The sequence below is a fragment of the Primulina tabacum genome, chromosome 9 (genome assembly GCF_025594145.1).
Source record: "Primulina tabacum isolate GXHZ01 chromosome 9, ASM2559414v2, whole genome shotgun sequence".
In the NCBI taxonomy this organism is placed as follows: domain Eukaryota; kingdom Viridiplantae; phylum Streptophyta; class Magnoliopsida; order Lamiales; family Gesneriaceae; genus Primulina; species Primulina tabacum.
In genome coordinates, this window is record NC_134558.1 from 10,102,951 (window position 1) to 10,247,129 (window position 144,179).

General features: G+C 38.9%; 1 pseudogene; it reads left to right on the forward strand.

Moving 5' to 3' along the window:
• Positions 1-7,044: 7,044 nt before the first annotated feature.
• On the forward strand, positions 7,045-85,457 carry LOC142556918 (uncharacterized; annotated as a pseudogene).
• The last annotated feature ends 58,722 nt before the right edge of the window (positions 85,458-144,179 follow it).

Genomic DNA, 144,179 nt, shown 5'->3' on the forward strand with positions numbered 1-144,179 from the left:
AACTACACTTGAAATAAGGGGAAGGGGCCGAAAATCTGTTCTTGTTTCTTTTTGATTAGAAAACCGATTCACCATTGATAAAGCCTCAAAAGGGCAACTTGGTCACGTCTTAGACATGCTATGGAGGTGTTCTAATCATGGCTATAGGCCCCTGGGGCAGCCAAGATCAAAGCACTCCCCCCTTGACAGCAACATGATAGAAATCGAACACAAAGGGACACATTTGGGGTGTTGCTGTCACATGCGAGTTTCCAGCGTGTATGGGACTGAACCAATGGACTAATGTGTTCCTAACATGTCCTAGTACATGCCTAGGAGCAGCCTTGGAAGCCTGGAATCGAACCAATACCTGAAACAATTAAAACAAACCAACCCGTGAAGCATGAAATGAAGGACCGAAAATCTGCACCTCATTTTTTCGAAAATAGTATGGAAGGATTTCGGTTTTGAGCTTAAATAAATCATGAGTATGATGTTTTAAAATACTAATATGGCTTGATTGAAGAGTCAACAAAAATATAAACTTGCCTTGGTTCGTTTTGAAAAGAAAACGAACAAAACGACGACGCGGCACGGAGGAGGCGGAGTGATCTTCTTGATCTACCTTCTACTCAATTATTTTTCTCACTTACTCAAGCTATGAGGCTCACGTTTTGCTCTGAAATGCTCTCAATTTTTTGGTGATGGTGGAGGGGAAATGATGGTTAGGAGAGTGAGGGGAGTTCCAATAATAAAGGGGTTCAAATGGCATGACCAAGTCTTGCTCCCTTTTGAAATTTGAATTTGTTTGATATCAAAAATGATTGTTGGAGAGATACTAGAGTGACCGAATCCTACATGCTAAACAATGCTAGGATATTGATCTTATATTAATTAATTAAGGGTGAAAAGATTATTAAGCTAAGGAATGACAAGGAAAGGGTCAAAGGTGAGTTGGCAAAAAATTGTTTAATCATCTAAGGGGGCCGAAAATTAAACAAATAAATGGAGAAGAAATATTGTTTAGTTGGTAAATTTTAAACCTTTAGATCCTTACCTATCCCTTAAATAATTTAGTGAATTAACACCTTAATTATGGAACCTAAATGAACTTATTTCCTACTCACCTCAAGTTACTTAAATAATTTCTTAAACCTCTTTTTAACTTAAATTAACTTACTAGCTAGCTAAAATAAACTCTGGGAATGATTTCTAAATCTTAAACTCTATCTCAAAACTCCAACTCCAGTCCGGCCTCACTGAATTAACTGAAAAGATAAAAATTAAACTACTGCATAAAATAATTAACTTTAAAGAAAAGCATTTAAATACTCATGCAATAAAATCATTTTAATTTAAAATACTAGAATTATGCATGGCTTATATGTTGTCTAATTTACGGGTTCTACAACTCTCCCCCCCTTAAAAGAAATTTCGTTCTCGAAATTAAAACTCACCGAATAACTCGTGGTACCGACTCCTCATCTCTGGCTCAGACTCCCACGTAGCTTCCTCCTCTGAATGGTTGAGCCATTTGACTTTGACTCGCTTAACCAGCTTGTTCCAAAGCTTCTTCTCATGTCTGTCTAAGATCTGCACTGGTCTCTCCTCATAAGATAGGTTCGGAGTAAGCTGCAACGGCTCAAAGTTCAAGACATGCGAAGGATTTGGCATGTACTTCCTCAGCGTAGAGACGTGGAACACATTGTGTACTCCGGCCAGATTCGGCGGAAGAGCCACACGATAAGCTAGAGTCCCAACTCTGTCGAGGATCTCAAATGGTCCATTGAATCTCGGACTGAGCTTCCCTTTCTTTCCGAACCGCATGACACCCTTCATAGGTGCTACCTTCACAAAGACATGGTCGCCAACGGCAAACTCTAGGTCTCTCCTCCTCTGATCTGCAAAGCTTTTCTGTCGACTCTGAGCAGTCCTCATCCTATCCCGGATCTTGACTACTACATCGGCAGCCTGCTGAATAATCTCCGGACCCAACTCTGATCTCTCCCCTACTTCGTCCCAATGAACAGGAGATCTGCACTTGCGGCCATATAGTGCTTCATACGGTGCCATACCAATAGACGACTGGAAGCTGTTGTTATAGGTTAACTCCACTAATGGCAAGTTCGACTCCCAACTCCCGGAGAAATCGATAACACAAGCACGGAGAAGATCCTCCAAAATCTGAATAACTCGCTCTGACTGCCCATCTGTCTGCGGATGGAAAGTTGTGCTAAACAACAACTTCGTACCCATAGTCGAATGCAAACTCTTCCAAAATGAGGAAGTGAATATGGGATCTCTATCAGATACGATAAAAACTAGAATACCATGAAGTCGGACTATCTCCCAGATATACAACTTTGCATACTGAATAATGGTGAAAGTCGTCTCAATAGGCAAGAAGTGCGCTGTTTTGGTAAGACGATCTACAATCACCCAGATAGCATTTGATCCTCTGGCTGACTTCGGCAATCCGGTCACGAAGTCCATGGTAACATTCTCCCACTTCCACTCGGGAATGGGAAGAGGCTTGAGCAAACCTGCTGGTCTCTCATGCTCCGCCTTAACTAACTGGCAAGTCAGACACTCGGATACAAACCGTTTGATGTCTTTCTTCATCCAGGCCACCAATACAATGATTGCAGATCCCGGTACATCTTCGTACTCCCTGGATGAATAGAGTACGGCGACATGTGGGCCTCTGATAGAATATCTGCTCGAATAGAACCACTCCTGGGAACCCACATCCTGTCTAGGTATCTCACAATACCGTCGCTGACTCAATACAAGACACTGCCCTTGGCCTCATCTCTCTGCTTCCACTTTGCTAACTGCTCATCTGCTTACTGACCACTACGAATACGGTCAAGGAGAGAGGACTGGATAGTCAAGGTAGATAGATGGAGAACTCTACCTTGAGGATATGACTCTAGATCAAACCTCTGCATCTCAAGTTGAAGAGGTCTCTGAATCGTCAAATGAGCCATCACTGCGACTTTTCTGCTCAATGCATCCGCAACTACATTAGCTTTACCCGGGTGGTATCTAATGTCACAGTCATAATCCTTCACAAGCTCCAACCAACGCCTCTGACGCATGTTCAGCTCCTTCTGCGTAAAGAAATACTTGAGGCTCTTGTGGTCGGTAAAGATCTGGCACTTCTCCCCATACAAATAATGCCTCCAAATCTTCATGGCAAAAACTACGGCGGCCAACTCTAGATCATGGGTAGGGTAGTTCTTCTCATGGATTTTTAGCTATCAAGAAGCATACGCCATCACCTTCCCATGCCCAAATCGAGCTTCGAAGCATCGGTAAACAAAACAAAATCTCCGGGCCCTGACGGCATGGCCAAAACTGGTTCTGAGATAAGAGCTTGCTTCAAAGTATCGAAGCTCTTCTGACACTCCTCGCTCCACAAAAATTTAGCATTCTTCTTGGTCAATGATGTGAGTGGAACGGCAATAGAGGAGAATCCCTTAATGAACTTCCGATAATATCCTGCTAGCCAAAGAAAACTGCGGATCTCTGATGCATTCTGCGGCACAACCCAATCTCTGACTGCGGCAACTTTCGCTGGGTCTACCTCAATACCACTGCTAGAAACAATGTGGCCTAAGAACGCCACCTTCTCTAACCAGAATTCGCACTTACTGAACTTTGCGAATAACTTGTGCTTCTGCAAGGTCTGCAGCACTGTGGTCAGATGTCTGCTGTGATCCTACTGATTCTTGGATTAGATGAGAATGTCGTCTATGAATACTATCACAAATTGGTCAATATACGGCTGAAATACGCGATTCATGAGATCCATGAAGATCGTTGACGCATTCGTCAGACCGAACGACAACACAAGGAACTCATAGTGGCCATAACGAGTCCTGAAAGCAGTCCTGGAAACATCAGCATCTCTCACCCTCAACTGGTGATAACCGGAACACAGATCTATCTTGGAGAATATCGAAGCTCCCTGCAACTGGTCAAACAAATCCTCGATCCTCGGAAGTGGGTAATTGTTCTTCACTGTAGCCCTGTTCAACTCCCGGTAGTCAATACAAAGCCTCATAGAGCCATCCTTCTTCTTCACAAATAAGACTGGTGCGCCCCATGGTGAAAAACTTGGGCGAATGAACTCCTTGTCAAGAAGTTCTTAAATCTATTTCTTAAGCTCTGCCATCTCTGTCGATGCTAGTCGGTACGGTGCTTTTGAGATCGGAACCGTACCTGGCATAAGCTCGATAGAAAACTCCACCTCTCTCAAGGGTGGCATACCAGAAACATCCTCAGGGAAAACGTCTAAGAAGTCTCTAACAATCGGAACATCTTCGGCTGACTGACTGGGCGCCTCGGGGACAGATATAAAAGTTGCTAAAAACGCCCGACACCATCTATGCATGAGCTTCATAGCCTTGACATAAGGAATCATGCGCGATAAGGGAAAGTACCTGTTCGGCTCGAATAAGAACTGCGTCATTCCAGGCGGTCGGACTAGAACAGATCTCCGCTGGAAGTCAATCAAAACTCTGTTCCGCAATAGCCAATCCATCCCTAGGATGATGTCAAACTCTGGCATCGGCAACACGATCAGATCCGCATAAACGAGGTTGCCATGGAGCTCAAGATCTATGTCTCGGATCACATTGGTAGCTGCCATCTCCTCACCAGAAGGCAATGCTACTGAATAGGCTACATCTAGCCCAACGGTCTTGACCTTGAGGAAATTAGCAAAGACCTCTGAAATAAATGAGTGAGTGGCCCCTGAATCTATCAAGGCATTCGTAGCGGAACCAGATATAAATATTCTCCCTGAAAGGTTGGAATACTAAGCGGAACCCAATAATCACAAGAATTAACTTATAGACAAGCAAAGGTAAAAGTTCTTCTAACTTAAATTTCCAAAATAATACTGAGTAGAGCATGCAATCCTACGGCAATTCTATGTTCAAAAATCTTAACCCAATTCCCAAAACATTGAAATTGAAATATAAACTTAAAGCTGTAAGATACCTGTCATAAGCATGGTCTCCGGGTTTGTCTATGTCGCATGCAGGGCAAAAACTCTGCCTTGGGTAGGCAGATTCCTCTGAGGGCACTGCAGAAGTAAGTGGTCTGGACTACCACACTTATAACACTTCCCTGAACCAAACATACATGCTCCAGTATGGCGGCGTGAGCACTTAGGGCAAACTGGGTGCTCAAAAGTCCTCGAGGCTGGGCGTCCCCGCTGCTGCTGCTGCTGAGACACCCTAACATCACGACGCAAGATCGGCCGTACACCCACCAGGAAATGCATCAACTTGGCTTTAGCATCATGATAAACATAAAAATTGTACATTAATTAAATGTTTTATTATATAAATATATAGTTTTTGTTTTATTAAATTTTTAAATATTATATGTTTTATAATAAATTGTATAAAATATAAGTTGTTGTGTAATTACAAGTTTTTACTATTTTTTACAGGTTCGATAAAACAAGAATAAACTTGGCGTTGCAAATGGGATTAAGATAATTCTTGGACCTGTAGAAAGTTGATGTTAATATCTACAATATTGGTGGCAATCATGAGATAAAAATCCTCTCACAATTGGGATTAAATTAAGCAACAAATAAAGTTATCAAAGGAGTGGCAGTTTTACCATGCTCTAGTAGTTTGACCATATCTCTCAAATTACTTGGTCAAATGGTTTGAAAAAAATACCACATCTAGACAACTCAATTATCCACATGTTTCTTTTTATGTGAAGAAGAAAATTCGGAGAAGAAGATTTTCAAAAGTGATGTATAATATAATATAATATCTTGGAACACTAATGAAGACTTATGTGTAAAAAAATAATATTTTATTTGTGGTTGTCTCCCCAAATTTGACTATAAATAGGGGTGCATTGTAATGTATTGAGATATCCCTCATTCTATGAACAAACATTTGAGTTCATAATATTTCTCTCTATATTTTTCCTTTATTTCTTCATTTAAATATAATTAGCATATTAATTTCATATTCAAAGTTTTACACTTTGAATAATGAATAGCTAACTTCCTAAAGTTAAGATGAAAATGTGAAACTCTTGGCATGATAATAATGTTACTAAAAAGTAAGAATCTATGTTTTATATTATTTAATCATTATTTATTGTTTATGTTATATTTATTTTTTTAAGCATTTTTATACCCTACTTATAAGTGGAAGTTTTGATTTATTGTTGCTATATGTTACACTAAATTCTTGGAACCATTTAAATGTTAGTTTGGTATTACCAACCATTTAAAGTGGATGCCTTGATTTATTATATATGAATATATTATAATATTAAATTACTTGGAACCATTTAAATGTTTGTTTGGTTTTACCAACCATTTAAAGTGGGAACCCTGATTTACTATATCATAATATTAATTTCTTGGTACCATTTTAATGTTAGTTTGGTTTTACCAACCATTTAAAGTGGGAACCTAGATTTAATGTTTACAAATATATATATAGCACAATAAATACTTGACAACATTTATAATTTTTGGTATATATTATATACTTATAAGATAATAATATATAACATAATATAAATATGATTATTTAATATATTAGAACCATTTTATTAAGTGGATTTCAATAATGTTCGTTAATGTTAACTTTATTAAAATACCAAGAGTGGATCCTTTAATCTCAACTACTTAATTAAAATTTGTACAATTAAAAATTACCATTTAAAGATTCAAACAACTAAAAAAAATAAAAATAAAAAGACATTGTAGTGGACTTGTAATTACCTTAGCTTCCCTGTGGATACGATATTCGGACTCACCGAATTATTGTACTTGTGGACAACTTGCTCTTGGAAGTGCAACAATCAAAGTCGCAACAAGTTTTTGGCGCCGTTGCCGGGGAAGTATAATATAATTTCAAGTCTATTTAATTTTGTTTATAGTTTATTTTTCTTTATTTGAATTTTTATTGCTTTTGTGTGTTTTTATTCTTTTGCATTTGCATTTGCATGAGCATTTGGTCACGTACACTTATTGGTCGACTCATTCGAAATAACCCTTTATTTTTACAAAACATGGCGGAAGAACCCATCCAAGAAAATGAAGATGAAATTCAATCTCAACATGATCATGATAGACGAATAACACTTAGAGATCACATGAATCCTACACGTAATAGTGCACCTTCATGTCTAGTTTTTCCCCCTGATGCATCTCATTTCAATTTTAAGCCTGGTATTATCCAACTTTTACCCAATTTTCATGGCTTAGATTCTGAAAATCCACACATGCATTTACGAGAGTTTGAAGAAGTGTGCAACATAACATATATAATGATCTAAATTGTAGCATGAACATCATTCGACTTAAGCTTTTTCCTTTTTCTTTAAAAGATAAAGCTAAAACTTGGCTACAAAATCTTATATCGGGATCCATTAGAACTTGGGATGAATTGCAACAACAATTTTTGAAAAAGTTTTTTCCATCTCATAGAACAAATTCTTTCAAAAGGCAAATCATCACTTTCACTCAAAAACAAGGAGAAACTTTTTATCAGTGTTGGAATAGATACAAAGAATTGCTTAATCTTTGTCCACATCATGGTTTTGAAATTTGGAGAGTTGTTTCTCAATTTTATGAAGGCTTAACACCTAAAGATAGGCAAATGGTTGAATTTATGTGTAATGGAACATTTGAAGATAAAGATCCAAATGAGGCAATTGAGTATCTCGATTCATTAGCTGAAAATGCTCAAAATTGGGACACTATAGGTACAATCGAACCATCAAACAAGATTCAATCTCCTACATCTGGTGGAAGTATGTAAATTCTCAAAGATGAACATGATCTTCAAGCTAGATTTACCTCTTTGGCAAGAAAAGTTGAGGCACTTGAATTGAAAAAGAATGGTCAATTAAAATCTGTTCAAGAAATTGTGTGTCACATCTGTGATACAAGTGATCATTTTACAAAAGATTGTCCCACTTTTCTCTCTTTTAAAGAATGTCTCCATGAACAAGCCAATGTTTTGAACAATTTCAAAAGGCCAAATTTTGAACCATTTTCTCAAAATTACAATCCAGGTTGGCGAAATCATCCAAATTTTAGTTGGAGGAATGATAATGCTGCACAATTTTAACAACCACATTTCCAAAATCAACAAAATTTTCAAAATTATGCACCTTATGTTCCTCCACCTAAAAGAAATTTGGAAGATACATTGAATTCTTTTATTGCAAAGCAAGAGTCTATCAATACTCAAACTGCTCAAACCATGATAGATTTGAAAGATACTCTTGCTAAATTTGCATCTGCATTTAATGTTCATGAAAAAGATAAATTTTCTTCACAACCTCTGTCTAATCCCAAGGATCATCATTCGCAAACTGGAACTTCTGGAACTCAATCGATGGATCAGGTAAAATCTCTTATTACCCTTCGAAGTGGTAAGGTTGTGGAAAAATCCATTCTTGAACCTTGTGAAGATGATGATAAATCAACTCCAAAGGGTAAGGAAGTGGAACCTATAACTTGCGAAGAGGAGGTTCAACAGACAGTGTCACCACCATTCCCTCATGCATTGAAAAATACAAAAAAATCAAATTTGAATTCTGATATATATGATTTTTTTAAACAAGTAAAATTTAATATTCCTTTATCAGATGCAATAAAACAGGTACCATCATATGCCAAATTTTTGAAAGACTTGTGCACTGTGAAAAGAAAATTGAATGTGAAAAAGAAAGCATTTTTAGCCGAACAAGTAAGTGCAATCATTCAAAATAATAATACTTTGAAATACAAATATCCTGGTTGTCCTACTATTTCATGTATTATTGGAGAACGAAAGATTAAAAAAGCCTTGCTTGATCTTGGAGCTAGTGTGAATATACTTCCATATTCAGTTTATCAAGAACTCAATCTAGGCGAGTCAAAACCTACTTCGGTAACACTTTTACTTGCCGATAGATCTGTTAAAGTGCCAAGAGGTATGGTAGAAGACGTATTGGTCCAAGTTGATAACTTTCTATATCCTGTCGATTTCATAGTTTTAGATACACAACCTATCGAAGCTTGTAATGCAATTCCTGTAATTCTGGGTCGTCCATTTTTAGCAACTTCTAATGCTCTTATAAATTGCAGGAATGGAATAATGAAGTTGTCATTTGGTAACATGACCTTGGAGCTCAATGTTTTTAATCTTTGTAAGCAACCACATGACAAAGGAGATGAGAAAGTGAAGATGAAAATATTATTGAAACTCTTGTGGAAGAAAACATTCAAGAAGGGAGTACTCGTGATCAATTAGATATTTGTTCAATTGAAATTGTTAAAGAAAATATTGAAATTGATCTTGATGATTTTATCAGGTATCACTCGTTACCAGGATCAGAGAAAGAATTTGATGCAAAATATGAAAACAAAGACGAACCACCCCTATTGGAGTTAAAACCCTTGCCAGAAGAATTGAAGTATGTATTTCTTGGAGAAGATGAAACATATCCGATGGTAATTACTTCCAAACTAGAAAGTGATCAAGAAGGTAAATTAGTTGATATGCTTAAAAGACATAAAAATGCAATTGGTTGGACACTAAAAGATATCAAGGGCATTAATCCACTAATTTGCGCACACAAAATTCATTTAGATGAAAATGCTAAAACATCTCAACAACCACAAAGGAGATTAAATCCACACATGAAAGATGTTGTGAAAACTGAAGTTCTCAAACTACTTGATGTTGGGATTATCTACCCTATTTCTGATAGTAAGTGGGTAAGCCCAACACAAGTAGTTCCAAAAAAATCTGGCATCACAGTGATAAAAAATGAAAAAGGTGAATTGTTAACAAGTTGAGTCTCATCTAGTTGGCGGATGTGTATTGATTATAGAAAATTAAATGACGCCACTAGAAAAGATCATTTTCCATTACCATTTTTGGATCAAATATTAGAAAGAGTAGCAGGTCATCCATATTACTGTTTTCTTGATGGATATTCAGGTTATTATCAAATTTCCATTGCACTCGAAGATCAAGATAAAACTACATTCACATGTCCTTTCGGAACATTTGCATTTAGAAGGATGCCATTTGGATTATGCAATGCCCCAGCAACATTTCAAAGATGTATGCTAAGCATTTTTTCCGACATGGTTGAAAATTATTTGGAAATTTTCATGGATGATTTAACTGTCTTTGGGAATACATTTGATAATTGTCTTGAAAATTTGGAAAAAGTTTTAAAAAGATGCGAGGAAAAAGGTCTTATTTTAAATTGGGAAAAATATCACTACATGATTACTTCTGGAATTGTTTTGGGACATGTCGCTTCATCTAGTGGAATTGAAGTTGATAAAGCAAAGGTTGATGTCATTGCCAATTTACCCTCTCCAAAAACCATTAAAGAAATTCGCTCATTTTTGTGACATGCTGGATTTTATAGGAGGTTTATAAAGGACTTTAGTTTAATCTCTAAACCCATTTGTAACCTCTTAACAAAAGACACTGCATTAGAGTGGACTCAAGAATGTCAAAATGCTTTTGATAAAATCATTCGACATTTAACATCAGCTCCTATCATGCAACCTCCTAATTGGTCTTTACCATTTGAAATCATGTGCGATGCGAGTGATTATGCAGTCGGTGCAGTATTGGGTCAAAGAAGAAACGGTAAGCCTTATGTGATATATTATGCAAGTAGAACTTTAAACAATGCTCAAATGAATTACTCCACAACTGAAAAAGAACTACTTGCTGTAATATTTTCATTAGATAAATTTCGTTCTTATTTGATTGGATCAACGACTATTGTGTTTACTGATCATTCTGCTATTAGATATTTGTTGACCAAACAGGGTGCAAAGCCACGACTGATACGATGGATTTTGTTGCTCCAAGAATTTGACATTGTGATCAAAGATAAAAAAGGAACCGAGAATGTCGTAGCCGATCATTTATCGAGACTAGTAAAAGGATCATCTTGTGAAATGACACCAATTAACGATAATTTTCCTGATGAACATCTATTTTCAGTTACTACTACACCTTGGTTTGCTAACATAGTAAATTTTCTTGTGACAGGAAAAATGTCACCGCAATGGAGTTCTCAAGATAAAAGAAAATTTTTTAATGAGGTAAAAAACTTTTATTGGGATGATCCGTATCTGTTCAAGTATTGTCCGGATCAAATTTTTCGACGTTGCATACCCGAAATCTGCAAGATCTGTGAAAATTGTCAAAAATTGGGTGCGATTTCAAAAAGAAACATGATGCCTTTGAATCCTATTATTGAAATTGAAATCTTTGATTGTTGGGGAATAGATTTTATGGGACCTTTTCTACCGTCGTTTGGATACTTGTATATTTTAGTTGCAGTTGATTATGTTTCCAAATGGATAGAAGCAATTCCATGTCGAACAAATGATCATAAAATCGTCATCAAATTTTTAAAAGAAAATATTTTTAGTAGATTTGGAATTCCTCGAGCCATGGTAAGTGATGAGGGAACTCACTTTGTTAATAAACCATTTGCTTCATTAATGAAAAAATATGGTATTACTCATAAAGTAACTACTTCTTATCATCCTCAAACAAATGGACAAGTTGAATTAGCTAATAGGGAGATAAAGCAAATTTTGGAAAAAACTGTTAACTCAAATAGAAAAGATTGGTCTCTGCGACTTAATGATGCACTTTGGGCATATCGAACAGCTTTTAAAACATCATTGAATATGTCTCCCTATAGGTTGGTTTATGGAAAACATTGTCATTTGCCTGTGGAATTGGAACATAAAGCTTATTGGGCGATCAAAACTTTAAATTCAAGCATGGATGATGCCAACAAATTGCGTAAATTGCAACTTAATGAACTTGATGAACTCAGAAATGACGCGTATGAGAATTCAAAGATTTATAAAGCAAAAATCAAATCATTTCATGATAAAACAATTCTTAGAAAATCTTTTGAGATTGGTAAAAAAGTTTTGCTTTATAATTCTCGACTTCACATATTCACAGGAAAATTACGATCAAGATGGACATGCCCATATGTTGTGAAGCATGTGTAAACTTATGGAGCTGTGGATATTGAAAATCCTAAAAATGGTGATATTTTTAAAGTAAATGGACAAAGGCTTAAACCATTTTTAGAAAATGAAATCTTTCAAGAAGAGTTTATTTCCCTTTCTGATCCTTGATTTTTTTATTTTTTTGGTGTTGCATTTAAGTTTGTTAGTTTTTATTTCAGGTTTCCTTAATCTTTTTATTTTCCCGGTTAAATGGCGGATAACGGTACTCCGTGACTCTCATAGTCGGTTAAATCAGTTTCCCACAATTGCTGATACAAAATAAAAAAAAAATCAATTCTTTTCTTTTCAAAATAGATGAAATTCCTTCAAAATTTTGTAAATATTTTCCCTCTATTTCTGAAAATGTTCTAAGAAAAATTTATGCAGGAAGGTGTGAAAGATTGAGATTTCTAATGCAAAAAGGAATTCCAGAAGATATTCGTCTTGTAATAGAAGCTAAGGTCCAATTAGGAGGAGAAGTTCCACAATCATTGCTCATTCGGTATTTGCCTGGATTAGGAAAAAGCACTTATGCGAAAAAACGAAGGGCCAAAAGTTTAGGGGTTTGTCATAAGTGTGCAAGATGGACTTGTGACAAACGATGCAGATCTTTGGGATGTGTTTCCAATAACAGAGAAGATAAAATTGGTTTCATTAAGAATGGGCTGAGTAAGGACTCTTTAGATAACATCTTATTGACTCTTGAGACGCATTCTAGTGGACATGTGCATATTGAACTTCTCCGTTTATGGAAACAATTCCAAGATGAGCGTCATAGTCTTGGGAATCCGACTAAAAAAGACCCTGTTTGCCAATTTATAAGAAAATTGGATGGGAAGCATATCCTCGACTCATAAAAGGCGTTGAAGCTGTTTCTGGACGTAAAACCACAGGAAAATTGTGAGCCACAATCACACTACTGTTTATATGCATGTGTGTCATTATTGTTTTTACTATTTATTCTGTTTACAGCTGTGACCCATAGTTTCGTCATGATAACATATTACCCCTATAAAATGTCTCATCTTTCTCTCTATTTTCGCAGACAAAAAAAAAAGAAAGTAAAAACATGGCTGGATCCTCTGCACAAACATTGAAAAATATTTGTGTATTTTGTGGGTCGAGTTCTGGAAAAAATGAAGTGTTTGTAGAAGCAGCGAATAATCTTGGAAAGATATTGGCTGAGAGAAAAATTCACTTAGTATATGGGGGAAGTAATATTGGGTTAATGAGATCTGTTTCAACATCTGCTCATCTTGGAGGTAGTCAGGTTTTGGGTATTATTCCTACAGCTTTAGCTGAAAGAAATATTACAGGTGTTACGATTGGGGAGGAATTAAAAGTTTTTTCTATGTATGAAATAATCACTCAAATGATTGAAAATTCTGATGCTTTTATCGCACTACCAGGTGCTTTTGGTACATTAGAAGAAATTTTTCACACTGTTTCTTGAGCACAACTTAATATCCATAATAAACATGTGGGCTTGTTGAATATCAATAATTATTATGACAGTTTGTTGACATTTCTTGATAAAGCTATGGAACAGAATTTCTTTTCGGAAAATTCACGACGGATGCTCATCTGTGCTTCGACTGCCGACCAATTAATTGATGATTTGGAAGCTTTTGTTCATAAGCCTGATTCGATGATAACAAAGATCAATTGGTCGCAATCAAGCAGTAAGAAAAGTAAGTTGGATCATTGATTCAAAAGTCGTGGATTGGTTTGCGTTTGTTTTAGTTTGTTCAATAAAATTCCAGGTGATATCTCTTTCATTATGTACTCTTTATTAATAGTTATTTTGACATTAGGGACAATGTCATATTCTGATTGGGGTGAGAACAAACTTATAAAAAAAATTAAAAAAAATTAAAAAAATATATATTATTTTAAAATAAAATCATGTTTATTGTTGTATCTTAGTAATTTTTGCAAAAATGTCATACATTACATGTTTGAAAGATTTAAATTAGAACATGCATTAATCTATTTAAGAATGTTTAAATTTTTAGTTGAAAAAAAAAAGTCAATTTTAATATTCTGATCAATATAAAAATATGATTTATGTAATCTTTTTGAATGATTAACCATTGTGATAAAATCAGGTATTAAAGTATATGGCCCAAGATATACCTTATAAGAGTGCCTAAAATTTTAAACTCACACATATTTTGTGAGTGAGTGGAGAAGACTGAGAAAACAGCCTTCAAGCCTTTATTGATCATGAAAGAGACTATCTATTGTTTAGATCTTGAGTTCTTATTTTGAAAAAAAAATGATATTTCCTGAAAAAACAAAAAACAAAGGAGAAAAATACAAAAAGAAAGATATTGAAGATCTATGTACTTTTTAAGTTATGTGCTACGACCCATATATCTCTCATAAAAAAAAAGAGAGAAATTTATTGTACAAATTAAATAAATATGTGGTCAAGAAGCATAAACTTAGTCTGATTCCATGATGTTATGAAAAAAAATATATCAGGAAAAAATATATAATAAAAACAACTAGATTTTGAATCAATGGATTTTCTGTCTTTTGATTAGTTTGGCTCGTTTGTCTGTCTGCATTCTGTAAACCATTTTTCTGAGCATTTATCTGTATTCCAACTCCATGAGAGAAATTGTTGCCATAAATTAAAACATTTATTAACCTGTGAGGATATGGAGTTGAGACTTTTACTAGGATTTTCTGAAGGCCGTGTACATTTAACTATCTGAAATAAGCTTTGAATTGATCATCTCAAATTATTTCATAAATTATAATTATGATGATCTTGATATAACTTTGACAGTTTTCAAATTTAATTTAAACACTTAGATAGTTCTGATTACATTTCTATTTAAATTAATCAATATGTTTTGTATTGCCATTAACGCTTAAATTGCTAGGGACTAGCAATAAGCTGGTTGGGAGGTGTGATAAACATAAAAATTGTACATTAATTAAATGTTTTATAATATAAATATATAGTTTTTGTTTTATTAAATTTTTAAATATTATATGTTTTATAATAAATTGTATAAAATATAAGTTGTTGTGTAATTACAAGTTTTTACTATTTTTTACAGGTTCGATAAAACAAGAATAAACTTGGCGTTGCAAATGGGATTAAGATGATTCTTGGACCTGTAGAAAGTTGATGTTAATATCTACAATATTGGTGGCAAGCATGAGATAAAAATCCTCTCACAATTGGGATTAAATTAAGAAACAAATAAAGTTATCAAAGGAGTGGCAGTTTTACCATGCTCTAGTAGTTTGACCATATCTCTCAAATTACTTGGTCAAATGGTTTGAAAAAAATACTACATCTAGAAAACTTAATTATCCACATGTTTTTTTTTATGTGAAGAAGCAAATTCGTAGAAGAAGATTTTCAAAAGTGATGTGTAACATACTATAATATCTTGGAACACCAATGAAGACTTATGTGTAAAAAAATAATATTTTATTTGTGGTTGTCTCCCCAAATTTGGCTATAAATTGGGGTGCATTGTAATGTATTGAGATATCCCTCATTCTATGAACAAACCTTTGAGTTCATAATATTTCTCTCTATATTTTTCCTTCATTTCTTCATTTAAATATAATTAGCATGTTAATTTCATATTCAAAGTTTTATACTTTGAATAATGAATAGCTAACTTCCTAAAGTTGAGATGAAAAGGTGAAATTCTTGGCATGATAATAAGGTTACTAAAAGGTAAGAATCTATGTTTTATATTATTTAATCATTATTTATTGTTTATGTTATATTTATTTCTTTCAGCATTTTTATACCCTACTTATAAGTGGGAGTTTTGATTTATTGTTGCTATATGTTACACTAAATTCTTGGAACCATTTAAATGTTAGTTTGATATTACCAACCATTTAAATGTGGCACATCGGACTCTGTCTGCATCTCCAAGCTCCATGAACTCGAAGATAACCTCGAGGGACTTGATCCAGCCCACGGCAATCATTGGGGTCCGTCGTCCCTGAAAACTCTTTAGGACGCATCTTCATGAATCTCTCATAGAAAGCCTCGGGCCCTGTCGGCCTGGTCGCCACAGCATGGTTCCCCGCAAACTGTGCGAAGAACTGAGTCATCCCAGCTAGCATCTGGGCATTCATGTCAGGTGGAGGGGGTGGTGGAGGTGATAAGTCTCTCTCCTGCCTCTGCTCCTCCCTGTCTTCTTGGCGAGGCTCATCATTTCTAGTGCGCTCGAGAATGCGTCTTAGGGGGCATACTATTCCATACATAACCCATACATAACCAACATGCATAATCTCTATAATTTATTTAAATTTAAATACTGAACAATAAAATAAATCTGGACGTAAAATATTTCCTGAAAACATGCTGTCAAATAATTCATGCTTTGAATAAAATGCTTAAATGTAAAACTTACAGACCGAAGACGTGACTTCATGAGCTTCTCGTGGTCAGTAGTAGTACAACCTTTTAGAGAACCATTGCTCTGATACTAGCTATAAAGGCCCGAAAATTCGTGTTTGAAAATTTGCGAAAAAATTAAAAATTTTCTTTTTAAAATAATTAAAATGCCTCATTCGCAAAATAAACTGATAAATCAAGTTTAATGTTTAAAAATGGCAGCGGAAGAAGTTATTGCTCAAAAATAACAAGTAAAGTAATCCAACAACTGATAAAAATGTTTGAGCATAAAAATGGCAAGGGATGTAAATGAGGTCCTCGGGTTCCACTACTGCCGACCCAAGCTAGCTCACTGGTCTTCGCCCTCGGCCCCGACATCATCAGTACCTACAACAATCAAGTCTAGTGAGCCTAAAGACTCAGCATGCATATATCGTAAATAACGAGTAAATAATATAATAAAGTTGCATGGGAGTAAAATATCATGTCATGAGGCATAATGTGAAAATAACTTGTCATGAGCAATTATAATACGTGCATAACTAACTGAAATCATAATGAAAATGTTTGCTCGTTGGAGCCCTGTAATGAAATAGCATGTAATAATTTTCTGGTGAGATTATGGTCTACGCAAGTGGCCCCTGCACTGAACTGAACTGAATTGACCGGTAACTAGCGACCGGGTGAAGTAATGAACGTCTGATCAGACTAATGCCACAGTATACTGGGTGGAACTGAACTGAACTGACCGGTAACTGGCGACTGGATAATACAATGATCCCATGATAATGAAATGGCCACAAGCAATATCGCATAAATCTCAAAAATGAACACTTTATATTTTTATGCACGTAATATATTTAAATGGCGTAATGAAATATCCTGTATTATTTTATCACATGGATTGGATCGTTCCCAGGCTCTCTGCGACCTAAATTTAACATGAAAAAATATGCAAATGATTTTCTTGACCAAACTTTGTAATTGAATCCAAAAACGAGACAATTACGCCCAACGACTTCGTATTTAATCATGACCCCGTGCCAACCCGAAACAACACCGAAACATCATTTAGTCATGAATAAATACACCTAAAATGATGAAATAATGCTCCAAAAATGATGCAAGTCGAAATTTTGGTGAATGGAGGCCAAAACATGAAACGCACTTTCGAGAGTCAATTTGGCACATCGCACCGTAAATTCTCGTACAACCTCAAAACTGATCCGAATCACAAACGGCCAAGAACATGACCTTCCTAACTCAATGAGGCACTGTCCAGTACAAGGCTATACACTAAAAGCTAACCAAGAACTCGAACGATCCACTGAACCAAAGTAGCATGTTGTTGTCCACAAAATACAGCAGCTGTGCTTTGGTTTCCTTGCGTCGTTTTCGAGGCTAATGGCCATTGGGGCTTGAACCACCGACCAGAACCTCTTACCAACATCCTAAGGAATTATTTGAACCATGGCTAAGGACCATAGGCCAGCCACAATTCGAATCACACCAGAAACAAACCATACGTCCCAACCGAGCACTAATTCTGCGCGTGGGATGTTGCTGGGGTTCTTGCTGTCATGGACCATTCCAGTGGCCATTTGGTTAACCATGGCATGATCTAGACATCCAGAGGTAGGGTGTGAACCATGGCTAAGGGCCAGAGGCCAACAAAGATCCACATCACTACACAAAATCGAACTATACTTGAAATAAGGGGAAGGGGCCGAAAATCTGTTCTTGTTTCTTTTTTATTTGAAAACCGATTCACCATATACCAAGCCTCAAAAGGGCGACTTGATCACGTCTTAGACATGATAGGGAGGTGTTATAATCATGGCTATAGGCCCCTGGGGCAGCCAAGATCAGACACTCCCCCCTTTACAGCAACATGACAGAAATCGAAGACAAAGGGACACATTTGGGGTGTTGCTGTCACATGCGAGTTTCCAGCGTGTATGGGACTGAACCAATGGACAAATGTGTTCCCAACATGTCCTAGTACATGCCTAGGATCAGCCTTGGAAGCCTGGAATCGAACCAATACCTGAAACAATGAAAACAAACCAACTCGTGAAGCATGAAATGAAGGACCGAAAATCTGCACCTCATTTTTTCGAAAATAGTATGGAAGGATTTCGGGTTTGAGTTTAAATAAATCATGAGTATGATGTTTTAAAATACTAATATGGCTTGAATGAAGAGTCAACAAAAATATAAACATGCCTTGGTTCGTTTTGAAAAGAAAACGAACGAAACGACGACGCGGCGCGGAGGAGGCGGAGTGATCTTCTTGATCTACTTTCTACTCAATTATTTTTCTCACTTACTCAAGCTATGAGGCTCACGTTTTGCTCTGAAATGCTCTCAATTTTTCGGTGATGGGGGAGGGGAAATGATGGTTAGGAGAGTGAGGGGAGTTCCAATAATAAAGGGGTTCAAATGGCATGACCAAGTCTTGCTCCCTTTTGAAATTTGAATTTGTTTGATATCAAAAATGATTGTTGGAGAGATACTAGAGTGACCGAATCCTACTTGCTAAACAAGGCTAGGATATTGATCTTATATTAATTAATTAAGTGTGAAAAGATTATCATGCTAAGGAATGACAAGGAAAGGGTCAAAGGTGAGTTGACAAACAATTGTTTAATCATCTAAGGGGGCCAAAAATTAAACAAATAAATGGAGGGGAAATATTGTTTAGTTAGTAAATTTTAAACCTTTAGATCTTTACCTATCCCTTAAATAATTTAGTGAATTAACACCTTAATTATGGAACCTAAATGAACTTATTTCCTACTCACCTCAAGTTACTTAAATAATTCCTTAAACCTCCTTTTAACTTAAATTAAGTTACTAGCTAGCTAAAATAAACTCTGGGAATGATTTCTAAATCTTAAACTCTATCTCAAAACTCCAACTCCAGTCCGGCCTCACTGAATTAACTGAAAAGATAAAAATTAAACTACTGCATAAAATAATTAACTTTAAAGAAAAGCATTTAAATACTCATGCAATAAAATCATTTTAATTTAAAATACTAGAATTATGCATGGCTTATACGTAGTCTAATTTACGGGTTCTACATAAGATTTCCGCACTGGACTGCACGAACCTTCCTTTCTTCCTTGCTAGCTTGGCCGAAACTTGTGAAGGATGAGGGGAAGCCGAAATCTTGGAGAATTTGGGAGCTTTTTAGTGTGCACTTTGTATAACATGGAACCTTGTATTTATAGACAAATTTTTGTCCCTTTGGCTCCCCTTGGCCGACCCCTTGGAGCACAAGAAATGCAATAATGGTGTGGTCATCCCCAAGAGTCACCTTGAACATCTCAAGGGTTATTTCTTACACCATGAACTTGTCCTAACCCTTAGCTTAATCCCTTAGCTCCTTTATGGGTTTATTCAAAAGTCATTTCTTGCATACTTAATTTGTCAAAACCTTTAGCTTATCTTTTAGCTTCCTTTGTGGTCTTGTTAAGACAAGCTTGGTTAAGCTTCTTTGAGATGAAGGATCGAGTCTTTGAGCTGGGGTTTTACTCCTCTCGTGACAACTCCTCGATGGATATGGTTATTCGCAGCTTAGCCTCCCGTTGTGCTCACTCCTGAGCTTTGAAGATACTTCATCGAGTTAAATTTGCTGAAAATTTGATTTGCTTTGGATCGTAAAATCCCGGGTTCTCACAGTTTTTGTTTGTAATATAACATTTCTTTCAGTTTCAGTTGGTGTTTGAATATCATCGTGTTGTTCAACCAAATGATTGTTAGGAATAGCTTCCTGTTCAACTGTTTGATCCACGAATTCTGGTTCTGGTGTATGAAGGATGTTTCGATTGACATGAACCTCTTCTTCACTATCATCTTCCAAGCTAATTTATGTTAAGCGGTCAGTTAGCTCAGCTGGATCAGTTGGCTTATTGGTTAGTGCAGATTCATCAAATACAACATGAATTGATTCTTCTACATTTAAAATACGCTTATTAAACACTTTGTAAGCCTTGCTAACGGAAGAATAGCCAAGAAATATTCCTTCATCGGATTTAGCATCAAATGTTTTCAGATAATTTTTGCCATTATTGTGAATAAAACAATTTAAACCAAATATCCTGAAATAAGATATCACACTTTTCTGTCCATGCCAGATCTCATATGACGTTTTAAATTATTTTTATTAATCATTTATCTGTTCTGAGTATAGCACACATTGTTTACTACTTCTACCCAAAATCTCTTAGATATATCGAAATCAGCAAGCATTGTTCTAGCTGCTTATTTAAGAGTACGATTTCTTCTTTCAGCTACACCATTTTGCTGAGGTGTTCTAGCTGCTGAGAACTCATGCTTAATTCCAGTATTTTCTAAAAATTTAGTATGATTTTGATTGACAAATTCAGTCCCTCAATCAGACCTTAGTATGTCAATTCCAACTGATTTTTCATTTAAAAGTCTTTTGAAAAGCTTAATCAGTTGTGCAGCAGTTTGGTATTTTGATTTGAGAAAAGTAACCCTAGTAAATCTTGAAAAATTATCAACAATTACCAAGGTGTATTTCAATCGCCTAAACTCATGACTGATATTGGATCAAAAAAATCCATGTACAACAGTTCTAAGCAGATGGAAGATGATTTACAACCCTTGTTTTTTAAGGAAGATCTTACTTGTTTACCAAACTGACATGCTGAACAAACTATATCTTTTGAGAAATCGATCTTAGGCAAACCAGTTACAATATCATGGTTAATCAGATAAATGATGGATTTGAAATTTAAGTGGTTCAACCTTTTATGCCACATCCCGTTCTTAGAAGAGTTTAAAGCTACAAAGCAAACTGGTGCATCAAGTTGATTACTCCAACTTATTTTGTAATTATTACCACATCGATTACCAGTTATGATGATGTCATCAGTTGAGTTCTTAACTGTGCAGGTGTGCTTGTTGAACCGAACAAAAAAATTATTATCACATAACTGACTAATGCTAATCAAGTTATATTTCAGATTGTCAACAAGTAGGTATCATTAATAACAATATTATCATGGATAAGCTTACCCACAGTTCTACTTTTTGAGTTATCTTCAAAACTGATGTCTGGACCAGAAAATTTAACTTGTTGGGATAGCACATCAGCATCTTCTGTCATATGTCTAGAGCATCCACTGTCCTAGATACCAAATTGATTCTTTTTTTGATGTTGCTGTTACCTGCAATCACACACGATGAATAATTTTGGTACCCAATCTATTTAGGTCCAAAACTGATTAGTCTTTTAAGAACCCAGACTTGAACTAGTCTAGCCGACTTTCCAGTTGATGTGTTCCAGATGATTTTGCTCGGCTTGTATGTACTTGATGTATTGTGTGTAGATGAATCAATATGATTTTTAACCTTTTTAAACTGGTTGTTCATTCGATATCTTTTCTGAAAAGACTTATTGTTATAATAATTGGAATAGCCACTCTTAAAGTTCTGATTTTTATAGCTGAATCATTTAGGTGACCAGCTTCGCGAATCATTTGAACTTGTAGGGCTATATCCAATTCCAAACTTCTTAGCCTTGTTCTTGTTTTCAATCGGCTGCTCAACTGGTTTACTTTGTTCTGAGGGTTGATGTACTATAGTTGATTTTACAAAGTGAATATATTTCCCTTTGCACATATTCAGCTTTGGCATAGTATCACTAGTAGAAGATTCATCTTGGCTATTAAAGCATAAACAAGTTTTTATCAGTAACTGATTTATGTAAATCTTGTATTTCAGTCAACGTGACTGATGACTTATTCCAAGCTCGAATCAGCTCAGTTTGTCTTGAATTTTCAAGTTTTAACTGCTGAAAGATCAAAGATTGGTTCTCAATCATTTTAGCTTTCTGCTCAGAAATCTCCCTTTTCAGTCTCAACCATTCAACTGATTCATCAGTTTCAGTTTTGTTGTCTTGGAGATCAGTTTGCTTTGCATTGGCCTTCTCAAATGAGAGAGCAAGCTTGTGAAACTCATTTACCATTTCGTGGAGTGTTGAAATAAGTTCTTCCCGTGTAAAATCAATTGAAGTGAAATCAAATACATGTTCATTGTTTGACTTCAGTTCTATGTCATCACCATTAAACACTTTACTTCATCTTCATCACTGGAGCTGCTCAAGCTCTCAAAATTTGATTCATCACAATTAGTTTCTGCCCATTTGGATTTGCTTTCTTCAGCTATCAAGACTTCATGCTTCTTTTTGAATGATCTTTTATCATCCTTATCTCTTCTCCTGTGCTCAAATGACTTATTTCCTATTTTAGTTGAACATCGACTGTCCTTCTTTGGCTTAGGACAGTCAGTAATAAAGTGTTCATTTTTGCCACAGTTGTAGCAAAAATTTGGTTCTTCTTTAGAGATGTTCCTGTGATATTGTCCTTGAAATGATCCTTGCCTTTTCATGAATCTTCCTAACTTCTTGACGAACAGTGACATAGCATCATTGCTTATCTGTTCTACAGACTTTTCAGTTGAACCAGTTTGTATAGATTTTGAGGAGCTGAGAGTAGTTGTAACTGGTGGAGTCGATGGTTCTCCTTATATCGTTTGTAGTTCAAATTCGTTTGCCTTAAGATCTGAAAATAGATCGTGTAACTCCACTTTGTTGAGATCTTTTGATTCTCTCATTGCCATTGTTTTCACATGCCATTCTTTGGGAAGTCCACGAACCACTTTCAATGCAACTTCTTTATTTGAATACACCTTCCCTAGTGCATTCAATTCATTTATGATGTTGCTGACTCATTCATCAAACTCGTTCATAGGTTCTCCAGTCTTTATTTTGATGTTATCAAACTTTTGTACTGTAACTGAGAGTTTGTTTTCCTTTTTTTGCTCATTTCCCTCACACAGCTGAATCAGCTTTTCCCAAATATCTTTGGCAGTCTTGCACATCTTTATTTTGTTGAAAGTATTTTTGTCCAATGTTTTGTACAAAATATCCTTGGCCACATTATCTAAATTTACTTTTTTTTTTCTTCAGTTGTCCACTATTCACGTGGTTTTTGGATACGATGAGGTGCTCCATAAGTTAGAGCAACAATAGTGTTAGCTATCATAATCTTCATTGGTCCGTCCGTTATAACATACCACATGTCGTCATCTTCTGTAGCTAAATGAGCCTGTATTCTGATTTTTCAATCATCGAATTCTTCTCTTGAGAACATAGGACTTTTGTTGAATGAAGACATAGTGATCAAACGTATGAATATAAATATTCATAAACAAGATTGAAACCTCTCTGATACCACCTGTTAGGATCGGTTATAAGGGTCGAAGTGTTTAGAAAGGGGGGTGTGGGGTTGAATAAACACTTAAATATATTGGACTCTTTTTCGATAAAGGTGAATCAGTTTGGCGATAAACTGAATTCAAGAATCTTGTTGTCAATGTCAATCAGTTAACTAGTATAAGTGCGGAAATAAACTGACTGACAGATTGAATACTCAAGGAATTGCTGAAGTAAAGAACACAAAAGATTTTACAGATGTTCTGAAAACTGACTGCAACACTGCCAAACTTAAATTTGGTCTTAACACTGCCAAATAAAAACTCTTAATATCTTTAAAACTTATCAGTATACAACTGATTTTCTTATCTTAGCACAACTGATCTTATGAGATCGTATACAACAATTTAATGTGCTAATACTCTTGCTGAGATGATAGCCTGAAAGCTATAAATATTACTATAAGTTTTTCTGTCTGAATATCGTAGCTGAGATTGTAAGCTTGAATTCAAAATTCACTCATAGTATTTGTTCACAAAAATTCTCTTTCTCAGCTGAACTTCACAACTATTTATAGACTTTTATCCCAACGGTAATACTGAATGCGTTTAAATAACTTATATACGTTGATCTGTCTTTTTTGAATGTGTCAACATTCTTCTGACAATATTACATTGTGACATTCTGTTATGCAGCGCTTCCACTACGAGTTAGAGTCTGTTTTGTACGAATTGTCGGTTGTTGGCTATGCTCCTAACTGATGACGTGTTAAACTGATTATCAGTTGACTATAAAGCCGATCGGTTGAGTTGTCTTTATAACTTATCAGTCTTAACTGATAGTTCAGTTAGCTTTGATCAGTTCGATTGCCTCTATTATTTTGCGCATTAATTATCAGTTTGGTCAACTTCAGTTCAAGATCGATTTAGTTCAGTTGAGTCGATCAGTTCTGCAATCTTCAAAAAATTTATTTTTCAAACTCCGAAATTCTAATTCCAATAGATATTATTGCATATATTTTATTAATATGATGGAAACGAGGAAAAATGTTTTGGAAGGAAGTGATTTAATTCTGACGGTAAGGAAATGGGGATTCGTGAGGGACAAAGCCCCAGTGGAACCCGTCTATGAGACGAAGCCCCGTGGGAACCCAACGATCGATTTTCCATCAAAAGGATATGATGATATGTAAGGCAAAGGCTCATTGATAAGCGAGAGTGTCACTGATGTCCCCGTCGACTATAAGCGAAGGCACATAACGGAAAAGTGGTTAATGTCGACTCGTTATCCGGTATCATGGTTACAGTTAAGATTGATCAATTGACCGAATTATGAAAGGATGATCACAATTAATAAACAGAATTCACCTTAAAGGAAATTTATATGTATATATTTTTTATGAAAGGAAAAATGTTTAAAGTTTATGCATCTTCATAAAAAGCTATTTTTTCTCAAAAGTAGTTTCCTTGTTGCATGTGAATGTATATGTATTACTTTTATAATGGTTAAGATTTGTTGAGTCAATAGATTCTATAAGTGTGAATGATGTAGGTGAGCATGATTTTGATGATATTGGAGGACCTGACGATTAAACTGGATGGACTGATGGTGCACATAACCCGAGGACCTTTGCTAGTTTTCTGCATTAGTATGATTTTAAAGAATTTATGATGTTTTTGAGAGGATTTAAGATGCTTATGCTTTATTTTTAAAATGTTAGTTTTAGGTTTGGTTCGACGGTTTACGATTTTACGTTTTGCACTGCATTCTTTTGGATTTTTAAATAATAGGTTGGTTGATTTATTTTAAATGGTGCAAATATATGTGTGTGTGTGTGTGTATATATATATATATGTAAGTATTTTTGACCGAATGGTATAAGAGAGAAAAAAATTCTAGTACATTTTAAAGAAAAAAAGTAGTAGACGTTTCAATTTGACAGTAGGTTTCACTTGTGCATCAGTAGATTTAGGCTAACTTGTACTAGTTGACTTCTTCTCTTCCTTTTTATTTATCAACAACATATGGTTTATTTAGGTAGGCAAAAACAGAGGCTAACTAATAACTAGTAAATTCTCGTACGACCTCGAAAATGATCCGAATGACAAACGGTCAAAAACATGACCTTCCCAACTCAATGAGGCACTGTTCAGTCCAAGGCAATAGGCTAAAAGCCAACCAAGAACACAAACGAGCCTTCTAAATGACACAGCAACTTGCTGTAAATTTCCAGCTGCTGCGCACCCGTGCGTCTTGTGTTGGTTTCGAGTCTATCAGCCATTGGGGCGTGAACCACCGACCAGAGACTCTTACCAACATCCCAAGGAATGATTTGAACCATGGATAAGGGCCCTAGGCCAGCCACAATCCGCATCACACCAAAACTCAACCGAAGGGTCCAACCGAGAGCAACGTGCATGCGTGTGTAGTGTTTATGCTATGATCGATGTCTCGTGTCGTTCCAATGGCCATTTGATTGACCATGGCACGATCTAGACATCTAGGAGCATGACTATGAACCGTGGCTAAGGGCCATAGGCCAACCAAGATCCACACCAAGCAACCACAAACCGAAACCATATGCTGAACAAATGAAGAAGCCGAATGGGGAAAGGGGCTGTTTTGATGTTTTGATTAAAAACCGAGGGGCCATGGACCAAGCCACCAAAAAGGTGACTTAGTCACGTCTTAGACTTGCTAGGGAAGTGATCTAACCATGGCTATAGGCCCTTGGGGCAGCCAAGATCAGATCCACACCCCTTGACACAAAAACTGAAATTTCGAAACACAAATCTGCGCCTATGGGAACTTGCTGTCATTCTGAATTTCCAGCAAGCATGGGGCTGGTTTGAATGGACCAACATGGTCCTAATGCATCCTACTACATGTAGCCACCTTGGGAGCCCGGGGTCGAACCACAACCTGAAACCATCAAAACTAAAAGAAAACGTGAAGCTGCCATGAAGAGCCGAAATTCTGCATGTGTTGTTTCAAAATGTTTGGACATGGATCTCGATTTTTGCTTGAATAAACATGATCATGTACTGAAAAATAAATGATAATATGACTTGATTGAGGTTTAGAAAGAATCTAGACATTCCTGGTTATCGTTTGAAATGAAAAGGAAAAGAAGAGACGAGACGGCGCGGAGGAGACGGAGTGGCTTGCTTCTCTACCTTTCTTGGCTCTCGATTTCTTGCCTTACTCCCTAGCTATGGCTCACGACTTTTACCTCTGAAAAGGGGTCTTATTTTCGGTGGAGGTGGAGGGGGAGTGATGGTTATGAAGGTGAGGAGAAGGGTGCACAATAATAGGATCATATCAAGACCAAGTCTTCCCAAATTTGAATTTTGAATTATGGTTTGATATCAAATGAGTTGGTGGATGCTTCTAGGAGGTAGTGGCCGAATTCTCTCTTGATTCTAGACTAGGATATGTCCGGTAATTAATTAATTAAGGGTGGTCATTAAATGGAAAGATTAACATGCTAATAGATGGCAAGGAAAGGGTCAAAAGTGAGTTGGCATAACATAGTTGACACACTAATGGGGTGGCCGAAATTTGCTAAAAAAAAGAAGGGAAGATGTTGATTATCTAGTCAACTAATAATCCTTAGAAGCCTTACTAATCCTTTAATTAATTTAGTGAGCTAACCCCTTAATTAAATAACTTAAATGAGTTCATTTATTAATCACCTCAAATAATTATATTAAATCCTCAAACCTCCCTTACTAACTTAAATGAACTTGGTTGCTAGCTAAATTAACTTCTGGAAATATTTCACGAATCTTAAATTCTATCTCAAAACTCCAACTCCGGTCCGGCCTCCGGCCTCACTGAAATAACTGAAATGCTAAAACTCAAACTACTGAACTGAAATAATAAAATAATTAACTTCAAATAAATGCATTTAAAATAATCATGCAATGAAGTCAATTAAATTTTAAAAAATCTAGAATTATGCATGGCTTATACGTCTACTGATTTACGGGTTCTACAATCCTTCCCTCCTTGAAATAAATTTCGTCCTCGAAATTAGAACTCACCGAATAACTCGGGGTAACGCTCCCTCATCCCCGACTCAGACTCCCACGTAGCTTCCTCCTCAGAATGATTGAGCCATTTGACCTTGACTCGCTTAACCAGCTTGTTCCGAAGCTTCTTCTCCTGCCTGTCTAGGATCTGCACGGGTCTCTCCTCATAAGATAAGTTCGGAGTAAGCTGCAACGGCTCGAAATTCAGCACATGCGAAGGATTTTCCATATACTTCCTCAGCATGGAGACGTGAAAGACATTGTGTACTCCGGCCAGATTCGGCGGAAGAGCCACACGATACGCTAGCGTCCCAACTCTGTCGAGGATCTCAAACGGTCCAATGAATCTCGGACTGAGCTTCCCTTTCTTGCGAAATCTCATGACACCCTTCATAGGTGCCACTTTCACGAAGACATGATCGCCCACTGCAAACTCTAAGTCTCTCCTCCGCTTATCGGTATAACTCTTCTGTCGGCTCTGAGCAGTCCTCATCCTATCACGGATCTTGAATACCACATCTGCTGCCTGCTGAACAATCTCTGGACCCAACTCTGCTCTTTCTCCTACTTCATCCCAATGAACAGGAGATCTACACTTGCGGCCATACAGTGCTTCATATGGAGCCATACCTATAGACGACTGGAAACTGTTGTTATAGGTGAACTCTACTAATGGTAAGTTCGACTCCCAACTCCCTGAGAAATCAATGACGCAAGCGCGAAGAAGATCCTCCAAAATCTGAATAACTCGCTCCGACTGCCCATCCGTCTGCGGATGGAAAGCTATGCTAAACAGCAACTTCGTACCCAAAGTCGAATGCAAACTCTTCCAAAATGAGGAAGTGAATCTGGGATCTCTGTCGGATACGATAGAAACCGGAATACCATGGAGTCGGACTATCTCTCGGATATACAGCTCTGCATACTGAATCATGGTGAAAGTCGTCTTAATAGGCAAGAAGTGCGCTGATTTGGTAAGACGATCTACAATCACCCAAATAGCATTCGATCCTCTGGCTGACATCGGCAATCCGGTCACAAAGTCCATGGTAATGTTCTCCCACTTCCACTCGGGAATAGGAAGAGGCTTGAGCAAACCTGCTGGTCTCTGATGCTCGGCCTTCACTAACTGGCAAGTCAGGCACTCGGATACAAAACGCCTGATGTCCTTCTTCATCCCTGGCCACCAATACAATAGCTGCAGATCTTTGTACATCTTCGTAATCCCAGGGTGAATGGAGTACGAGGACGTATGGGCCTCTGATAAGATGTCTGCTCGGATAGAATCACTGCTAGGAACCCATATCCTATCTCGGTATCTCACAATACCGTCGCTGACTGTATACAAAACACTGCCCCTGCCCTTGGCTTCATCTCTCTTCTTCCACTGTGCCAACTGCTCATCTGCGGCCTGACCACTGCGAATACGGTCCAAAAGGGAAGACTGAATGGTCAAGGTAGATAGACGAGGAACTCTACCTCGAGGGTAAGTCTCAAGATCAAACCTCTGCATCTCGATCTGAAGAGGTTTCTGAATCGTCAAATGAGCCATCACTGCGACTTTCCTGCTCAAAGCATCCGCAACTACATTAGCTTTACCCGGGTGGTAGCTAATGTCACAATCGTAGTCTTTCACAAGCTCCAACCAACGCCTCTGACGCATGTTCAGCTCCTTCTGCGTAAAGAAATACTTGAGGCTCTTGTGGTCGGTAAAGATCTGGCACTTCTCTCCATACAGATAGTGCCTCCAAATCTTCAAAGCAAAAACTACGGCCGCTAACTCCAGATCATGGGTAGGGTAATTCTTCTCATGGATTTTCAGCTGTCGAGAAGCATACGCTATCACTCTCCCATGCTGCATCAAAACTGCACCTAAACCAAGCTTCTAAGCATCGGTATAAAGGACAAACTCGCCGGGCCCTGATGGCATGGCCAAAACTGGTGCTGAAATAAGAGCTTGCTTCAAAGTATCGAAGCTCTTCTGACACTCCTCGCTCCACACAAACTTCACATTTTTCTTTGTCAGTGCTGTGAGTGGAACGGCGATAGAGGAGAATCCCTGGATGAATTTTCTCTAATATCCTGCTAGCCCAAGGAAACTGCGGATCTCGGATGCATTCTGAGGCACAACCCAATCTCTGACTGCTGCAACTTTTGCGGGGTCTACCTCAATACCACTGCTAGAAACAATGTGGCCCAAGAACGCCACCTTCTCTAACCAGAATTCGCACTTACTGAACTTTGCGAATAATTTGTGCTTCTGCAATGTCTGCAACACTGTGGTCAGATGTTTGCTGTGCTCCTCTCGACTCTTGGAGTAGACGAGAATGTCATCTATGAACACTATCACAAACTGGTCGAGGTACGGCTGAAATACGCGATTCATGAGATCCATTAAGATCGCTGGCACATTCGTCAGACCGAACGGCATCACAAAGAACTCGTAGTGACCATAACGAGTCCTGAAAGCTGTCTTCGAAACATCAGCATCTCTCACCCTCAACTGGTGATAACCAGAACGCAGATCTATCTTGGAGAAAATCGAAGCTCCCTGCAACTGGTCAAACAGATCCTCAATCCTCGACAGTGGGAATTTATTCTTCACTGTAACCCTGTTCAACTCCCGGTAGTCAATGCAAAGCCTCATCGTGCCATCCTTCTTTTTTACAAATAAGACTGGCGCGCCCCATGGTGAAAAGCTCGGGCGAATGAACTCCTTGTCGAGAAGTTCCTGAATCTGCTTCTTAAGCTCTGCCATCTCTGTCGGTGCTAGTCGGTATGGCGCTTTGGATATCGGAGCCGTACCTGGCATAAGCTCAATGGAAAACTCCACCTCTCTCTCGGGTGGCATACCAGAGACGTCTTCGGGAAAAACGTCTAAGAAATCTCTGACAATCGGAACATCTAAGGCTGACTGGCTGGGTTCCTCGGGGACAGATAAAAAGGTCGCTAGAAATGCCCGACACCCTCTATGCATGAGTTTCCTAGCCTGAACATAAGGAATAATGCGCGGTAAAGGAAAGTACCTGTCCGGCTCAAATAAGAACTGCTCCATTCCAGGCGGTCGGACAAGAACAGATCTCCGCTGGAAGTCTATCAATACTCTGTTCCTCAATAGACAGTCCATCCCTAGGATGATGTCAAATTCCGGCATCGGTAGCACAATCAGATCAGCATAAACAAGATTACCGTGCAGCTGAAGGTCTATATCTCGGATAACATTGGTGGCTGCCATCTCCTCGCCTGACGGCAACACTACTGAAAAGGCTGTATCTAGCCCAATGGTCTGGATCTTGAGAAAGTTTGCAAAGACCTCCGAAATAAATAAGTGAGTGGCCCCTGAATCTAATAAGGCCTTGGTAGCGGAACCAGATATAAAAATTCTCCCTGAAAGAGCGGAGCTCTAAGTTGAATCCCACTACAAGATCTAAACTTATAGACATGCAAAGGTCAAGGTTCCTCTAGCTTAATTCCCCTGAAATAAATCTGAGTAGAGCATGCAATCCTATAACAGTTCTAAGTTCAAAAATCACAATCCCGATTCCCAAAATGCTGAAATTCGAAGAATAACTTAAAGTTTAAAGGTACGTGTCAACAACATAGTCTCCGGGTTGGTTTTCGCGGCATGGAGAGCAAAAACTCTGCCTTGGGTAGGCAGATTTCTCTGAGGGCACTGCAGCAACATGTGGTCTGGACTGCCGTACCTAAAACACTTTCCTGAGCCAGCCATGCATGCTCCAGGATGGCGACGTGAGCACCTGGGATAGACTGGGTGCTCCTGAGTCCTCGGGGCTGGGCATCCCCGCTGCTGCTGCTGCTGGCCTCGGTTCCTGGCGGTCCATGAAAAGGCCTCTTATTCTGCTGCTGATGCTGATGAGGAGGAGGGCGGTGCGGTGCCTGGACTGGGCGCTTGCCCTGGCGATCCCTCTCGATATCCCGCAGATCCTGCTCTGCGGCTAAGGCCTTGGAGACGGCAATCTCATAAGTAGCAGGGTCAGATACCCTAACATCCCGGCGCAAGATCGGCCGTAAACCCACCAGGAAGTGCATCAGCTTGGCTCTGGCATCATTCGCTATCAGGGGCACAAAGTGACAGCCCCTCTCGAACTTACGGATAAACTCCGTAACCGTCATATCCCCCTGTCTCAGACTCATGAACTCGGTGGTCAGCCTGGTGCGAACCTCCTAAGCAAAATACTTGGAGTATAAAACCTCCGTAAAGCGGGTCCAAGAAAGTGTAGCCAATGTCAGGGCTACCGAAGCTCCTTCCCACCATAAGCGGGCGTCTCCAGTGAACAGGTAGGTGGCACATCGGACTCGGTCTGCGTCTCCCAGCTCCATAAAATCGAAGATAACCTCGAGGGATTTGATCCATCCCTCGGCAACCATGGGGTCAGATGTCCCATAGAATTCCTTCGGGCGCATCTTCATGAATCGCTCATAAACAGCCTCGGGCCCTGTCGGCCTGGCTGCGGCTGCGGCTACGGCTGCGGCATTGCCCCCCGCAAACTGTGCGAAGAACTGTGCCATCCCAGCTAACATCTGGGCACTCATGTCCGGTGGGGGCGGTGGAGGAGGTGGTAGGTCTCCGTCCGGTCTACGCTCCTCCCTATCCTCTCGGCGAGGCTCCTTCTCTCTGTTGCGCTCTAAAATGCGTCTAGGGGGCATACTGTTCCAACATAACCCATACGTAACTAACATGCATAATTCCATAATTTATTTTAAACGAACACTGAAATACTGAAAATCTGGAAGCATGCTGACAAAATAATTCATGCTTTAACTAAAATGCTGAACAAAATGCTGAACTGAAAAACTTACAGACCGAAGACGTGGATTCGTGAGCTTCTCGCGGTCAGTAGTAGTGAAACCCTATACAGAACCTGGCTCTGATACCAACTACAAAAAGCCCTAAAACTCCTTGCTTGAAAATTTGCGGAAAATTAAAAATTTTCTTTTTAAAAGAACTTAAGTGGCCTCATTCATAAAATCACTGGTGAATCAAGTTCAATATTTCAAAATATTGCAGCGGAAGAAAATAAAGTTTGCCAAAAATCACAATTTAAAAATATCCAACGACTAATAAAATGTTTGCGGAATAAAATGACGACTGCTGCTCTGAGGTCCTCGGGTGCCACTACTGCCGACCCAAGCTAGCTCACTGGTCCCCGCCCTCGGCCCTGGCCTCAACAGTACCTACAACAATCAAGTCTAGTGAGCCTAAAGACTCAGCATGCATATATCGCAGGTAACGAGTAAAATCTGAATTAAAATATGAATGGGATAAAATATCATGTCATGAGGCATGCTGAAAATACTCTGTACTGAGCAATTATAATACGTGCATAACTGAACTGATAATCACAAAAAAATGTTTGTTCCTTGGAGCCTGTACAGAAATAACTGATAAAATTTTCTGTTGAGATTATGTTTTACGCCTGTGGCCACTGCACTAAGCTGAACTGATCGGTAACTGGCTACCGGGGAGGCTGAAACTGAACTGAGCTGGCCGGTCACTGGCGACCGGGTGGTACCATACTGAACTGATCGGTCACTGGCGACCGTATAAAATAACACTCCCACATAGTGAATGAACCACAAGCCATATCGCATAAATCTCAAAAATAATCATTTTCTGTTTTCATGCACGTAATATAATTAACTGACGTAATGAAAAATCCTGTAATTTTACCAACTGGATTGGATTGGATCGTCCCCAGGCTCGCTGCAACCTAACTGTGCCATGAAAAATATGCAATAGCTTAAACTTGACCAAATATGCAATTTAGTTCAAAAGATGCGACTTTGACGCCTAATGACTTCGCATTTAATCATGACTCCGAGCCAACCTGAACCGACACCGAACAGACGTATAGTCATGATTAAAATATGCTGAAAAATCATAAAATAATGCTCCTAAAATGATAGGGTCGAAATCTAGGTGGAATGGAGGCCAAAACACGAAACGCTCTTTCGAGAGTCAATTTGGCACATCGCACCGTAAATTCTCGTACGACCTCGAAAATGATCCGAATGACAAACGGTCAAAAACATGACCTTCACAACTCAATGAGGCACTGTCCAGTCCAAGGCAATGGGCTAAAAGCCAACCAAGAACTCACACGAGCCTTCTAAACGACACAGCAACTTGCTGTAAATTTCCAGCAGCTGCGCACCCGTGCGTCTTGTGTTGGTTTCGAGTCTATCAGCCATTGGGGCGTGAACCACCGACCAGAGACTCTTACCAACATCCCAAGGAATGATTTTTACCATGGCTAAGGGCCCTAGGCCAGCCACAATCCGCATCACACCAAAACTCAACCGAAGGGTCCAACCGAGAGCAACGTGCATGCGTGTGTAGTGTTTATGCTATGATCGATGTCTCGTGTCGTTCCAATGGCCATTTGATTGACCATGGCACGATCTAGACATCTAGGAGCATGATATGAACCGTGGCTAAGGGCCATAGGCCAACCAAGATCCACACCAAGCAACCACAAACCGAAACCATATGCTGAACAAATGAAGAAGCCGAATGGGGAAAGGGGCTGTTTTGATGTTTTGATTAAAAACCGAGGGGCCATGGACCAAGCCACCAAAAGGGTGACTTCGTCACGTCTTAGACTTGCTAGGGAAGTGATCTAACCATGGCTATAGGCCTTTGGGCAGCCAAGATCAGATCCACACCCCTTGACACAAAAACTGAAATTTCGAAACACAAATCTGCGCCTATGGTAACTTGCTGTCATTCTGAATTTCCAGCAAGCATGGGGCTGGTTTGAATGGACCAACATGGTCCTAATGCATCCTACTACATGTATATAAACCGCCTTGGGAGCCTGGGGTCGAACCACAACCTGAAACCATCAAAACTAAAAGAAAACGTGAAGCTGCCATGAAGAGCCGAAATTCTGCATGTGTTGTTTCAAAATGTTTGGACATGGATCTCGATTTTTGCTTGAATAAACATGATCATTTACTGAAAAATAAATGATAATATGACTTGATTGAGGTTTAGAAAGAATCTAGACATGCCTGGTTATCGTTTGAAATGAAAAGGAAAAGAAGAGACGAGACGGCGCGGAGGAGACGGAGTGGCTTGCTTCTCTACCTTTCTTGGCTCTCGATTTCTTGCCTTACTCCCTAGATATGGCTCACGACTTTTACCTCTGAAAAGGGGTCTTATTTTTGGTGGAGGTGGAGGGGGAGTGATGGTTATGAAGGTGAGGAGAAGGGTGCACAATAATAGGATCATATCAAGACCAAGTCTTCCCAAATTTGAATTTTGAATTATGGTTTGATATCAAATGAGTTGGTGGATGCTTCTAGGAGGTAGTGGCCGAATTCTCTCTTGATTCTAGACTAGGATATGTCCGCTAATTAATTAATTAAGGGTGGTCATTAAATGGAAAGATTAACATGCTAATAGATGGCAAGGAAAGGGTCAAAAGTGAGTTGGCATAACATAGTTGACACACTAATGGGGTGGCCGAAATTTGCTAAAAAAAAGAAGGGGAGATGTTGATTATCTAGTCAACTAATAATCCTTAGAAGCCTTATTAATCCTTTAATTAATTTAGTGAGCTAACCCCTTAATTAAATAACTTAAATGAGTTCATTTCTTAATCACCTCAAATAATTAAATTAAATCCTCAAACCTCCCTTACTAACTTAAATGAACTTGGTTGCTAGCTAAATTAACTTCTGGAAATATTTCTCGAATCTTAAATTCTATCTCAAAACTCCAACTCCGGTCCGGCCTCACTGAAATAACTGAAATGCTAAAAATCAAACTACTGAACTGAAATAATAAAATAATTAACTTCAAATAAATGCATTTAAAATAATCATGCAATGAAGTCAATTAAATTTTAAAAAATCTAGAATTATGCATGGCTTATACGTCTACTGATTTACGGGTTCTACACGACTGATACTGACTCCAAGAAAGCCAAACTGCCCACTCAGTCATATCATATCACCTCTCTACCTAAGAGGTAGATCGTTGTAGCTAATGTTGAGAAATTTATGCAATCCATTGACAAACAACAACAAGATGATGATGAAGATGAATTATCATTGAGCGAACTTCTTTCTACTCCTCCTTTGACCAAGAAAACTGAAGCATTGATGTCTAATGCGGAATTCATCCTATCTGAGAAAGACTGATGTCAAAAAAGAAAAAATCCGAAAGAACAAGACAAACCTAAGACTTCCTCCTCGTCATCTCAGCAAAAAAAGTCACCTAGTGGAAGTTCTGGTAGCAGTGGTTGTTTTCATTATCACAACAGCTCAAGTAGCACATACAAACCAAGTCATACCCCTCATCAACCGTTCAAGAAATGATATATTAGGAGATATATTTCTTTTGCAGAAATTTCATAATATATTGTAGTGCATTAATATATGTTCTTATATTTTACTTCTTATAGGTATATTAGTTTTGAAATCATCAAAAGCAGCTTCATCGTAAGTACGTCCAAAATACAACGGTTTTTGCTAAAACCGTTGTTAAAAACATACGACAACGGTTTTTCGCAAAAACCTTGTCGTATGTGCGTTGTTGTATGCAGAATTTCTTGTAGTGAATATTAGTTATCCAGACTCGAATACACCTACTGATGGATGAAGTTAATGAATTCTATGCCGAAAAGATCAAATTTTTTTATGAATTGGTGGAATTCAGGACATGATTATTTGCATCAAAACTGAAGAAAAAGGATGAGCTAAAGAGTTACATAGTGTTAGAAAAAGTTGTTCTACATAAATTCAAGACTGTGGTCATAGCTGAAGCTCTTCAACGACGAGATTATCTCCTAGATCTTCTAAATATTCAAAATCTGACTACAGGTTGTACCAAAGAAATATACAATTACATTCCTGAAAGGGATCGTTTAAGAAGCCCGAAATGCGCAACAGAAGTTTCAAAATAATTTTTAAGGGCAAAAATCGAACACCTCAAGCCTATAGTATGTAGCAAATACGAAAAACACAATATGACATTCATAGGGTGTTTTTAGAAAAATTACCTATCAATCTCAAAGATTGATTATTGGCTCCAACTAACATGTAAACACCTTAGCTCTTGAATGGAAAGACAATCTACAAGCTTCCCATTGAGCACTCCTTCTCAAATATTAAGCCCACCACCAACTAGCTAGAACCCCTTTTATTTTGCACTAGAAAAATAAGAGGATTTTTCTTTTAGAATAGGGTGCAATCTTCAACTATTGAAGAAGAAAAAATGGAGAGAATATGCATGTAAAATTTCGGCCATGGTATGCTAGGGGAGAGAAGGGAGAGTTTCTTGGTTGTTCAAAAAGATGTTGTGTATCCCAAAGGCATGCCATGCCTTGGATTTTAATTTAATTGTCTCAAACAAATTTGAGACCAATTAACCTTACTTGATTTTACTCAAGCCCATTAGTTGAATAATTATTTCTAATTGGGTTCTACAAGGTCAAATGTTGTTTAATTAATTAAACACTTGAATTTATTTAATTATTTGGACTCTACTAGGCCCACTAGTGTTTAATTAATTCAACACTTGAATTAATTTAATTTAGTCCATAATAATGTTTATGAAAATCATAATTTTCAAATACATTATTTGTTTGGCCAACTTTTAATTTAGAAACACTTCCTCAAATTAAAAGTTACATTCTCCTTATAGAAGTCATACTTCTATTTATTTACACTTATAAACTCCTTTATAAGCCGTTCAACACATTGAACTATTTTACTTCTCAACGGGATCGAGAAAGCTAGTACTTGTGTGGCCCTCAATGGTTTATTGATACAACTAGCAGTGGATTCACATCTCCATGTGATTCGGGACTAAACATGTCCTTATATGAGCATACCTCAATTGCTCCATTATGACTTATCAACTCCTTGATAATAAGAACGTCAGAACTCAAGTCTGATAGTAACGAACCAATCATGTTAAACGCCTAGCAGCATCGTTTACATGATTCCCTAGGTATCAGATGATAGTGCCTGCAAGAACCATTTAATTATAGTTAACGTACAGTACGGTCCATTCATCTCGTATATCATGACCGATTCGACAACTATTGGTATATCGAGAGCTGTCAAAGAATCGATACTATGTGTCATGTCGTAGTTGCATCGATGGTGTAATTTATGAAACCCCTTTCATAATTACCACCATACTCTGATAAGAGTTTTCATACTACATATACATGTGATCACATAGGATATCCATACCCGAAGGTAAGCGGTAAATCCTCGACTACAATGCATCGACTCCTATATTTTTCGACAAAACACCCAACCTTGCCACCTGATGACCCCATGAGAGTCGGTAAGCAAGTCAAAGTGCAATGCTAGCATATAGAGTCTCAATGTTGTCCCGGGTCATAAGGACTAATGGTGTACAACCATAAACTAGGACATTTCCACTCGATAAGTGAGAACCACTTGGAAAGTTCTTTATGGAGGGTTGTCCAGTGCACTCTACAAGGAGCACCTATTTGCATGTTCAGACATCATAATGTCCCCTACCAATGAAACATGGTACTCACATCGCAGATACTAGTCTCGAACTCGAGCGGCCTATATCATTCTTTGCGGCGGCTGAATCGACTAGGAACTGTTTAGAATATACAGTATTCCAAATATGAGTTTCATGATACTCATCATATGAGCATCTCATATTCTTTCTACTATTTGTATATTCAAGGACTTTATCTATGCAACTAGCATGAGTATACAGATAAAGATGTGCCAAAAAAATAATTTCAAATATTATTAAAATAAAGATTGTTTATACATAGAGTTTAAACATGAACCTTCGGCCAACACTTGGCTCGACGGACACCTACTCTAACAATCTCCCACTTGCACTAGAGCCAACTACCCATATGCTTCAAACCCATCGATTCGCAATACTTCTCGAATAATGGTCCCCAGGTAAAGGCTTAGTTAGTGGATCAGCAACATTATCTGCGGAGCCGACTTTGTCAATCGACACTTCTCCTCTTTCCACAATCTCTCGGAGGATGTGGTCATTTCTCAATACATGTTAGGAATTCTGATTAGACATTGGTTCCTTTGCTTGAGCAATGGCTTCTGTGTTGTTCCAAAACACCGGGAAAGGAGCAAATCCATTAGGAATGACGCCCAACTCTTGGACGAAATTCCTTATTCAAATAGCCTCCTTTACTGCAGCTGATGCAGCAATGTATTCTGCCTCAGTGGTGGAATCCGCTGTACTGTCTTGCTTGGAACTCTTCCAAGAAACAGCAGCACCATTGAGCATGAATATGAACCCAGAGGTTGACTTCGAGTCATCGATATCGCTTTGGAAGCTAGAGTCGTTATAGCCTTCCAATTTAAGTTCCCCACCCCCATAGACCAAGAACAATTTATTAGTCCTTCTCAAATACTTGAGGATGTCTTTCACAGCTTTCCAATGTGGAAGACTTGGGTTCGATTGATATCTACTCACTACACTTAGTGCGAAAGCCACGTCAGGACGTGTAGATACCATCCCATACATGATGCTACCAATTGCAGATGCATACGGAATGCGTGTCATCACCGCTATCTCTGCATCAGTCTTGGGAGACATACACTTGGATAGGGACACGCCATGACACATTGGTAGATGTCCTCTCTTGGACTCATCCATCGAGAACCGTTTCACAATGGTATCAATGTATGTGGACTGGGTGAGACCAAGCAATCTTCTTGATCTATCTCTATAGATCTGTATTCCCAATACAAAAGATGTTTCACCCAAGTCCTGCATCGAGAACTTATTCGCTAACCATATTTTAGTTGATTGCGCATTCCTACATCATTCCCAATGAGTAGAATATCATCAACATAAAGCACCAGGAATGTCACAGCACTCCCACTGACCTTCTTATACACACAAGGTTTCTCAGGATTCATAGTAAAACCAAACTCTTTGATTGTACTATCGAATCTAAGGTTCCAACTCCTAGATGCCTGCTTTAGACCATATATAGATCTTTGAAGTTTGCATACCATATGCTCACTTCCGACAGATGTAAAACCTTCAGGTTGAGACATGTAAATCTCTTCCTTAATATCCCATTAAGAAAGGCTATCTTGACATCCATCTGCCATATCTCATAGTCATACCATGCAGCTATGGCTAACAATATCCTTATGGACTTGAACATTGCAACTGGAGAAAAGGTTTCCTCAAAGTCAATTCTTTGTATTTGAGTATAACCTTTTGCCACCAATCGCGCCTTGAAGGTCAATACCTTCCCATCCGCCCCATGTTTCTTCTTGTAAATCCATTTACACCCTATGAGAACAATTCCCTCAGGTGGATCCACGAGATTCCACAGTTGGTTCTAATGCATGGAATTCATCTCAGATTCCGTTGCTTCAAGCCACTTGGATGAATCGGCATCAGATAATGCTTTCTTGAAGGTCCTTGGATCACATCCATGGTTAGGCTCATCATGGCTCTCTTCAAGAAGCAGACCATACCTCATAGGTGGTCTCGAGACTCTCTCGAATCTTCTAGGAGCTTGTATCTCCTCTCTTGGCTCTTCGGGTGTGGGTTCTTCATTGTGGGTGTCTCTCGAACCTCTTTGAGTTCTATCATCTCCCCTTTTCTATCCAATTGTAATTCTTTTTCCAAAGAGGTTGCATTCCTAGAAACAAACACCTTTGTTTCTTGGGGATGATAGAAATAATATCCAACTGAATTCCTTGGATATCCCATAAAGTAACATAAAATGGATCGACTATCCAATTTATCTCCCACTACCTGCTTCACATAAGCAGGGCATCCCCATATTCAAAGATAAGAATATTTGGGAGGCTTACCCATCCATATCTCATATGGTGTCTTATCAACTGCCTTTGAATGGACATTGTTCAACAACAGTGCCGCTGTCTGAAGCGCATATCCCCAAAATGATGGCGGCAACTCCGTGAACCCCATCATAGACCAAACCATGTCCATCAAAGTCTGGTTACAACGCTTCGAAACACCATTCAACTGTGGTGTAGCAGGCGGAGTCCACTGTGAGAGAATCCCATTCTCCCTAAGATACTCTTGGAACTCGGCACTCAAGTACTCACCACCTCGATCCGATCGAAGTGTCTTGATGCTTCATCCCAAATGTTTCTCTACATCATTTCTGAATTCTTTGAACCTTTCAAAGGCTTCAGACTTGTATTTTATCAAATACACATACCCATACCTCGAAAAATCATCGGTAAAGGTGATGAAGTAGGCTTGTCCATGCTTAGTGGTGATGCTAAGCGGACCACACACATCGGTATGGATCAAATCCAATAACCCTTTGGCTCGCTCCACATGCCCCTTAAAGGGAATTTTGGTCATCTTTCCTTTTTGACAGGATTCACAAGTTTGGAGAGAATTAATATCAGACATATCAAACATGCCCACTCCCACTAGCTTGTTCATCCTTCTTAGAGAAATATGTCCTAATCGAGCATGCCATAATTGTCTTATTTTCGCTTGTTTGTTATTGTTATTGCTTGGACCTTGTTTAGTGAAATATCTTTCAATTTTAAGGTGTAGAGATCGTTTTCAAGTTCTCCAGTACCAATCAAACATTCATTCTTGTAAATGTTGCAAACACTTTTGCTAAATAAACAAGAATATCCATCTTTATCAAGCATAGAAATGGAAACAATGTTTTTTACTAAATCTGATACAAACAAAACATCTCTTAAAATCAACTTAAAATCATTGTTTTAAAGCAAGTAAACATCTCCTATGGCCTTGGCAGCAACTCTTGCTCCATTGCGCATCCTCAAGAAGGTCTCACCATCCCTAAGCCTCCTACTTCTTCCCATCACCTGCAAATCATTACAGAGATATGAGCCACAGCCGGTATCCAATACCCAATAAGTAGAGTTAATTGAAATGTTTACTTCAATATAGAACATACCGTTTCCTGAACTCTTCTGGGCAAGATATTCTCTGCAGTTACGCCTCCAATGTCCAGGCTTCTTGCAGTGATGATAAATGTCAGCAGTCTTGTCAGCTTTAACTAGTGTAGCTGCCACAGCGGGACTCGGAGCTTGCCTCTTCAAGGGCACGTTCTTCTTGGGACGTTGGAAAGAACGCTTCTTTCCCTTCCCACGTGGATCAATCTTCGTACCAGATGAAGAACCCACATAAAAAACCGACTTCTCTTTCTTGATAGTGGATTCAAACGTCACAAGCATGTTCACTAACTCCTCAAGGGTAGGCTTTAGCTTGTTCATGTTAAAGTTCTGTGGGGACCCGGACGCTAATTCATTTCTTAATCATCTTTGGGAATAATTGAATCAATAAAGATAAACAGGGTCTAAATTTTTTTTTAATACAAGAGTGCGCAACATATGAAATAAATCTTATTTCATACACAAGATCTGTAAGGCCCGAGATGTAATTACTGTAATCAGACGTTGATTAATTGACAGGATTGAGGTTATACGAACTTGAATGGAGAAGCCGGGCGTCGTTGCATTGTGAGCCAAGATTTTGGACAGAATCTCTGGCGCCCGAGCGGTAGCAAATAACCGCCCGAGCGCCAGTGTCACACAAGAGTAGGGTTTGGACAGAACCTGTTGCGCCCGAGCGGTAAAGAGTTACCGCCCGAGCGCCAATGGACAATAGCTAAGTATTCGGGCAGAGTGTTCCGCGCCCGAGTGGTACATTTTAACCGCTCGAGCGCCGCTGAAGTTTTGTGGAAAATCAGCCACGTTTCAATTTAATGCAAAGTGATATTTATATAGGATGTGCACGTCATTCCTCTTCAGAATTCTGAGAAAAGGGTTGAGGAGGATTATGAAATAATCCTTGCGCCTTTTACCTTATAGATTTGTGATTTGCGAAAGATCCGCCCGTCTGATTTTTAATCTGACTTCAGTATTGTGTTCCTATCAACGCAGGCTACAACTGGACGTAAGTTTTGTTACGTTTAGACATGATTTGAAATTATGATATTGTCAGAATTGAATATGAATCAGATATGATGTTTCTGCTACAGTAGGCATTGTAAAATTGAAGTTAGATTAAAGAATAGACTGGTTATACAATTGTTATGATTTTCAGAGTTGAATTGATTGAGATTTGATATTAGAGTTGAGTTATTACTGATCTTAAGTGTACCGATATTGAGATTAGGAATTGTATTGGTACTGATTATGAATTTTGGTAGTATCTCTGTGATGTTGAGATTGACGGGGTTATCGAGATTGTATCGTCATGCCGTCAAAACATCCGTTGATTTAGATTGGTCAGATTCAGTAATGATTTCGATTGCATCGTGATATCATTGATATGAATTAGATTGTGCCTTGTTCAGATATGGATCAGAGTATCGAGACTGTATTGTCATGCCGTCAAAACATCCGTTGATTTAGATTGGTCAGATTCAGTAATGATTTCGATTGCATCGTGATATCATTGATATGAATTAGATTGTGCCTTGTTCAGATATGGATCAGAGTATGTATTGATTTGAGTATTGATCAGAACAAGTTTTGAAATGATTTATATACTGATATTGTATTTATGCAATTGTCATTGCCAGACTGGGTATGGACAGATTGGAATACGAGACTTCATCTTGATCAGACCGAGAAGAGAAATGTATAAATTGATGTTAATTGGGAGATCGACTTGAGTTAGAGTTAACTCGAGTTTCCCTAAACCACATACTCGTATGGTATTGTGTTTATACCTTTGTGTCTTAATGATTATGTTTATTCTATTGAATTAGAAGTAGAAAGCAGAGAGCTATTGAGTGAGAGTCACTGACAGAGGGGTTATATTTTGACAGTATAGTCACTGACCCATTGCACATTGTCAGACTAGGCTTAGTCTTGGTAGATACGCCAAGGCACTGGACGTTTGGTGTATCGATATGCTTAAGATACAGACATTGTTCTTATTGTAGATTATTCGATACAGCTAGACCAAAGTCCAGAAATAAGAATGTATCGCCACTGCGACTGGTAGTAGTAGGTGGGAGACTTGTTACGTTCTTATTCACCGGGATCCCCAGATTAGAATGAGAGATGAGTCGAGTCTTAGATATCGAGACTAGAACTTAATTTAAAGATTTGTATTGATTTATGTTTCGTAGATTACGATTCAGATGTTATTTACAGATTGGGATTGATACATGTTGTTCGATTATGCTACATGTGATAAGATATAATTCATGCTTTTATGTTAATTCAGTTAACTGCATGTATGCATTATTTATACTGGGATTTATTCTCACCGGAGTTATCCGGCTGTTGTCTTGTTTGCATGTGTGCATGACAACAGGTGGGACAAGATCGGGGTCAAGAAGATGATGAGAGAAGACGAGTTTAGAGTGGAGATTCCGGACTTATTGTAGACTTGGTTAATACGTGAAATTAGTAGTTGAACCTTAGACTAGTTTGAATGATTATTGTATATTATTGTACTTGTATACTGAGATATATATTAGTTCCATTCCATTACGTTCCGCACTTGTATTTTGAAAGAAAAATTTTTAGACCCTGTTTATATTAATTGATAATTAAATCCCAAAGATGATTAAGAAGATGATTAGCGTCCGGGTCCCCACAACTGGTGGTATCAGAGCGATAGATCCTTTAGACTGAGATAGAAGAGAATGAGCGGGGTAGATTGAGTTTTCTTTTCTTGCATGTGATTGCTAGCATGAGATTTATTTTAATTTTGACTTACATTGTGTGTGCTAGCATGACATTATGCTTTACTGCTTTAAAATACATGTTATCTAATTATCTGATTTGAATTGGTAATATGTATTATTGAATATGAATCAGATTTGATTCTTGATCAGCAGTAAGATGATCAGAGAAAGATTGGAACAGATTTGTAGTATTTGAGTACTAATGTTTTGATAAGCAGATATACCTCCACAGAGAATTCCAGAAAGGGGTAGTACTTCGACTGCACAAATAGATGTATCAGAAACTCAGATGGAAATACAGTCGGAATACAGTCGGAAGAGTTTCAGTTATTTCAGCCGCCGATTCTGAGTGGTATCGTGACATCTGAAGATTGTGAGAACTTGTTTGATGACATAGAAATACTGTTTGATTTAATTGATTATTCAGATGAGCAGAGAATTAAACTGATATTCCACCAGTTACGAGAGACTGCCAGGAGTTGGTGGATTACAAGTAAAAGAATGCTAGAACAGAGAGGTACAGTGATTTCGTGGGAAATATTCAGAACCGAATTTTATTGAAGATTGTTCTCAGTTTCGTACCGGGAGGACAAGAAAGCAGAGTTTGAGAATTTGAGACAAGGTCCACTGAATATTGAAGGATATGTTGCTAAATTCTCTATTCTACTGCATTTTGCTCCTCATGTAATTGGGAATGATGAAGCTGTAGCGGATCAGTTCATCAGAGGATTGAACTCGGAGATAGTTGCATTGATGAATATGCAGTGACCTTACCATTTTTTTGATGCCTTGAGTAGAGCGAAGAGAGCGGAGGCGAGTCTGATTAGACAACTAAAAAGGGTGAATGCGATGCAACCCTAGATACAGCAATCCCCTCTCCGATTTGATCGCGGCAGCACGAGTGGAAAACAAGATTTGCTGAAAGCTCGAAAAAAGCCATTCAAGAAGTTAGGGAGTGGTTCCTCTAGTTCCAGTTGTTCGAGCTCGAGTTATACTGGAGTTTACTGCAGAATGTGCGGAGGAAGACCTCCCACGGAGCAATGCTAGGGAGTGACGGGTAGTTGCCATATCTGTCGACAGTCTGGACATTTTGCAAGAGTCTGTCCACAGAGAGTTTCTCGCAGATTTTAGGGAGCTGGATCATCTGGGTGTGGTGATCGAGGAACAGACCCAGGGCACACTTGATGATATAGTAACAGGTACTGATCTTTTACGATTATGTGGCTTATGTATTGATATATACTAATGCATTTTCTACGATTATCTTTGACTGAGTTGCATTGATATATGTTGTACCTGTTGGGTCTGTATTTACTGTAGTATTGATTCCCTTATTTTTGGGAAAGAAAGATTGATATTGGAGATTTCTGTGAAATACCGTATACAATAAGATGAGAATAAGATTGAGTTAGATTATGATGTACTTGTGTTTTCTGATTTGACCGCATTATTGATATTAATATGCTGAACAAGTACAGAACTATTATAGATTCCTTTCAGGAGAGTATAAAATTCAGACCAGATATGGCTGATGAGTAAAGATTTCACGGTAAGGATTCTAATTTAGAATTCATTTGATATTTGTATTGTCTATGACTCGATTGATACAGAAAGGAGCAGATGGTATCCTTATGTATTCAGTAGACATACTGAAATCGAGCCTAACATTGGCAGATTTGCCAATGATGTACGAGTTGGCTGATGATTGTCCAGATGAGATTCCGGATTTGCCTCGAATTGAAAGAGAGACTTCAGAATTGAATTAAGAGCAGATTATTATTTACCGTTGAGATTATATACAGTTCAAACCGAATCAGAGCTGAATTCGAGAATTACAGCAGTTCAGAACGTGATCAGAGGTGACAGATATGTGAGTTTTATTGAGAATGATTATCTGGTGATGTATAATGTTTCTGAATTGTACAACAGAATTGATATCGATAGTCAGAACCGAATACCAGGTAGGTATTTTTTTTTAATTTATATTATTAACTGATTTGTTTGTACCAAATAATTCAAATCTGAAATTGACAGATAGTGTCAGAAACACACAGTAGTGGACTCAGTTTTCATTTTGTTGACGGAGAATGCATAATATTCGGACAGACAGCTTTGATATACACAGAATAAATCAGTTGTGACAGAATTGTACTGATATGTCTGAATTATCAACCGATGAAGCTAGAAAGATAGAAATCAGAAGATATATTACAGAATTGTTTATGTCAGAATAGAAATGGGAGTACATTTCTATGGATTTCGTAATGAAATTATTTTCATTCTTTCAAGATTTTGATATGATATGATTGTTATTGATAGATTATTCAATATACAGATGTTAGTTTGTACCAGACAACGTACAAACATGACTAGAGGACAAAGAGCTCTTTCATATATTATTCACCGACTGACAGATAGCCAGAGTGTACTATCCAGATATTGGAAAATAATTATGGAGCTGTAGTGCTGGATGCTAGCACCAGTTGACATGACATATGGGCACTATATGAATTATTGTATAATGATAGCTATGAAATGAGTATTAAGATAGCTACGGATGAGACACTGTACAGTGAGTACTGCGGATTTCCTTTGAATGGAAATGATATTACGGTGATATCTGAGATTGAATTTGATAAAAGCAGAAAGCTGATAAAGAAAATGAAGCTGAGTAAAAAAAGAATGAAAACCAGCTTCGAATGAACAAACTGAATATGCCAGAGTCGGACGATGACTATTAGTATTTGAAGCTAAAGATTGAGTATATCCTTGACCAGGATAAACAGAGTTGATAACAGCTGATGATGTTGATTTTTTATGAGTTGTTGATTGGTATATACAGATGTTGTATAGCTAATATTGTGAGATTGATTTTGTCAGAACTATTTTGAGGGGTATTATGATATTATACTTTTGAATTCTTATTCCAGATTGGAATTGGAGATCCGTAAAAGAAAAATATTTCAGAACAAAGATTATTTTGTTGATTGAAAACACAGTAAGATTTTCAGAATAGCAAAGAGATTATTTGAAAGATAGAATCTGATATGAGATTAAGATTTCAAAATGGTTTCATTGAGATGAGTTTCTGATTTACCTCTGTTATACTTTTCGTTTTGATATCTGAATTGACTACTTGTGAGTTCGAGGACGAACTCAGATCCAAAAGGGGGAGAAATGTAAGGCTCGAGATGTAATTACTGTAATCAGACGTTGATTAATTGACAGGATTGAGGTTATACGAACTTGAATGGAGAAGCCGGGCGTCGTTGCATTGTGAACCAAGATTTTGGACAGAATCTCTGGCGCCCGAGCGGTAGCAAATAACCGCCCGAGCGCCAGTGTCACACAAGAGTAGGGTTTGGACAGAACCTGTTGCGCCCGAGCGGTAAAGAGTTACCGCCCGAGCGCCAATGGACAATAGCTAAGTATTCGGGCAGAGTGTTCCGCGCCCGAGCGGTACATTTTAACCGCTCGAGCGCCGCTGAAGTTTTGTGGAAAATCAGCCACGTTTCAATTTCCTGCAAAGTGATATTTATATAGGAAGTGCACGTCATTCCTCTTCAGAATTCTGAGAAAAGGGTTGAGGAGGATTATGAAATAATCCTTGCGCCTTTTACCTTATAGATTTGTGATTTGCGAAAGATCCGCCCGTCTGATTTTCAATCCGACTTCAGTATTGTGTTCCTATCAACGCAGGGTACAAGTGGACGTAAGTTTTGTTACGTTTAGACTTGATTTGAAATTATGATATTTTCAGAATTGAATATGAATCAGATATGATGTTTCTGCTACAGTAGGCATTGTAAAATTGAAGTTAGATTACAGAATAGACTGGTTATACAATTGTTATGATTTTCAGAGTTAAATTGATTGAGATTTGATATCAGAGTTGAGTTATTACTGATCTTAAGTGTACTAATATTGAGATTAGGAATTTTATTGGTACTGATTATGAATTTTGGTAGTATCTCTGTTATGTTGAGATTGACGGGGTTATCGACACTGTATCGTCATGCCGTCAAAACATCCGTTGATTTAGATTGGTCAGATTCAGTAATGATTTCGATTGCATCGTGATATCGTTGATATGAATTAGATTGTGCCTTGTTCAGATATGGATCAGAGTATGTATTGATTTGAGTAATGATCAGAACAAGTTTTGAATTGATTTATATACTGATATTGTATTTATGCGATTGTCATTGCCAGACTGGGTATGGACAGATTGGAATACGAGACTTCGTCTTCATCAGACCGAGAAGAGAAAGGTATAAATTGATGTTAATTGGGAGATCGACTTGAGTTAGAGTTAACTCGAGTTTCCCTAATCCACATACTCGTATGGTATTGTTTTTATACCTTTGTGTCTTAATGATTGTTTATTCTATTGAATTAGAAGTAGAAAGCAGAGAGCTATTGAGTGAGAGTCACTGACAGAGGGGTTAGATTTTGACAGTATAGTCACTGACCCATTGCACATTGTCAGACTAGGCTTAGTCTTGGTAGATACGCCAAGGCACTGGACGTTTGGTGTATCGATATGCTTAAGATACAGACATTGTTCTTATTGTAGATTATTCGATACAGCTAGACCAAAGTTCAGAAATAAGAACGTAACGCCACTGCGACTGGCAGTAGTAGATGGGAGACTTGTTACGTTCTTATTCACCGGGATCCCTAGATTAGAATGAGAGATGAGTCGAGTCTTAGATATCGAGACTAGAACTTAATTTACAGATTTGTTTTGATTTATGTTTCGTAGATTACGATTCAGATATTATTTGCATGACAATAGGTGGAACAAGATCAGGGTCAAGAATATGATGAGAGAAGATGAGTTTAGAGTGGAGATTCCGGACTTATTGTAGACTTGGTTAATACGTGAAATTAGTAGTTGAACCTTGGACTAGTTTGAATGATTATTGTATATTATTGTACTTGTATACTGAGATATATATTAGTTCCATTCCATTACGTTCCGCACTTGTATTTTGAAAGAAAAATTTTTAGACCCTGTTTATATTAATTGATATTTAAATCTCAAAGATGATTAAGAAGATGATTAGCGTCCAGGTCCCCACAAGATCAATATCCATATCTAAGTACAAAAGTAAATCATATCAAACTACAGTTCATTCACTACATGTCATGTAATGAAACAGATCTACTTCTAAGCCCGGATCTCCACGCTAATCTTGAATCTCTCATCCTCTTCTTGACCCTGATCTTGTCCCACATGTTGTCATGCACACATACAAACACAACAACAGCCGGATAATTCCTGTCCCACCTGTTGTCATGCACATATACCTTTCTTTCTGTCGGTTTCTGGCTTTGTGGAAGTCTCGAATTCGAAGCCTGTCAATACTCAATCTGGCAATGACAATATCGAGTAGTATAATATCAATATACCACTCAAGTCAATACTGGATATAAATAGAACTCAATCTGATTCTGTTTCAATGGCATAACGGTACAAACTCAATATACCCAGCAATACAATCAACAGATATCAATATCCACAACTCATACTCGATAACAATACAAATCTGATATCAAATCTCATTAAAATCCATTCTGAAAATCATAACAATTTCATACGGTATCTGTTCTTCAATCCGGTTTCGATTATACGATGTCTACTATGTCAAGAACACCATATATGAATCACATCTGATTCCTTCAATACCATAATTTCAAATCATATCAAAACGTAGTAAAACTTACGTCCATTTGAAGCTCTCGTCGATAGAAACACGGTACTTAAGTCGGATTGAAAATCTAACGGACGGGATCGTTCACAAATCACAAATCTAAGAAATGTAAAGGCGTAAGGATTTTCTGAAGATTTTCCTTGTTCCTTTTCCCAAACTTCTGAAGGAATTGAGTTTATATGTATATCAACTTGCATGATAAGCTACGTGTCTTATTTTCACACATTTCAGGCGGCGCTCGAGCGGGGTCCCAAACTACTGCTCGGGCGTCGAACCTTCTGTCCAAGTACTCGGCTTGTTAAACACTGGCGTTCGGGCGGTCAAAAACTACCGCTCGGGCGCCAGACTTTCTGTCCAAATTTTTAAACTTGTGGTGCATTGGCGCTCGGGCGGTCATTTTCTACCGCTCGGGCGCCAAACATTCTGTACAAAGATGTTGGTCTATGTACCGGCGCTCGGCTTCTCCACTCGCATCTTCTTTTCTCTCCTGAAATCTCAATTCTGTTAAATAATCAATGTCTGATTACAGTGATAAAATCTCGGGCATTACATTTCTCCCCCACTAAGATCTGATTTCGTCCCCGAAATCACAGGCAAGCAAATCATTACAGTAAATATGTATAACAGAAGCTGAATAGAAAACTCACATCAATGAAATAATTCTGGGAATCTCTGTCTCATATCTGACTCAGTCTCCCAGGTAGCTTCTTCAACGCCATGACAACTCCATTGAACTTTCACAAGCGAAATAGTCTTCGTTCTGAGCTGCTTTTCTTTACGATCGAGAATCTGGATCGGCTTCTCAAAGTAACTCAGTGTCTCGTCAAGTTCGGCCTCGTCTGGCTGAATAATATGTGAAGCATCAGAAATATACTTCCGCAATAAAGATACATGAAAGACATCATGTATTCCAGATAGAGAAGGCGGTAATGCGAGTCGATAGGCACGATTTCCTATCTTCTCGAGAATCTCTTACGGCCCAATATATCATGGAGACAACTTCTCTTTCTTGCCAAGTCTGACAACTCCTCTGAAAGGTGAAATCTTCAAGAATACTTGGTTTCCTCCCTCAAATACCAACGGTCTTCGTCGAACATTGGCATATTTGGCATGTCTATCTTGAGCTGCCTTCATTCTCTTCTGAATCAGCTTCACTTTTTCTGTCATCTCTCTAATTATATCAGGTCCAATCTCAGGTACCTCCGAGTTATCATCCCAATACAGAGGGGATCTACATTTCTTACAGTACAACGCTTTAAATGGAGCAATATCAATACTCGTCTGATAGCTGTTGTTGTACGAAAACTCACAAAGTGGCAAAGATTCTTGCCAACTAGTGCTAAAATCAAGCACTACAGCTCTAAGCATATCCTCCAGTGTCTGGATAGTCCGCTCTGACTGTCTGTCGGTCTGTGGATGATATGCGGTACTCAGATGTAACTTCGTACCTAGAGTCTGCTGTAAACTCGGCCAAAAGTGTGAGGTAAACCGAGGATCACGATCTGAAACGATCGACTTCGGCACTCCGTGCAATCTGACCACTTCTCTGACATAGATTTCTGTCATCTGGTCATGTCTGTATATCATCTTGTACGGAATAAAACATGCGGATTTGGTCAATCTATCAATCACGACCCAAATCGCATCACAACCTCGGGAGGATCTCGGTAGCTTCGTTACAAAATCCATGGAAATGTGATCACATTTCCATTCAGGAATAGATAAGCTCTGTAACAGACCTCCTGGTTTCTTTCTTTCCGCTTTTACCTGTTGGTAATTCAGACACTTGGATACAAATTCAGCAATATCAGCTTTCATCAGTTTCCACCAAAATTGTCTTTTCAAATCATTGTACATCTTTCTGCCACCAGGATGAATACTGAATCGACTACTGGTCGCTTTTGACAATATCTGTCGTTTCAAATCTAAAACATTCGGCACAACAAGACGATTATTCACATACAGTACACGATCACGTACCTGATATTCTGATCGATGCCCTGCTCTGACCATCGATATTGAATTCTGCACATTCTGATCAACTTTCTGAGCTTCTTTAATTCTCAAAATCAGCTCTGGTTCGACTTGAATAACATAAAGTCTCAGCGGTTTACAATCTGTTTCAAATGCTAATCCAGACAAACAACAATTTTCAATCAAATTCGAAACACCTATCGTCGATAAGGATAAAGAACATACATTTCGACTCAGTGCATCAGCTGCTGCATTGGATTTTCCTGGATTGTATTTGATCTCACAATCAAAATCTTTCAATAAGTCAAACCATCTTCGTTGCCTCATATTCAATTCAGACTGTGAAAACAGATATTTCAGAATTTTGTGATCATAATAAATCTCAAACTTTTCAACGTATAGATAGTGTCGCCAAATCTTCAGTGCAAAGACAATGGCTGCCAATTCAAGATCATGAATTGGGTAGCGAGACTCATGTGGTTTTAACTGTCTCGTGGCATACGCAATCACATGTTCTCGCTGCATAAGAACACAACCCAACCCTCTATGAGAAGCATCGCAATAAACAACAAAATCACCAGTACCTGACAGGATAGTCAACACCGGAGCACTGGTCAATCTCTTTTTCAACTCAAGGAAACTGGATTCACACTCTTCTGACCAAACAAATGTAGCATTCTTCTGAGTCAGCTGCGTAATAGGCTTGGCAATACTCGAAAAATCTTTAATGAATCGACGGTAATAGCCTGCTAAACCCATAAAACTGCGTATTTCTGGCACTGATGTAGGTCTAGGCCAACTAATCACAACCTCAACCTTGCTAGGATCAACAGATATACCGTCTTCGGATATATTATGACCCAGAAATATCACATGTCTCAACCAGAATTCACATTTCGACAGTTATGCATACAATTTCTCAGTCCTCAGAATTTTCAACACAGTTCTCAGATGCTCAGCATGATCAATCATATTCTTCGAATAAATCAAAATATCATCAATGAATATAATCACAAAATCATCGAGATATTTCTGGAATACACGGTTCATCAATCCCATAAATACAACTGGAGCATTTGTGAAACCGAACGGCATGACTATAAACTCATAATGGCCATACCTGGTTCTGAAAGCTGTCTTCGAGATATCAGAATCTCTGACTCTCAGCTGATGATATCCAGATCTCAGATCGATCTTGGAATAAACAGAAGAATCCTGCAACTGATCAAATAAATCATCAATACGAGGCAAATGGTATTTGTTCTTTACCGTAGCCTTGTTCAGTTGCCGGTAATCAATGCAGAGTCTCATAGAACCGTCTTTCTTTCTCACAAACAATACTGGAGCACCCCAAGACGAAACACTCGGTCTAATGTAACCCTTGGCCAGTAAATCTTCCAACGGATCTTTCAACTCTTTCAGTTCAATCGGTGCCATTCTGTACGGAGCTTTAGAAATCGGAACTGTACCTGGCATCAACTCAATGCTGAAGTCTATCTCTCGAATCCGAGTCAAATCCAGAATATCATCTAGGAAGACATCAGCAAACTCACAAACCACTGGCAAATCAGCCAATGATGGGCTCGATTTCAGTAAATCAACTGAATATAGAAGGAATCCCTCCGCTCCTTTCTGTAATAATCGAGTCATAGACAATGCGGATATCAAAGGAATTCTAGATCTAGAACCCTTACCGTAAAATTTTCATTCATCAGCCATATCAGGTCTGAATCTCACTATCTTATGGAAACAATCAACGGTAGCTCTGTACTTGGTCAGCATATCAATACCGATAATATAATCAAAATTAGATAACCCAAGCACGATACAATCTAACTCAATCTCGTGACCATCATACTGTAGTACACAATGTTTAACATAATTCACTGAAATCAAACCTGTCCCCAATGGAGAAGAGACAGACACTACAACAGATAAAGACTCAACAGGCAATGCAGGACTCAATGCAAATCGTTCAGATATAAATGTATGAGAAGCACCCGTATCGATCAATACATAAGCAAGATAAGCATATAAAGAACAGTTACCTGCAACAACATCATCTGGTGTTTCCTGTGCCTGTTCCTCTGTCAAAGCAAATACCCTGGCCTGCTGTCTAGGAGGCTGGCTAACTGTCTAGCTTCCTCCTGGCCTCTGCTGCGACGGAGTAGTAGTCGGTGGTGGCTGGAAAGAATGAACAGCTGATGATCTTCTATCATCTGAGCCACTGATCCAGCTGATTCTGCTCCCTGGGATCCCTGGAAACCTCTCTGTGGACATACTCTAGCAAAATGTCCTTGCTGTCTGCAAATACGGCAACTGCCAATCACTCCCTAGCATTGCTCGGTCGGATGTCTCCCTCCACAAGTTCTGCAATAAGCCCAGGTATAACTCTGGCTCTGTCGGGAACCACTGGAGCTAGAAGAATTGCTGCCAGACTTCTTAAACTTTTTTCCTCTGGCTTTCAGATAATCTTTCTTTCCACCACTGATGCTGCCACTCTCAAATCTAGGAGGGGGTTGTTGTGGTCTCAATGCTGGAGGAACATACGAAGCTCCTTTCTGTCTCATCAGACCAGCTTCAGCTCCTTTGGCTCTATTCAGGGCATCAGAAAAATTATTCGGTCGTCCAGTGTTCACCAATGTAAAGGTCTCAGGATTCAGCCCATTGATGAACTGATCAGCAACAGCTTCGTCATTCTCGGGAATGTGTGGAGCAAAACACAATAAGGTAGAGAACTTGGCCACATACTCTTCAATGTTCAACTGACCCTGTCTCAAATTGGAAAACTCTACACCCTTGTCTTTCCTGTACGACACTGGGAAAAATCTTTGATAGAACTCAGTTTTAAAGACATTCCAAGTGATATTCGTACCTCGGTGCTCCAATGCTCTCTTTGTCGTGATCCACCAGTTCTTTGCAATGTCATGCAACTGGTGCCCAAGCAATCGGACTCGGCGCTCATCTGTGTAATCCAAGGAATCAAACAGCATCTCAATATCATCTAACCAACACTCACAGTCAAGAGAAGTCTCTGTTCCTTTCAGGGTTGGCGGTTTGAATGACTGAAATCTCTTCAGTAGCGTTTCCATCGGTGTAGCTGTCATATCCATCGGATTTGCAGAAGTACTACCCTGTTCTGGTACTCTTCGAGGAGGCATATCTGATTACCAAAAGGGTTAGCAACCAAATACAACAAACCTGTTTCAGTCCTCCTCTAATCATCTTACTGCTGATCAAGAATCGATTCTGATTCATTCTTAATAACACTTGTTTCCAATCAAATCAGATAATCAGGCAAACATGTATTTCAAAGCAGTAAAATATGCTAGCAATCAAAAGCAAGGAAAGAAAACTCATTCTACCCCGCTCACTAGCTCCTATCTCAGTCTAAGGAACCTACTGCTCTGATACCACCTGCTGTGGGGACCCGGACGCTAATTCATTTCTTAATCGTCTTTGGGAATAATTGAATCAATTAAGATTAACAGGGTCTAAATTTGTTTTTAATACAAGAGTGCGCAACATACACAAGATCAGTATCCAGATCTAAGTACAAAAGTAAATCATATCAAACTACTGTTCATTCAATACATGTCAGGTAATGAAACAGATCTACTTCTAAGCCCGGATCTCCATGCTAATCTTGAATCTCCCATCCTCTTCTTGACCCTGATCCTGTCCCACCTATTTTCATGCACACTTACAAACACAACAACAGCCGGATAATTTCGGTGAGAATATAATCCCAATATAAACAATATAAACATGCAATCATATAAAAACATATATAAAATCATATAACAGTTATCAATAACATGTATCAAATCTGAAAACTTGAATGATGTAAAACAGTAAATAAACTCGTGACTCGTCATCTCAGACTCGATTCATCTCTAATCTAGGGATCCCGGCTCCTGGACATTACAATATACCGAATCTCCGCAATAGAAGTCAATCCGCTTCTATGCAACATCGATATAAATCAAACATCCAGTGTCTTGGCATATCCGCCAAAGACTTGGCCTCTCCGCCTATGGCTCAATACATGCTTTGCTATAACTCAATAGACTGAGCATATCAATATCAGGAATTGCAAACATCAATGCAATAGGTTTTTTGGGAAACTCAAGTCCAATCTGACTCGAGTCGATCTCCCGGTTAACATTGATTTATACCTTTCTTTCTATCGGTTTCTGGCTTTGTCGAAGTCTCGAATTCGAAGCCTGTCAATACTCAATCTGGCAATGACAATATCGAGGAGTGTAATATCAATAAACCACTCAAGTCAATATTGGATATAAACAGAACTCAATATGATTTTGTTTCAACGGCATAACGGTACAAACTCAATATACCCAGCAATAAAATCAACATATATAAATTCCCACAAATCATACTCGATAACAATACAAATATGATATCAAATCTTAATCAAATCCATTCCGAAAATCATAACAATTTCATACGGTATCTGTTCTTCAATCCGGTTTCGATTATACGATGTATACTATGTCAAGAACACCCTATATGAATCATATCTGATTCCTTCAACACCATAATTTCAAATCAAATCAAAACGTAGTAAAACTTACGTCCAGTTGAAGCTCTCGTCGATAGAAACACGAGAAGTCGGATTGAAAATCTAACAGACGGATCGTTCACAAATCACAAATCTAAGAAATGTAAAGACGTAAGGATTTTCTGAAGCTTTTCATCGTTCCTTTTCCAAAACTTCTGAAGGAATTGAGTTTATATGTGACACTTGTGACTAAAATGCATAATTAGTGCGGAAGCTTTAAAATATAATTTGGAGAAAATGTGTACTTTTAAAAAAATTTGGGCAGCATCTCCCCACAAATAGGACATGCCACCTGCCTCAAGCAACACATAAAATACATGCAAAAGATTTTCATATACATCAGATACCATTTAATATAGTATCTACACATATTTTTAATTCAAATATCAAAACAAGATTTTCAGTGTTTCCCAATATAACCATAACCATAAAATAACAAAAATAGCGTCCAATTGAAATCTCCAAAGTTTGGCATAATCCCTTCTCTTGCTTCGACAACTCAAGGATGATCAGTCTTTCTTACGTGTGCCTGCATCACATGAACATAACTGGAATGAGTATAAAATTCAGTAAATGGAATCAATACTAACAAGATACATATATATAATTTTATTGTAAAACATAAAAGGAATAGTCTCAATTTCATTTTCTTGAAAACATTAACCATTTCATTTCATAAGCGCTGAATCATCATTAATATCATCCGTCAAGAATCATAATACAACAATACATAAGGATGATATTCATTTCATTGATTAACTGAAGAATTGATAGTTCTTATAGGATAGTTCATTCATTGCTAACCCTCTTCGTAAAAACGAATCTTATAGGAGGGACACGTACCTCTGCATAAAATGCATCTTATAAGAGAGCACATGTTTTCATCGTTAATTGGCCAATTACATTGCGGATTTAGAATTTCCAGAGGCAACACCGCTACTATCACTATCAATCCAATCATTCAATCATATAAAACTTCATTCAAACACTTTATCGAACATCTTTGAGGCATCATATAAAGTTTAACTCCTTCCCTTCAAAAATGCATATAATTGCACTACCATATATACATATTTACATATATATATCATAAATGGAATTTGAAAGGAGTTAACATCATAAAATCATCAAAAACACATACATATAGGATCATGTGATGCATTGAAGAAATGATTCCACTTACAACACTTGGAGCACTTGGTTTCCTAAACCTTTATGGTGATCCTACAATAATAAACCCAATAACTAACCATCAACACTCAAATAACAACATTATATGACCATTTAATCCAATACATCAATCACAACTATCATGCCCTAACTCCACCATCTTCAAAACTCAAGAACAAGAAGAAAAACCACTTACCTTTGTCCCTTTCACTAAAAAGATGAAGTTCCAACTCCGGATTGAAGATTAATTTGCTTGATTGAAAGAAAGGATGAGAAGAAAATGAAGAACCCTAGCTTGGAATCGTAGGAGAAGAGAAAGGAGGAGAAGGGAAATGAAGAAAATGATAGTCTCGTTCGATTTTATACCTTAAAACACCCAAAACACGCTTTTTTACTGTGCTGGGCGCTCGGGCGATCATAAATTACCACCCTAGCGCGGAAGTTTCTGTCCAAAACCCAAAATTCCAGAAGCTGTGGCGCTCGGGCGGCCATTTCTTACCGCTCGGGCGCCGCTCTGCGCACAGCCGCCTCAAAGATCGCCTCCGAAACACCTCTTCCCATCATAATTTGGAAAAGTGGTAAACAGGAAAGTTGTAGCTCTATGTCTTGGCTTGCATCTCCAATTAGCCGCATGTCATTTGAAGGTCTGAATAAAAAGTTATGCTCAATCTCCCAACATGTGTCACTGGAGGAACGACGATACACACGATACACTTCGGGGCGCTTTTGACTTGTCTTCCACAATGATTTGAACAAAACTCAAAACATGAAAGCTATAGACTTATGTCTTATCTTTCTAATGAAAGTGGCCTCACATCATTTGGATCACAATAAAAATATTATGCTAAAAACCACAACTACTGCCACATTTTCATACCTTTTTAGCACTTCCATTACCTATTTGGCTAAGGATCAACCTTCTATCCTACCCATCCATTCTTTGTTTCATTATATATCATTCAATACCATTCATATCATATCTTGAAGCCTTAAACCATCACTATTACATCACATATCCCAAACAATCATCATCATAAACCATAAAAGTAATAATAAACATACTTAATCATAATCATTACCTTACATCATATAAATACAGATGTCTGGGCATTACAATTCTCCTCTCCTTAAGAAATTTCGTCCCCAAAATTGCCATTGTTGTGCGAATAACTCAGGATATCGCTGTTTCATTTCCTCCTCTGGTTCCCACGTTGCTTCTTCAACCAACTGATTACGCCAAAGAATCTTGATAATGCCAATCTCCTTATTCCTCAGTACTTTAACCTTTCGATCTAAAATCTGGATTGATACTTCTTGATAAGTCAAGTTTGGCATCAGGTCCAATGGTTCAAGTCTCAGAACATGGGAAGGGTTCGAGATGTACTTCCTGAGCATTGAGACGTGAAATACATCGTAACGAGCATGGGCTATCCCGATCTTGCGTCATTACTCATAAGACTCTCCACACCAGGTTGGTGGAGTGATACCTCCCCAAGTCTCGAACCCATGACCTCCTGTCATAAGTACATAGTTCAAAGAGACTTGGTACCAGTTGGATTATACGGCCCACTACCCCGATCGACCCAAGGCTATCCCGATCTTGGGCTCCCTCAAAGGGGCCTTTTCCCTCACGGGCTTTCCATAGGCGTCGTACGGGTTACTCATAGGATCTCCTCCTCCCTACCAAGGGGTTTCTTTCGCCTCCCCAGGACTCGATCCCATGACCTATAGGATAAGTACATTGATATCAAGAGTCCTGGTACCAGACTGGTACCAGGACTCTTGATATCAATGTACTTATCCTATAGGTCATGGGATCGAGTCCTGGGGAGGCGAAAGAAACCCCTTGGTAGGGAGGGGGAGATCTTATGAGTAACCCGTACGACGCCTATGGAAAGCCCGTGAGGGAAAAGGCCCCTTTGAGGGAGCCCAAGATCGGGATAGCCTTCGGTCGATCGGGGCAGTGGGCCGTATGGGCGGTCCACTGGGCCTGTAATGGGTCGTTACATACATTGTGGACTCTATCCAAGTCCGACGGTAAAGCTAGACGATATGCTCTTTCTCCTATCCTGTCCAGAATTTCAAATGGCCCGACAAATCTTGGGCTCAGCTTACCTTTCCTCCCGAATCTCATTACCCCTTTGAGAGGAGCAATTTTGATAAAAACATGATCTCCAACTTCAAACTCCAAAGGCCTCCTTCGGTTATCGGCATAACTTTTCTGTCTGGTTTGGGCCGTCTTCATTCTGTCTTGGATTAAAGTATTCACATCAGCTGTATGTTGGACCAATTCTGGTCCTAACAACTTTCTTTCACCGACTTCATCCCAGTTCAATGGTGACCTACATTTTCTGCCATACAATGCCTCGTATGGTGCCATGCCAATCGTCGCATGATAACTATTGTTATATGTAAATTCCGCAAGTGGCAATTTAGAATCCCAGCTACCAGGAAAGTAAATCGTGCAGGCTCGTAGCATATCTTCAAGAATCTAAATTACCCTCTCTGACTGCCCGTCACTCTGAGGATGATAAGCTGTGCTAAAAGCCAACCTGGTGCCCAAGGCTCTGTGCAAGCTCTTCCAGAATTCAGAAGTAAACCTTGGGTCACGATCAGACACAATTGACACATTGATACCATGAAGTCTCACAATCTCAGCTGCATAGACTTCAGCATACTGTTTCATTGTAAACGTCGTCTTGACCGGAAGAAAATGAGCCGACTTGTTTAACCGGTCAACAATTACCCAGATGGAGTTGTAACCCTTTGGTGTTCTCTGAAGTCCCGTTACAAAATCCATGGTGATGTGCTCCCACTTCCACTAAGGTATTGGGAGGGATTGCAAAGTGATGAAACTTAAAATTAATAATTTATTATATGTTAAAACCTGTATTTTAAAATTTAAGTTTCATTAAAATTATAAAATTATGTTATTTTAGTATTGTTTGTTTATATTTAATTGTCTTACTAAATATGTTTTATTTTCAGGTTTTTTACGTGTTGGTAACATAATGATAACTCAAGCTAGAAAATTCAAATGGAGGTGACTCAAACATGTTTGGAATCCTTGAGAAATTATTTACAACTTTGTAGAAGACATGATTGCCTAAAAAGTTCATTAAGATGATCAAATTGTGCAAATATCAAAAGGAGGACAAATTTACTTTTACTATGACCAGCATATAGTAAAAAAATCATAACTATTTCAAGATTTAACCAAATGAGGTGAACCAAGTGGCCAAATTCATCTACAGACAATTCCCCACATGTTTGCCGTTTTGAGCAAAGTCAAATTCGGTGATTAAAGTTGTGGAACAAAGCATTGAAAGAAGGGACATGGAATTGAACTTGGAGGAGACAAAGAATGCTATTGCAACTACATGGCATTAATAAAAATTTTGACCCTTTCTCTCATTTAGCCTATAAATAGAGGCCTTGTGCTAGCTTGAGAATCATTCTATCTCATTGTAAAATATAGTGTGAGTGTGTATCAAAGTTCTAAGTTCCAATATATTTTCTTTCATGTTCTCAACTATGAGTGATATTTTAGTGTTGATCAAAAGCAAGCTTATGACAAGCTAAATCTATTATGTCAAGGTGAAGAGAATGCATTCTTGGTGAAGTAAGATTATTTATATTTTGTATATTCTTTTTTTATTTCTTTTCATCTAGCTAACTTATTTTTATTGTAGGTATAAAAATGAATTATTTGTTGTTATCAATTTACATCAAATGCTTGATACCATTAAAGTGGTTATCTTGATTTGTTGTTTAATTTTGATACAATAAAAATTTCATCACTTATTATTATATATATATAGATATATATATATATATTTATATAATAATGTCATAATATTTCATTTAGACGATAGCGTGGCTCTGCCGGTTGTTCTAAATGAATTATTATGATTTAATACTAACACACACATATACACGATTTTTCACACAACACACACATACACATTTCATTCTATTTTTTTTTGAAAAGAAACCTAGGGTTCTAAGACTCCTTGCAGCCGCCCCCTTCCCTCTCCATCTTGCAGCAAATTTTGGTGTGTTTTCTTCAAGGATTTTAGAGCCCGTTCGTCCCGGATGAATCCTCGCGCCATCTCCGCTTCGGTATCGTCGGTTCAGTAAACTTTATAATCATAAAGCACGTATATTCTATTTTTCCTGCGTCGATCATGTCATAGTATGTGTTGCGTTGTTTTTATGCGTAAAAATACATGTGTGATGTGTAAAGTTTGAGCGGAAATTGTTTAGATCGCATTTTGAACGTTTCTGGATTTGAAATCTCGTATTTTTGTTCTTTTAAAAACTGTGATTTTTCGGTCGCGATTTTGAGAAAACTTTCAACATGAAAATCGTAGAACTTTTTGATACTTCGATTTGATATAAAATTCGAAATATTTGGATAAAAATTGAGTGAGTTATGGTGATTTTCGTGGGACTGCTCAAACTGCGTTTTCTGAAAATTATGCTATTGATGTGTTCTTGAGGTTTATTTGTTGCAGGCTTCGTTGGGAACCGTCGGGTGATCGCTGCTGTGTTTAGGTATATGGAGTATGAGTTTGAGATGAGTTTTGATGCTTTATTTTGTGTCGATAGTCGTTGGTTGCATTAGAAATCGTAGGAATCAATTGGTGACAAAATTTGAGTTTATGGATTAGTTGCTTGTTTTGTGTGCGTCGTCGTTTGGGACATTTTGTGGAGTCGAGTCAGTGCCATAGCGTCCTAGGATGAGTCTCGAGGCGTTGTTCACTGTATGTGTAATCGAAATTGGAGAGTATAAGTTTCTGAGTTGCGGAGTCTAGAAGACTCGGCGCCCGAGCGTTAATATTTTACCGCCCGAGCGCCACTCTTTCTGTCCTAGGGTAATCTCCAGAAGACCTGGCGCTCGAGCGTTAATATTTTACCGCCCGAGCGCCACTCTTTCTGTCCGAGGGTAATCTCCAGAAGACCGCACAGAGTCGTCAAAAGAGTTATGCTGACAAGAGGAGAAGTTATCTAGAGTTTGCCGTTGTGGGAACCCGGACGCTAATCATCTTATTAATCGTCATTGGGACTAATTTAATTAATTACAATAAACAGGGTCTAAATTTTTTTTTAATGCGGAACGTAATGGCACACATCTTAACATACACGTCAGTATTAAAAGTACAAATCTTGCACTATATACAATCAGTCTCAACTAAAGTTTAACAACTATATAACAAGTGTTTAAACCCTAACTCTAGTCCAAGTCCGTAGTCTCCACTCTAACTCGATCTTTCTTCACCTTTGTGACCCTGAACCTGTCCCACCTGTTGCCATGCACACATACAGACAAGACAACAGCCGGATAACTCCGGTGAGATATAAATATCCCAGTATAAACAATGTATCAATGCAATCATATAAAACATATATAAAAGCATAAACAGTCATTAAAACATGTATCCAATCTGACTACATGAACCAATACGAATCTGTATTTAAGTCAATGACTTATTATCTTATCTCAACTTATTTCTAACCTAGGGATCCCGATCTAATTTAGACTTTGGTATGCTGTATCGAATGTCTACAATAGACGTCGATCTACATCTAAGCTCATCGATACACCATAAGTCTAGAGTCTTCGCGGTTCTGATAAAGACTCGGCGGTTCTGCCCTAGCTAGGCTGATCTGCCCTAGACTCAAACTCTGGCTCTGCTATAATTCAATAGACTAAACATATCAATCTGATAATCTGCAAATATCAATGCAATAAAATAAAGTATGTGATTTTGGGAAACTCAAGTCAAACCTAACTCGAGTTGTGCAATCCCGAATCAACATTTATTTATACCTTTCTTGCTGTCGCTCTGATACAATCGAAGTCTCGACTCAAAGCCTGTCAATGTTCAATCTGGCAATGACAATATCAATATACTGTATCAATATTCTATTCAAATCAAAACATCCCCGTCTTATCAAATTCTGACGGTACAACAGTACAATCTTGCGATACTGATAATACTATATCAGTCTATACCAATTCCAATCATTTACAATCAACCACTGTACGAATCTGACATCACATCTCAGTCAATTTAACTTTGAAATTCATAACAATTCCATAATCAATCTGTTTCTTAATCTGACTTCGATTCTATGATGTCTACTATGTCAAGAACACTATATATGAATCGTATCTGATTCTGGACATAGCATAATTTCAAATCTTAACAAAACGTAACAAAACATACGTCCTGTTGTAGCTGTTGTTGCTAGGAACACGGTGCCGTAATCGGATTCAAATTTGGACAGACGGATTGATCGCAAATCGAATTGAACGTAATTCCCCCGGAAGCTCTCGTTTCCTTTCTTTCCTCTGAAGCTTTAAGGATTACTGTATATATATATATATACACGTAACATGCACAAGGACGAGTGGCTCAATGTTTGTATCACACGTCTCGCGCATATGCGCGACCCGAATCGGCGCATATGCGCGAGACACTCGGTCTCCGCGCGTAACATGCACATCGCCTCGCGCATATGCGCGACTCATCTCCGCGCATATGCGCGAGACTCTCTGGAGTTCCTCGCATAGGCTTCGCGCATATGCGCGACATCTTCCGCGCATATGCGCGAGGTCTTCTGCCTGTTTGGCGCATGTGCGCGCATCCGGTCGCGCATGTGCGCCGATGCTACTGTCCTTGCACATCAATTTTCACACGCGATCTCATTTCGTGTCTCGGTTAGCCCTTTCGTAATTATCTCGATTAAAAATAAATAATCATAATTTAACACTGTATAAAAACTCGGGCATTACATTTCTCCCCCCCTAAAATACGATTTCGTCCTCGAAATCACAGGCATTCAATTATATCATTAGGGGGTATATACAGAAACGGTCTAAAAAGTTTACATTATCGAAACAACTCAGGGAATTCTTGTCTCATATCTGATTCAGTTACCCAGGTTGCTTCTTCAGTGCCATGACGAGTCAATTGAACTTTCACAAGTGGAATGGTCTTCGTTCTGAGCTGTTTTTCTTAACGATCAATAATCTGAATCGGTTTTTCAATATAGCTCAACGTCTCATCCATTTCGGTCTCGTCTCACTGAATAGCATTTGAAGCATCAGGAAGGTATTTCCTTAATAACGATACATGAAAGACATCATGTATCCCGGATAATGAAGGCGGTAATGCGAGTCGATAGGCACGATCTCCTATCTTTTCGAGAATCTCATAAGGCCCAATATAACGTGGAGACTGTTTCCCTTTCTTGCCAAATCTGACAACTCCTCTGAAAGGTGAAATCTTTAAAAATACTCAGTCTCCTGCCTCAAATACCAACGGTCTGCGTCGAACATTGTCATATTTGGCCTGTCTTTCTTGTGCTGCCTTCATTTTCTTTTGAATTAGCTTCACTTTTTCTGTCATATCTTTGATCATATCAAGTCCAATCTCAGGCACCTAAGAGATATCATCCCAATAGAGAGGGAATCGACACTTCTTTCCGTACAACGCTTCGAATGGTGCCATCTCAATACTCGTCTGATAGCTGTTGTTGTACGAAAACTCACAAAGTGGCAATGCATCTTGCCAATTAGTGCTAAAATCAAGCACCACTGCTCTCAGCATATCTTCCAGTGTCTGGATAGTCCGCTCTGACTGTCCGTCGGTCTGTGGATGATATGCGGTACTCAGATGTAATTTCGTACCGAGAGCCTGCTGCAAGCTTTGCCAAAAGTGCGAAGTAAATCGAGGATCACGATCTGATACAATTGACTTCGGCACTCCGTGCAATCTGACCACTTCTCTGACATAAATCTCTGCCATCTGGTCAAATCTGTACGTCATCTTGTACGGAATAAAACATGCGGATTTGGTCAATCTCTCAATCACGACCCAAATCGCATCACAACCTCGGGAGGAACGAGGTAGCTGCGTCACAAAATCCATGGAAATGTGATCCCATTTCCATTCAGGAATGGACAAACTCTGTAATAAACCACCTGGTTTCTTTTCTTTCTGCTTTCACCTACTGGCGATTCAGACATTTGGAAACAAATTCGGCAATGTCAGTCTTCATTTGTTTCCACCAGAACTGTCTTTTCAAATCATTATACATCTTTCTGCCACCAGGATGAATACTGAATCGAATGTTGTGCGCTTCTGATAATATCTGTCGTCTCAAATCTGAAACATTCGGCACAACCAAATGATTATTTACATGCAAGACGTTATCACGTACCTGATATTCCGATCTATGCCCTGTTCTGACCATCACTATTGATCTCTGTACATTCTGATCAACTTTCTGAGCCGCTTTAATTCTCATAATCAGCTCTGGTTCTACTTGCACCGTATAAAGTCTCAAAGGTCTATAATCTGTTTCAAATGCTAATCAAGACAAACAGCAGTCTTCTATCAAATTTGAAACACCGATCGTCGACAAGGATAAGGAACATACCTTTCGACTTAGTGCATCAGCTGCTGCATTAGACTTTCCTGGATAGTATTTGATTTAACAATAAAAATCCTTAAGCAAATCAAGCCATCTCCGTTGCCTGATATTCAATTCAGATTGTGAAAACAGATATTTCAAACTCTTATGATCAGAATATATCTCAAATTTTTCACCATAAAGATAGTGTCGCCATATCTTTAATGCAAAGACAATGGCTGCCGCCAATTCAAGATCATGGATTGGATAACGAGTCTCATGTGGTTTAAGTTGTCTTGAGGCATAAGCAATAACATGCCCTCGCTGCATCAGAACACATCCCAACCCTCTTTGAGAGGCGTCGCAATAAACCACAAAATCACCAGTACCGGATGGGATAGTCAACACCGGAGCACTGGTCAATCTCTTTTTCAACTCCAGAAAACTGGTCTTGCATTCTTCAGACCAAACAAATGGAGCATTCTTCTGAGTCAGTTGAGTAATTGGTTTAGCAATACTTGAGAAATCTTTAATAAAACGACGGTAATATCCCGCTAAACCCATGAAACTGCGAATTTCGGGCACGGACGTCGGTCTTGGCCAAGAAATCACGGCTTCAACTTTACTGGGATCCACTGATATCCCATCTCCGGATATAATATGCCCCAGAAATACTACCTGTCTCAACCAAAACTCGCATTTCGACAGTTTAGCATATAATTTCTCAGCCCTTAAAATTCGCAACACAGTTCTTAGATGCTCAGCATGCTCACTCATATTCTTTGAATAAATCAAAATATCATCAATGAATATAATCACAAATTCATCGAGATACTTCTGGAATATACGGTTCATCAATCCCATAAACACCGCTGGAGCATTCGTTAAACCAAATGGCATGACAATAAATTCATAGTGTCGATACCTGGTTCTGAATGCTGTTTTTGAGATATCAGAATCTCTGACTCTCAGCTGATGATATCCAGATCTCAAATCGATATTGGAATATACTGAAGAACCCTGCAACTGGTCAAACAAATCATCAATACGAGGCAAAGGATATTTATTCTTTATCGTTGCCTTGTTCAGTTGCCGATAGTCGATGCAGAGTCTCATCGAACCGTCTTTCTTTCTTACGAACAATACCGGAGCACCCCAAGGAGAAACACTCGGTCTGATGTACCCCTTGGCCAGTAAATCTTCCAGCTGATCTTTTAATTCTTTCAATTCAATTGGTGCCATTCTGTACGGGGCTCTGGAAATCGGAACTGTACCTGGCATCAATTCAATGCTGAAGTCTATCTCTCTAACTGGAGGTAATCCCGGGATCTCATCTGGAAAAACGTCAGCAAACTCACGTACTACTGGCAGATCTGCCAATGATGGACTCGACTTCAGTACATCTATTGAATAGACAAGGAATCCCTCTGCTCCTTTCTGTAATAATCGAGTCATAGATAATACGGATATTAAAGGAATTCTCGATCTAGAACCCTTACCGTAAAATTTCCACTCTTCCGTCATATCTGGTCTGAATCTCACTATCTTGTGGAAACAATCAATTGTAGCTCTGTACTTGGTCAGCATATCAATACCGATAATACAATCAAAATCTGACAACCCAAGTACGATGCAATCTAATTCAATCTCATGCCCGTCATACTGTAGTACACAATGTTTTACAGAATTTACGGATATCAAACCTGTCCCTAAAGGAGAAGAGACTGACACTACAGTAGCTAAAGACTCTACAGGCAATGCATGATTTAATGCAAATTGTTCGGAAATAAAAGTATGTGAAGCACCGGTATCAATCAATACATAAGCAGGGTAACCACATAAAGAACAGTTACCTGCCACAACGTCATCTGGTGCTTCCTGGGCCTGCTCCTCGGTCAAAGTGAATACTCTGGCCTGCTGTCTAGGAGGCTGGCTAACAATCTGGCTACCTCTTGGCCTCTGCTGTGACTGAGCTGGCGCTGGCTGGAATGTATGAACGGCAGCTGATCGTCTCTCAGTCTGTGCTACTAATCCCGATGACTCGGCTCCCTGAGATCTTTGGGACCCTCTCTGTGGACACACTTTAGCAAAGTGTCCTGGCTGTTTACAGATGTTGCAACTACCAGTCACTCCCTGGCATTGCTCAGTCGCATGTCTTCCTCCACAAGTCTTACAATAAACTCCAGTGTAACTCTGGCTCTGTCTGGAACCACCGGAGCTAGAAGAACTGCTGCCAGATTTCTTAAATTTCTTTCCTCTGGCTTTCAAAAATTCTTTCTTCCCTCCACTGCTGCTGCCACCCTCGAATCTGGGAGGTGGTTGCTGTGGTCTCAGTGCTGGAGGCACAAATGAAGCCCCTTTCTGTCTCATCAGACCGGCTTCTGCTCCTTTAGCTCTGTTCAGGGCGTCAGTAAAGTTATTTGGTCGCCCTGTGTTCACCAATGTGAAAATATCGGGGTTCAAGCCATTGATGAACTGGTCAGCAGTAGCTTCCTCGCTGTCAGCCACATGTGGAGCAAATTTCAACAAGGTGGAGAATTTGGACACGTATTCTTCTATGTTCATCTGCCCCTGCTTGAGATTGGCAAATTCCGCCCCCTTGTCCTTTCGATACGACACTGGAAAGAATCATTGATAAAATTCAGTTCTAAATATATTCCAGGTAATAGTCGTACCTCTATGCTCCATGGCTCTCTTTCTAGTAATCCACCAGTCCTTAGCAACATCGTGTAACTGGTGTCCAATTAATCGAACTCGCCTCTCATCTGTATACTCCAATGAGTCAAAAAGCATTTCAATATCGTCAAGCCAACTCTCGCACTCCACAGCGTTCTCTGTTCCTTTCAAAGTTTGCGGGTGAAATGACTGAAATCTTTTCAGTAACGTTTCCATTGGAGTCGGTGTTACATCCATTGGAGGATTTGATGTACTACCCTGTTCTGGGATTCGTCTGGGAGGCATATCTGATTATCAACAGAATTAGTAACTCAAATACAACAACCAACTTCAGTCCTCCTCTGATCATCTTACTGCTGATCTAGAATCGGTGCTGATCCATTCTCAATTAAACATATTACTATATCAAATCAGATAAGCAAGTAAAATGTATTAAAGCAGTAAGACATGCTAGCATTCAAAAGCAGGAAAGAAATCTCAATCTACCCCGCTCACTAGCCTCTTCTATCTCAATCTAAATAATCTATCGCTCTTATACCACCTGTTGTGGGGACCCGGACGCTAATCATCTTATTAATCGTCATTGGGACTAATTTAATTAATTACAATAAACAGGGTCGAAATTTTTTTTTTAATGCGGAACGTAATGGCATACATCTTAACATACACGTCAGTATTAAAAGTACAAATCTTGCACTATATACTATCAGTCTCAACTAAAGTTTAACAACTATATAACAAGTATTTAAACCCTAACTCTAGTCCAAGTCCGTAGTCTCCACTCTAACTCGATCTTTCTTCACCTCTGTGACCCTGAACCTGTCCCACCTGTTGCCATGCACACATACAGACAAGACAACAGCCGGATAACTCCGGTGAGATATAAATATCCCAGTATAAACAATGTATCAATGCAATCATATAAAACATATATAAAAGCATAAACAGTCATTAAAACATGTATCCAATCTGACTACATGAACCAATACGAATCTGTATTTAAGTCAATGACTTATTATCTTATCTCAACTTATTTATAACCTAGGGATCCCGATCTAATTTAGACTTTGGTATGCTGTATCGAATGTCTACAATAGACGTCGATCTACATCTAAGCTCATCGATACACCGTAAGTCTAGAGTCTTCGCGGTTCTGATAAAGACTCGGCGGTTCTGCCCTAGCTAGGCTGATCTGCCCTAGACTCAAACTCTGGCTCTGCTATAATTCAATAGACTAAACATATCAATCTGATAATCTGCAAATATCAATGCAATAAAATAAAGTATGTGATTTTGGTAAACTCAAGTCAAATTTAACTCGAGTTGTGCAATCCCGAATCAACATTTATTTATACCTTTCTTGCTGTCGCTCTGTTACAATCGAAGTCTCGACTCAAAGCCTGTTAATGTTCAATCTGGCAATGACAATATCAATATACTGTATCAATATTCTATTCAAATCAAAACATCCCCGTCTTATCAAATTCTGACGGTACAACAGTACAATCTTGCGATACTGATAATACTATATCAGTCTATACCAATTCCAATCATTTACAATCAACCACTGTACGAATCTGACATCACATCTCAGTCAATTTAACTTTGAAATTCATAACAATTCCATAATTAATCTGTTTCTTAATCTGACTTCGATTCTATGATGTCTACTATGTCAAGAACACTATATATGAATCGTATCTGATTCTGGACATAGCATAATTTCAAATCTTAACAAAACGTAACAAAACTTACGTCCTGTTGTAGCTGTCGTTGCTAGGAACACGGTGCCGTAATCGGATTCAAATTTGGACAGACGGATTGATCGCAAATCGAATTGAACGTAATTCCCCCGGAAGCTCTCATTTCCTTTCTTTCCTCTGAAGCTTTAAGGATTACTGTATATATATATATATACAAGTAACATTCACAAGGACGAGTGGCTCAATGTTTGTAGCACACATCTCGCGCATATGCGCGACCCCAATCGGCGCATATGCGCGAGACACTCGGTCTCCACGCATAACATGCACATCGCTTCACGCATATGCGCGACTCATCTCCGCGCATATGCGCGAGACTCTCTGGATTTCCTCGCATGGGCTTCGCGCATATGCGCGACATCTTCCGCGCAGATGCGCGAGGTCTTCTGCCTGTTTGGCGCATGTGCGCGCATCCGGTCGCGCATGTGCGCCGATGCTACTGTCCTCGCACATCAATTTTCACACGCGATCTCATTCCGTGTCTCGGTTAGCCCTTTCGTAATTATCTCGATTAAAAATCAATAATCGTAATTTAACACTGTATAAAAACTCGGGCATTACAGCCGTAGGTGATCACGTTTTTATAAAGATAGCACCCATGGAGGGTGTTATGAGATTTTGAAAAAGAGGCAAGCTGAGTCCGAGGTTTATTGGACCGTTCGAGATTCTTGACAGAGTTGGGACACTAGCTTATCGTGTTGCCCTCCCGTCGAATCTGGCCGGGGTACACAATGTGTTCCATGTCTCGATGCTGAGAAAGTACCTGGCAAATCCTTTGCATGTGTTGAGCTATGAACCGTTACAGCTTGCTCCAGACCTGTCATATGAGGAAAGACCCGTCCAAATCCTAGACAGACAGGACCGCAGACTTCGGAACAAGGTGACCAAGTTGGTCAAAGTCCGGTGGCTCAATCAAGCAGTGGAGGAAGCCACTTGGGAGACCGAGGCAGATGTGAGAATCCGCTACCCAGAGTTATTTGGTAAGATTTAATTTCGAGGACGAAATTTATATAAATGGGGGAAGAACTGTACAACCCAATTTCAGTACACGTAAAACCCAATTTCAGTACACGTAAAACCCATGCATTTATTTATTTTTTTAATCATTTATTTTAATTTAAAAATGAATTTTAGCCAAGCATGATTTATTTAAATGCATTATTTTAAATTAATGATGTTTATGTGATGCATGTTAAATGTTTTTCGAGTTTCATATTTCAGATGATTATTTGAGACGGGATCGAGGAGAAGACAAGTGACGACTTTTGGCAAAATTTTAATATGGTATTTTATTTTAAGTTAAGGATGTGGCATTTTATATAATTTATTTAGTTTTAGTAAATTTTTAAAAACTTAATTTATTAATTAGGTGATTTTAAGATTTTAAAACCTTTAAAGATTTAGTGCTTGTGCTCTTTATTTTAATTAGGGATTTTATTTAAAGATTAGTAGGGATAATATTTTAATTAATTTGTTAATTGAGTTAACATTTTTAATTAGTATATTGATTAGCATGTAAATGGTATAATTAAGCAAAAATCATCCCTTAATTATTTCTAAACTCACGCACGCACACACTAACACACACATATACATGCTTTTTCACACAACACACACATACACATTTCATTCTATTTTTTTGGAAAGAAACCTAGGGTTCTAAGAGTCCTTGCAGCCGCCACCTTCCCTCTTCATCTTCCAGCAAATTTTCGTGTGTTTTCTTCAAGGATTTTAGCGCCACGTTCGTCTCGGATCAATCCTCGCGCCATCTCCGCTTCGGTATCGTCGGTTCGGTAAACTTTAACATCATAAGGCACGTATATTCTATTTTTCCTGCGTCGATCATGTCATAGTATGTGTTGCGTTGTTTTTATGTGTAAAAATACATGTGTGATGTGTAAAGTTTGAGCGGAAATTGTTTAGATCGTATTTTGAACGTTTCTGGATCTGAAAATCTCGTTTTTACACTTTTAAAAACTGAAATTTTTCGGTCGCGATTTTGAGAAAACTTTCAACATGAAAATCGTATAACTTTTTGATACCTACGATTTGTTAAAAAATTCGAGTATTTGGATAAAAATTGAGTGAGTTACGGTGATTTTCGTGGGACTGCTCAAACTGCGTTTTCTGAAAATTATGCTATTGATGTGTTCTTGAGGTTTATTTGTTGCAGGCTTCGTTGGGAACCGTCGGGTGATCGCTGCTGTGTTTAGGTATATGGAGTATGAGTTTGAGATGAGTTTTGATGCTTCGTTTCGTGTCGATAGTTATTGGTTGCATTAGAAATCGTAGGAATCAATTGGTGTCAAAATTTGAGTTTACGGATTTGTTGCTTGTTTGGTGTGCATCGTTGTTTGGGAAGTTTTGTGGAGTCGAGTCAGTGCCATAGCGTCCTAGGATGAGTCTCGAGGCGTTGTTCACTGTATGTGTAATCGAAATTGGAGAGTATAAGTTTCTGAGTTGCGGAGTTCAGAAGAATCGGTGATCGAGCGGTAATATTTTACTGCCTGAGCGCCTTTCTCTCAGTCCGAGGGTAATCTCCAGAATACCTGGCGCTCGAGCGGTAAAGTTTTACCGCCCGAGCGCGGCCCCATCTGTGAAAATGTTTGGTTCTTTCTTCTTTTCAAGTTTAATAGTGAGTTCATGTCTTTATTTTTGGGAAATGTTCGCACATCATTTTAGAGATTGTTCGGGGTTCGATGTCATGGGTTAGTACGATTATTTAACGAGGTCAAGTCCCGAGTGATCTAGAATGTCATAAGCTATTTTTGTACTTCGGTGGTGAGCACGAGTACCTACGTCTAAGTTATGAAATTTAAGTGCTTGTAATCATGTTAATATGTGCAGCAGTGTCCCCAAGCGAGATCCAATGAATCCCTCAACGCCAAGTAAGTATGTTTGACGTGCAAAGAAAATATTTTAATTTTTTGAGGTATGCTAAATGTCTTGTGACCAATTTATGTATGGGATGCGAAAGCGGTAAAGCATGACCAGGGACCAATCAACCCCGTTAAATCATAAACGGGTTTAGATCAGGATTGGAAAGAGTTAAAGCATGAACGGGGACCAATCCACCCGTTAAAAATGATTGGGGATCTCATGTATGTGATAGTGGATTTTTCCCTGTCAGCCCAGTACTGTGGTTTAGTCTGATCAGGCGATTTATGTTATGGGTCACTTACTTTGAAACATGCCTCTACAAAAAATGACGAAGTTTAAGTATGTTCAAGTATGTACAAGTATGCAAGTACGTTTAATAAAAGTTTCATGTTATAGCACGTCTATGTATGTATGTAAGTATGTTCAAGTTTATTAATGCAAGTTCAAGTTCTAGTATGTACGTTCTATTTTAAAGCTGCATGTGATCTTATTATTTAGTACTCGTTACTTCAAGTTTATATGTGTTGAGTCTTTAGACTCACTAGATTTGATCGATGCAGGTGAAGATGCATTTGAGGAGACTAGAGGTGGGGACCAAGGAGCTGGCTTGGACTGAGCAGGAGGCTAGACCCGAGGACCGCCCAGTTTTTAAGAGTTTATGAAATGTTCAAAATACTCTGATTTATGTTACTGATTATGAGATTTTAAACAAGTACTTTTGGCAAACTTTTTGAGATCTTTGATTGCAACTTGGTTGAGATGAGCAGTTGGTTTCTCGAATTTTGAAGGTTCACGATTTATTTTAAGAAAATTTTTAGTTTTCCCGCAAATTTTAAGTAGTTAAAAGTACGGTACGTTACATGAAGAGTTACATAGTGTTAGAAAATCTAACGTACCGTACTTTTACTACTTAAAATTTGCGGAAACATTAAAAATTTTCTTAAAAGAGTAATCACATTCAAATTCGATAACGTAACCGTACGTCCCAAAATTGGTTGCAACAAAAGATCTAAAAATAAATTTTGACACACGTATTTGTTTGAAATCTCATAAACAGTAGCGTGAAATAAGAGTATTTGACATTTCATAAAAACTTAAAAACTTGGGCGGTCCTCGGGTCTAGCCCCCTGCTCAATCCAAGCCAGTTCCTTGGTCCCCACCCCTAGTTTCCTCGAAATCAACCTCACCTGCATCGATCAAGTCTAGTGAGTCTAAAGACTCAACACGTATAAACTGAAAGTAACGAGTAATACATAATAAAACCACATGCAACTTAAAATAGAGCGTAGATACATGAACTTGAACTTGCGCTTAAACTTGAACTTACATACGTACAAACATAGACGTGCCATAAACATAAAACTTTTCTTAAACGTGCTTGCATACTTGAACATGCTTGAACATACATAACTTCATCATTGTGCGTAGAGGCATGTTTTAAAGCGAGTGACCCATACATAATACGCCTGATCAGACTAAACCACAGTATTGGGCTGACCGGGACGAATCCACTGCCACATACATGATATCCCCGTTCATGCTTTAACGGGTGGACTGGTCCCCGTTCATGCTTTAACGCTTTCCAATCCTGATCTAAACCAGTTCATGCTTTAACGGGGTGGAGAGGTCCTCGGCCACGTTCACCGACTTCCAAACCCATTCATAAAGTTGGTCACGAGACATTTAGCATACCTCAAAAACTTGAAATATTTTCTTTTGCACGTCGAACATACTTACTTGGCGTTGAGGGATTCGTTGGATCTCGCTTGGGGCCGCTGCTGCACAAATAAATTAGTTTGAAATACTTAACTTGCATAACTTAGACTTTGGTACTCAAGCTCACCACCGAAGTGAATAAGTAGCTTATGACATTCTAGTTCCCTCGGGACTTGACCTCTTTTAATCAACGTACAAACCATTATCCTGAACCCCAAAACAAAACCTGATGTGAAGTCTAAGTTTTTTTTTCCAAAATGTGAAGTACATGGACCCCGTGCCCGGGTCCGTGTATAGGTTCGTGTAGGTTCGCAAAAGAAATGCTCGAAAAGAAGTAAGGACACGGACCCCGTGCTAGGGTCCGTCTAGGAGTACGTGTAGGCTCGCAAATTTGACACTTCCAAGGAAACAAAGGCACGGACCTCGTATCAGGGTCCGTGGAAAGGTCTGTCTAGGCTCGGTTTACTGATACAAAGGAGAAAACAAGGGCACAGACCCCATGCTAGGGTCCGTCGAGGGGTTCGTGTATGCTCGGTAAAAGTAAACCAACGGAAAATCGTGTATTCAAAGATTATTTCTCCTAACTCTATCATCCCGACCTTAAATCGACACCTCGAGACCCGTCCTAAGGTGCTAGAGCACTCGTTCAAACTCAAACAAATGCTCCAAAACAATGACGTCCAACTTACAACGCAATACAACTCATGAACACGAAATTTGACACCAAATCAATTCCTACTAGTTCTAAGTCAACCAATTGCCTAAAGACACGAAACAACATACCCACATACACCCCAACATCATTCTCGATATACCAAAATGCAGCAACGATCACTCATCAATCCCCAACGAAGCCTGCAACAATAAAACTCAAGAACACATCAATAACATAATTTTTCAGAAAACGCAGTTTGAGCAGTCCCACGAAAATGATCATAACTCTCTCAATTTTTATCCAAATATTTTGAATTTTATATCAAATCGAAGGTATCAAAAAGTTCTACAATTTTTGTGTTGAAAGTTTTCTCAGAATCACGACCTAAAAATCGCAGATTTTAAAAAACAGCAAATTTCGAAATTTTAGAATAAAAATAAACGTTACAATTCGATCCAACATGTTTCTGCCCAAACCTTGCACATCATACATGGATTTTACGCATAAAAACAACGCAACACATACTATGACATGATCGACGCAGAAAAGAAAAGAATATACGTGCCTTATGATGTTAAAGTTTACCGAACCGGCGATACCGAAGCGGAGATGGCGCGAGGATTGATCCGGGACGATGGTGGCTCGATTTTCTTTGAAGAAAATACACGAAAACTTGCTTGAAATTGGAGAGGGAAGGGGCGGCTGTTGTTGCTCTCAAGAACCCTAAGCTTTTCTCTCCTCTCAACTAATAAAAATCTGAACGTATGTGTGTGTGTTTTTTTCGTGTGTGATTGTGTGTGAGTGTATGTGTGCGTGTGTTAGGGTAGTGGGGAGGGGATTATAGATGTTAATTAGGAAAATAAATTGCTTAATTAGTAATTAACAACTAATAAAAATGCTAATCCACCTCTAACTTTAACAAAATCCCTTAATTCAAAACTAAGGTGCACAAGAAATAAATCTTTAAAAGTTTTAAAACTCCACAATTCCCAAATAAATAATTTAGGCTTTAAAAATGCTGAAACTTATTAAATTAATTAATATGCCCCAAACTTGATTTAAAAATAAAATACCACATTTTAAATTTGCCAAAATCGTCACCGGTTTCCTTTCCTCGATCCCGCATAGAATAATCGCCTGAAACATGAAACTCAAGAAAACATTTTAACGTGCATCACATAAACATACAAAATTTAAAATAATGAAATTTAATAAATCACGCATCACTAAAAATCATTTTAAAATTTAATAAATGCTTCAATAATTAAATAATTGCATGGGTTATACGTGTACTGAATCTAGGCTCTACAGTTCCTCCCCCATTTATGTAAATTTCGTCCTCGAAATTAAATCTTACAAAACAGTTCTGAGTAGCAGTTCCTCATATCTGACTCGGTTTCCCGAGTGGCTTCCTCTACTGATTGATTCAGCCACCGGACATTGACCAACATTGGTCACCTTGTTCCGAAGTCTGCGCTCCTGCTTGTCTAGGATTTGAGTGGGTCTTTCCTCATATGATAGGTATGAAGCCAACTGCAACGGCTCGTAGCTCAAAACATGCGATGGATTAGCTAGATACTTTCTCAGCATTGAGACATGGGACACATTGTGTACCCCGGCCAGATTCGGCGGAAGGGCAACACGATAAGCTAGTGTCCCAACTCTGTCCAGAACCTCAAATGGTCCAATAAACCTCGGACTCAGCTTGCCTCTTTTCCCAAATCTCATAACACCCTTCATAGGTGCTATCTTCACAAAAACGTGATCTCCCACTGCAAACTCTAGATCTCTTCTCCTCTTATCGGCATAGCTCTTTTGGCGACTCTGGGCGGTCTTCATTCTGTCTCGAATCTTGACCACCACATCTGCAGTCTGCTGAACTATCTCTAGACCAAGTTCTGCTCTCTCTCCGACTTTATCCCAATGAATCGGCGATCTGCACTTTCTCCCATACTATGCCTCGTAGGGGGCCATACCTATAGATGCTTAAAAACTGTTGTTGTAGGTAAACTCCACTAGAGGTATCTTCGATTCCCAAGTCCCCTGGAAATCGATCATAAATGCTCGCAATAAATCCTCCAAAATCTAGATCACTCGCTCAGACTTGCCATCTGTCTGCGGGTGAAAAGTTGTACTGATTAGCAACTTTGTCCCCATGGCTGCATGCAAACTCTTCCAAAAGGACGATGTAAACCTCGGGTCCCTGTCGGACATAATAGAAACTGGGATCCCGTGCAATCGAACTATCTTCCTGATATATAGTTCCGCATACTGCGTCATGGAGAAAGTTGTCTTTACTGGCAAGAAGTGCGTTGACTTAGTGAGTCGATCCACTATGACCCAAATGGCATTAAAACCTCTGACTGAATTTGGCAAACCAACCACGAAGTCCATGGTAATATTCTCCCATTTGCACTCGGGGATAGGGAGTGGCTTAAGCATCCGTGCTGGCCTCTGATGCTCTGCCTTCACTTGTTGACAAGTGAGGCATTCAGACATAAACCGACGGATGCCTCGCTTTATCCCTGGCCACCAATACAAAATCTGCAGATCCTTGTACATTTTGATACCTCCCGGATGAATAGAATATGGAGATGTGTGTGCCTCTGTCAGAATATCCTCTATGATCGAATCAACACTAGGCACCCACATTCTACCTCTGTACCTCACAATACCATCTGATACTGCGTAGAATACACTGCCCTTGGCTTCATCTTTCAGCCTCCATTTCTGCAACTGCTTATCTTAAGGCTGACCTGCACGGATACGGTCTATCAAGGAAGACTGGACTGTCAGATTAGACAGGTTAGGAGCTCTGTCCTTGCGATAAACCTCTAATCCAAATCTCTGAATCTTTGACTGAAGGGATCTCTGTACTGACAACTGTGCTACGACTGAAACTTTACGGCTCAAGGCATCTGCCACAACATTAGCTTTTCCCGGATGGTAGCTAATTTCACAATCGTGGTCTTTTACCAACTCCAACCACCGTCTCTGTCTCATATTCAGTTCTTTCTACATGAAGAAATACTTGAGACTCTTTTGATTGGTAAATATCTGGCATTTCTCGCCGTACAAGTAGTGTCTCCAAATCTTCAATGCAAAGACGACGGCGGCTAATTCAAGATCATGAGTTGGGTAGTTCTTCTCATGCACCTTCAACTGCCTGGAAGCGTAAGCTATAACCCGACCATGCTGCATCAACACTACGCCTAACCCGAGCTTAGATGCATCAGTGTATAACACAAAATCTCCTTGCCCTAATGGCATGGCTAACACTGGCGCTGAAATAAGAGCTTGCTTCAAAGTATCGAAGCTCTTCTGGCACTCGCCACTCCACACAAACTTAGCATTCTTCTTTGTCAATGAGGTGAGTGGCACTGCTATTGACGAAAATCCCTCAATAAACTTACGGTAGTAACCGGCTAAACCCAGAAAACTGCGGATATCTGAAGCATATATCGGCTCAACCCATTCCTTAACGGCTGCCACCTTCGCTGGATCCACCTCAATACCACTGCTTGACACTATGTGACCCAAAATGGCTACCTTCTCCAACCAGAATTCACACTTACTGAACTACGCAAATAACTTGCAACTCTACAAAACCTGCAAAACTGTCCTCAAATGCTGACTATGCTCCTCATGGCTCTTCGAGTAAATTAGAATTTCCTCAATAAATACTATGACGAACTGATCAAGGTAAGGCTGAAATACTCGGTTCATGAGGTCCATGAAAATCGCTGGAGCATTCGTCAGTCCAAACGGCATCACTGAGAACTCGTAATGCCCATATCTGGTTCTGAAGGTCGTCTTGTGAATATCTGCCTCTTTCACCTTCAGCTGATCATACCCTGATCGAAGGTCTATCTTGGAGAACACTGTGGCTCCCTGCAACTGATCGAACAAGTCCTCGATCCTTGGAAGTGGGTATTTATTCTTGATCGTTGCCTTGTTCAGCTCCCAATAATCGATGCACAGTCTCATACTCCCATCTTTCTTCTTTACGAAAATACTGGTGCGCCCCACGGTGAGAAACTAGGGCAGATAAATTCCGTGTCAAGGAGCTCCTTAATCTAGTGTTTGAGTTCAAGCATCTCAGCTGGAGCTAAACGGTACGGTGCCTTGGAGATTGGCACAGTGCCTGGCATAAGATCGATTGCAAACTCCACCTCTCTCTCTGGTGGAAGACCTCTTACGTCATCAGGAAAGACGTCTGGAAAGTCTCCGACTACTGGCACATCTGATAATGACGGAGTGGGTATGTCAGGTGTTGAAATGATACTAGCCAAGAAAGCCTGACACCCCTTGGAAATAAGCTTCCGTGCCTGCATGCAAGAGATCATGCGAGGAAAACTTCTCCATCTGGCTGGTTCGAAAAGAAATTGCTCCATACCCAACGGTCTAACCAATACTAACCTTTTCTGAAAATCTACCAGGACTCGATTCTTCGTCAGCCAGTCCATACCCAAAATGATATCAAATTCTGGCATCGGCAACACTATCAGGTCGGCATATACTAGGTGGCCCTGCAATTCAAGATCAATATCTCTGACCACACTAGTAGCTGACAACTCTTCCCCTGATGGGATTGTTACTGAATAATTCACGTCGAGTCCAATAGACTTGACGTCTAGATGACTAGCGAACGATTCTGAGATAAAGGAGTGAGTGGCTCCTGAGTCTATCAGGGCCTTCGTGGATACACTCTTTATAAAAATATTTTCTGAGATACGTTAGCACAACACAAAACTTATATCCCTAAAATTATACATTAACCTCAAGCATCGTAGGAATTAATATCCCAAGTGACTCAAAAATATTACTGGCACCCTAATAATCCCAAATCGAGAACAAACATGCAAGGCAAATATTGAATATTGTACTGAATTACATAAATTACAAGTCAACAATGTCGTGTCTGGGTTCGCCTCCTGAGCGAGCATGGCAAAAACCCTCCCTTGTGTCGGCTGCGTCCACTGAGGGCAGCCCTTTAACATGTGGTCTCTGGCTCCACATTTAAAACATTTTCCTGATCCCCATAGGCACTGTACCGGGTGCTGGCGGTTGCATTTAGGACACACTGGGAAATTACCAGGCCTCTGAGGTGCCTTCTACTGTTGAATAGGACCCTTGCCCTTTGGCGGTCCCTGATATGGCTTCTTCCTTGGCTGCCCCTGGAATGGCCTCTTAAATTGAGGTCGTTGTTGCTGCTGCTGTGGAGCCTGATAGGGCCTCTTGCCCTGCCTGTCAGCCTCAATATTCCTATGATCCCGCTCTGTCGCCAAAGCTCTTGACACGGCAACCATGTAGGGAGTAGGACCAGTAACTCGGACGTCACAACGCAAGACCGGCCGCAACCCATCCATAAAATGCCTCAACTTACTCTTGGCATCATTAGCTATCAGAGGCACAAAGTGACACCCCCTCTCAAACTTCCTGACAAACTCTGCAACACTACCGTCTCCCTGTCGCAGGGTCATAAGTTCTCTGGTCAGTCTGGATCGTACTTCCTCGGTAAAGTATTTGGAGTAGAATATCTCCTTAAAGTCATCCCAAGAAAGGGTCTGCAAATTCACTGCTACGGACGCGATCTCCCACCACAGTCTGGCGTCCCCGGTCAGTAGAAATGTGGCACACCTGACCCTATCTGCATCTTGCAGCTCCATAAAGGCAAAAATCACCTCGATGGATTTAATCCATCCCTCAGCTATCATCGGGTCAGTAGTACCCGAAAATTCCTTTGGTCATCAGCCTGAATCTCTCGTATACTGCCTCTGGTCTGGGCCTCGCTTTTGTATTTGTCGCAGCCTGGTTCCCCGCAAACTGTGCGAAGAACTGCGTCATACCTGCAAGCATCTGTGCCTGCATATCTGGCGGTGGAGAAGGAGGAGCGTATCTCCCCTCCTCTCGAGTCTCTCTATCCTCATCCCTTGCTTCCCGATTAATCAAACCTCTAGGAGGCAGACTGTTCCAGAATTTACCCAACATGTAAGCCCCACATGCATGAACATGATACCAATAATATAAGATGCACGTGAATTGAATTTAAAACATGGACATGCTGAAATCAGAAATAAATGCTTACTACATAACATAAATTTGAAACCTTAAAACTTACAGACTTGAGGTGAGACTTCGTGAGCTTCTTGCGACTGGCAGTAGGAATAACCCTTTACAGGAACACCGCTCAGATACCAACTGTAACGTACCGTACTTTTACTACTTAAAATTTGCGGAAAAATTTAAAAATTTTTTTAAAAGAGTAATCACATTCAAATTTGATAACGTAGCCGTACGTCCCAAAATTGTTTGCAACAAAAGATCTAAAAATAAAGTTTTACACAAGTATTTGTTTGAAATCTAATAACCAGTAGCGTGAAATCAGAGTATTTGACATTTCATAAAAACTTAAAAACTTGGGCGGTCCTCGGGTCTAGCCCCCTGCTCAGTCCAAGCCAGCTCCTTGGTCCCCACCCCTAGTCTCCTTGAAATCATTCTCACCTGCTTTGATCAAGTCTAGTGAGTCTAAAGACTCAACACGTATAAACTGAAAGTAATGAGTAATACATAATAAAACCACATGCAACTTAAAATAGAGCGTACATACATGAACTTGAACTTGCGCTTAAACTTGAACTTACATACGTACATACATAGACGCGCCATAAATATAAAACTTTTCTTAAACGTGCTTGCATACTTGAACATGTTTGAACATACGTAACTTCATCATTTTATGTAGAGGCATGTTTCAAAGTGAGTGACCCATAGTACTGGGCTGAAAGGGACGAATCCACTGCCACATGCATGAGATCCCCGTTCATGCTTTAATGGGTGGATTGGTCCCCGTTCATGCTTTAACGCTTTCCAATCCTGATCTAAACCCATTCATGCTTTAACGGGGTGGAGAGGTCCTCGGCCATGTTCATCGACTTTCAAATCCATTCATAAATTTAGTAACGAGACATTTAGCATACCTCAAAAACTTGAAATATTTTCTTTTGCACGTCGAACATACATACTTGGCGTTGAGGGATTCGTTGGATCTCGCTTGGGGCCGCTGCTGCACAACTAACATTATTTTGAAATACTTAACTTGCATAACATAGACTTAGGTACTCAAGCTCACCACCGAAGTGAATAAGTAACTTATGACATTCTAGTTCCCTCGGGAATTGACCTCTTTTAATCAACGTACAAACCATTATCCTGAACCCCAAAACAAAACCTGATGTGAAGTCTAATTTTTTTTTTCCAAAATATGAAGTACACGGACCCCATGCCCGGGTCCATGTAGGTTCGCAAAAGAAATGCTCGAAAAGAAGTAAGGACACGGACCCCGTGCTAGGGTCCGTCTATGGGTCCGTGTAGGCTCGCAAATTTGACACTTCCAAGAAAACAAAGGCACGGACCACGTGTCAGTGTCCGTGGAAGGGTCCGTCTAGGCTCGGTTTACTGACACTAAGGAGGAAACAAGGGCACAGACCCTGTGCCAGGGTCCGTCGAGGGGTCCGTGTAGGCTCGGTAAAAGTAAACCAACAGAAATCGTGTATTCAAAGCTTTTTTCTCCTAACTCTATCATCCCGACCATAAATCGACACCTCGAGACCCGTCCTAGGGTGCTAGAACACTCATTCAAACTCAAACAAACGCTCCAAAACAACGACGTCCAACTTACAACGCAATACAACTCATGAACACGAAATTTGACACCAAATAAATTCCCACGAGTTCTAACTCAACCAATTGCCTAAAGACACGAAACAACATACCCACATACACCCCAACATCATTCTTGATATACCTAAATGCAGCAACGATCACCCATCGATCCCCAACGAAGCCTGCAACAATAAAACTCAAGAACACATCAATAACATAATTTTTCAGAAAACGCAGTTTGAGCACTCCCATGAAAATGATCATAACTCTCTCAATTTTTATCCAAATATTTTGAATTTTATATCAAATCGAAGGTATCAAAAAGTTTTACACTTTTTGTGTTGAAAGTTTTCTCAGAATCACGACCTAAAAATCGTAGTTTTCAAAAGAACATCAAATTTTGAAATTTTAGAATAAAAAAAAACGTTTCAAAATCGATCCAACATGTTTCTGCCCAAACCTTACACATCATACATGGATTTTACGTATAAAAGCAACGCAACACATACTATGACATGATCGACGCAGAAAAGAAAAGAATATAAGTGCCTTATGATGTTAAAGTTTACCGAACCGGCGATACCGAAGCAGAGATGGAGCGAGGATTGATCTGGGACGATGGTGGCTCGTTTTTCTTTGAAGAAAATACACGAAAACTTGCTGGAAATTGGAGAGGGAAGGGGCGGCTGTTGTTGCTCTCAAGAACCCTAAGCTTTTATCTCCTCTCAACTAATAAAAATCTGAACGTATGTGTGTGTGTGTTTGTGACGTGTGTGATTGTGTGTGTGAGTGTGTGTGTGCGTGTGTTAGGGTAGTGGGGAGGGGATTAGGGATGTTAATTAGAAAAATAAATTGCTTAATTAGTAATTAACAACTAATAAAAATGCTAATCAACCTCTAACTTAAAAAAATTTCCTTAATTCAAAACTAAGGTGCACAAGAAATAAATCTTTAAAAGTTTTAAAACTCCACAATTCCTAAATAAATAATTTAGGCTTTAAAAATGCTGAAACTTATTAAATTAATTAATATGCCCCAACCTTGACTTAAAAATAAAATATCACATTTTAAATTTTCCAAAATCGTCACCAGTCTCATTTCCTCGATCCCTCATCGAATAACGCCTGAAACATGAAACTCAAGAAAATATTTTAACGTGCATTACGTAAACATACATAATTTAAAATAATGAAATTTTATAAACCACGCATCACTAAAAATCATTTTAAAATTAAATAAATGCTTCAATAATTAAATAACTGCATGGGTTATACGTGTACTGAATCTGGGCTCTATAGAAAAAGTTGTTCTACATAAATTCAAGACTGTGGTCATAGCTGAAGCTCTTCAACGACGAGATTATCTCCTAGATCTTCTAAATATTCAAAATCTGACTTCAGGTTGTACCAAAGAAAGATCCAATTATAATCCTTCTTTCCCAACCACATTTGATGATATCGCTGTGATAAATCAACTAGATATAGACCTGGTCTCCTTGTAGATGAAGGTCAAATTCTGTGAAAATGGTCACAAATTGTTTGAGCCAGTGGATGCCAAGGAGCAGAAAGTGGGTGGTTCTTCAATTCAATCTGTCTCTGAGAAGCTGACTGATACTGACTCCAAGAAAGCCAAAGTGCCAACCCAGTCATATCATATCACCTCTCTACCTATGAGGTAGATCGTTGTAGCCAATGTTGAGAAAGTTGTGCAATCCATTGACAAACAACAACAAGATGATGATGAAGATGAATTATCATTGAGCGAACTACTTTCTACACCTCATTTGACCAAGAAAACTGAAGCATTGATTTCTAATGCGGAATTCATCCTATCTGAGAAAGACTGATGTCAAAAAAGAGTAAATCCGAAAGAACAAGACAAACCTAAGACTTCCACCTCGTCATCTCAGCATAAGAAGTCACCCAGTGGATGTTCTGGTAGTAGTGGTTGTTATCATTATCACAACAACTCAAGTAGCGCACATACAAACCAAGTCATACCCCTCATCAACCGTTCAAGAAAGGATATATTAGGAGATATATTTCTTTTGCTAAAATTTCTTAATATATTGTAGTGCATTAATATATGTTCTTATATCATACTTCTTATAGGTATATTAGTTTTGAAATCATCAAAAGCAGCTTCATCGTAAGTACGTCCAAAATACAACGGTTTTCGCTAAAATCGTTGTTAAAAACATACGACTAACGGTTTTTCACAAAAACCGTGTCGTATGTGCGTTGTTGTATGCAGAATTTCTTGTAGTGAATATTAGTTATCCAGACTCGAATACACCTACTGATGGATGAAGTTAATGAATTCTCTGCAGAAAAGATTAAATTTTTTTTATGAATTGGTGGAATTCAGGACATGATTTTTTGCATCAAAACTGAAGAAAAAGGATGTGCTGAAGAGTAACATATTGTTAGAAAAAGTTTTTCTACATAAATTAAAGACGGTGGTCATAGCTGAAGCTCTTCAACGACGAGATTATCTCCTAGATCTTCTAAATATTCAAAATCTGACTACAGGTTGTACCAAATAAAGATCCAATTAGGTTCCTTCTTTCCCAACCACATTTGATGATATAGCTGTGATAAATCAACTAGATATAGACCTAGTCTCCCTGTAGATGAAGGTCAAATTCTGGGAAAATGATCACAAATTGTTTGAGCCAGTGGATGCCAAGGAGCAGAAAGTGGGTGGTTCTTCAATTCAATCTGTCTCTGAGAAGCCGATTGATACTGACTCCAAGAAAGCCAAAGTGCCAACCCAGTCATATCATATCACCTATCTACCTATGAGCTAAATCGCTTTAGCCAATGTTGAGAAAATTGTGCAATCCATTGACAAACAACAACGGGATGATGATGAAGATGAATTATCATTGAGCAAACTACTTTCTACACCTCCTTTGACCAAGAAAACTGAAGCATTGATGTCTAATGCGGAATTCATCCTATCTGAGAAAGACTGATGTCAAAAAAGAGAAAATCCGAAAGAACAAGACAAACCTAAGACTTCCTCCTCGTCATCTCAGCATAAGAAGTCACCCAATGGAAGTTCTGGTTGCAGTGGTTGTTGTCATTATCACAACAGCTCAAGTAGCACATACAAACCAAGTCATACCCCTCATCAACCGTTCAAGACAGGATATATTACGAGATATATTTCTTTTGCAAAAATTATATAATATATTGTAGTGCATTAATATATGTTCTTATATCTTACTTCTTAAAGGTATATTAGTTTTGAAATCATCAATAGCAGCTTCATCGTAAGTACTTACAAAATACTACGATTTTCGCTAAAACTGTTGTTAAAAACATACGACAACTGTTTTTCACAAAAATCGTGTCGTACGTGCGTTGTTGTATGCAGAATCTCTTGTAGTAAATATTAGTTATCCAGACGCAAATACACCTACTGATGGATAAAGTTAATGAATTCTCTGCAGAAAAGATCAAATTTTTTTATGAATTGGTGGTGCGGGGACTCGGACGCTAATTCATTTTCTTAAACATTATTAAGATTCAATATAACAATTAAGTAATGTGGGACATAAATTTTTTTTTTCTAAAATGCAAGTGCGGAAACGTAATGTATTTAATCTGATATACATGTGAACATAAAAGTACAAGTCTTGTACAACATCTCTTTATCTCAAACTAGGGTACAACAACTATACATCAAGTGCTGAATCCTATTCTACCTCTGTGCCCGGATCTCCACGCTAACCGTAATCTCTCATCCTCTTCATGATCCTGATCCTGTCACACCTGTTATCATGCACACTTACAGACACAACAACAGCCGGATAACTCCAGTGAGAAATACATTCCCAGTATAATCATGTATACATGCAATCATATAACAGATATAAAAGCAAGAAACAAATATTAATAACATGTATCAAATATGGAAGATATGAACCGATATAAAACTGTAAATCAAACTCTGCTGATACTCTTTGACTCGACTCGTTCCTAATCTAGGGATCCCGATCTGAATAAGAACGTAACAATCTCCCACCTACTCTCCCGATCGTGGTGGCGGTACGTTCTTATTTACGGACTTTGGTCATGTCCATATCGAATCTCGACAATAGAAGTTGCTCCACTCCTAGGCAACATCGATATGACCAAACGTTCGGTGTCTTGGCATATCCGCCACAGACTTGGCATATCCTGCTAATTTGGCATCTCCGCCAAATATCAGGCACATCAGCCCAAGGACTAGGCATATCCGCCCATGACTCCTCACATAACATATGCTTAACTATAAATCAATAGAATAAGCATATCAATCTCAAACATTGCAACATATCGAGGCAATGGCAATTCAGTATGTGATTTTGGGAAACTCAAGTTAAATCAAACTCGAGTTGTGCAATCCCGGATCCACATTAATTTATGCCTTTCTCTTCTCGGTTTGACGAAGTCGAAGTCTCGAATTCAAATCTTTCCATAGTCAATCTGGTAATAACAATATCGAGGAGTATAATATCAATACACCAGTCAAATCAATACTGAATATAACAGAACTCAATCAAATTATGTTTCAATGGCATAACTACATAATCTCAGCATACTCAGCGATACAATATCAATCAGATATCAATCCCAACATCTCATAATCGATAACAATACAAATCAGATATCAAATCTCAATCAAATCAATTCTGATAATTCATAACAATTCTGTACGGTATCCGTTCTCCAATCCGGCTTCGATTATACGATGTCTACTATGTAAAGAACACCATATATTAATCATATCTGATTCTGGCAATATCATAATTTCAAACCATATCAGAACATATGAAAACTTACGTCTAGTTGTAGTTCTCGTCGATAAGAACACGGTATTGCCGTCGGACTAAAAATCAGATAAACGGATCTTTCGTAAATCACAAACTATGATTTGAGGTCCTAAAGCTTTTCCTAAAACTTTCTCTCGTTTCCTTCTTTCTGAATCTGAAGGAAATGCATAATTTATATATATCCTGCATGTCAAAGGGCAAATGGCTCATCTCTTCGTCCTGCACGTCTCGCGCATATGCGCGACCCTCCTCGGCGCATATGCGCGAGACACTATGTCTCGGCACGTGTCATCACGGTAACTCGCGCATATGCGCGTCCTCGCTCGGCGCATATGCGCGAGGCTCTTCACAACTCTCTGCCATCCTCGCGCATATGCGCCGGTCCATGCCGCGCATATGCGCGAGGTCTTCTGCCTACCTCGCGCATATGCGCGAGGGCTCATCCTCGCACATAATTTCATTCTTCTTTCCGGCTTTCCGGCCTGATCCGTTCAATCTATAATCACCTCAATTATCAACAAATCATTTCCGATTATAATAACAAAATTCTCGGGCATTACATTTCTCCCCCTCTAAGATCTGGTTTCTTCCCCGAAATCACAAGCAATCAACTCAGATAATAAATCATATACAATAAGGAATGAAGAATAGAAGCTAAATAAGAATACTCACATCAATTAAACAACTCTGGAAATCTCTGTCTAATATCTGATTCAATTTCCCAGGTAGCTTCTTCAATGCCATGTCGACTCCACTGAACTTTCACAAGTGGAATAATTTTCGTTCTGAGCTGTCCTCATTTCCTGACGGATCAGCTTCACTCTCTTGTCATATCTCTCGTATCATATCAGGTCCAATCTCAGGTATCTCGGATACGTAATCTCAATACAGAGTGGATCTGCACTTCTTGCCGTACAACGCTTCAAAAGTGCCATGTCTATACTCGTCTGATAGCTGCTGTTGTACGAAAACTAACAAGGTGGCAAAGATTCTTACCAACTAGTGCTAAAATCAAGCACTACAGCTCTAAGCATATCTTCCAATACCTAGATAGTCCGCTCCGACTGTCCATCGATCTGAGGATGACATGCGGTACTCAGATGTAACTTTGTACCTTGAGCCTGCTGTAAACTCTGCCAAAAGTGCGAAGTAAACCGAGGATCACGGTCTGAAACAATCGACTTCGGCACTCTATGCAATCTGACCACCTATCTAACATAAATTTCTGCAATCTGGTCATGTCTGTACGTCGTCTTGTACAAAATAAAACATGCTGATTTGGTCAGTCTGTCAATCACAACCCAAATCGCATCACAATCTCGGAAGGATCTCGGTAGCTTCGTTACAAAATCCATGGAAATGTTATCCCATTTCCATTCAGGAATAGATAAGCTCTGTAACAGTTCTCCTATTTTCTTTCTTTCGGCTTTCACTTGTTGGCAATTCAGACATTTGGATACAAATTCAGCAATATCAGCTTTCATCTGTTTCGACCAAAACTGTCTTTTCAAATCATTATACATATTTTTGCCATCAAGACGAATATAAAATCGACTGCTATGCGCTTCTGACAATATCTGTAGTTTCAAATCTGAAACATCTGGCATAAAAAAACGATTGTTCACATAAAACACATTGTCACAACCTGATACTCGGATCAATGCCCTACTCTGACTATCGATATCGAGTTCTGAACGTTCTGATCAACTTTCTGAGCCGCTTTAATTCTCAGAATCAGCTCTGGTTCGAATCGAATAGTATATAGTCTCAACGGTTGACAATCTGTCTCAAATATCAATCCTGAAAGACAGCAATCTTCTATCACATTTGAAACACCAAGCGTCGATAAAGAGAAAGAACATACCTTTCGACTCAGTGCATCAGCTGCTGCATTAGATTTCCCCGGATTGTATTTGATTTCACAATCAAAATTTTTCAATAAATCAAGCCATCTTCGCTGCCTCATATTCAATTCTGATGGTGAAAATAGATATTTTAAACTCTTGTGATCAGAATAGATTTCAAACTTCTCACCGTATAGATAGTATCGCCATATCTTCAGTTCAAATACGATGGCAGCCAATTCAAGATTATGAATTTGGTATCGAGACTCATGTGACTTCAGTTGTCTTGAGGCATAAGCAATAACATATTCTCGCTGCATCAAAATATAACCCAACCCTCTGTAAGAAGCATTGCAATAACCAACAGAATTACCAGTACTTGACAAGATAGTCAATATCGGAGCACTGATCAGTCTCTTCTTCAACTCAAGAAAACTGGACTCACAGTCTTCTGATCAAGCAAATGGAGAATTTTTCCTAAGTCAATTGCATAATAGGCTTAGCAATACTCGAGAAATCTGTAATAAATCGATGATAATATTCTGCTAAACACATAAAACTGCGTATCTCTGATATAAATGTCGGTCTCGGCCAACTGATCACGGCTTCAACCTTACTAGGATCAAAAGAAATACCGTCTCCGGATATAATATGCCCCAGAAATACCACCTGTCTCAACCAGAATTCACATTTCGACAGTTTGGCATATAATTTCTCAGCTCTCAGAGTTCTCTTCACAGTTCTCAAATGCTCAGCATGATCAATCATATACTTCGAATATATCAAAATATCATCAATGAAATTAATCACAAAATCATCGAGATACTTCTGAAATACACGGTTCATCAGACCCATAAACACAGCTGGAGCATTCGTCAAACCGAACAGCATGACAATAAACGCATAATGTCCATACCTAGTTATGAACGCTGTCTTCGAGATATCAGAATCGCTGACTCTCAACTGATGATATCCAGATCTCAGATCGATCTTTGGATATATAGAAGAACCCTACAACTGATCAAATAAATCATCAATACGAGGCAAAGGATATTTGTTCTTTACCGTAGCCTTGTTCAGTTGCCCGTAGTCAATACAAAGTCTCATTGACCCGTTCTTCTTTCTGACAAAGAACACTGGAGCACCCCAAGGAGAAACACTCGGTCTCATGTAACCCTTGGCCAGTAAACTTCCAACTGTTCTTTCAATTCTTTCAATTCAATCGGTGTCATTCTGTACGGAGCTCTAGAAATCGAAACTGTACCTGGCATCAACTCAAAGCTGAAGTCCATCTCTCGAATCGGAGGCAAACCCGGAATCTCATCTGGGAAGACATCAGCAAACTCACAGACCACTGGCAAATCAGCCAATGATGGACTCGATTTCAGTAAATAACCTGAATACACAGGGAACCTCTCCGCTCCTCTCTGTAATAATAGAGTCGTTGACATAGCAGATATCAAAGGAATTCTCGATCCAGAACTCATACCGTAAAATCTCCATTCTTCATCCATCTCAGGTTTGAATCTCACAATCTTATGGAAACAATCAACGGTTGCTCTGTACTTGGTCAGCATATCAATACCGATAACACAATCAAAATCAGATAACCCAAGTACGATACAATCTAACTCAATCTCATGCCCGTCATACTGTAGCATACAATGTTTCAGAGCATTCACTGACATCAAACCTTTCCCTAAAGGAGAAGAGACAGATACTACAACAGATAAAAACTCAACAGGCAATGCATGAATCAATGCAAATCGCTCAGATATAAATGTATGAGAAGCACCTGTATCTATCAATACATAAGCAGGATAATCACACAATAGCAGTTACCTGCAACCACGTCATTTGGTGCTTCCTGAGCCGGTTCTTCAGTCAAAGTAGATACTCCAGCCTGCTGTCTCGAAGGCTGGCTAATAGTCTGGCTTCTTCCTGGCCTCTGCTGTGACTGAGCAATAGTCGATGGTGGCTGGAAAAAGTGAACCACTGGTGATCGTCTACAAATCTGTACCACTGATCCAGATGATTCTGCTCCCTGAGATCTTCGGGAACCTCTGTGGACATACTCTCGCAAAATGTCCCGGCTGTTTGCAGATGTTGCAACTACCATATACTCCGTAGCATTGCTCGGTCGGATGTCTCCCTCCGCATGTGCTACAATAAACCCCGATATAACGCTGGCTCTGTCGTGAACCACTTGAGCTGGAGGAACCACTACCAGACTTCTTAAACTGTCTTCTTCTGACTTTCAAATGATATTTCTTCTTCCCAGTGCTACTATCACCACTTTCAAACTCACCAGATGTCTGAGTGCCCTTTAGAGTCGACGATTCAAACAACTGAGAGCTCTTCGGTAGTGTTTCCCTCAGTGTTACGATATCATCCATCGGATTATTCGAGGCACTTCCCTGTTCTGGGATTTTTCAAGGAGGTATATCTGATTACCAAAAGGATTAGTAACCAAATACAACAAACCTGTTTCAGCCCTCCTCTGATCATCTTACTGCTGATCAAGAATCGGTTATGATTCATTCTCAATAATACATGTTTACAATCAAATCAGATAAACATGTAAACATGCATTTCAAAGCAGTAATAAAACATGCTAGCAATCAAAAGAAAGGAAGAAAACTCAATCTACCCCACTCACTAGCTTCTATCTCAAGCTAAGGTAACCTACTGCTCTGATACCAGCTGCTGTGGGGACCCGGACGCTAATTCATTTTCTTAATCATTATTAATGTGGGGACCCGGACGCTAATCATCTTCTTAATCATCTTTGGGATTTAATTATCAATTAAGATAAACAGGGTCTAAAAATTTTTTTCTTTAAAATGCGGAAGGTAATGGAATCAATCTATTATACATCTCAGTATACAAGTACAATAATGTACAACAATTATTCAAACTAGTCTAAGGTTCAACTACTAAATTTCAAGTAGTAAACCAAGTCGACAATAAGTCCGAAATCACCACTCTAACTCATCTTCTCTCATCATCTTCTTGACCCCGATCCTGTCCCACCTCTTGTCATGCACACATACAAAACAAGACAACAGCCGGATACTCCGATGAGAATAAATCCAAGTATAAAACATGTATACATGCATACGCACAATATAAATCATAAAGCATATTATCATGCATAAAATTCATAAAAATAGGTTTCATAGTCTATGAAACTAAATCAAAATAAGCATGCAGTAACAATGGGTTCCATAATCTCTGAAACCAAAATAACATAAGCATGCAACTCAATTCAATTCATATCTTGACTCGGCTCGACTCTAACTCTAGGGATCCCGGTGTGAATAAGACGTCACTGTCTGTCACCTACCCTCCCAATCGGGGTAACTGTACGTCTTATTCCTAGACTTCGGTCCTGTCTGTATCGATTGTCTACAATCGGATTGAATCTGATCCGAAGCGTCGATACCACCGAACGTCTAGTTTAGCAAGTCTGCCAATGACTCTCCTATTTCAATGCTTGAATATAAATCTATAAACAAGACATAATCATAATCAAATATAAATAATAAATCCAGTATGTGATTTAGGGAAACTCCAACCAAGTCTGAATCGAGTCGTATCTCCCGAATTCACATGAATTATACCTTTCTCTTCTCGGTCTGATGAAGACAAAGTCTTGTATTCTAATTTGTCCATATCCAAATATGATAATGACAATCATATAAATACCATATCAGTATATAACTCAATTCAAGACCTGTTCTGATCAATACTCAAATCGGTATATAATCTTATCCATATCTGAACAAGGTACAATCTAATTCATATCAATAATATCACGATACAATCGAAATTATTACTGAATCTTATCAATATCAATCTACTGATGTTTCGACGGCATAGCAATACAGTCACGATCACCCCGTCTATCCCAACATCACAGAAATAATACCAGAATTCATAACCAGTATCAGTACAATTCATAATCTGAATAATAACACAACTCTGATATAGAATCTTAACTAAATCAACTCTGAAATTTATAACAATTTCATAAACAGTCTATTCTTTAATCTGACTTCAGTTATACAATGTCTACTGTAGCAGAAACATCATATCTGATTCATATTCAATTCGAACAATATCATGTTTCCAAATCATCTCAAAACTTAATAAAACTTACGTCCTTGTATAGCTCGTAGCGAGAGGAGTACGATACTGCGTTCGGATTCGACTTCTGATACACGGATATCTCAAAATCACTATTTGAAGATATGAAAAGCTTTAAGAAATTTGTTGAAGGAAAATCCACGATTACTTCTGCTGAAATTGTGAGAATCAATACATATATATATATCTCAATTGCATGTCAAACAAATGGCTAAACCTTCATATTGCACGTCGCACTGTGTGTGCGCTCACTTTTGTGCCGCGGGTGCGCTCCATGTATTGATATACATAAACTTTTCCGAAAGCTTCGACCGCGGGTGCGCTCTGTCTTTTAACCTGGGTGCGCTGACCCTACTGGTACAACACCGCGAGTGCGGTCTGTCTAGCACCGCGGGTGAGCTCAATCTCCCGTAGCAACTTTCATACCCCACTGGCCATGCACCGCGGGTGCGGTACTTCTTCACCGCGAGTGCGGTGTCACTTCTGTAAATAATCTCCAACTCTCTGTCCATCAACCGCGGGTGCGGTCTTGTTCGTATCGCGGGTGCGGTCTAGACTTTATGCACCACTTCATAATCTCATTTAGTGCTTCTCATTACATGTGATGCCTACTCATATCTTCCGAATATCACATCAATGAAGACTAATATATCTCGAGCCTTACATTTCTCCCCCTCTAAGAAATGATTTCGTCCTCGAAATCACAAGTAATCAATTCAGATATATCAGAGGAAATGTATACAGAGTTTAAATCAAAACTCATCTCAATGAATCCATTGTGAAATCTTAATCTCATGACAAGTTCTGTCTTTCAGATAGTCTCTTTGAGGCCTTGTCACTTACTGTATTTTCAATAATAGAATAGTCTTCATTCTGAAATATCTTTCTTGTACGGATCTGTGATTCTAAATTGGGATAATAATTCAAGAGCATAATATCATAATACCCTTCGAAATAACTCTGACCGAATTAATCTTACAATACTGGCTATACAACATCTGTATATACCAATCAATAGCTCATACCAAATCAATATCATTCGCTGATATCAGATCTGATTATCCCCGTCGAGGATATATTAAATCTTCGGCCCCAAATACCAATCGTCATCATCCGACGTTGGCGTATTAAGTCTGCCTGGTCTGAGCTATCTTCATTCTCTTCTGAATTAGCTACATTTTCTTTGTCATATCTCTGACCGTATCAACTCCTATCTCAGGTATCTTCGAGATATTATTTTTATACCAACGAAATCTGCAGTACTCACTGTACAATATATCTATCTTTCTTTCTTCATTTATTGGCGATTCAGATATTTCAGTACAAATTCTGCCAACATTTCAGTACAAATTCTGTCACAACTGATTTAATCTGTCCAGGTCAGAACTATCTGTCCGAATATCATACATTCTCAGTCACCAAAATGAAAACTGAATCCACTACGGTGCGTTTCGGACACTATCGATCATTTCAGATTCGAACTATTCGGTACAAAAAAATCAGTTAATAATATAAATTAAAGAAAAATACCTACCTAGTATTCGGTTCTGATTGTCGATATCAAATTCTGTTGTACAATTCTGAAACATTTGACATCACAAGATAATCATTCTCATACCGTAAAATCACTTATCTGTCATTCTGATCGATGCTCTGTTCTAATTATTGAAATTAAGCTCTGAACATTCTGATTATATTTCTGATCTACTGAAGTTCTCGAATTCAACTCTGATTCGGATTGAATAATCTATATCAAACACTGACTCAGAATAACAGTACTATCAAATCAGATTCATAATATCAATAATCTATACTGATCTAGTGAGTTTAGTAAACTCATAAAACGGCAATTCCTGGCAATATTGTCAATTCTGACTAATCAATCACGTCTTCATGTCGTTTTGATCAACTGCTATATATCATCTGCAAATATAGTATGTCCTCAAACAATATAAGCTGTCTCAAATATTGTGTTAGAACAATAACATTACTCAGACAGACACAAAACAACAATCGTATACGAAAATCTGTCAATTCAGACCAAAATAAATTTCTGACATTTCTGACATTTCTGCTCTGTCTGATATCGGTATTATTCTTATCTACTGATCATAATCTCAACTGTGTCAAAATCAATAGGTATACTAACTTCAGATATCGCATATTCCGATTATATTTCTGTTTCAAGCAGGATTCATATCTGAATAATTTCTGTATACAATAATCACAGTTCTCAGAGTATTCAATACAATCTTCAGATATTCGATTCAATCACTCAGATGCTGTAAGTATATCAAGCTATCATAGATACAACAAGCATGAAATCATCAGAATATCTCTGAACATACTGAAATATGCCAAAGAGAAACATTAAATCAGATGTAACTCCTGGTCGGTACTCTTCTACTGATCTTTCAATTCTTTCACTTCATTCAGTGACATTCTGCACATTCAATATCATTTTGTACTGAATTCTAATAAAACAAACAGTACCTGGTCTCAATTCAATTCTGAAATCTATCTGTCTGATATAAAACAAATTTGAAATCTTATCTGGACCAAAATCAGCCAACTCGTACATCACTGGCAAATCTGCCAATGCTAGACTCGATTTCAGTATGTCTACTGAATACATAAGGATGCCATCTGCTCCTTTCTGTTATAATCGAGTCCCTAGACAACACAAATATCAAAGGAATTCTGAATCTAGAATCCTTACCGTGAAATCTCTACTCATCCTTCCTATCTGGTCTGAATCTTATATTTTTCTGGCAGGAATCTACAATAGTTCTATACTTGTTCAGCATATTAATGTCAATAATGCGGTCAAATCAGAAATACAAGTACATCATAATCTAACTCGACCTCATTCTCATCTTACTGTAGTATACAATATTTCACAGAAATCTCTGATATCAATCTTTCTTTTTCAACAAGTAAGGGAATCAATACTACAGTACAATCAGACTCAACAGGTATAGCATATCTCAATGCAACTCAGTCAAAGGTAATCATAGGGAATGCATTAGTATATATCAATACATATGCAATATAATAATAAAAATAGTACCTTCCACTCTATCATCAGGTGTGTCCGGTGTCTGTTCCTCGGTCTTCTGCTCCCTAAAATCTTCGGGAACTTCTCTGAGGACAAACTCTAGCAAGGTGTCCAGGTTGTCTACAATTATGGCAACTACCAGTCACTCCCTAGCATTGCTCTGTGGAATGTCTCCCTCAGCTAGTTCTGCAATATACTCCAGTATGACTTGGGCTGGAACTACTGGAGCTAGACGAACCACTCAGTCCGCTCCCTAACTTTTTAAATTGTTTCTTTCGAGCTTTCAGCAAATCTTGCTCTCCACTCGTGCTGCCACGATCAAATCGGAGAGGGGATTGCTGTGTCTGGGGTTGCATCGCACACACCCTTTTTAGTTGTCTAATCAGACTCGCCTCCGCTCTCTTCGCTTTACTGAAGGCATCAGCAAAATGATAAGGTCGTTGCATATTCATCAATGCAACTATCTCCGAGTTCAATCCTTTGATGAACTGATCCGCTACAGCTTCATCATTCCCAATTACCTGAGGAGCAAAACGTAGTAGAGTAGAGAATTTCACAACATATTCTTCAATATTCAGTTGGCCTTGTCTCAAATTCTCAAATTCTGCTTTCTTGTCCTCCCGGTACGAAACTGAGAAAAATCTTCGATAAAATTCAGTTCTGAATATTTCCCACGAAATCACTGTACCTCTCTGTTCTAGCATTCTTTTACTTGTAATCCACCAACTTCTAGCAGTCTCTCGTAACTGGTGGAATATCAGTTTAATTCTCTGCTCATCTGAATAATCAAGTAAATCAAACAGTATTTCTATGTCATCAAACCAGTTCTCACAATCTTCAGACGTCTCGGCCCCACTCAGAATCGACGGCTGAAATAACTGAAATTCTTCCAATTGTATTTCCATCTGAGTTTCTGATACATCTATTTGTTCAGTCGAAGCACTACCCCTTTCTGGAATTCTCCGTGGAGGTATATCTGCTTATCAAAACATTAGTACTCAAATACTACAAATCTGTTCCAATCTTTCTCTGATCATCTTACTGCTGATCATGAATCAAATCTGATTCATACTCAATAATACATATTACCAATTCAAATCAGATAATCAGGTAAACATGTATTTCAAAGCAGTAAAACATAATCTCATGCTAGCATACACAATGTAAATCAACATTAAAAGAAATCTCATGCTAGCAATCACATGCAAGGAAAGAAAACTCAATCTACCCCGCTCATTCTCTTCTATCTCAGTCTAAAGGATCTATCGCTCTGATACCACCTGTTGTGGGGAACCGGACGCTAATCATCTTCTTAATCATCTTTGGGATTTAATTATCAATTAAGATAAACAGGGTCTAAAAATTTTTTTCTTTAAAATGCGGAAGGTAATGGAATCAATCTATTATACATCTCAGTATACAAGTACAATAATGTACAACAATTATTCAAACTAGTATAAGGTTCAACTACTAAATTTCAAGTAGTAAACCAAGTCGACAATAAGTCCGGAATCACCACTCTAACTCATCTTCACTCATCATCTTCTTGACCCCGATCCTATCCCACCTGTTGTCATGCACACATACAAAACAAGACAACAGCCGGATACTCCGGTAAGAATAAATCCCAGTATAAAACATGTATACATGCATACGCAAAATATAAATCATAAAGCATATTATCATGCATAAAATTCATAACAATAGGTTTCATAGTCTATGAAACTAAATCAAAATAAGCATGCAGTAACAATGGGTTCCATAATCTCTGAAACCAAAATAACATAAGCATGCAACTCAATTCAATTCATATCTTGACTCGACTCGACTCTAACTCTAGGGATCCCGGTGTGAATAAGACGTCACTGTCTGTCACCTACCCTCCCAATCGGGGTAACTGTACGTCTTATTCCTAGACTTCGGTCCTGTCTGTATCGAATGTCTACAATCGGATTGAATCTGATCCGAAGCGTCGATACCACCGAATGTCTAGTTTAGCAAGTCTGCCAATGACTCTCCTATTTCAATGCTTGAATATAAATCTATAAACAAGACATAATCATAATCAAATATAAATAATAAATCTAGTATGTGATTTAGGGAAACTCGAACCAAGTCTGATTCGAGTCGTATCTCCCGAATTCACATGAATTATACCTTTCTCTTCTCGGTCTGATGAAGACGAAGTCTTGTATTCCAATTTGTCCATATCCAAATCTGATAATGACAATCATATAAATACCATATCAGTATGTAACTCAATTCAAGACCTGTTCTGATCAATACTCAAATCAGTATATAATCTGATCCATATCTGAACAAGGTACAATCTAATTCATATCAATAATATCACGATACAATCGAAATTATTACTGAATTTGATCAATATCAATCTACTGATGTTTCGACGGCATAGCAATACAGTCACGATCACCCCTTCTATCTCAACATCACAGATATAATACCAGAACTCATAACCAGTATCAGTACAATTCATAATCTGAAAATAACACAACTCTGATATAGAATCTTAACTAAATCAACTCTGAAATTCATAACAATTTCATAAACAGTCTATTCTTTAATCTGACTTCAGTTATACAATGTCTACTGTAGCAGAAACATCATATCTGATTCATATTCAATTCGAACAATATCATGTTTCCAAATCATCTCAAAACTTAATAAAACTTACGTCCTTGTATAGCTCGTAGCGAGAGGAGTACTATACTGCGTTCGGATTCGACTTCAGATACACGGATATCTCAAAATCACTATTTGAAGATATGAAAAGCTTTAAGAAATTTGTTGAAGGAAAATCCACGATTACTTCTGCTGAAATCGTGAGAATCAATACATATATATATATATCTCAATTGCATGTCAAACAAATGGCTAAACCTTCATACTGCACGTCGCACCGCGGGTGCGCTCAATTTTGTGCCGCGGGTGCGCTCCATGTATTGATATACATCAACTTTTCCGAAAGCTTCGACCGCGAGTGCGCTCGGTCTTTTAACGCGGGTGCGCTGACCCTACTGGTACAACACCGCGGGTACGGTCTGTCTAGCACCGCGGGTGCGCTCAATCTCCCGTAGCAACTTTCATACCCCACTGGCCATGCACCGCGGGTGCGGTACTTCTTCACCGCGGGTGCGGTGTCACTTCTGTAAATAATCTCCAACTCTCTGTCCATCAACCGCGGGTGCGGTCTTGTTCGTAGCACTGGTGCGGTCTAGACTTTATGCACCACTTCATAATCTCATTTAGTGCTTCTCATTACATGTCATGCCTACTCATATTTTCCGAATATCACAAAAATGAAGACTAATACATCTCGAGCCTTACATTTAATATTCAATATAACAATTAAGTAGTGTGGGACATAAATTTTTTTTTCTAAAATGCAAGTTCGGAAACGTAATGTATTTAATCTGATATACATGTCAACATAAAAGTACAAGTCTTGTACAACATCTTTTTATCTCAAACTAGGATTCAACAACTATACATCAAGTGCTGAATCCTATTCTACCTCTGAGCCCCGATCTCCACGCTAATCGTAATCCCTCATCCTCTTCCTGATCCTGATCCTGTCCCACCTTTTGTCATGCACACATACAGACACCACAACAGCCGGATAACTCCGGTGAGAAATATATTCCCAGTATAAATTATGTATACACGCAATCATATAACAGATATAAATGCATGAAACAAATATCAATAACATGTATCAAATAAGGAAGACATGAATCGATATAAAATTGTAAATCAAACTCTGACTCATACTCTCTAACTCGACTCGTTCCTTATCTAGGGATCCCGATCTGAATTAAAACGTAACAATCTCCCACCTACTTTCCCGATCGTGGTGGCGGTACGTTCTTATTTACGGACTTTGGTCCTGTCCATATCGAATCTCGACAATAGAAGTTGCTCCACTCCTAGGCAACATCGATATGACCAAACGTCCGGTGTTTTGGCATATCCGCCACAGACTTGGCATATCCTGCCAATTCGGCATCTCAACCAAATATAAGGCACATCAGCCCAAGGACTAGGCATATCCGCCCATGACTCCTCACATAACATATGCTTAACTATAAATCAATAGAATAAGCATATCAATCTCAAACATTGAAACATATCGAGGCAATGGAAATTCAGTATGTGATTTTGGGAAACTCAAGTAAAATCAAACTCGAGTTGTGCAATCCCGGATTCACATTAATTTATACCTTTTTCTTCTCGGTCTGACGAAGTCAAAGTCTCGAATTCAAATCTCGCCATACTTAATCTTGTAATAACAATATCCAGAAGTATAATATCAATACACCAGTCAAATCAATACTGAATATAATCAGAACTCAATCAAATTCTGTTTCAAAGGCATAACTACATAATCTCAGTATACCAAGCGATACAATATCAGTCTGATATAAATCCCAACATCTCATAATCGATAACAATACAAATCTGATATCAAATCTCAATCAAATCAATTCTGATAATTCATAACAATTCTGTACGATATCCGTTCTTCAATCCGGTTTCGATTATACGATATCTACTATGTCAAGAACACCATATATTAATCATATCTGATTCTGGCAATATCATAATTTCAAACCATATCAGAACATAAGAAAACTTACGTCTAGTTGTAGTTCTTGTCGATAAGAAGACGGTACTGCAGTCGGATTAAAAATCAGATAGACGGATCTTTCGTAAATCACAAACTATGATTTGAGGTCCCAAAGCTTTTCCTTAAACTTTCTCTCGTTTCCTTCTTTCTGAATCTGAAGGAAATGCATAATTTATATATATCCTTCATGTCAAAGAGCAAGTGGCTCATCTCTTTGTCCTGCACGTCTCGTGCATATACGCGACCCTCCTCGGCGCATATGCGCGAGACACTATGTCTCGGCGCGTGTCATCACGGTAACTCGTGCATATGCGCGTCCTCGCTCGGCGCATATGCGCGAGGCTCTTCACAACTCTCTGCCATCCTTGCGCATATGCGCCGGTCCATGCCGCGCATATGCGCGAGGTCTTCTGCCTACCTCGCGCATATACGCCTGGCGGGGACGTGCATATGCGCGAGGGCTCATCCTCGCACATAATTTCATTCTTCTTTCCGGCTTTCCCGGTCTGATCCATTCAATCTATAATCACCTCAATTATGAACAAATCATTTCCTATTATAATAAGAAAATTCTCGGGCATTACAGGTGGAATTCAGGACATGATTATTTGCATCAAAACTGAAGAAAAAGGATGAGCTGAAGAGTTACATAGTGTTAGAAAAAGTTGTTCTACATAAATTCAAGTTGTGGTCATAGCTGAAGCTCTTCAACGACGAGATTATCTCCTAGATCTTCTAAATATTCAAAATCTGACTACAAGTTGTACCAAAGAAAGATTCAATTACGTTCCTTCTTTCCCAACCACATTTGATGATATAGCTGTGATATATCAACTAGATATAGACCTGGTCTCCCTGTAGATGAAGGTCAAATTCTGGGAAAATGATCACAAATTGTTTGAGCCAGTGGATGCCAAAGAGCAGAAAGTGGGTGGTTCTTCAATTCAATCTGTGTCTGAGAAGCCGACTGATACTGACTCCAAGAAAGCCAAACTTCCCACCCAGTCATATCATATCACCTCTCTACCTATGAGGTAGATCACTTTAGCCAATGTTGAGAAAGTTGATCAATACATTGACAAACAACAACAAGATGTTGATGAAGATGAATTATCATTGAGCGAACTATTTTTTACACCTCCTTTGACCAGGAAAACTGAAGCAGTGATGTCTAATGCGGAATTCATCCTATCTGAGAAAGACTGATGTCAAAAAAGAGAAAATCCGAAAGAACAAGACAAACCTAAGACTTTCTCCTCGTCATCTCAGCATAATAAGTCACCCAGTGGAAGTTCTGGTAGTAGTGGTTGTTGTCATTATCACAACAGCTCAAGTAGCACATACAAACCATGTCATACCCCTCATCAACCGTTCAAGAGAGGATATATTAGGAGATATATTTCTTTTGCAGAAATTTCATAATATATTGTAGTGCATTAATATATGTTCTTATATCTTACTTCTTATAGGTATATTAGTTTTGAAATCATAAAAAATGAGGAAATTGTTAAGGAAAATATTTATATCTAAGTTTTGGTTATCACAAACTTAACTGATCTAACTCAAACTCATAATAATGCAGACTATTAAACTGAATCGATAAATCAAGATATTCAACTATTTCAATCTGACACAGTTTATTCATTAGCACAACTTGAACCAAGCTGCTCGAACAGAACGAATAAAATTGAAGAACAGCCTTTCAAACATTCTCTGTTATCTATGATTTTATAAAGTTGTCAACATCTGTTGGTTACTCCTTCAGCTGGTGTTCAAAGAATTGAAAAAGGCCGACATTATATATGAGAAATCAACAAGGAGATGTGGCTAAATCCGCATAAATGTCGGCTATCCAGTACATATGTGAGTACTGGATATATTTATTGTCTTTGATGATTAACACTTATAAATAAAGAATGTAACAAGACTGAAGAGCTCTCAAAAAATTACTACTGCTTTGTCAATTTTCATCAAGCACTGAAATCGCACCACATCCGCCAAAAGATTCATCATTAAATTGTTCTTGCACACACTCAGGTTCCTATCAGATCAATAAAGGATCAATATTGTGCACTTTGTATTCTCACTTATCTTTTACACACGAGTATTGTTGTACTGTAAGAATCAATTGTAACTATCAGAAGCCTTTTTCTGAACATATAAAGTTGAAAAAAAGTGTGCTTGGAGTTTCAGCTCATTATGGTTGTGGAACCGAGTTGAATGAGTTTTTACAAGTAGTTTTATTGATTAAATCTTCTAATAGAATCCTTCTAGAAATATAAAAAGGAGAGACATAGAAACTTAGCCTTCGAACTTCCATAAACAACTTCTTGCCTCTTTATTTACTACTATTTACTTAAGCTACTAGGTCTAATATTTGTGCTGATAAGTGAACTAAAGTAAATAAAGTTGTTGCCTCTTATATCATATCCACTAAGTAATATGAGATGTCCCCGTACTCAGAACACGTTTCTAGTAGCTCAAATTACCCAGTCTCATTGGAATATTGTTTTGAGTTATTAACAAAGTTTAAACTTAGCATTATTTGTAATGCCCGAGAATTTTGTTATTATAATCGGAAATGATTTGTCGATAATTGAGGTGATTATAGATTGAATGGATCGGACCGGGAAAGCCGAAAAGAAGAATTGAAGTTATGTGCGAGGAAGGAGCCCCCCGCATATGCGCGAGGTAGGCAGAGAACCTCGCGCATATGCGCGACAAGGACCGGCGCATATGCGCGAGTATGGCAGAGAGTTGCAAAGAACCTCGCGCATATGCGCCGAGCGAGGGCGCGCATATGCGCGACACGTGCAGCGTGAAGGAAGAGCCACCTAGCCTTACATGCATGATATATATATATATCCTAATCCTTCATTTTTAAGGGCTGGCAAGAGGAAAGAAACGAAAGAAGCTCCCGGGAGAAGTTTTCAATTCTTGATACTAGAATTGTGATTTCGTAAAATCTGTCCGTCTGATTTTCGTTCCGAGCTCAGGACCGTATTCCTTGCGTTACAGGCTTTACACGGACGTAAGTTTTATTGATTTCTATTATGTTTTGAAAATATGATATTGAAGGAATCAGATTTGATTGATATATGGGGTTCTTGACATAGTAGACATCGTATAATCGAAACCGGATTGAAGAACGGATACCGCACATAATTGTTATGATTTTCAGAATTGATTTGATTGAGATTTGATATCAGATTTGTACTGTTATCGATTATGAGTTGTGGGAATTGATATCTGCTGATTTGTATTACTGGGTATATTGAGATTGTGCAGTTATGCCGTTGAAACAGAATAAGATTGAGTTCTGATTATATCCAGTATTGATTTGAGTGGTGTATTGATATTGTACTCTTCGATATTGTCATTGCTAGATTGAGTATTGACAGGCTTTGAAGTCGAGGCTTCGAATTCGTCACATAGACAGAAAGAAAGGTATAAATCAATGTTGATCCGGGATTGCACAGCTCGAGTTTGATTTAACTTGAGTTTCCCAAAATCACATACTTAATTGTCATTGCCTCGATATGTTGCAATGTTTGAGATTGTTATGCTTATTCTATTGATTTATAGTTAAGCATATGTTATGTGAGGAGTTATGGGCGGATGTGCCTAGTCCTTGGGCTGATGTGCCAGATATTTGGCTGAGATGCCAATTTGGCGGAGAGGCCAAGTCTTGGGCAGAGGTGTCAAGACACCGGACGTTTGGTCATATCGATATTGCCTAGGAGTAGAGCGACTTCTATCGCCGAGATTCGATATGGACAGGACCAAAGTCCGTAAATAAGAACGTACCGCCACCACGATCGGGAGAGTAGGTGGGAGATTGTTACGTTCTTATTCAGATCGGGATCCCTAGACTAGGAAAGAGTCGAATAAGAGATTATGAGTTAGAGTTTGATTTGCAGTTTTATATCGATTCATGTCATTGAGATTCTATACATGTTATTGATATTTTTTTAATGCTTTGATATCTGTTTATATGATTGCATGTATACATGATTTATATTGGGAATGTATTTCTCACCGGAGTTATCCGGCTGTTGTTGTGTTTGTATGTGTGCATGACAACATTTGGGACGGGATCAGGGTCAAGACGAGGATGAGAGATTATACTTTAGCGTGGAGATTCGGACCCAGAAGTAGAGTAGGTTTCAACACTTGATATTTAGTGGTCGAACGCTAGTTTGATTTTAATGTATTGAGTACAAGACAGGTACTTTACTTTTGATAAGTATATCAGATTGATTACATTAAGTTTCCGCACTTGTATTTTTAAAAAAAAATTTAGACCCTGTTTATCTTAATTGATTCAATTATTCCCAAAAATGATTAAGAAATGAATTAGCGCCCGGGTCCCCACAGCAGGTGGTATCAGAGCAGTAGGTTACCTTAGCCTGAGATAGGAGCTAGTGAGCGGGGTAGAATGAGTTTTCTTTCCTTGCTATTGATTGCTAGCATGTGTTACTGCTTTATATAATACATGTTTACTTGACTATCTGATTTGATTGGTAACGTGTATTATTTGAGAATGAATCAGAACCGATTCTTGGTCAGCAGTAAGATGATCAGAGGAGGATTGAAATAGGTTTGTTGTATTTGGTTACTAATCCTTTTGATAATCAGATTTACCTCCTCGAAGAATTCCAGAACAAGGTAGTATCTCGACTAATCAGATGGATGTGTCGGCAGCTCCGATGGAAACAATGTTGGAGAGGTTTCGGTCATTTCAACCGCCGATTCTGAAGGGTACTGAGATGTCTGTTGATTGTGAGGAGTTGGCTAGATGATATAGAGATGCTGTTTGATTCACTTGATTAACCAGATGAACGTAGAGTTAAACTGATTGGGCACCAGTTACACGAGGTCGCGAAGAGTTGGTGGATCGCTACTAAGGAAGACTTAGAACAGCGTGGTACGGTGATTACATGCAAAATCTTCAAAGCTGAATTCTATCAAAGGTTTTTCCCAGTATCGTACCAAAAGGACAAGACTACAGAGTTTGCAAATGTGAAACAGAGCCAGCTGAATATTGAAGAATATGTAGAAAATTTCTCTACCTTACTATGTTTTGCTCCCCATGTGGTTGGGAATGATGAAGCTGTAGCTGATCAGTTCATCAATAGATTGAATCCTGAGATATTTGCATTGGTAAATGTGGAGCGACCCCATAATATTGTTGATGCCTTGAATAGGGCAAAGGGAGCTGAGGCAAGTTTTATCCAACAGCGAGGAATGTCATATGTTGCTAAACCACAGAAACAGCAACAACCTCCAGCTCAATTCTTGCAATCACCATCTAGATTTGATAGCGGCAGTAGTAGTGGTGGAAAGAAATATTTTCTGAAAGCTCGAAGGAAACAGTTTAAGAAGTTAGGGAGTGGTTCATCTAGCTCCAGTGGTTCTAGCCAAAGTTATTCAGTGGTTTATTACAGAACTTGTGGAGGAAGACATCCCACCGAGCAATGCCGATGTGTGTATGGTAGTTGCCGCATCAGCAAACAGTCAGGACACTTTTCAAGAGTTTGTCCACAGCGAGGTTCCCGGGGATCCCAGGGAGCAGAATCCTCTGGATCAGTGGCACAGCCTGATAGACGATCATCTGTTGTACACTCCTTTCAGCCACCACCGACGACTCCTCAGTCACAGCCAAGGCCAGGAAGAAGCCAGACAGTTAGCCAACCTCCTAGACCGTAGGCCAGAGTGTTACCTTGACCAAGGAATAGGCCTAGAACGCATCTGATAATATTGTGGCAGGTAATTGTTTCCCGTGTAGTTATTCTGCATATGTATTGATAGATACTAATGCATTCCATACGATTATCTTTGAACGAATTGCATTGATATATGCTTTGTGTATTGAGTCATTATCTGCTGTAGTATTTATCTCGTCACCTTTAAGGAGAGGTTTTATATCAGTGACATGTGTTAGGCATTGTATGCTACAATATGATGGGCATGAGATTGAGTTAGATTGTATTGTACTTGGGTTGTCTGATTTTTACTGCACTATTGATAATTGATATACTGACCAAGTACAGAGCTACCGTTGAATTGTTTCCATAAGATTGTGAGATTCAGACCTGAGATAGCTGAAGAGTGGAAATTTTACGGTAAGGATTCTTGATCTAGAATTCCTTTGATATCTGCGATAGTTATGACTCGATTATTACAGAAAAGAGCAGAAGGATTCCTTGTGTATTCAGTTGACGTACTGAAATCAAGCCTATCATGGACTGATTTGCCAGTGGTATATGAGTTTGCTGATGTTTTCTCAGATGAGATTTTAGAATTGCCTCCAGTCAGAGAAATAGATTTCAGCAGTGAATGTGTACCAGGTACAGTTCCTATCTTTAAAATACTGGACATGATGGTACTGATGGAATTGAAAGAATTAAAAGAATAGCTTGAATATTTACTGACCAAGGGTGACATTAGACCAAGTGTTGTTCCATAGGGTATTTAAGTTATGTTTATAGGTTATTGAATCGTGTATTTAGAAGTACTTTGATGATTGTATGATTATTCTATCGATGACATTCTGATATATTTGAAGAATATGACTGATTATACCGAACATTCGAGAATGGTGTTGAATACTTCGAGAACAGAGAAATTGCATGAAAAACTGTCAAGATGTGTGTTTTGTCATAGACAGAATGTATGTTTGGGGCACAGTATATTCTAAGATGGTATAGCGGTTGACCTGAATAAGTTGAAGACGTGATCAGTTAGCCAAGACCGACATTAGTGTCAGAAATTCACAGTTTTATGAGTTTAGCAGATCATTATCGATTATTGATGTTTCGAATCTGATTGAATATTGTTGTTGTTCTGAATCCGTGTTTGAAACAGATAGTAGACCGTGGAGAATTTATATTGTGCAGGCCGAACCAGAGCTGATTTTGAGAATTAAAGCGGCTCAGAAATTTGATCCGAACGTTCAGAACTAAATATCGATGGTCAGAGCAGGACATCAGATAGGATATCAGGTACGTGACAATGTGTTTTATGTGAATAATCGTCTTGTTGTGCTAGATGTTCCAGATTTGAAACAACCGACATTGTCAGAAGCGCACAGTAGTCGATTCAGTATTCGTCCTGATGGCAGAAAAATGTATAATGATTTGAAAAGACAGTTTTGGTGGAAACAGATGAAAGCTGATATTGCTGAATTTGTATCCAAGTGTCTGAATTGCCAACAGGTGAAAGCGGAAAGAAAGAAACCAGGAGGTTTATTAAAGAGTTTGTCCATTCCTGAATGGAAATGAGATCACATTTCCATGGATTTCATGACAAAGGCGTTCCTCCCGAGGTTGTGATGCGATTTGGGTTGTGATTGACAGATTGACCAAATCGGCATGTTTTATTCCGTACAAGATGACGTACAGACATGACCAGATGGCAGAGATCTATGTCAAAAAGGTGGTCAGATTTCATGGAGTGCCGAAATCGATTGTATCAGACCGTGATCCTCGGTTTACTCCGCACTTTTGGCAAAGTTTGCAGCAGGCTCCAGGTACGAAGTTACATCTTAGTATCGCATATCATCCTCATACTGATGGACAATCAGAGTGGACTATCCAGACACTGGAGGTTATGATGAGAGCTGTAGTGCTTGATTTTAGAACTAATTGGCAAGAATCTTTGCCACTTTGTGAATTTTCGTACAACAATATCTATCAGACGAGTATTGAGATGGCTCCTTTTGAGGCGTTGTACGGTAAGAAGTGCAGATCCCCTCTGTATTGGGAAGATATCTCTGAGGTACCTGAGATTGGACTTGACATGATTAGAGATATGACTGAGAGAGTGAAGCTTATTCGTTAGAAAATGAGAACAGCTCAGAACGAAGACTATTCCGCTTGTGAAAGTTCAGTGGAGTCGTCATGGCATCGAAGAAGCTACCTGGGAGACTGAGCCAGATATGAGACAGAGATTTCCAGAGTTGTTTCACTGATGTGAGTTTTTTGTTTAGCTTCGGTGATACATTTCGTTCTGATATGATCTGATTTCCTGTGATTTCGGGGACGAAATCGGATCTTAGGGGGGAGAAATGTAATGCCCGAGAATTTTGTTATTATAATCGGAAATGATTTGTCGATAATTGAGGTGATTATAGATTGAACAGATCGTACCGGGAAAGCCGAAAAGAAGAATTGAAGTTATGTGCGAGAAAGGAGCCTCGCACATATGCGCGACCCAGCCGGGCGCATATGCGCGAGGTAGGCAGAGAACCGGGCGCATATGCGCGAGCGCGACAAGGACCGGCGCATATGCGCGATTATCGCAAAGAGTTGCAAAGAACCTCGCGCATATGCGCCGAGCGAGGGCGCGCATATGCGCGAGTTGCCGTGATGATACGCGCCGAGACATAGTGTCTCGCGCATATGCGCCGAAGGAGGTCGCGCATATGCGACGCGCATATGCGCGAGACGTGCAGCGTGAAGGAAAAGCCACCTAGCTTTACATGCATGATATAGATATTCTAATCCTTCATTTCTAAGGGCTGGCAAGAGGAAAGAAACGAAAAAAGCTCCCAGGAGAAGTTTTCAATTCTTGATACTAGAATTGTGATTTAGTAAAATCCGTCCGTCTGATTTTCGATCCGAGCTCGGGACCGTATTCCTTGCGTTACAGGCTTTACACGGACGTAAGTTTTATTGATTTCTATTATGTTTTGAAAATATGATATTGAAGGAATCAGATTTGATTGATATATGGGGTTCTTGACATAGTAGACATCGTATAATTGAAACCGGATTGAAGAACGGATACCATACAGGATTGTTATGATATTCAGAATTGATTTGATTGAGATTTGATATCAGATTTGTATTGTTATCGATTATGAGTTGTGAGAATTGATATCTGCTGATTTGTATTACTGGGTATTGTGCAGTTATGCCGTTGAAACAGAATTAGATTGAGTTCTGATTATATCCAGTATTGATTTGAGTGGTGTATTGATATTGTACTCCTCTATATTTTCATTGCCAGATTGAGTATTGACAGGATTTGAATTCGAGACTTTGACTTCGTCAGATAGACAGAAAGAAAGGTATAAATCAATGTTGATCCGGGATTGCACAACTCGAGTTTTATTTAACTTGAGTTTCTCAAAATCACATACTTAATTTCCATTGCCTCGATATGTTGCAATGTTTGAGATTGATATGCTTATTCTATTGATTTATAGTTAAGCATATGTTATGTGAGGAGTCATGGGCGGATGTGCCTAGTCCTTGGACTGATGTGCCTGATATTTGGCGGAGAGGCCAAGTCTTGGGCAGAGGTGTCAAGACACCGGACGTTTGGTCATATCGATGTTGCCTAGGAGTAGAGCGACTTCTATCACCGAGATTCGATATGGACAGGACCAAAGTTCGTAAATAAGAACGTACCGCCACCACGATCGGGAGAGTAGGTGGGAGATTGTTACGTTCTTATTCGGATTGGGATCCCTCGACTTGGAAAGAGTCGAGTAAAAGATTATGAGTCAGAGTTTGATTTGCAATTTTATATCGATTCATGTCTTTCAGATTTGATACATGTTATTGATATTTGTTTCATGCTTTGATATCTGTTTATATGATTACATGTATACATGATTTATACTGGGAATGTATTTCTCACCGGAGTTATCCGGCTGTTGTTGTGTTTGTATGTGTGCATGACAACAGGTGGGACAGGATCAGGGTTAAGACGAGGATGAGAGATTATACTTTAGCGTGGAGATTCGGACCCAGAAGTAGAGTATGATTTAGCACTTGATATTTAGTGGTTGAACCCTAGTTTGATTTTAATGTATTGAGTACAAGACATGTACTTTACTTTTGATATGTATATCAGATTGATTACATTACGTTTCCGCACTTGTATTTTAAAAAAAAAATTTAGACTCTGTTTATCTTAATTGATTCAATTATTCCCAAAAATGATTAAGAAATGAATTAGCGTCCGGGTCCCCACATTATTTGACATAGTATTCATAATAGTTAATTCACCCCCTTTAAACTGTTATATTTGATATTAATAAATTTCTTACTAATGTTATTTATATATTTAAATAAACATGTTATGTAGTTATCATAAAATACATTTAAATACTTAATTCGCCTTAAAAAGTATATAATTTGATTTAACATATATTTGATTTTTGCCATATTAATTCGGCCTAAAAAGTACATAATGTTAGAGTAGTCACCATAAACGAAGTCCTCCTGAAGTTTCCATTGAATGTGTATAAAATTTAAGTATCCGTGCGATTTAATACCAGAACAAACATGTTCTCCACTAACAATCGAACATGAATAAGTACTTAAATTAACCTACAAAGTATTTTAATTAAGATATCGGATACCTAATTTGGCCTATTTGATACTTATATTTGTTTGAAAATACATTTTATAATTGAGTGTTCACCATAAATGAAATCCATCTGGAGTTTTTATTGAAGATGTAATACGATGAAGTATTCATGGGATTTAATACAAAAAATAAACATGTTTCCCACTAATCATCGAACACAGGCAATTACTTAAAATAACCTATAAAGTACCAAAATTGAGATGTCAAATACTTGATTTGGCCTATTTGATATCTATATATTGTTTGACAACGGTTTTTAAGGGGGCCAAATACAACGGTTTTTAAAAATCCTTGTCCTTTTGGGGTCAAAGACAACGGTTTTTAGGGTCAATGACAACGGTTCTATAAAACCGTTGTCTTTGAGATTTTTTTAGGATCAATGACAACGGTTCGGTAACCGTTGTCTATTAACATGTTTTTTTGGACAATCAACAACGGTTTTAAGAAACCGTTGTCGATTAGCCTGGTTTTTGGACAAAAAACAACGGTTTTGGAAAACATTTCCATATTTAGCGACGGATTTTCGAAAACCTTCGCTACATTTAGAAGAAAGAGAAGGAGTTGTTACCTTAGAGTCACTGGATTTTATAATCATTTTCTTCTTTGGCTTTGGTCTAGTTACATTGCTTCCCTTCTTATCAACGGATTTCTTTTTCAGTAGCTTGTTCTTTTCCGATGTACTTCTTGAAGACCAACATACCTGAAATATCTACTAATTAAAATGCTACTAGAATTTTTTTTTTGCAAGCTCACTATCGAAATTCATAACTTATGCATGCATGCAATACTGCTGAAAAGTTTCCCATTTAAAATAGATGTCATCCAATAACAGACATAAATACTGCAGTTTAAAAATCATTGGGTTGAAAACACAAGACTTACGTAAAAAAATAACATGAAACATGTGGGGACCCGGACGCTTATTCATGTCTTAATCATTATTAATGTCAAATATAACAATTAAGAAAAGTGGGACTAATTTTTTTTTTCTTTTTAAATTATAAATGCGGAAACGTAACAGTAATCTATTTGATATACATGTCAAAGTTAAAGTATAATCATGTACTACATGTCTCTATCTCAACTAGGTTCAACGACTATATATCCAGTGCTGAATCTTATTCTGCTTCTGGGCCCGGATCTCCACGCTAAATAAAATCTCTCATCCTCTTCCTGATCCTGATCATGTCCCACCTGTTGTCATGCACACATACAAACAAGACAACAGCCGGATAACTCCGGTGATAATTACATTCCCAGTATAAATTATGTATACATGCATTTCATATAAACAGATATAACAGCATGAAACAAATATTCATAACATGTATCAAAATCAGAAACATGAATCAATACAAACTCTGAATCACACTCTGTGACTCTTAGACTCTGACTCGACTCATCCTAATCTAGGGATCCCGATCTGAGTAAGAACGCAACTGTTCTCCCATCTAATTTACCCCAGCTAGAAGGTGGTACGTTCTTAGTCCCAAACTTTGGCTGTCTATATTGAAGATCTGCAATAGGAGTCGGTATTCTCCTCAGTCTATCGATATATATCCAAAAGTCCAGTGACTTGGCGGTTCTGCCAAAGACTAGGCGGATCTGTCCAACTCTAACTCATGCTTTGCTATAGACCAATAGACTAAGCAAATCAATATTAAGCATTGCAAGTATCAAATGCAATAATCATTCAGTATGTGATTTCTAGAAACTCAAGTCGAATCTAACTCGAGTTGTGCAATCCCGCATCAACATTAATTTATACCTTTCGTTTCGTTCTATCGATCTGGCTCTGTCGAAGTCGAAGTCTTGAAGTAAAATCTGTCCATATCAAATCTGAAATGACAATATCGAATAGGCACAATATCAATATACCACTCCATTCAATGCCTGTTCTGATCAATACGCAAATCAAAACATAATCTGATCAATGTCAACGATATCATGATACAATCTCCATCAATACTGAATCTGATCAAAATCAATCTACTGATGTTTTGACGGCATAACAATACAGTCTCGGTAACCCCGTCAATCTCAACATCACAAATATAATACCATAACTCATAATCGATATTAATACGAATCATAATCTTCAATAATCACAGATAACAATCGCAAATCTGTATAATCTTGATCATATCAACTCTAAAATCATAACAATTATATAATCATACCGTTCTTCGATCTGACTTCAATTATATACTGATCAGTATACCCAGAACACAATATATCAGTCAAATCATAATTCCCCCAATATCATAATTTCAAACGATATCAGAATTCAATAAAACTTACGTCCTGTTGTAGCTTTCGTCGCTAGGAACTCGGTGCTATACTCGGATTCAAATTCGGACGGACGGATCTTGGCCAAATCAATTCCTGGTCTTCGAAGAAACTTATCTTCCCCTGAGCTTCTCTTTCCTCGTTTCTTTTTCTGAGAATTCCATTGTTTGATCCTTATATATATATATATATATATATATATACACGTTGCATGTAAGGGGCAAGTGGCACCTTTTCATCCTGCATGACTCGCGCATATGCGCGAGACCTATTGTCTCGGCATATGGTAAAATAATCACTTCGCGCACATGCGCGTACTATCTCGGCGCATATGCGCCCAACGTTTTGTTTTGCACCTTGGCTACTAGACTGCTCGCGCATATACGCGCATATGCGCGAGACCTTCTGGTGATGCCCAAGTCCTTCCACACAACTCGCGCATATGCGCGCCCACTCTTCGCGCATATGCACGAGGTCCTCTGCCCATCTGGCGCATATGCGCGCATCAGTGCCGCGCATATGCGCGAGGTGTACTGTCCTCGCCCATAATTCGTGTTTTCTTCCGTCTTTTCCGATCTAATCCTTTCCATCTATAATCATCTCAATTATCACCAAATCATTTCAGATTACGGTAATCAAATTCTCGGGCCTTACAAAACAAGTAAAAATCCTCACGACCATCAATATTTCAAAACTTGGAGTATAAAATATTCATGTCCATTCCTAACTCAAAACATGATGTGCGGAAAAATATGGTCGTCAGGTTAACGTGCGCACATCTAGCCCCGCCTACTCAGGCTTCGGCGCCTCCAGCCTCCTCATCAACATGCTAACTTGCATCATTCATGCCTAGTGAGTATAAAGACTCAACACACCGGTAACGTTATAATGAATACATATACATAGCAAGAAACAGTGAAAATTACTATAATAAAAATACGTTTCATGATCTTAAAGCGTAAACGTAAACATGTCATAAATCCACAACGTGTCAAAACATCTCATCATATCATCATATAATTGTTCATTTTCTTTAATCGAATTCAATTCGTTAGTTGTGACTTTCGTATCAGCTCTATTCGATAGATCCATCTACATATAACCATGGTACCCGACGGCGGAGACATCAGCGTCATTATTACCCATCCACAGAGCATTTGCCTTACAGCTCATCGTATACAAATATCGTCAGTCGCAATCAACTCTCATCCTTCAACAGCATCATCATTTTCATCACTTATAAAAATAATGCATAACGTAAATTTTCCTTTCAATCAAGCATGCAACATAATTTTCATAATTTCATGAAAAGTCATATACATGATAATATAAACATTTAAAACTTGTCAAATCGCGCTTAGGGCACTTCCAGGACTAAAAACTGGACCCGAGTGAAAAATGAACATTTTGCCCCTGAAAAGCATAATGACCATTTTACCCATGGACCTCAAAATTTCTACCCGAAGCTTATCAAACTCCTTAAAACACCCTAAACATATTTATAAGTATTTCTTAGAAGTAAACTCGAGCTCGATTCAGAACTTATGTGATTCGTTTTAAAACTTGGACCGGAGTCTCGATTTTATCTCGAATTAACCCGAAACTTAACCAAACTTTTCCCAAATTTTTAACAAAACTTAATCACATTCTAATAGCCGCTAAACCATCTAGACCAGTCCACTAAGCCCCTCGATTAGTCCATGCAAGCTGCTGGATTTTCGGCCCTTGCTAATCCTCAAACCCTAGTCACGCCAAACTCATGTTTTATTAATCCTAGATCTAACCCAAGAGGACTAGCCTTGAACCAGCCCTTCCTAGCCCACCTTATGACCTTCCTGGACAAACCTAAGCACTAACTGCACACAACCCCATACATGATGCAAGTCTCAACCACTCGCTAGCCACCCAAAACGCACAACCGTGGCACTCCCTTCACTCGTCTCCCTCGTGCGGCCCTAAGGTCAAGACCAGCGATGTTTGAGCCCTTCCAGGCCATGAAAAAGACCCAACAGTGTCAGGTTCAAGGCCTGGAGCTACCCTCGCACCGTCGGCTTTCCGTCCTATCATCCGATCTACCCGGCACCATGAAAAAAGCTCTCGATCCGGGCGATTCCCTCTCAAGCTCGACAACCCAAGATTCCAGCACCTATCACTCCTTTATCCTCCACCTGTGCAGCCACTTAAGGTCATAATTCTTGCAGCCCCTTCCACCATAATCAAGAAAACATGAGAATGAAAGAAAAGGATGTACTTTCATGTCAAATCTTTGCATAAAAACGAAATCTCAAGATAGATCAATAAATTCTCATGCATTTATATATGCATCAGCATAATAGCATGAGGGATGATAAAATAATGATACAAAGCATGCCTTAACATTTTTACACTTGAAAACTCGAAGATACGCTTGTAGGACTAGCACCAGAGAAGCGGGGAAGGAGATTGATTTGAAAATAATGGAGGAAATCGAGGTGACTGCTGAAGAAGGTTTCGAAATAGCTGCTAATGGAGAGGAGGGGCAGCCATTGGTTTGGTAGTAGGTTTAGGGTAAATTAAGCTAGGTTAAGTTAATATAATAACCTTCTAATGGTATTTAATTAAATTTTAAAATGATAAAAAGGTTTTTGAGCCCATTAAGAATTAAATCAAACCTAACAAGCCCAATAACACTCCCAAAAAATATTTCGTTTTGATACGTTTTAGAAAATATTTCCCGAACCCTCAAAAAGTCATCTGAATCGTTAAAATTTGCATACCGATAAAAATATAATTCGACAAGTAAAAATACCCAACCAAGGTCCATTTTTAAAAATCATACTTAAAAACACCTCATATTAAATCATTAAAATTAATTATTCGATAAAAATATTTTTCTTATTAACCCCGGTCTCCGTTACTCGTTCGAGCGCTTAATGCAACTTAAAACCCTAATACATGAAACTTATAAATAAACTTGAAATAAACCCTAGCCATGCAATAATCATGCATTAAATGCATAAAAATCATTAAACACATAATTTAAATAAATCTCTAGATTACATGCAATCGGGTTACATAGTTCGAATTTCATGGACCTTAAAACTCTCCCCCCATTAAAATAAAATTTCGTCCTCGAAATTTAAAACATACCGAATAACTCCGGGTAGCGACTCCTCATTTCAGCTTCAGTCTCCCTAGTAGCCTCCTCCTCGAAATGATTCATCCACTTGAATATTACCATGTGGATCACCTTCTTCCGAATCTTCCTCTCTTGTCATTCCAATATCTGATTGGGTCTCTTCTCGAAAGACAGGCTCGGTGTCAGCTGAAGTGGCTCATAGTTCAGTACATGCAAAGGATTAGACATGTACTTCAACAACATAGAGACATGTAACACATTATAAACTCCCACTAGATTCAGCGGTAATGCAACTCTGTTGCGAGTATCCCAACTTTCTCTAGGAATTCGAACGGTCCGATGAATCTAGGACTGAGCTTGCCCTTTTTCCCAATTATCATCACACCCTTCATCGGTGCGACCTTCACGAACACATGATCCCCTATGGCAAACTCAAGATCTCTGTGCCGCTGTTCTGCGTAACTCTTTTGCCGGATCTGAGCGGTCTTCATCCTATCCCGTATCTTGACCACTATCTTTGCAGTATGACTGACAATATCCGGCCCTATCTCTGCCCTCTCTCCTACCTCGTTCCAATACACTTGGGACTGCACTTCCTCCCATATAATGCCTCATATGGAGCCATACCGATCTATGCCCGAAATCTGTTTTACGTGAACTCCACTAGAGGTAATTTTGGCTACCAAATGCCCTGGATGTCGATCACACACGCTTTGAGTAGATCTTCCAATATTTGAATCACCATCTCTGACTGTCTGTCAGTCTTAGGATTGAAAACAGTACTGAATAGCATCTTAGTGCCCAATTCTTGATGCAGACTCTTCCAGAAAACAGACGGAAATCTTGGATCCCTATCGGACATTGGAATCCCATGCAGCCTGACTATCTCTCTGATGTACAGCACTGCGTACTGAGTCATGGTTAAAGTCTTCTTGATCGGTAAAATGTGTGCTGATTTATTGAGCCGATCAACTATAACCCAAATGACATTATACCCACTAGTTGTCCTCGGAAGCCCTGTAACGAAATCCATGGTAATGTTCTCCCATTTACACTCGGGAATAGGGAGTGGTCTCAGTTTCCCTGCAAGTCTCTGATGCTCGGCCTTAACCTGCTTACATGTCAAATACTCAGAGACAAAATGCAGAATATCCCGCTTCATGCCCGGCCACCAATAAAGAGACTGAAGATCCTTATACATCTTCGTACTCCCTGGATAGATGGAACACGGGGTGCTGTGGGCTTCGCTCAAGATATCTGCTATCAGGACATCACTGCTAGGAACCCATAGTCGGTCCCTATATCTTACTATTTCATCCAGAACCGTATACAACATCCTGCCCTTTGCCTCATCCCTCTGTCTCCACTTCTGTAATTGCTCGTCAGAAGTCTGCCCTGCCCGGATTATCTCTCTCACTGTCGACTGCACTATCAGAGTAGAAAGACTAGGGGCACTGCCCCTGTCATAAACTGCAAACTCAAACTGTTAGATTTGGTGCCCGTCAAGCCAACTTGTGGCTAGGGCTTTTATTTACTCTAATGCAAAACAATCTTTATTTTAATAATATTTTACGATTTTATTCGATTATGGCATTATACTTTATCTGTATACCAATGCAAGCTGCATAGATAAAGTCCTTCAATATACAATAGGTACCATGAGGTCTGCGTCTCAACATAAGATCATGAAACTCATTAGGAAGCGTACCGTATATTCTAAACAGGTTCCTAGTCGATTCAGCCGCCTAAAACAAGGATAAAGGTCGCTCGAGCTCGAGACTAGCATCTGTGGTGTAAACATAAAGAGGATCGATTTTAGGTGTTCAAATGCGCAAGGGAAGTTCAAAAATGTTTTCAAGGCAAGAAAACCGAAAATTTTTAAAGAAAAAATTTGAACACCTCATGTACTAGCATGTAAATTATACAAAAACACAACTATGACATTCATAGGGTGTCAAGAAATTTTACCTATCAATCTCTTTAGATTGATGTTTGGCACCAACTTAGTTGTCAAGCAACTAAGCTCTTCTAAGGCAAGACAATCTACAAGCCTCCTTGGACTCCTTTCTTCAAAATCAAGCCCACCATTAAACTTAAAAGATCTACCTTACACTTGCACTAGAAAATGTAGGGTATTTTTCTTTTGAGAAGAGTTTTCTTTCCTCAACTATTGAAGAACAAAAGAGAGAGAAATTGAAGGTAAAAAACCACTCAAGGTTTCGGCCATTGCAAGTCTAGACAAGGGAGGATTAGTTGCCTTGGGGTTGCAAAAAGCTAAAGCAAAAGTTGCATGCCATACAATTTTTAATGAAAAGTATTCCCCAACTCTTCACCTCCCAAGCATGCAATTTGAGTGGCTTGTAACAATTACAAGGCCCATGGACTTTAATTTAATTGTCTCAAACATATTTGAGCCCAATTAAACTTTACTTGATTTTACTCAAGCCCACTAGTTAAATAATTATTACCAATTGGGCTCTACAAGGCCCAATGTTATTTAACTAATTCAATACTTGAATTAATTTAATTATTTGGACTCGACTAGGCCCACCAGTGTTAAATTAATTCAACACTTGAATTAATTTAATTTAGTCCATAATAATGTTTATGAAAACCACGATTTCCAAATATATTATTTATTTGGCCAACTTTTAATTTAGGAACACATTCATAAATTAAAATTACATTTCCCTCATAGAAGTCATACTTCTATTTTTTCTTACGCTTATAAACTCATTTATAAGCCGTTCAACACATTGAACTAGATTTTAATTCTCAACGGGATCTAGAAATCTAGTACTTGTGTGGCCCTCAATGGTTCATTGATACAACTAACCGTGGGTTCACATCTCCATGTGATTCGGACTAAACATGTCCTTATATGAGCATACCCCAATTGCTTCATTCTTACTTATCAACTCCTTGATAACAAGAATGTCAGAACTCAAGTCTGATAGTACCCAACCAATCATGTTAAACGCCTAGCAGCATCGCTTACATGATTCCCTAGGTATCAAATGATAGTGCCTGCAAGAACCATTCAATTATGGTTAGCGTACAGTACGGTCCCTTCAACTCATATATCCCGACCGATTCGACAACCATTGGTATATCGAGAGTTGTCAATGAATCGATACTATGTGTCATGTCGTAGTTGCATCGATGGTGTAATCTATGAAACTCCTTTCATAATTACCACCATACTCTAATCAGAGATTTCATACTGCATATACATGTGATCACATAGGATATCCATACCCGAAGGTAAGCGGTGAATCCCCGACTACAATGCATCGACTCCTATATGTTTCGACAGAACACCCAACCTTGCCACCTGATGACCCCATGAGAGTCGGTAAACAAGTCAAAGTGTAATTCTAGCACATAGAGTCTCAATGTTGTCCCGGGTCATAAGGACTAATGGTGTACAACCATAAACTAGAACGTTTCCACTCGATAAGTGAGAACCACTAGGAAAGTTCTTTATGGATGGTTGTTCAGTGCACTATACAAGGAGCACCTATCTGCATGCTCGGACATCACAATGTCCCCTACCAATGAAACATGGTACTCACATCGCAGATACTAGTCTCGAACTCTAGCGGCCTATATCCTTCTTAGCGGCGGCTTAATCGACTAGGAACTGTTTAGAATATACAATATTCCAAATATGAGTTTCATGATACTCATCATATGAGCATCTCATATTCTTTCTACTATTTGTATATTCAAGGACTTTATCTATGCAACTAGCATGGGTATACAGATAAGAAGTGCCAAAACAATAATTTCAAATATTTTTAAAATAAAGATTGTTCATACATAGATTTTAAACATGAACCCTCGGCCAACACTTGGCTCGACGGGCACCTACTCTAACAATCTCTCACTTGCACTAAAGCCAACTACCCATATGCTTCAAACCCATCGATTTGCGATGCTTCTGGAATAATGGTCCAGGTAAAGGCTTAGTTAGTGGATCAGCAACATTATCTGCGGAGCCGACTTTGTCAATCGAGACATCTCCTCTTTCCACGATCTCGCGGAGGATGTGGTACTTTCTCAATACGTGTTTGGACTTCTGATGAGACCTTGGCTCCTTTGCTTGAGCAATGGCTCCCGTGTTGTCACAAAACACCGGGACAGGAGCAACTCCATTAGGAATGACGCCCAAATCTTGGACGAAATTCCTTATCCAAACAGCCTCCTTTGCTGCAACTGATGCAGCAATATATTCTGCCTCAGTGGTGGAATCCGCTGAACTGTCTTGCTTGGAACTCTTCCAAGAGACAGCAGCACCATTGAGCATGAATATGAATCCAGAGGTTGACTTCGAGTCATCGATATCGCTTTGGAAGCTAGAGTCGGTATAGCCTTCCAATTTCAGTTCTCCACCCCCTATAGACCAAGAACAATTATTGGTCCTTCTCAAATACTTGAGGATGTCTTCCACAGCTTTCCAATGTGGAAGACCGAGGTTCGATTGATATCTACTCACTACACTTAGTGCGAAAGCCACGTCAGGACGTGTAGATATCATCCCATACATGATGCTACCAATCGGAGATGCATACGGAATGCGTGTCATCGCCTCTATCTCTGCATCAGTCTTGGGAGACATAGACTTGGATAGAGACACGCCATGACACATTGGTAGATGTCCTCTCTTGGACTCAGCTTCACGATGGTATCAATGTATGTGGACTGGGTGAGACCAAGCAATCTTTTTGATCTATCTCTATAGATCTGTATTCCCAATACAAAAGATGCTTAACCCAAGTCCTGCATCGAGAACTTACTCGCTAACCATATCTTAGTTGATTGCAACATTCCTACATCATTCCCAATGAGTAGAATGTCATCAACATATAGCACCAGGAATGTCACAGAACTCCCACTGACCTTCTTATACACACAGGGTTCCTCAGGATTCTTAGTAAAACCAAACTCTTTGATTGTACTATCGAATCTAAGGTTCTAACTCATAGATGCCTGCTTTAGACCATAAATAGATCTCTGAAGTTTGCATACCATATGCTCACTTCCGATATATGTAAACCCTTCAGGTTGAGACATGTAAATCTCTTCCTTAATATCCCTATTAAAAAAGGCTGTCTTAACATCCATCTGCCATATCTCATAGTCATACCATGCAGCTATGGCTAGCAAAATCCTTATGGACTTCAACATTGCAACTGGAGAAAAGGTTTCCTCAAAGTCAACTCCTTGTCTTTGAGTATATCCTTTTGCCACCAATCGCGCCTTGAAGGTCAATACCTTCCCATCTGCCCCAAGTTTCCTCTTGTAAATCCATTTACACCCTATGGGAACAATTCCCTCAGGTGGATCCACGAGATTCCACACTTGGTTCGAATGCTTGGAATTCATCTCAGATTCCATTGCTTCAAGCCACTTGGATGAATCGGCATCAGATAACGCTTCCTTGAAGGTCCTTGGATCACATCCATGGTTAGGCTCGTCATGGCCTTGTAAGGCCCGAGATGTGAGTTGGTAATCAGCAATTATTAATGCATGATTTGATGTATTTATCAAAGGCCGAAGAAGCGATGTTGCGATTCGATTCTAGTTGTAAAATATATGGTTGGGACAGCAGAGACAGTGCACCCGCGGTTCAAAAGATAGTGCACCCGCGATCGTTTTTCCTGAAATGTTCAAGGGTTACAGTAGCTTGACTGCACCCGCGGCAAGAACAGGACCGCACCTGCGGTGGATGCACCGAGACAAGACCGCACCCGCGGTACAAGATACACTGGACCCGCGGTCGTGCCTTCTGAAATTATGGAAGTGATTCAGTACGCTCAGCGCACCCGCGGTGCAGAGTGACCGCACCCGCGGTGTGACGTACAGAATAAAGAATAAACCATGTGTCCTTGCCATGCATATATAATGTGTATTTGACTTATTCTTTCATTCACTTCAGCAGCAAGAACCGAAGGAAATTCTCAGATGGCCTCAAACTTCATTCCATCTTAGAGATTTGATTGTGAAGAATCTAACCATCCGATTTTCGATCCAAGTTTATATTCGTGCTCCTTACATCGAGGGCTACGAAAGGGTGCAAGTTTCAGTACTTTCTTTCATGTTTTGAAGTTGAGAGATTGGAGAAATTTTGATATGATTCAGATTATGTGTTCTTATGAGTATTGTGAACGTATATTTGAAACCGGATCGAAGAAATGATATCGTATGCGAATATTACGATTTTGCAGCATATGTGTGTATGAGATTATGCAGATTTCAGCATAGTAGATGTATTATAATGAGAATTAGGAGCTATTGTTATTGATTATTGATGTTTGAGTTGACCGGTATCGCGAGATTACACCGTTATGCCGTCGAAATGTGCCGAGATTGAATATTGATACATATGTGTATTGATTTAAGTTAGGGATTGATAGAATGCATCTTGAATTGTCTTTTCAGATTTTTTTTGACAAGCTTCGACATCAAGACTTCTTTCTCGATAAAGACTGAACAACGAAAGGTATTATTCATGTTGATTCGGGAAGATACAACTCGAATTAGATTTGATTTGAGTTTCCCAAAATCACATACTAGATTGTTTATATTTTGATATGTTTGTGCTTTGTTTATAGATTTATATTCAAGCATTTAAGATAGGAGAGTCATTGGCAGATTTGCCAAATTCTAAATGTTCGGTGGTATCGACGCATAGGAGCAGATGTACTCCGATTGTAGACATCCGATACAGACAGGACCGAAGTCTAGGAATAAGACGTACTGTCACCTCGATTGGGAGGGTAGGTGGCAGACTTTGATGTCTTATTTACACCGGGATCCCTAGAGTTAGATACGAGTCGAGTCCAAGATATGAATTAATTTAAGTTACTTGTCTTATATTTTTTATGTTTTATAGACTATGGGACATGTTGTTATGGATTTTATTCATGATAGTATACTTCATGATTTATATTGTGTATATGCATGTATACATGTTTTATACTGGGATTTATTCTCACTGGAGTTTCCGGCTGTGGTTGTGTCTGTATGTGTGCATAACAACAGGAGGGACAGGATCAGGGTCCAGAAGAACTTGACGAGATGAGAGATCGAGATAGCGTGGTGATTTCGGGCATAGAAGATTACTTGTGATTGTACATATGATCTGTAGTTTGTATTGAACACTAGTTGTATGAATGTACTGAAACAAGACATGTATTTATGTTTGTTGAAATTAAATAGAGAAAGATCTTGTGCTTGATTTATATACACTTGATTTAATGTTAAAAGAAAAATTTTGATCCACATTTTCTAGCAAAGATCCAATTATTCCCAAAAAAAATTGAGTTAGAGCCCGGGTCCCCACAACAGGTGGTATCAGAGCGATAGATCCTTTAGATTGAGATAGAATAGAATGAGCGGGGTAGATCGAGTCGGCTTCCTTGCTTTTATTGTGCTAGCATGATTTATTGCTTTCCCTATTACATGTTATATTGTTATCTGAGTTGATTACAACATGTAATTGCAAAGACTGAATCAGAACCGATTCTGGATCAGAGGTATATGATCAGAGGAGGACTGAGACAGATTGTATAGATTGTGTACTAATCCGTTTGATAATCAGATATGCCTCCTCGACGAGTACCGCAGCCAGTAGCAGGTCGAGTACCAGAACAGGGAAGTACATCCAATGATCCGATGGATGTGACCGCTACACCGATGGAGACTTTGTTGAAAATATTTCAGTCATTTCGACCGCCGACACTGAAGGGCACAGAAAATTCAGTTGAGTGTGAAAGTTGGCTCGATGACATAGAGATGTTATTTGAATCTCTTGAATACACCGACGAGCGACGAGTTAAACTTATTGGGCATCAACTGCAAGAAGTTGCAAAGAACTGGTGGCTTACCACGAAGAAAGCATTGGAGCATCGTGGCACAGGAATCACTTGGAAAGTCTTTAAAGCAGAGTTCTATCAACGCTTCTTTCCCGTGTCCTACCGAAAAGACAAGGGTGCCGAGTTTGCCAATTTGAGACAGGGACAGTTAAACATCGAAGAATATGTGGCAAAGTTTTCGACATTGCTTCGATTTGCTCTTCACGTGGCAGAAAATGACGAGACCATTGCAGATCAGTTTATCAATGGCTTGAATCCTGATATTTTTACCTTAGTGAATACCGGTAGACCGAATAACTTTGATGATGCGTTGAACCGTGCCAAGGGGGCATAAGCTGGATTGCTTAGGTAACGAAGCACTTCCTATGTCGCTCCGACTCCTAGACCGCCACAGCCTCTACTCAACCCCCTCCCAGATTTGAGAGCGGTGGTAGCGGCAGCGGGAGGAAAGACCAGCTGAAAGCGAAAGGTAAACAGTTCAAGAGATCAGGGAGCAGTTCGTCGAGCTCCAGTGGATCACGACAGAGAGGTCCTGGTCAGAGTACAGAGTATACAGGTGTATATTGCAATTCTTGTGGAGGCCGACATGCCACCGAGCAGTGTCAAGGTGTGATGGGTCGCTGTAATATCTGCAAACAGCAAAGACACTTCGCCAGAGTCTGTCCACAGAAAGGGGTACATCAAGCTTAGAGTGTAGGAGCATCTGGTTCAGTAGCTCAGCCTGAGAGGCAAGCTTCATCTGTTCATTTCTTTCAGCCCATTCCTACACAGACCCAGCCCCAAGCCAGAGGTAGCCAGACAGTGAGCCAACCTCCCAGACAGCAGGCTCGAGTGTTTGCAGTGACAGAAGAGTAGGCCCAAGATGCACCAAATGATGTGATCGCAGGTAACTGTTTCCTTTGCGGCTATCCTGCTTATGTATTGATAGACACAGGTGCATCTCATACTTTTATATCTGAGCGCTTTGCATTGTTGCATTCATTGCCTGTCGAGTCCTTATCTGCTATAGTGTCTATTTCTTCTCCGTTATTTCTTCTCCGTTGGGAAGTGGTCTTATATCTGTGACTTCAGTTAGACATTGTATACTACAGTTTGAGGGTCACGAGATTGATTTAGACTGTATTGTTCCTGGGTTAGCTGATTTTTACTGTATTGTCGGTATCGATATATTAACCAAGTACAGAGCCACTGTAGATTGTTTCCAGAAGATTGTCAAATTCAGACCAAAGATGGCTGATGAGTGGAAATTCTACGGTAAGGGTTCCAGATCTCGGATTCCCTTAGAATCTGTTTTGACGATGACTAGATTATTGCAGAAAGGAGCAGAGGGGTCCCTTTTATGTTCAGTAGATCTACTGAAATCGAGCCCAGCATTGGCAGATCTGCCAGTAGTTTGCGAGTTTGCTGATGTATTCCCAGACGAGATTCCAGGGTTACCTCCAGCTCGAGAGGTAGATTTCAGTATTGATCTCCTACCAGGTACTGTCCCTATATCTCGAGCTCCATACAGAATGGCGCCGATTGAGTTGAAAGAACTGAAAACACAACTAGAAGATCTTCTAGACAAAGGATATATCAGACCGAGTGTTTCCCCTTGGGGCGCTCCAGTGCTATTTGTGCGAAAGAAAGACGGTTCGATGAGATTATATATTGATTACCGGTAGCTGAACAAGGCAACGATAAAGAACAAATATCCATTGCCTCGTATCGATGATTTATTTGATCAGTTGCAGGGATCCTCCGTCTATTCCAAGATTGATTTGAGGTCTGGATATCACCAGCTGAGAGTCCGAGATGTTGATATACCGAAGACAGCGTTCCAAACAAGGTATGTACATTATGAATTTATCGTCATGCCATTTGGTTTAACGAATGCTCCAGCAGTGTTTATGGGATTGATGAACCGTGTCTTTCAGAGTTATCTAGATGAGTTTGTTATTGTTTTTATTGATGATATTTTGGTTTACTCGAGAAGTGAGACTGATCATGCCGAGCATTTAAGAATTATGTTGCAAACGCTGAGAAATTAGAAATTATATGCTAAACTGTCAAAATGTGAGTTTTGGCTGAGACAGGTTGTCTTTTTGGGGCATATCATATCTGGAGATGGTATATCTGTTGATCCTAGCAAGGTTGATGCGGTGATCAGTTGGCCTAGACCGACATCAGTTCCAAAGATATGCAGTTTCATGGGTCTAGCAGGCTATTATCGTCGATTTATCAGAGACGATTGACCAGTGCTCCAGTATTGATGATACCTTCAGGTACTGGGGATGTCATTGTATATTGCGATGCATCTCACAGAGGGTTAGGATGTGTTCTTATGCAGCGAGGACATGTGATCGCATATGCCTCGAGACAGTTGAAACCACACGAGATTCATTACCCAATTCATGATCTTGAATCGGCGGCCATTGTATTTGCACTGAAGATATGGCGACACTATCTCTATGGCGAGAAGTTTGAAATCTACTCTGATCATAAAAGCCTGAAATATCTGTTTTCACAGTCAGAGTTGAACATGAGACAGCGTAGATGGCTTGATTTATTAAAGGACTTTGATTGCGAGATCAAATACTATCCAGGAAAGTCAAATGCAGCCGCGGACGCCTTGAGTTGAAAGGTATGTTCCCTATCCTTGTCGATGATAGGTATTTCGAATATGATTGAAGATTGCTGTTTGTCTGGATTAGCATTTGATACAGATAGTAGACCACTACGACTTGCTACGATTCAAGTTGAGCCAGATTTGGTTTTGAGAATTAAAGAAGCACAAAGAACTGATCAGAATATTCAGAAGTCAGTTGAGATGGTCAGATCAGGGCATAATTCTGAGTATCAGGTACATGATCATGTTTTGTATGTGTATAACCGTCTTGTAGTGCTAGATGTTTCAGATTTGAAACAACAGATATTTTCAGAAGCGCACTGTAGTCGATTAAGTATTCATCCTGGTGGCAGGAAGATGTACAACGATCTGAAGACACAATTCTGGTGGAAACAGATGAAGTCAGATATTGCAGAGTTTGTGTCTAAGTGCTTGAATTGCCAACAGGTGAAAGCCGAGAGAAAGAAGCCCGGAGGTTTACTTCAGAGTTTATCTATTCCTTAATGAAAATGGGATCACATTTCCATGGATTTCGTTACGAAGTTACCACGTTCTTCCCGAGGTTGTGATGCGATTTGGGTCGTTATTGATAGATTGACCAAATCCGCATGCTTTATTCCATACAAAATGACGTACCGACATGACCAGATGGCAGAGGTATATGTTAGAGAGGTAGTCAGATTGCATGGTGTGCCGAAGTCTATCGTATCAGATCGTGATCCACGATTCACTTCACACTTTTGGCACAGTTTGTAGCGGGCTTTAGGTACGACATTGCACCTGAGTACTACATACCATCCCCAGACAGACGGACAGTCAAAACGGACTATCCAGACCTTAGAGAATATGCTGAGAGCTGTAGTGCTAGACTTTGGCACCAGTTGGCAAGATTCACTACCACTTTGTGAATTCTCGTACAACAACAGCTATTAGACGAGCATTGAGATGGCACCGTTTGAAGCATTATATGGCAAGAAGTGCAGATCTCCGCTGTATTGGGATGATGTATCTGAAGTACAAAAACTTAGACCTGATATGATCCGAGAAATGACTGAGAAAGTTAAAGTGATCCAGAAAAGAATAAAGACAGCGCATGATAGGCAAGACAAATACGCAAATGTACGTCATAGACCTGTTAGTATTTGAACAAGGAGACAGAGTGTTTTTGAAGATTTCTCCATTCAAAGGCGTTGTCAGATTTGGCAAACGTGGAAAGTTATCTCCTAGATACATCGGTCCATACGAGATTCTTGAGAAAATTGGCGATCGTGCCTATAGACTCGCCATTCCACCTTCTCTATCCGGGATACATGATGTCTTCCATGTATCGATGCTGCGTAGATACATGCCTGATTCTTCTCATGTTATTCAGCCTGATGAAGCCGAGCTTGACGACACTCTGAGTTATATTGAACATCCAATTCAGATTCTTGATTGGAATGTTAAACAGCTCAGAACAAAGACTATTCCGTTGGTGAAATCCAATGGAGTTGTCATGGCATTGAAGAAGCTACCTGGGAGACGGAGTCAGATATGAGACAGAGATTCCCAGAGCTATTCCGTTGAGGTGAGTTTCTATACAGTTTATTATACCTTCTTATTGATATGTGTTGATCGCTTGTGATTTCGGGGAGGAAATCGTATCTTAGGGGGGGAGAAATGTAAGGCCCGAGATGTGAGTTGATAATCAGCAATTATTAATGTATGATTTGATGTATTTATCAAAGGCCGAAGAAGCGATGTTGCGATTCAATTCTAGTTGTAAAATATATGGTTGGGACAGCAGAGACAGTGCACCCGCGATCGTTTTTCATGAAATGTTCAAGGGTTACAGTAGCTTGACTGCACCCGCAACAAGAACAGGACCGCACCTGCGGTGGATGCACCGAGACAAGACCGCACCCGCGGTACAAGATACACCGCACCCGCAGTCGTGCCTTTTGAAATTATGGAAATGATCCAGTATGCTCAGCGCACCCGCGGTGCAGAGTGACCGCACCCGCGGTGTGACGTGCAGAATAAAGAATAAACCATGTGTCCTTGCCATGCATATATAATGTGTATTTGACTTATTCTTTCATTCACTTCAGCAGCAAGAACCGAAGGAAATTCTCAGATAGCCTCAAACTTCATTCCATCTTAGAGATTTGATTGTGAAGAATCTAACCATCCGATTTTCGATCCAAGTTTATATTCGTGCTCCTTACATCGAGGGCTACGAAAGGGTGTAAGTTACAGTACTTTCTTTCATGTTTTGAAGTTGATAGATTTGAGAAATTTTGATATGATTGAGATTATGTGTTCTTATGAGTATTGTGAACGTATATTTGAAACCGGATCGAAGAAATGATATCGTATGCGAATATTACGATTTTGCAGCATATGTGTGTATGAGATTATGCAGATTTCAGCATAGTAGATGTATTATGATGAGAATTAGGAGCTATTGTTATTGATTATTGATGTTTGAGTTGACCGGTATCGCGAGATTACACCGTTATGCCGTCGAAATGTGCCGAGATTGAATATTGATACATATGTGTATTGATTTGAGTTAGGGATTGATAGAATGCATCTTGAATTGTCATTTCAGATTTGTTTTGACAAGCTTCGACATCAAGACTTCGATCTCGATAAAGACTGAACAATGAAAGGTATAATAAATGTTGATTCAGGAAGATACAACTCGAATTAGATTTGATTTGAGTTTCCCAAAATCACATCCTAGATTGTTTATATTTTGATATGTTTGTGCTTTGTTTATAGATTTATGATAAGTACAATTTATTGTACTTTTATTACTTGTTTTTAACTTGGAATTTTGTGATTTTTGAGCAGGTTTTATGTGATTTGTTGTTGTTTTTGTTGTTGTAGTTTGGAAGCTTAGAATGAGAGTTTGGAGTAGTAAAGTGTTGAATTAGAAAGTACAAAAGATAAAAAATGGCCGAAGCTCCAGCGCACCTGCGGTCTACATTGCAGCGCACCCGCGGTTATGAAGATCAATTTCAGAAATTTCTGCCGAAAGCACACCGCACCTGCGGTCCTTCTTGCACCGCACCCGCGGTCTTCGTAGTTCGAAAATGAAAGTTTCCCCGAAACAACACCGCACCCGCGGTCTGTATTGTAGCACACCCGCGGTCCTTCGCAAAACAGAGTCCGAAAAATCTATAACTTTGTGGACTTCGAATAAAAGTCTATGAAAATGGTGTGCTGCGTGGGGAAGCTTGTTTGGACTATAAAAAGGCATCTTTTACTTACAATCTAGGGTCTTGAAGAGCTAAGAAAGGATTGGAGGCTGCTGAAGAAAGATTGAAGATCAAGTTCATCAAGTTCTTGAGAATTCTTTTTCACAAATCCGGGGACGGAATCAGCGCTTCAACATCTTGTTCTAAGTCTTCTTTCTTTTATTTTTCATTTGATATGTCTTATTTTAAAACCATGTTTTGTTGTGTTGTTTTTATTATTATGAACTAATTTTTATTTCTAGAGGAATGATGGAACAAAACTAGAAACCATGTGTTGGGATTTATGAATTATGCTATATAAGTTTTCCTTATTGTTCATTTGTATTTTTCCAATCTTAATTCTTTCATTTTACTGGCCATATCTTGAATGATTCTTATGTTTATAATTTATCACTTGGAAAAGAGAATTTATAAACAAGAAAGGAAAAAATACATCGATAGTATTTATATAGTTCGGGAGGACATATATTGCTATTGAAGCCATTAAAAGAAGTTATTGCTTATTGTGTTATTTAATTATAGATTGTTGACGGGGACGTTACAATCCTTTGTTAGATAATTAGTATCTATTTAGCACTCGGGAGAGGGAGTAGATAATTATAGAATTCTTGGCTAATGAATAAGAAGGACATTTATAATATAGCTACAAAAAATAACACATGGTAGATAGTTGCGTGAAATCGGACCTCTTGATCTTTTATTCCATTGTTGTTTACTATTATTTGGTACTATAATTAAACTTATTTCAAATCTAGTTATTGGTGCAAACAAATCTGTCAATTGATTATTCTAAATAAAGTCGAGACTATTTCAATTACAAGCACTAATATAAGTTTAGAAATACATTCTTCGTGGGATCGACACTTGTACTCAAAATTACATTTTACTATAACTTGACGTCGTGCACTTGCGAGCAATCAAGAAAAAACGCACCAAGTTTTTGGCGCCGTTGCCGGGGAGTGTTTATTATAAATTTATATTAGTATTGTTACCAATTAGTCTAGATTTTAATTTAGAGCTGTTTTTGCTGTTTTACATTAAACATTGATTTGTTTCTTATATTTGTTTAACAGTGCATGCGAAGATCGCAAAATCTTGACTTGCTTATCTTTGATCTTGAGATCGAAAGAACCGTAAGAAGATTAAGAAAGGCAAGAAGAGAAGAGATTCAAGCAATGGCTGACAACAGAGATAATGAAAATTCACCCCTTGCAATACCCATCAGAGATCATTTTAGGCCGGTACTGAATGCTCATTACTCGGGCATAGCATGAGGGACTATCAGTGCAAACAACTTTGAGCTCAAACCCGCATTGATAAACATGGTTCAACAGAACCAGTTTGGGGGATCCGCTACTGCAGATCCTCATCTACATCTCAGAACATTCCTTGAAATCATTGACACGATAAAAATAAATGGTGTTTCTGATGATATAATTCGATTGCGCTTGTTTCCTTTTTCTCTTAGGGATCAAGCAAGAGGATGGCTCCAATCGCTTCCTCTTGGAAGTATCACTACATGGCAGGAATTAGCAACCAAGTTTCTTGCTAAATATTTTCCACCTGCGAAGTCTGCACAGTTGAAAATTGAGATAAGTACTTTTAGGCAGACTGACTTTGAGCAATTATATGAGGCATGGGAACGGTATAAGGAGTTGTTGAGGAGGTGTCCAAACCATGGTTTTGAAGATTGGGTACAGATTGAATTGTTTTATAATGGTTTGAATGGGCAAACAAGAGGCACTGTGGATGCAGCAGCTGTAGGCACGATATTGGCAAAATCACCTGATCAAGCATATGATTTGCTTGAACAGATGACCATTAACAGTTATCAGTGGCCGTCTGAGAGGTCAGGAGTAAAGAAGCAAGCTAGAATTTATGCCATATATCCTATTACATCACTCACCGCTCAAGTTTCAGCTTTAACAACTCAAATTGCAGCTATAAATAATGCTAGTACATCAGAGGTTGAAAATGCATCGGTTGTTACTGAAGAACCACATATTCCTGATGAGGCTCATTATATCAACAATAGGAATTTTGGTGGCTACGGAGGATATCGAGGTAACCCTCCCCCTAACACTTATCATCCTGGTTTGAGAAATCATGAGAATTTTTCATATGCTAATAATAAAAATGTGTTGAATCCTCCACCGGGGTTCAATACATCAAAGGGGAAGGAAAACCTTCACTTGAGGATCTAGTTGGGACATTTGTTGCTGAATCTAGTAAAAGGATGGCTAGGACTGAATCTCGTCTTGATGGCATGGAAACTCACATGGGAAATATGGGTGCCACAATGAAATCATTGGAGACAAAGATTGGACAATTGGCTAATGCATTGAGAGATCAAAATAAAGGTCAATTCCCAAGTAATACTGAAGTGAATCCAAAGGAGCAATGCAAAGCTGTACCTTTGAGAAGTGGAAGAGAACTAGAGGTTAAAAATTCCAAAGAGAAGGAGGAAAATGAGATGAAAGTTGAAGAAATTGAAACTGAGGGATCCAAAGCTGAGGTTGAAGTTGAACAACCTCCAGTATTTAAGCCGACTCTTCCATATCCGCAGAGGTTCAAAAAGAAGAAATTGGATGATCAATTTGCAAAATTTTTGGAGATTTTCAAGAAAATTCACATCAACATTCCATTTGCTGATGCTTTAGAGCAAATGCCAAACTATGCAAAGTTCATCAAAGATGTGATGTCAAAGAAGAGGAAGTTGCATGAGTTCGAGACAGTAAAGTTGACCGAAGAGTGTAGCGCCATACTCCAAAGGAAACTACCACAAAAACTCAAAGATCCAGGGAGTTTTACTATTCCTTGTGTTATTGGTGGTTCTAGAATAAATAAAGCTTTATGTGATTTAGGTGCCAATATTAATTTAATGCCTTTTTCTATTTACAGGACTTTGGAGCTTGGCGAGGTGAAACCTAGCACTATTACCCTGCAGCTGGCGGACAGATCACTTACATATCCACGGGGGATAGTGGAGGATGTTCTGGTAAAGGTAGACAAATTTATATTTCCTGCTGATTTTTTCATTCTGGATATGGAAAAAGATCAGGAGACTCCGCTTATCTTTGGAAGACCATTCTTGGCCACCGGAAAAGCTTTGATTGATGTGCACAAGGGCGAGCTCACATTGAGAGTTGGTGGAGAAGAAGTCATGTTCAACATCTACAACACAATCAAAGAACCAAATGAGGTAAGTACTTGTAATAGTATTGATGTAATTGATTCATGTGTATCTCATGTTGGTGCAGGTAGGATGACGAAAGATTCCTTAGAGAGATGTTTGTTGAAATCGGCGTCTACACTGGATGAAGATGATTGGGATGTGCAAGAGGAGTTACTTGCTCTCAATACACTGCCTAAAGAAAAGAGTGATGTGCATCATGTAGAGCTACTTGAAGATGCAAGTAAGAGGTACCAAAAGCATCCCCTGAATTGAAGGAACTGCCAAGCCACCTTTGTTATGCATTTTTAGGTGAAAATTCGACATATCCGGTAATCATCTTTTCCTTTCTTACTTGTACTGAAAAAGAGAAATTGTTGAGAGTGTTGAAGAAATTTAAATCTGCTTTGGGATGGACAATTGCTGATATAAAGGGGATTAGCCCTACTGTTTGTATGCATAAAATCTTGATGCAGGAGTCATATTCACCCTATGTTGATCATCAGAGAAGGCTTAATCCTGCAATGAAAGAGGTTGTGAGGGCTGAGGTATTAAAATTGTTAAATTCTGGTGTTATTTATGCTATATCGGATAGCTCGTGGGTTTCACAAGTACAAGTAGTGCCTAAGAAGGGGGGAATAACTGTAGTGAGAAATGAGAATAATGAATTGATTTCAACTCGTCCAGTGACTGGTTGGCGAGTATGCATAGACTACAGGAAATTGAATGATGCGACTAGGAAAGATCACTTCCCTCTTCCCTTTATTGACCAGATGCTTGATAGAGTAGGTGGTTATCATTATTATTGCTTTCTAGATGGTTATTCAGGTTACAATCATATTGTCATAGCACCGGAGGATCAGGAGAAAACTACCTTCACTTGCCCCTACGGTACATTTGCTTTCAGGAGAATGCCATTTGGTCTGTGCAATGCACCTGCTACTTTTCAGAGGTGTATGATGGCCATATTTTCTGACATGGTCGAGGAAATAATGGAAGTTTTTATGGATGATATCTCTGTGTTTGGTTCATCTTTTGATCACTGTTTGCAAAATTTAATGCTTGTTTTGCAGAGATGTCAAGCGAAGAATTTAGTTTTGAATTGGGAAAAATGTCACTTCATGGTTCCAGAAGGTATTGTGCTTGGGCATAAAATTTCGGCTAAAGGAATAGAAGTTTACAGAGCCAAAGTTGTGGCAATCGAAAATCTCCCACCACCGAAGAATGTGAAAGGGATCAGAAGTTTCTTGGGACATGCCGGGTTCTATCGTCGTTATATCAAAGATTTCTCTAAAATTACTAGACCATTATGTAATTTGTTAGAGAAAGATTCGACATTTATTTTTGACGATGATTGTTTGCAGGCGTTTAACAAGATCAAGAAAGCACTGATTTCTGCTCCCATTATGATAGTGCCTGATTGGAAGGAGCCCTTTGAGCTCATGTGCGATGCTAGCGACTATGCTGTGGGAGCAGCATTGGGACAGAGGCGAGACAAAATGTTCAAAGCTATATACTATGCAAGTCGTTCACTTAATGCAGCCCAACAGAACTATACAACTACTGAGAAAGAGATGCTTGCAGTGGTGTTTGCATTTGACAAGTTCAGAACATATCTCATTGGCACCAAGGTAACTGTTTTCACTGACCATGCAGCTCTTCGCTACTTGTTTGCCAAAAATGATGCCAAGCCCAGGTTGATACGATGGATACTCCTATTTCAAGAATTTGACTTTGAAGTAAAAGACAAGAAAGGTTGTGAAAACCAGGTGGCAGATCACTTGTCACGACTAGAGCTGGAAGAAAGAACTGAAGGTGGAGTTATCAATGAGTCGTTCCCAGACGAACAACTGTTTGAGGTAAATTCTAAACTCCCTTGGTTTGCTGATACAGCTAACTTTTTGTCTTGTGGTACTCTTCCTCCAGATCTGAATCACCATCAGAAAAAGAAGTTCTTCCATGATATCAAATTTTTCTTCTGGGATGATCCTTGTGTGTATAAGAGATGTGCTGACCAAGTGATTAGGAGATGTGTTGATGGCGACGATGCAAACAAAATTCTGGAACAATGTCATTCATCACCTTACGGTGGACATTTTGGAGCAACACGAACAGTAGCTAAGGTATTGCAATCAGGTTTTTTCTGGCCTACTTTGTTTAAGGATAGCTATACCTTAGTAAAGTCATGTGATAGATGCCAGAGGTTAGGAAACATATCTAGGCGTCATGAATTACCACTGACAAATGTTTTGGATGTGGAACTTTTTGATGTTTGGGGCATAGATTTCATGGGACCCTTTCCCCCTTCTTTTGGTAATTCTTATATTTTATTAGCTGTTGATTATGTGTCGAAATGGGTGGAAGCAATCGCCACCAATACTAATGACTCTCATGTTGTAGCGAAATTTGTGCATAAGAACATCTTCACCAGGTTCGGAACACCGAGAGCCATCATAAGTGACGAAGGTATGCATTTTTGCAATATAATTTTCAACTCACTGTTGGCTAAATACAATGTGAAGCACAAAGTGGCAATAGCATATCATCCTCAGTCGAATGGACAAGCTGAAGTATCAAACCGGGAAATTAAGCAAATACTGGAAAAGACTGTCAATACCAACCGGAGAGATTGGGCTATGAAGTTGGATGATGCGTTATGGGCTTATCGAACTGCATTCAAGACGCCTATTGGGATGTCTCCCTATAGGCTAGTGTTTGGGAAAGCATGTCATCTACCATTGGAGTTGGAGCATAGAGCCTTTTGGGCTGTGAAGAAATTAAATTTTGATTTGAAAGCTTCTGGTGACGTTAGAAAACTGCAGTTAAGCGAGATGGATGAATTCCGAAACGACGCATATGAGAATGCCAAGATCTACAAAGAGCAAACTAAGAAGTGGCATGACAAAATCATTGTAAGAAGGGAGCTCAAACCAGGACAACAAGTACTACTGTTCAACTCTCATCTGAAGTTGTTCCCTAGTAAGCTAAAGTCGCGTTGGTCAGGGCCGTTTGTTGTGGAAACGGTGTCACCTTATGGGGCTATCGAGTTAAAGTGCAGTGATGGGAGAACCTTCAAGGTCAATGGACAGCGGGTTAAGCCGTACTATGGGACTGAAGTAAGGAATATCGACAATATCAAGCTGAGCGAACCAACCTAATCAGACTAGTGAAAGTCGGGCTGAAGACGTTAAACCAAGCGCTTATTGGGAGGCAACCCAAATTTTTGTTTCTCTTTTGCATTTTGTTTTCGGTTTTGCTTTTATTTTTGTATCATGATTATTTTTGATTGTGTACTTTTAGTATAGTATGTGCTTATATCTTCCCAAATCTAACGAATCTCAATTGTTTTCTTTTCAGGACTAAAAAGTGGAGAAGAAAAAAATTATCCGAAGGAAAACCGCAACCGCGGTAAGTAGAGCACCGCACCCGCGGTCATCGCAGATAAAAATTATAAGAATTCCCGAAGGAACACCGAACCCACGGTATATTTTACACCGCCCCCGCGCAATATTTCCCGAAAGCATACCGCACCCGTGGTCTCTACTGGACTGCCCCTGCGGTCGCTTAATATCGAATTATGCAAGATTTGCCGAGAGCATACCGCACTCGCGGTCCCTTGCACAGCGCACCCGCGGTCGATGGTTTTAAAAACAGAATGGGGCAGAAATTTTCATAATCGAAGAACACCTCTCTCAAATTTCTCTCCTTCCTTCGAAATCCTTTCTCAAGAACACACTTTTCACACTCAATTTTTGTTATTCCTTCAACAAATTTACCACTCCAACCTAAATAGCTTCACTCATTCCATCAAATATCACTTTTCTTTCCACAAAAATCAACATCAAACCTAGGGTTTCAAGGAGCTCGAAAATTTCATTAAATATTGATGGGTGCTTCGAATTTGTTCTTCAGAGATACATTTAAACACTCAAGGTGAGCAAATCTATACTACATTTGCTTTGAATTTGAAATTCTTGGTGTTATTTGCTATGGAAGGAAATTACATTTAGTGAAGTACATTCTTGATATTGTGGATATTGTTGATTGGATTGTTGTGTATAATTGTTGAGGTGTTGATATTGTGAGTATTAAGTTTGGGGGAGTGCAAGAATCATTAAATTTTGTGAATTAAATTGAGGAGAAGTTGGTGATTGAAAGGTGTTCGATAAAATGCCTCCAAGAAAAAAACAATCCAAGGGTGCATCATCATCTGCAAATTTTGAGACAAACAGGTTTTGGGACGAGAATGCGGAGGAAAACTGTAATGCCCGGTTACTCGTACAAATGATAATAATGCGTTTATGTCGTTTATTATATAGTTATTTAGCTCATCAGATTTCACGTAATGATTGAAGTATCAATATTTAGATTGAACATGAGTTTTATATTGTCTATGGTGTATTGAGAATAAATATGTGTTAAAATAGTGGTAGTAAGAGGTTTAGGTAGAAGTAGTGTAATGAAAGTTGGTATAGGACTGCAGGAAATGAGACGAAATTGTGGTAGTTGTTACGGGTTTTAGCATAATGATTTGAATATTGATCCAAATTGTGTGAGGCCTTAACCATTAGAAAGATAAGATATAATGCTACAACTTTCACGTTTTGGGTTTTGTTCAAATCATTAGGGAAGACGAGCCAAAAGTGGCCCGAAGTATGTCGTGTGTTTCGTTGTTCCTACACTGACACATGTTGGGAGAATGGGCATAACGTTTTACTTAGACCTCCAAATTACCTGAAATTTGGGGAGATTCAAGAAAACACACTGGGCTACAACTTTCATGTTGGCCACGTTTGCTAATTCGAAAGGTAAAAATGAGTTTTGTGGCAGAATGTAGCGCGCATATGCGCCAAAATTCGTGCATGTGCGTCGGGAGGGCAGAACAGGCCGCGCATATGCGCCTTGAATGTCGCGCATATGCGCCCGGCACTGTATAAAAAGATGAGCATCGAATTTCTTAGCATCTTTATTAGTTCACCTGTCTTCTTCCACAGCAAGACTCGAGAGAAAACCTAAGAATCTTCCTCCAAGTGACCTTGTTCTTCCTTTCCTTCATCAATTGAAGTTATAATTTAGTTCTCCATCCCAAGTGCATCTTAGAGTTGTAAGTTTTCATCTTTTTAATGGTTGTTATACATGTATAAGGCCATATAGATATAGTGATTGGATTTTTGATATATTTGACAGTATAGGAGCGAGATACATCGTCTCAAACAAGTATTCGTACGCTTGGACAGTAAGTTGGCATGTTCTTGAAGTAATACATGAGTAATATTATGATTTCAAATACTTCCCATTGATTATTGATATATGTACATTGTTAGTATCTTATTGAAGAAAACATAGCACCATATTCCATTGTTATGTATTAAATATGTAAAAAACTCATGAATATTGATGATGGGTGCTATGTTATGAACATGAACATGAACATGAAAGGAAAAGGACTGATTTTACATGATATAGAGCTTGTTGACATCATGGGTGGTTTTAAGTCCACCAAAGCTATTGGCCAATATATGTTCATGGGGCGTGGGGTTGCCAAAGGTTGCTCCCTGACGTCCAACACAGTAGTAGCTATATAATAAAGCAAGCACGGTAGTACAGGTCAACTAATGAGGCTCAAGTACAAAAATGAACATGAATATATGCTATGATATGACATAGTTTAAAGATTCATTGTTGTCACGACTTGATATGTATGTTCTTTCGACGCATATTGATACGTACAAGTGCCAACTTATTGAGTTTTATAAACTCACGTAGCTCATGTATTACAGGATCAGGTAGTGAAGAGACGTAGGATGCCGGTTCGCCAATGGATGCTTGTGACGTGCCTCACCTCGACAAGAACCGGGACTTATTATTGCATAGCTTCCGCATACGTATTGTACTAAAATATGTCAAGGTTTGAACAAGTTTTTACGATGGTTATGATGATACAAAATATGCTTGAGGTTGTTGCTTGAGTTGAGTTTTTGGCTTATTCAAAATATATGGACATCATGCCAAAATTTTTATAAACCGTCAAAGTGATGCCTCTTGTTTGATTTGCTTCATACTATAGTTATATCATTCAAACCTTATTTTGATTATGGTAATTATGCTAAGTATAGAGTAAGGGTGTGACATTTTTATGGTATCAGAGCCCACGGTTCTTCGACAGGGAAGACACTGCACTTCATCCACACATGGGGAACTCGGCAAGTAAGTATCTTTGTGTCCCATAGTTTATGCTAAGTTATGTGGCTCTATGATCTATATGTAGGATCAAACACGATGCCACCTAAACGTAAGGTACAGGAAGGAGAGTCATCTAAGGCCAAGGCCCCAGCAGTCGAAGGTGAGGGCAGTGCACCACGACCTATAGATGATTTTGCTCAGCTGCTCCAACAACAAGCGAAAGTTCATGGGGAGCAGATACAACAATTACTGGAGATGCAATGGACTACACATGAGCAGGCACAAGCACAAGCCATAGTACACCGACATGGGCCTGTTCAAACCGATGTGTATGATCGTTTTCGACATCTGAATCCTCCTAAATTCATGGGAAGCACTGATCCAGCAGTAGCAGAAGAGTGGATTAAGTCATTGGAGTCCATCTTCTCCTATCTTCATATGGAAGATGCTGATAAAGTCACTTGTGCCATCTTTTTGTTAACAAAGCATGCAAGGATATGGTGGGAGAGTGCTAGAGTTGCATTACCGGTTGGACCATTGACATGGGGAACTTTCAAAACTGTGTTTTACAACAAGTATTTCAGTAAAGATGTACGAGCCAAGAAAGCCAGTGACTTCTTGAATTTGAAGCAAGGGACCATGTCAATGACGGAATGCATACAACAATTTGAGGCTGGAGTCCAATATGTACCATATATTGCACAAGATGACACCAGTAAGGGCGAACATTTTATGCGGGGACTTCGCTCTGAAATTAAAAGAGATGTACGAATGTCGAAAGTTGCTACGTAAGGGGAGATAGTGGAAAGAGCACTTATGGCTGAACAGGATGAGCAAGACATTGACAGAGACAGGCAACAACGAAGGCAGCAGTACTTTCAGAAGAGTCAAGGAACAGGACAAGGCAAAAAGACCGATAACAGAGGTACTAGACCAGAGGAATCACGTGGCAAGGGTCCCCCTCCACGTAAAGAACAGGACAGACCACCTTGTCCTAAATGTGGCAAACTTCATGGCGGGGAATGTATGCAAGGTTCTAATGTCTGTTATCGTTGCAAGAAGCCAGGGCATCTCGCCAAGAATTGTCCAGGAAGTTCTGAGAAAGTACAGGGACGCCTTTTCTCCATGACCAAAGAAGAAGTGGATGCGGATACATCGATGATCACTGGTATGTTCTTGATTTCTGGTATTACTTCTATTGTTTTACTAGATTCAGGAGCCATGCATTCCTTTATTTCGGAATCGTTTGTAAGGAGATTGGGCATTACAGCAAGTACAACAGAGACACAACTCGCTATAGCCTTACCTTCCGGGCAAGAATTACAGACAGATCATATTGTGCGAGGGTGTCCAATATATGTCAAAGGCCATCAGATGTATGATGACTTGATAGTTCTAAGAATGACTGATTTTGATGTGATATTGGGAATGGATTGGCTCTCGAAGTACAGAGTTACTATTGATTGTGGCAAAAAGATGATCAAGTTTGCACCAGCAGGAGCTGAACCATTCACAGTAGCAAGTGCAGGTATATCCTTACCTCTTCGGATAATCTCTTGTATGAAGGCTTGTAAATTACTACAGAAGGGGTGTCAAGGATATTTAGCATCTGTGTTAACTATTGATCCACCTGTTTGTGAGTTAAAAGATACAGACGTTGTTTGTGAATTTCCAGAGGTATTTCCTGATGATGTAACAGGCTTACCCCCAGATAGAGAGATCGAATTTGTAATTGATGTTGTGGCAGGGACTCATCCGATCTCAAAAGCTCCTTATCGATTAGCTCCTACAGAATTGAAAGAATTGAAAGAACAGTTACAGGAGTTGCTTGATAAAGGGTTTATTAGACCGAGCTTTTCACCGTGGAGTGCACCTGTTTTGTTTGTGAAAAAGAAAGACGGTACCCTTCGTTTGTGTATTGATTATAAGGAGTTGAACAAGGTGACAATCAAAAATAAGTATCCACTCCCTAGAATTGATGATTTTTTTGATCAATTACAAGGAGCTGCTATTTTTTCGAAGATTGATTTACGATTAGGCTATCATCAACTAAAAGTGAAATCAGATGATATCTCAAAGACTGCCTTCCGAACCAGGTACGGGCATTATGAATTTCTTGTAATGCCATTTGGACTAACGAATGTACCAGTTGCTTTCATGGATTTAATGAACAGAATTTTCAAGCCATTTCTAGACAAGTTCGTGATTGTGTTTATAGATGATATTCTCATCTACTCACGAACTGTAGAGGAGCATCGAGAACATCTGGAATTAGTTTTGAAAACTTTGAAAGATAAACATTTATATGCCAAATGGAACAAATGTGAATTTTGGCTTGAACAAGTATCATTCTTGGGTCATATCATTTCAAAAGAAGGCATATCAGTGGATCCAAGTAAGATTGAAGCTGTTAATAACTGGCTACGACCTTCCACTGTTACCGAGGTACGTAGTTTTCTTGGGTTAGCTGGTTATTACCGTCGGTTTATAGCGGGATTTTCTAAGATAGCATTGCCTTTGACTCCTTTAACAAGAAAGAATGTGAAATTTGTATGGAACGAAGCATGTGATCACAGTTTTCAAGAGTTAAAGGCAAAATTGACATCAACACCAGTCCTTGCTATACCAGAAGGACCAGGAGATTTTGTGGTATACAGTGATGCTTCGAAACAAGGTTTAGGAGCAGTTTTAATGCAGCAGGGGAAGGTGATTGCTTATGCCTCAAGACAATTGAAGGAATATGAAAAGAACTATCCCACACATGATTTAGAACTGGCAGCAGTGGTATTTGCATTGAAAATATGGCGCCATTATCTGTATGGCGAACGGTGTGAAATATACACGGACCACAAGAGTTTGAAATATTTATTCACGCAAAATGAATTGAATATGAGACAACGATGTTGGTTGGAATTAGTAAAAGATTATGGTTGTGTTATTAACTATCATCCAGATAAAGCCAATGTGGTTGCGGATGCATTAAGTCGAAAGTCCAGTTCTATTGCTGCAATGCAAATACAAGAACAAATTTTATGGGATTTACAGAACTTGAAGATTGATGTTATTCCAAAAGGGTCTGTAATCCAGTTATCATCCCTCATGGTTCGACCAACACTTGCAGACAGGATTAAGGTCGAAAAAAATACAGATAATGAATTACAGCAATTGA